Below are 144,179 nucleotides of genomic sequence, written 5' to 3'. Positions count from 1 at the left end.
CTTAGTGATATTAACTTAAGTTGTAAAATCACACTTTTATTTCTATGTAGCCTTTTATTGTCAGGTCTAATTGCTTATTTATTTGTTTATCTGCCTTATCACCTATAAAATTGTTTTATGTTTATGTTTTTTTTTAAATTTCACAAGTGTTTTTGAATTCTGAAAATTTTACAGCTTAACCCCATCCACCAATTCTACCAATTTTTCTTTTTTAGCATGCTACCAATCCTGATATAAAGTACAAAAAGAGGCAGAATAGAATTAAAAGATGGGTTTGGGAATCAAAATTTAGTCCTTCCATTAATCATGAGGGCTTAGGCACATTACTTATTCTCTTCCAGCTTCAATTTCCTCATTTCTAATATAGAGACAATAATAGTTCAGAGTTCATGGAGTTATTGTAGGGAATTAAATAATTTAAAATAAATGTCAAGGACCTTGTACATGGTAAATTCTCAGTGCTTGTAATTCTATAAAAACTGCTGAGCTGGGCAGAATCTCAGAGGTCTTTAGAGTACCCTTTAACAGAAAATTATTAGCCTCGGCAACTATTCTTTTAATAAAAGAATAAATGAAAATATGATACATACACTGTTCTTTAAATACAGATATTTACTTGGCTCTTGTCCATTGATACTCAGTTAATCTAAGTGCATACAAACACATACACACATTTAGTTAGCTATGTATTTATATGTGCATTTATGTAGACAACATGTATATTATTGGTCTGTAACTTCCTCTGAACACATTTAAGCATACATTAATGAGTCTCTTCTGAACTCAGAATCGGCCCAGTATGTCCTCATTAAAACTCAAATTTTCTATGATCTAATGTTTCCTACAGCTTTTTATTTATCAGTGTATATTCTTGATCCATTATCTGTTTGGTTTTTAGCACTTAGTATTTAAATCTGGACCCTCACCCCCATCGAAACTTTGGAAAGACCTTCCCCTTCCCATAATCATCTCGAATCCACCAGTTTCCAAATACATTAAACATGTTTCAAGGTCACTTCCAAGCCCTGCAGTGTTTGTTGGACAGCACCAAAACGTCTCTTGCTAAAAGTATATGTAAATCACCCAAGAATAGGAGAGATCCAATTCATTGCCATATTGATAAACATTGATTTTTACCAATGGTACAGGGTTGAGTAACCTACTGATATTTAGCAAATAATAATATCTTGTCCTTTATAATAAAGATGATGCTACTGACAGATCTTCACAACATAGATGTTTTAAATTATTTTTCTAGTATAGTAACGGATTATATAAACTATACATATTCTCCTTTTTACTTCCCATGTCCTGCCATCTCCACTCCATTCCTTTCATGACCAAATACACTTATGACAGGGGTAACTTGGGTAACTGGGGTTAAGAGTATAACACATATTCTCCAATAGATAAAACTTAACTGGCCCATATTGAGCTCATGATCCTGCCTTTGTTAGGAGCATATACTCATTAATGAAGCTAACTGGCCTACACTTACCTGATATTAGATTATTGAATAAATTGAATTAGCACTAGTATGAATTATAACAGGTAAGTTGGGTCTTAAAACTATTTATATGTCATATATATTTTTTAAATTCCTTTGTTTTCTACTTATTGTTATACGGTTTCCTTTACTTTGTTTATGTTTTTATTCTTTCTTATGAGAATTTTTTTAGTGATTATATTTATAATTTAATATTAAGTACTAAAGCTCTATTTCTTGATTCTTTTCAACATTAGGCAGTATTTATGCTAGGTAATATTTCCAGCTATGAAATATGACATTTTCTTCCACCTCTCCTTTCTTATCCTGTCAGATATTTATGTGCCATATTTTAATTTTATATTGTCAAGGTTTTTAACATTTACATTCAACTTGTTATTGTAATCCCACTGCTGTTCAAGCTAAGGCCCATATTTAAATTGAGCCTACCTTTTCTGACAATTCTTACAAAGAATTTTATCATCAGGGAAGTTTCTTTTGTAATCCAGGAAGGTTCATGAGTCCTTGCATGTTTATCATTCTGTGGCATTTATACAAAACCAACATCTTGGCTAGGTATAGAATTGTTCCAACATATGTATGTGTGTGTGTTTGTGTGTGTGTGTGTGTGTGTGTGTGTGTGTGTGTATATATATATATATATTTATCTCAGAACTCCGTGATGACAATGAGAAAACTCTGAGACTAGATCACGCTTTAAGTTAAACTGCTCTTTCTGTTTGTATGTCTACTGGGTTGATCTCCCACCCTTACACCCTGGAAATTTTTGTCTTCCTTTATTTGTGGAGATTTTTTTCTGTTTTATCTTTGAATATATTTCCATTTCTAAGTGTTCTGTACCTCAGATATACTATTTGATACTTTGATCTCCTCTAGCTTCCATATCTATCAGCTCTCTAATTATATTTTCTTTTGTGACATCCTCAAGCTTAAATATGTCACTGACATGAGATTTTTCGGTTTTGAAATGCTATTAGTACTATACATTCTATTTTTTGCCACCGTTTTAAATGTAGTTTCTATTTATGCAATAGTGTATTTTTTCCTTAACCTTCTTCCTGAGCTTTGTCAGTACCCCTTCTATCTCCTAATATTGTCTTGCTATCTCTTTTAATTACTTTTATCTCAATTTTTTTCCAAAATATTTCCTTGTCTCTCTAATTCCTTGAGGTATAAAGAGTATTTGGCTAGAATTTTCTTCTATTTCCTAGGAAGTTTATGTTTTTCTAAAATGTACCTTTATCTGCCCTTTAATATAAATTAGGTATCTTTCATCTCTTTGTTTTTGTAGCATTTGTGCCAAGTTTCTATTTTGATCCCTTCTGCTTATCATTCAGAACAGTATGGGAATGGGCAGTTGTTTGACCTGCATTAACTGGCTTGTCATTTCTGCACTTTTTTTCACCAGATCTGCTCTGTTCTCTGTCGTAGGGAGATCTTTCTGCAGCAGATCACTCAGCTAAGTCTATGTGACTTGCAGGGAAGCACCTCATCAGGAAGGCCTTTTATCTGATGATTTAGTGTTTCTCTTTGGTCAGCAGTACATGCCCAGCAATCATGTTCATTTTTCTCAGGATCCTTCACACCCTTACTCCTTATTGTTCCAACTAAAAAAAAATAATTACATGGATCTATCAGGACCCTTACTTACTTTGAGAGGAATCTATACTCTGCTTAAGGCTCAGAGAGATGAATACTGGCTTTCAATATGTTCCTTCTATTTGATCCAAGTCCTACTATACTTGATGGATGATTACAATTCATAGACTGTAATTGGGAATTTTAGTCATTTCCAAGTTTTAATACAAGTAAGATATTATATTTCCAAATTTAAGTTTTTGTGTTCATTAGGTTTCTGGCAAGGGGTAGCAGTAGGAATTAGAATAAACATGTCTTTACCCCAGCATATTTGCAGGAAATCCTCTTTCCCTTTTAAACAGTTTGACAGCAGTCTGTTTTAGGGAATTTATTCTCACACATGTCAATCACAAAGCTTTTACTGAATTAAATTCAAAAAATAATAGTATAAGCTACATTGATGTTTACTATCTATATTATATATCTATATTCCTGGTTGTGAGGATGTTCTAAATGTTTCCAACACTTAAAAAATTAACTTTTTTTGATATAAAAGTAATGCTGAAATTTTAGAAACATACATATATTGTAAAAAATAGAATTTAAACCACCTATAATTTCACTACCCTATAACCAGTATATTTAATTCATTATAAGATGGACATTTTCTCACATTGTAACTTTTCTGAAATGACATTTGCCTTACCACTGGTGGCATATTATAATTTCATTAGCAGTTTATTTTATATCTTACTGGTATATGAAATAATGCTGAATAATATTGCTGATGCCATCTTAGATTTGATGAAATTTATTTTCTTCCAGTTATATGTATTATTTCAAATCAAAATTGGGATCATATTTATGTAAGTTTGTGGCCAACTTTAAATGAAATGAAACAATTTGAGCTCCTTGTAGGATCAAAAAGAGCAGTATCATAATCCTTTAAAAATATTACATAATTTCATAACTGTGTGATCTAAACAACTACATAATTTAAAATAAAGAGGAGAATGGCATCTGTTTCAAAATCCAAAGGTCACTTAACTTCTCTAAGTCTCAGTTTTACTTATCTATAAAATGAACCTACTAATAATACCTACCACCTAGAGAAGCCCGTGCTTCTTCAATGAAGTGTTTACTTCAATGGGGCACATGTTAAATACTCAATAAATGTCAATCGTCAGGCTTCCCTGGTGGCGCAGTGGTTGAAAGTCTGCCTGCTAATGCAGGGGACACGGGTTCGAGCCCTGGTCTGGGAAGATCCCACATGCTGTGGAGTAACTAGGCCCTTGAGCCACAACTACTGAGCCTGCGCATCCGGAGCCTGTGCTCTGCAACAAGAGAGGCCGTGATAGTGAGAGGCCCGTGCACCGCGATGAAGAGTGACCCCCGCTTGCCACAACTAGAGAAAGCCCTCGCACAGAAATGAAGACCCAACACAGCAAAAATAAATAAATAAATTAATTAATGTGAATCATCTGCATTTGTGTTACTAGTATCATTAGTGATAATCCTTCAGAGAATGGAACCTTTGCACTTAGCCTCAATAGAATGATTCCATTCTATTAACTTGACTTGCTTACTTCATGCCAGATACTAACTAGGCACTGGAAATACAACCCCAACTCTTATACAGGACCCTCTATGGACCAATTTACTTTCAGAATCTCATTCATTTCTTTGGTTAAATAGATCAGTTTCCTCTGAGCGTTCACTGCTGTTCACTGACCGCAGGCCAAATCTGTTTCATGCACATTATACTCACATATAATACTTGCCATGCTCCTCACACACCCTTTGTGCCCTATTTCTGCAACTCTCTTACAATTCCTTCTTCATCTGTAGTGCTCCTCCCCTTTCCTATCTCCAGAGGCCCAAATCTCTCCTAACCCAAAGAATATTTAGAATTAAGGAAGAGCCTCCTTATCATTTGATTTCTGTTCAAATGAAAAAAGAGGAACAAGAACTAGAAAACAAACTAGTTCACCCAAGATATTGGGCAATGCCATTCGCGTGCAACTCTGCTTGCATGCTCCCCGAATCCAGGCACTCTGATGTCATTGCTACTTCTTCCATACTCCCTAGAGCATTATTTGCAATATTTCTTATCATATTCTGCATCATAGTATTTGTGTGCATGTCCTCTTTGGCCTAGATTGTGAGGTCCTTGAGGGTAGAAATGGTATGTTATTCATCCTTGTCCCTATAGCATCTGGCACACAGCACATGCTTAAATAAGTGGCTTTTGAATTGAATTACTTCAGTCACCTGACTCATAAGACCATTATCAGGGTTACTTATCCCTTGAAGTAAATCACTCCATCCACTTATTTGAAAAAACAATTAACATCTGACATTTTCATATATATATATGCATGTGTATGAATAATATGTTTTCTAAGACTTTCAACAAAAATAGCCACCTCTTTGTGCTCTTTTCCAGGTCTCATCCTCAGAGGCAAACCCTTGCAACTCCTTTAGCTGTTCTTCTCTTCCTCATGTTTCCAAAGCATGTATGCAGGGCTCTTGCCTATCTTTCCCATGTTATTAAGTGGAAGATGAGCACTGATCTTTTTACATGTCTTCCCTTTCTTGCACACATATTTTGCCCCTCTCCAAAATTCCAATATAGTTCACCTTAATTTCTCCTCAGGCTCTTTACCCTCTTGTTCCAATCTGGATTGTCATTCTTGACAGTTTCACAGTTGCCATCCTGGGGAATCTCACTTGATCACTATGTGGACTATTCCTTTTAAGTCCTCTCCTGTGTTGGTTTCCATGTTTCCAGGATCTCAACTATTTGTATTTTTGGTTTTTTCTTTACCTTGGTGCATCATATCTTCAGCAGTTTTCCAAGAAACTCCTTATAAAAAATAATACTTACTTTGGGAAGGAAAGTGATTACAAGTTTGACTTAGAATAGAATCCTAGGTTAGATATGACTATCCCTTAGAAATTTGAAGGCATCACATGCCTTAAGAGATTCTGATAGATTATGTGAGAGGTGAAAGATTGCTTGTCTGTGGATTGTAAGATACAAAGTCAGGTAAGATAACTGGAGAGATAACACTATAGGGGAGTGGTGAGGGGACAGGGCTGAACTAAAAGCCAGGCAGATTTTCCATAGCATCATTGATTCAAAGATGAAAGAACATGGTAGGAAAGCCTGCTGAGAGCAAAGGGATTGGAAGTAGAGACTGTTACATGGAGCCAGAAAACATGTCCTGGGGCAAAGAAAAATACAAACTATTTCCAGCCACTTTCGACTTGGTGCCAGCAGCAGGCTGAGAGGGAACCTCTTCAGGGGCTGACCAAAATCTTGACACCTGGACCCTCTCCCACCCCAATTTCATTTTCTTAGATGAGATTAGCTCAGCTCTCATGAATTCATATATGGCCCTGAAACATAAAATGCATTCACACCAGGGAGTAAAGCTACTCATGTTTCCTTACAATTGAGGATCTTTCCAGTCCAGCAACTAAGGCCAAGAACAAAATGGCTCAAGTGCCGTTTCAAATCATGCTGCTGAAGAGGGCCCTTTAGTTCTATATCATTAGGCAGCTGCTGACTCTGAAATGGGAAGGTTAGGGATGTTGGCCAGGCCAGCAGGAACCTCACTGGCTACTGAGAAGCTTGAACAGCAACCAAATGCAGAATTCTATGAGGATACAAAATTCCATTTGAATCAATACCAATAAATGATGCACAGTGATACCTATCTTCCATTATGTACTTGCCCTGTGCCACTGGAAATCTCTTCAGCCTTGGTATTAATGCACTACTTGGTCTTTTGTGGTAGTTGTGAACCTTCAGGATCATTCCCTAAATGGTACCTTAATGTGCCTTTTCCGTTCATGGTGCAACAAAGTTTTCTACTCATAGATACCAGATAATATTAACAGGTGGAGCCCATCACCGATTGCTTCTAAGTAAAGTATGCTTAGATCTCTTGCCTCTTCCAAAACAGATGGGGTACACATCTGCTCCAAGAAAGGAAAACTCTTGTCACATGCAAATCCCTCACTTAAAGCTTTTTGCTTAGAAATAATACTTATCTGATCTTTGGATATTTATGATGCTAAAAAAGCACTGGAGAAAGAAATCTCAAATAAGGTAAAGGAAAATCTGGAGGAGGGTTATAAAAGGGATGAGAACACTCTCCTGCCACCCAACTCCCCCATTGCTGAAAAGCTTACAGGGTTTTCCTTCAGGGCTTGATTCACAAAGTGTGGTCCACTTGACAGCATTATCAGATCACCAGGGATCTTACTAGAAATTCAGGATCTCAAGCCCCATCCCTCCTCAAACAAAATCTTCATGTTTAACAAGATCCCTAAGTGATTTGTATAAATATTAAAACTTGAGAAGCACTGCATTGCATCATAAGAGGAGGCATAGGTTGTCAATAAGTTTCATTAGTGGTGTTGCTTTTGATCATTGGAATGAGGCGGTATCTGCTAGGTTTTTCCACTATAAAATTATTTATTTTCCCTTTGTAATTAATAAGCATTTTATACTGAGATACTTTGAAACTACACAAACATCTTATTTCTCTTCATATTTTGCCCCTTAACTTTAACATCCATTGATGATACTTGACTGCAACAATTATTACTATGGTATTAACCAAATGGTGACTTTTAAACTTTTATTCTTGAACGGTTTTAGAATACACATATACCCCAACCCTAGTTTCTCTATTACTAACAGCTTATAGTAATATATTTTTTGTAATTAATGAGTCAATATTGATCCATTGTTATCAACTTAAGTGCATAGTTTATTCATATTTTCTCAGTTCTACCTACCATCCTTTCTTATTCCAGAATCCCATCCAGGATGCCAGATTACGTTTAGTTACCATACCTCCTTAGACTCCCCTTGCTTTGACAGTTTCTCAGACATTTATTTCCACTATGACTTCCTAATTTATTAATTGGAATTCAACTTAAAGAACTGTCCTTTCTCCACCACTTATTTAATTGTTTATGTTTGTATGGGCTCATGGATATTATTTTAGTCTACATATTTTAAGCCATTGCCATTATTATCTTTCTTTACACAAACTGTCTCAAATGTTTTTGGAATTCCTTCAGGTTGACTCCTTGAGATGAAACCATCCGTTTTTGAGCACTTCTTAATTTCTGGCATCAAAAGATGTTTCAGGCTCATCATGTACTTTCCTGACCCCAGCCCTAAGTCAGACGTTGCTCTGAGGAGTATGGATCCTCTAATTGGTGAGTGGTGTTAGAAACCAAGATCTGGGGGATAGGTGTTCTTTTTGCTACTGGGGTGTCATTACTTCTAGGCTCTCTCAGTGGCAGAGGTAGAAAATATATGAATGTATTCCAAACCATACATACATATATACCTATATCTATTTCTATGTAGATTAAAAATCTTGAGTTTACACTCAAATATAACTGAGTTTATAATCAGATATCTCTGATTCCACTCCAATAGCACAGGGTTCTCTTTAGCCTTCCCTTTTTTACTTATTTGAAAGTTCTTTCTCTGGCAAAAAACTTGGATTTCATTATCATATCATTGTATTCACTTACTTATTCAATCCTAGAATACAAATAAAGAAGTTGCAGAATTGCTAATCCATATCTCTGTAAACAACAAATTTCCTAACTAAAGCACAAGAATTGTATGTAGTTCTTTCTAATCTTCAGCCTTACAGTATCCAGTTGAAATAGTGCTTTCCAAGGTTACTTAGCTTTTTTCTTCCCCATCCTCTTTATTGTGGTTATGTGGTTCATTTGTAATGCAGTTAGATTCACTTATCATTGCTTATATTCCTTCTTGAGTTCTAGGGTATGGGAGTGTTTTGACTACTGAAGATTCCCACCTTCAACAAATGGCTAAAATTCGAGCAGGTAATATTCCCGCATTCCTTGATATTGTAGAGTATTTGACAGAGAGTGAGGAATATTTAAACCTCTTTGATCAGCATATGATTATTAATATTTTAAAATTCCTATCTCAATACAATCCAAAGAAGCAAGTATGATCTAGTCCAGAAAAGAAAGGCATTCCTAATTTAGGCTTCCTCTAAAACAATGGTGTGCCTCTCTCAGTAATTTAATGGAATTTCTAATCTGGATGTGTTCATCCAAATAAAACTTGGGGATGAAGAGAGGAGGAAGTGACAAGTCAATAAGCCATCAATGAGAAAACATATTAGACACATTGAAATAAGACTGCAGAGTCAAAAGGAGTGTTAGAAAGTTCACAAGGCAGCCAAGGCACAAATAAGTAAAAAATAATTTATAAGAGTAAAATATACATCCTTTGGTCTGGATATCTAAAAGTCACTGTAACAGTCTGCATTATTTTAGTGGACCCAAGGCAGAGTTGCAGGGTCCTAAGCCTTATCAAAATATTAATAGAGAGTTATCTCCCTTTCCCCTCAAAGGAAGTTGAAAACCTTCTTGAATTTGGGGCCCAAAAGATAATGAGCCGAGCCTGAATGTTACCCTTTTGAGTCTTTTCCAATGTCTCTTTGGATGAGAGGCACCCTGGGGAGTGCCTCTTTTCTGTGTTCTTTCCTACTTGTCTCTAAATTCCAATAAATCTCTCCCCTACAGGTAAAAATTATGGTACATGATCTCTCTCACGTTCCTTACCCCAGTGTACTCAATGGTTAACACCATTCCAAAATTTTAGTGGCTTAACAGAAGATATTTTTTATCTCACTCACATCGTCCTCAATGGTTGTGTAGCTCCATTAGGTGGCTTTTCTTTGAGTGATGACTCAGGTGCTTTCCATCTCATGCATCACCTCTCTCTGTCCTTGGAGACTTCTCTACTCAGGGACTAAAGGGGAAAAGCAAACGGAATATTACAGAAGAGGGATTCATGGACCAGATCCAGAAGTGGTACATATCACTTCAGCCCATATTCCACTGACAGAACCCAGTCACACAGGAATGCCCAACTGTAGAGAGGATGGGAAACAAGTGCAGCTGAGTGCCCATAGGAGAGGAACAATGTTTTGATAAACAACCAGACTGTTTCTATTGTAGGTAGTAAACGCCCATCTAATTGATTGCTATCTTTGCTTGAACTCATTTGATTTACTATTTTATCACTTACAACCAAAGATACAGACTAAGACTGGTCTTAGGTATAGTAATATAAGTTTGGACAAGGTTAAGTCCTAAATTCCCCAGGTGATCACTCAGGTAATTGCAGTATAGATTTCATTATTCATTTTTGTTGTAAAAAAATAAGAAAAAAGACTCAGACTATAAAGTAAGACATGAAAGAGGTGGTAAACATAATTTCAAAAAGGTCATAATGTCCAGCAGAATGTTAAGAAACTGTCATTTTGTTAAGAGTTAAACTTTTTCTCTAAGCACTGGCATGCAGTGTTGTCTTATGGAGTGACTGATTTCTTTAACACTTTCTAGCAAGGTCTAAACTTAGGCATTCAGAGACTTTATAAACTCTTCCAAGTTATTCTCCAGAAGTATCCTCATAGACCAATGGTTCTTAGGTTTGGTCATGCAACAAAATAAAATGGATATCCAGGTCAAACCCCAGAAATCATCAATCACTGATCTAGATTAGGGCCTATATATCTGTGTTTATTTAATGTTACAGGTGATTCTGGTTCACAGCTAATTTGGAGATCCACTGCCATAGGGTGTAGAAATAGAAGTGACTCTTAGTAACATCTGTATATTTCCCATAGTTTCCCAAGTTAAATTTGAAATTTAAATAATTACAATATTGGTTTATAAGAACCATATAGAAGATACCCCAAAATATCTATAAAGATAATTTCCATAAGATAGATGGTAGGCACTATTAATTTAGAGATGTCCCTGGCTGTCCTGGGCTGTGCAGGCTTTGTGGGACAAGCTTATTTGACCTGGAGCCTGGTAAATATGTAGAATTTGATGTGAAAAGGGCAGGAGAGACCATTCCAGACAGATGGAAGCAGCAAGAAAAAGTCATGGTTGGGAAAGCACCAGGCAGAATCAAGAGATAATAAGCAGGTCCAGTGTGGCTGGAGCAGAAACAATGAAGGAAAAATAAAAAGGCAGCATAACTGAATGTTAAGCTGTGCCCTGTGAGCTCAAAGTGCTATGGAAATTCCAAAAAGAGAGTTATTTGGTTAGAACGGCCAAGAAGACTTCATGAAGAAAGTAGAACTTGAGCTGGGTCATGAAGGACAAGTAGGATTCTGCTAACAGACAGAAAAGGGAGAAAAATTATTTTTATTTTGATGTTTCTGTAACCCAGCAGACAAAATGAAGTACTACATGACTGACTATCTTATTCTTCATGTAGATGTACTAGGGTCTTATGTATACAGTTTAACACGATTGTAAATGTTTATTAGTTGTTTATCTGTTTAAATGTCTGTATATCACATAGGGCTTGAGTCCATTTTTAGGAAATTAATGTCATAATATTTTTAAAACTAATATTAGGAAAAAACACAAATAAAAACAGGAATTAAAGAAAGGGAGGGGTTGAATACAAATATATAAGCATATAATCAAATATATATGCTATATGAATATATAAGCAAATATATATCATATATATCATATTTTGGCATATATATATATATATATATATATATATACACACATATCTATATGTCAGCCAAAATTTTCTCAGAACTTCCTGGAAATTAAAGCAAAAACAGAGACATGATCCATTACACGATTCTCAATATCCATGAAAATATCCAAAAGTTATACTAATATTTCATGGGAAGGAAAATTTAGCCTCCACCCAGCAGTAGGGGAAATAAATCAACTGCATTTTAAATATTGAACAACGTTCAATGAAGTTTTATATGTGGTCTTTAGTGGAGCCAGAGAAGATAAGCAAATCTCAGAAGCTGCCCAGTGGGTAGAACCATTACAGCCTCCCTGGTGAACTTCATGACACATGCATTGCTCACCCACGAAGAGCCAAAGCAAACGTGATTGTCATAAGATTTTCCTTACTGCAGGCCCTAAAACTCTGGAGGAACCAGGATCATCAGAAAGGAATGTTTCTGATGTGCCTATACAAAGTTGGTTCAGCTGCTTTGATTTAATTAACAACCAGTCAATTCAATCAATTAACTATTTGATTCCTTGGAAAACATTCCATCAAAATTAAAAAGTAATACGTGAACATTCGTAATATGTAAATGAAAGAGCCCACTAATATAGATTTCTATCTACTCAGATGGATATGTAGACTATGTGAACCATGCAAAGACATAGTTTTTTTTTCTTTTTTGAAGTACAGTTCTGCGTATTCCTGGGAAGTGGCTAATTATCTGATGATAATGACTTGTGTATGCATAATGTTTTCAGAACTTATTCACAAGTATAACCATCTTGTGAGGCTGTGTTTTTACCTATGAAACAGGAGGTTCAATAACATGACCAAAGTCTAACAACTAGTTATTAATAGGAGGAAGTATGGTGTTATATGAAGAACTGTGGAGTCAGGTAAACAAGGCTTTGTTGTCCAAATCTTGCATGTAGTTGGGTGGTTTGATATCATCTTCCTAGTTGCAAATTCTTGACTCTACACTTCAACTTTGGCCTCCAACTTTGACTTCTCCAGGTTTAGTGTTCATTTTCATTCTCCTTTGAAATTTGGTACTTGGCTCTATTCTTACTCTTTTTGACTGAGACAAGTCCCCTGGTCTCAGCATCTTTTGGTCCTGAGTGAGAACCCTTGTCTGGCTCCAGTAATAAAGAACAAAGTCCTTAGGTTGGCCCTTGGCTGGACCAGCCCCAACTATCCCCAAAGCATCTTTACACAACACAGGCAACTCCCACAGGCAGTAAGGACTAAAACAGGACTGATAGCAAATGGTACGGAAGGCTTAGACAGCAGAGGATTAAGCTCCATCTATGTAATATACGTTGATACATACCAAAACCAACACAGGTCCCCAACTCTGGGGTAACAATGTGTTTACATGGGTTTCAACTGAGATTCTATGAGTATAATGTATCATCAGCAAGTATAAATGCAAAATCCTCTCCACTTCTGTTTACTTCCTCAAATTATTAACAAACAAATTATTTTCCACCAGAGGGAGGTACATATTTAAAATTATGTTATCAATTGCACTGTATAAATAGAACCATGTGGAATTCAGTCTCTTATTCCAGGACTGCAGTCCTATCTCCGCCCCCTACCCTCATCCATTGACAAGATCAGATTTAGGGTATCTTTAATTCAAGTGCTATCAATGAATAAATAGACTGAGTGACACTGGATGGTAGCAGAGACAATTAAAACAAAGTTACTTGGTGTCCTATTTATCTGTCATATTGGCTGATTTATAAGCTTCCCACAAGAAGTAATTTAATGGCTCTTTAATAGAAGAAGGCTTGAGAAAATACCATCAGATGGTATTGTGGGTAATGACCCAGGCTATAATGATTTAAGAAATGACTTGTCTTATCTATTTACCTGTACTCAAAAGGCTGAACTTGCATATATGCACACACATGCACACACATTGTCTTCTGATGGACTAGGCTGCCTAAAAGCCTTTTAGTAGAGAGAATGTAAACACAATTACATAATTAAAATATATAAGACTCAAGAAAGGAGCAAAACTGGAGAAAACAACAACAACAATAATAAGTGATGCTGCAGATAATACAATCCAAACAGAAACTACTTAGTACTTCCATTCTAACTTGCCATGGCTTTCCATTAAAAGATATATGGCATCTTCCTAGAGTACATGCCTTTTAACCACTCTCAGCAAGTTTCAAAGAGATCCTGAGTTATCTACTGCCAAAAAAGGATGAATAGAAATGGCTTATTTCTTCCAAAGAGCCCTTTGGCATCCATACACAACAGAGCCAACTCTCACACACAGTGAGGACTAGCCCAGGACTCATACCAAATGGTATCTCTTCTACTGATTAATTTCTCGTGGTCCCTATTGTCTCAATTACAGATCCTGCAGCTACAGCCATATCCAAAGTAGCTCCTTCTGAACTTATAGGAGTAAAAGTATATTTGGAAACTTTCCTTAGAGAAAATAACCAGGTCCAGTGCAGTGGTATCCTATCTACTGGTTCATTTTAAGCATTGGTAATATAGGAGGGCCAGAAGCTTGGCTGTAAGCCAGGGGGTCAGTCAGGAGCAGGACGCTGGGACATAAGAGGAAAGTCTACAGTGACTGGTTCCCTTGGCCATTCTGGACAATGGGGTCCAAGAACATCAAGGACCTGTTCTCTCTTATCCCTTGGCCAGAGCTGATTTAGTTTTGAGCACTGCTTACGACTGGTCTCTATGGGTAGAAATGGCAGCATATTATTTCAGGGAAATTGAACTTGCCCTTGCCCCCTGCTCCTGGTGCTGCAGACAGTACTACTTGCCTCTGGCCATGATGAGACGATCCGTGAGGTCATTTCTGGGCAAGGTTTCCATGGAACAGAGACAGAGTCCATTGCGGTTAATACGTGAGAGAAATGTCAGGGCCCTGTTTCCTAAGAGAGCTGGAAAAGACATTATTAGGTGCTGAGAAGAATAGCCTGTGGGCTTTTAAAATCAAATCAAAAAGGGAAGGCAAAATGAGAGTTTTCCCAGGAAAACTTGACTTGGACATACTTTCTGCGGGTGGAGTAGCAGACACCATCCCTGACCTTGCTGACCAGTTTTGGATGAAATTAGGAAGCAAACAAAGCTAGTCATCGGGCCCCTGCTGAGCACCCTCAGCCTCTATTCTCCCCTGGTCTCCTCTGTGACTCATTCTAGGTTTGCCCTCCCTGCGAGCATCCCAACCTGCAAAATTAACAAGCTGGTTTTCTAAGCTGTCCAGTATAGTAGCAGTGAGCCACATGTGTCTATAGAGCATTTGAAATGTAGTTAGCCTGAATTGAAGTATGCTATAAAGTATAAAACACAAAACAGATTTCAAAGATTTAATACAGAAAAAGAATGTAAAATATCACCCTGGTGTTTTTATATTGATTACATGTTGAAATGAAAATGTTTTGGATATATTAGGTTAAATAAAATATATTAATAAAATAAAACTTTCCCTTTGCTCTTTTTTAAAATGTGGTTATTATAAATTTTAAGGTTACATTTGTGGCTTTCATTTGTGGCTTACGTTTTATTTCTTTTGGAGCACACTGTTCTCTATCCTCAGGACTTTTCTTTCTAATATGATAAATTTACCGTTGACAATGACAAGAGTGAGCTTTCTCAAATAACATGTTTGATTTTAACAGGAGGTAGTAGAGACAGGTATGTGAGGGAACAGTTAATTCCCTTGTCCTGGAATGTACTTCCATCTTCTTTATCCTGGCAAACTCTTATTCCTCCATCAGAATCTAGATCAAATGTCTCTGCCACCAGGAAGCTTCCTCTAACTCTCCCAGGCAGAGATAGTCCCTTGTGTACTGTCTCAGCACTCCATGCAAATCTCTACCAGAGCACTCTAAATCACTACAATGTACCTTAATTGAAATGTCTTCCCTTCTAAGCCGTGAACTCCTTCAAAGTAAGGACGGAGTCTTATTAGTTTTAATAGTAATAATAATTCTGTAAGAGTCATTCTAAAAGTGTTTCCTGATACATTAATTTATTCACTTATAAATTTATTCATTCATCCTGAAATCAAGCCTTCTGAGCCATTCAACCAGCAGCAGGGGTCTGCCCACATCCCTTGTCCTTCAAATAGCCCATAATTATGGACCTTGTAGTGAGTCTTCCCCTCATGAATTGCCATCCTAGTTACTTGCAATGAATTCACTTAGAAATAGCTATCTCAGTGATGATTGAACAGAGTTTTAACCATGTCCCTTGACTGCCTATGTAAGTGTCCTGGGTTTATCTCCTTGTACATGTTTTATGTAATCCAGTCCAGGCCAGTTTTATGCCCCGCTCTTGCACTGTTCCCTACTCTCTTTCTTTCTAGCGCTGTTGTTCTCAGTGTTCTATTGTAAACTATCTTGTTACCTCACCCCTGTGAATAGTCTCCTGCTTCCAAATGCAATGTTTATTATGTTGCTTGGGTGTTGACTCTCCTCAAAGCCAGTGGAATATGGGATTCATTAGGAAGATGATGGAACTATGCTCCAAAGATTTAATGATTTAGCAAGGATTCTGTCCTTTCCTCTTTTCTGACAACTGCCAATCTGAGGGCTGGCAAAGTCACCTTTCTAACACATCCAAACCAGGCTGTCAGTTTGGCCCTGCCTGTGGCTTTGTTAGGCCTCGTCACATAGAGAGATGTCCTGTGTGTAGTAAAAGGAGTCAGGACTTTGTTTAACTGGTTGGAAGTGTTTCCCTCCTGCATAAACACCCCATGGAATATCCAGGAGTAGGCCTTGCTCCTGCAGCCAGCTGCCCTCTTTCTAATGGTTGGGGTGTGAGCCCCCTATACCACTTGGTTTTTGAAAAAGCAGGCCAGCCTTTGTAAAGGGTGGCCTCAAAAGAGGAGGCAGCCTCACAGTTCTTGTGAAAGAGACATAGTCAAAATTCTATTTTTAATTATCATTGAGATAGTGACAACAAACAAGATTGCCAAGTGATGGTAATCATTTGTTAGTGAAAACAAATCAAAGGTCATTTTGAAAGTGTTAAACTTTGGGTCTTGAGAAGGTCGTGACAAGACATTTAAAGGAAAGAGGAAATCTAACGGAGGCATATCTCTTCATGTTTAAATATGAGATTACACAATTGTGGACATTTAGTTCTCAGCTTCCTTGCCTAGTTTCTACTTTTCAGGTCCATTGGGATAGTTTAGAGATAAAAATTTGGTCTGCCTGGAACGCTCCCAGCCCTCCCACTTTGACTGAATAACATCTACCGCTGCTTCCCTTCTCGGCTTGGATGCCACTCCTACTGCAAAGTCTTTTCTGATCTCCCAGAATGGAGAGAGAAGTTCACCACTGTGTGCCCAGTGCTCAGCACAGTGTACAATCCAGGTAGGTACTCAAGAAATGTTTGTTTGTTGAGTGAAGAAATGAATGCTAGCAGGGGTGTAGGTAAAAAAAAAAAATGCAGACTTACAGATCAAGTTCTACCTCTGCCATTTATCCAAGAAGTTAACTTTTCTGAGATTTGTGTGCTCATCAGTAAAAAATACAGATATAATAGTATCTACTGCATAGAGCTTTCTGAGAACAAGTAAGCCTATGTGGTAAAAGCATTTTGTAAAATGAAATGCCTTATAAAACTTAAAGCTATAACTCCCTTGTTCCTTTTACCTACATATTGCTGTGAGGGTTTTATGCAACATTTTGGAATGTGAGCCAAAATTATTTGGGTTGCAGGTTAGAGACAGCCTGTCAACCATATTCTCCGCTAAGTGTAATTCCACAGTGGACTGCATATAATCCATGGCTGATATGCAGAGATTCTCTTCTGGGCAATCCAGGCAGTACAGCCCAGGTGTCCCTAGAAATCAGAGCAATGGAAGAGGAGGCACTGGATAAGAGAGATGGTTTCATGCCTTTCATAACCTGTGACTGTCCACAGTGAGGATCAACTGAGTTTTGAGACCAGAGGTCAGTGAGATAGCTCAGGAATACTGTTCACATGTCCAATGTTATAATAGCTTTGCCAAATGATTGGGTTGAGAATGAAGCTAAATTTATTATCTTGCCTTCCCTGGGAGCAGTTTCTTGCAAAGTCAGGAACATTCTTTGAGTAATGTATGATCAGTAGGGTAAAAGAAATGTATACAGAAACTTTGCTCACTGGCCTCTTAATTCAGTATAGCATCTAGAATAAACTAAGAAGGGGAGACTAACTTCTCATGCCCCAGCAAACTTATACGAGAGATAAATGGTCAACATGACCAAATCCAGTAGAGCCAACCATCGAATCTCAAGAATAAAGGGTTAAGTTCTCCCAGGTATAGTTGACATAACAGTCCTTGTGATATTTGTTACAAGGAATAGACACCTAGCTAGCTTATACATGAGAAATTTTACAGGTAGCTGAGAGATGAGAAAGAGCAGGGCCACACAAGTATAATAACTGGAACTGGGAAATCCAGGAATGGGGCACCTCATTTGTTTCTCTTGGACATCATGGGCATCTGCCTTTTGGCCTCTCTCTGTCTCCTCTTTATCTTGATTGGCCTCCTTTGGTTGCATATGGTCCAACATAACATCTTAGGAAATCCACCATCACTAATTTTTAACACCTAGGAACATTGGCTCAGGTGCCTCTCCTTTGATCCTGTCAGGTATGACCATTAAATTCAGGGCTACGTGATAAAAGAAGGCAGTAGGGCTCAGTGTAAAGGAAGAGTCTTAAAAAAGGGGGATGAAGACAGAGATGCAAGTCATTTAAGTGACTAAATCTACTCTTCAAGAGCAGTTTGGGGCTTATGAATGGTGCCAAGGATGCATGGATTAAGGAAGAAAATGAGGGAAATGGTCTTTATTTAAGAACCAGGCCAATAAAGCATAAAACCAGGGTAGACCAAAGTGTGATACATCTCCTCCCTTTTTTTGTGTTTTCCCTCAATAGGAAATAGTGATTTCAGCCTTCTGTGAGTCATAAAGGGAAAAGAAAACTCTTCAAGGGGGTGTCTGTGATTTAGAAAAAAATACCTTATAAAAAATCTGTGCCTGATTTTCCCCTTACCAGCCAGTACACTCAGCATATTAGCACCAGTAACCAAAATATTAATATATTCCTAGATTGTAAATGTCTTTCAGTTGCCTTGTGCTTGCCTTGTGCCAGTTAGATTGTGTAAGTCACTGCAAAAGTACAAATGAATAACCCATACCATGGCCCACTCGCCTTCTTTTCCACATCTGCCTCCATCTTTCACCACAAAGAGCCTTAGCCACATGGAGTGAACACCCACCTCAATCCACATTCCTCCTCCAAAACAATTATTCCTTGGCAACTTTGGGGTCAAGAGAAAAAGAACAACAGTGTAGTTCACTCTTGGGAGGACAGACTGGGGAAGAGGACTGAGTAAGCGCTGAGCACTGCCTTCAGCATCTCAGGTTCCCAGAGCAGTACAGAAGTGAGGAGAGGTCTAGTGTAGGGAGCGCACCCTATTTGAGAGGTTGACCCTATAAAGTGCTGAGCCAAGGTCAGAGACCTTAGTTGCCATGGTCCAAGAGCAGTGCTGGCTGGCCAAGAATGTCAGAAATCACCTAGGCATGCTTTGACCCAGGTGAAGTATTTGACATTGAGTCTAGAATTATGCCTCTAAACTCAAAGCAGGGAAGGAAGCAGGAGCTCCTATGGGTCATTAGCCACAGGGAGCTGAGAGTGTCTGGATTTCTTTTTTTCTTTTTTTTTTTTTTGCGGTACGCAGGCCTCTCACTGTTGTGGCCTCTCCCGTTGCGGAGCACAGGCTCTGGACGCACAGGCTCAGCAGCCATGGCTCACGGGCCCAGCTGTTCCGTGGCATGTGGGATCTTCCCGGACCGGGGCATGAACCCGTGTCCCCTGCATCGGCAGGTGGACTCTCAACCACTGCGCCACCAGGGAAGCCCCGAGTGTCTGGATTTCTGCTCATGTGCTGTCAAGGAAGGGAAGGATCGTTCAATGAGACCATCACAGCTCCAAAAGAGTATTTTAGGTGGAGTGCAGCCATTATTCCATAAAATCTCAAAGATATGATGTCTCTTCAACAACAGAGATTTAACATATTTGAAATCAAATTCAACACTCTTTTTCCTCTTCCTTCTTCCCTTCACTATCCTATCCCTGCTAAGAGCAGCATTGTTCTCCCAATAACTTTGACTCTATATCTCTTCAGTTTCTCTCTTTCCTGAACTCTCTAACAATGAATGCTGTCATCAAGTCCCCTTGACCTTCCTCTCTATTAGATCAAATGTCTCTCCTCTTTCCTATCCCTGCTTCAGAGATGTAGTTCTGGCCCTTATTACTTCCTGTCTAGACCATAACAATAAATTCCAGTCATTTTTCCACTTGAATCCAATCTAAACAATAACAAGACTTCTGTCTTAATCTTCTCAAAATACAAATCTGTTCACATTAATTCCCTTCTTAAAAAGCTTCAGTGGCTCCCCATTGGCCAAGAACTTTTCCAAACCCCTTAACCTGGTATCCAAGTCCTCCAAACACAGCTCCAGCCAAGCTCTTGACAGCATTTGTTTGCTTTTTTGTTACTATAAAAATAATCCCAGGTAATTGCAGAAAATCTATGCAAAAAATATGAAAAATGATATAAATTTGAATCCTAATTTCACCATTCAAATGTATTTTGGTCTATCTACAGATGTCCTTATTTACAAAAGTGAAAACATTTTTTCTTTTTCATTTGATAGAATACCAGTAGCATTTTTTTATACTTGAAAATAATTTTTAATTGTTAAAATACCATATGCTGCACTGGCTCAAAAATAGAAATTCTTACGTATCATCTGTAGCAGCTTGCATACTACTTTTCACAAAGCAGATGATCAATATATACTAGATGCATTAAAATTATATCAAATTAAGCTTAAATGAGGTGCTTAGATCTTGTATTCTGAGTAGGGATTTAAAATGATAATTTATGATATAGATATTGAGTCAAAGAGAGGAAACAGTGACAGATTGCATAAAGGGTATGAAGGTGCAGTAATCATTTCTAGCATTTTCAAGGTTTACAGGCTAAAAACTAGGAATAATGTTGATTTGTTAAAATAACAAAGTAGCAATGTTTGATGGGAAAAGCAGTTTGTCAAATAAGATAACTTCCACCTTGAACACCTTGAGCTTTAACAGCTGATAAAATACTCAAGTTGCTACTTCATATTTAAAAATGCCTAAAGGAAATAGAAAGCAGATGTGAGTTTCGGTCTAAAGATATAGATTTGGGATTCACTGTCATTAGCATAGAATTTATGATGATAATGATTAAAATGGATAACATTCCATAGAAATGAATAGCATCAAGTTCTGCTTTCAGCAATAGGATCAGCTACATACTCCAGAAAAACCTTCTACTACAAACCCTGAGAAATTCTGGATAAAATAAAACAAACAGACTTTAAGCCATAGATGAGCAACAGAAGAGTAAGAGAAATTTGCAGGTTTAAAAAAAGAAGCCTAAAAGCCTGAAACTGAGTGTAAGCAAGTGTTAAAGTCACAGATTGCCTATGGGCATCTCCTGACAGCAGAAATCTAGATGGCCAAGACCAAGAAAGGTGAGAAGACTTCAGTCTGGGTCACAGTAATAAGTCAAATCTGAGACTTCTACAGAAAGTTGGGTTACTTGAAGGGATATTCACTCAATAAAAATGTGAGCCAGAAAAAGATGCACCCACTGGGAAAGAGAGCAACAGAGGAACCAGTTTGCCTTAGGTCTCGGTAGAAAGGAAAAATGAGTCTCCATTGGAAATTCATAATGACAAGCCTGCCCTCACATGGGGTAGGGACTTGAACACATGTTACCTTTGTATTCTAGTAAACTACAAGCAAAATTAAAATTTATAAGGGCTTCTAGGTTATTAGTGGCCCAGGACACCTGACAGAAGGAAACACAAATCCTGTCTAGAAAAACAATTCCCTTAACCTAGATTCCTCAGAAACACCATAAATTTATATCAGCAAAAAGGAAGAATATAAAGTAAAATTATCAAAAACACAAGTAAACAATGCACTAACAACAAGTCAGAGAAAAACAGCCCATGGTCTTCAAATGTTGGAATAATCAGGTACAAATTATCTTAAAATATGCTTTAAAAGTTTGAGGGTAAAGAGAGAATTAAAAATAAGAATATAGAACATTGTACTTTCAAGAAATACCAAGGAACATTTGGAAAAGGACTCAAAAGAACTTTCATACATTAGTAACATGAATTTTGAACTTCAAAACTCAGTGGATTGGTTAAACAACAGATTAGACACAATTGTAGAGAGAACTGAAGAACTCATAAGACAGATCTGAAAAATTCAAAAAAAAGAAAAAATGCAGCACCTTTGAAAGTTGAAAAAAGTTTAAAAGCCTTGGAGAATAGAATAAGAACACACATACACCTATTTGGAATTAACAGAGGAAAAAATAAAGAAATGAGGGAGAATTGATATTCAAAGAATTGATGGCTTTGAATTTTTTTGACTCCCTGAAAGACATGCATCTTCAATTCAGGAAGCACAATAATACTAATAAGAGTAAATACCAGGAAATTTCCATTTTAGTACATGATAGTAAAATTTCAAAACCCTATCGTCAAAGAGAAAATCTAAAATGTAGCCAGAGGAAGGGAAAAGTGCATAAAAATTGGTAACAGACTGTTCACAGACTCTCGGCAGCAATACTGGAAACACCAGTAGAATAATATCTCCAAAAGGTTATGTATAATTATATCCCTGCCTGAAGAACAAGAGTGAAAAAGGATATTTTTAAATAAAATGAAAATAAAGATTAAAAGTCTACTACTAATGCACCATCACTAAAAAGTTTTAAAGAATGAACTTTAGGAGAAAAGAAACTCATTTCATGAGGTAGACCTGATAGTCAAGAAGGATTGGCAAACAAATGAATTGGTAAATATGCAAGTAAATATAAATGAATATCTGTGTATTAAGTGATAGTAATTTGAAATAAATAGAACTAAAATATTGCACCAAAATAACATTTCAGAATACGTGTGAGACATTTATTGAGAAAATTACAAAATTTCTTTGAAAAACAGTAAAGAATACCTAAACCAATGGAAAGATATATCATGTTCATGTATAGAAAGATGCAATACCACATAAATGTCAATTATCCCAAAAAATAATTAGAAATGTAACAAACTTTTAATTGAAGTGCTTGCTAAAAATGTTCTTTCTTGGAACTTGGAAAATTGATTCTAAAATTTATATCAAAGAGTAAAGTGCCAAAAATAACCAAGATGCTCCTCAGAAAGACAAGTATGTATGAGGAAAGTAGGGGAAGGAATTTATAATAACAAAGCCTTTTATGAAACTATAGTATTAGTTTTGAATCATATGAAATGGACATTTTTATAGGGCAAAAACTAATATTGCTAACTTCTCATAGTTCAATATAATAATAAAAAAGATATAATAAAGTATTGGTTTAGAGAACAATAAATAGATGAGGAAAATTCAGAATACAGAACTTTGGAACGGGCCCATGCATATCTGGAAACTTGTCAGAACTGGCATTATAGACCATTGGAAGAAAAAATATATAAAGATGCTGTAATAATTAATTATCTGTTAGGAAAGTAAAGTCAAATTAGATTTCTTACCTAATATCATAGACAAAATTAGCTCCAGGTAGATAATCACATACTTATGAAAAACAAATATTTAAAATGCTAGAAGAAAACATAGGAGAATGTCTTTACAAATATATTTTCTCCTTCTTCTACCGTAAAAAAATTTTCAGATGGGCACATGGTGTCCAAAATAAAGATATTTTCTAACCTTCTTTGCAGGTAGGGTCATCTTGTGACAAAAGTTCTGGCCAATGGGATATAAGTGGAAATGTCCATAAAACAGTTTCTAAGAATCTCCTTAAAAGATAGCTGATACACCCATATTCACCCCTCTTTTTTTCTCTTCCTTTTTGTCCTTCTACCTGGGATATGGGTATATAAGAACAATAAGGCATCATGAGGGTGGAGCAGAAAGCTAGAAGAAGACTAGATCTCTCAGGACTTCATGGAACAGAGCTTCCTTACCTTCTGCAGATTGCCTACCTCAGGATTTTTGCATGAGAGAGAAAAATAAGCTTCTGTTTTGTTTAAGTCATTATTATTTTAGGTCTCTGCTCCTAACGCACAGGCAGACCTAATGCTAACTAGTGCAATTTTCAATGACATGTCCTCTCTCCTTATTTCAGAAAGTCTACAAGAGAAAAACAGGATAGGAATAATCCTATAGGAACATCCACTTTTAATAGACTAAATGGGAAGAGAGAAGAATAAAAAAGAGAGAAGAAGCTGTAAGAGTTAGAAGGGCCACATGCTGTGAAATACAGAGAGTGAGGATGGAAAAAAAATTACCTGTGGACTTGTCTAGATTAGAAGGAGGTCACTGGTGACTTTAGAGGACTCCAAAGAATGTTTCCCAAAGAATGACTAAGAAGTCAGTGAAGCAACACAACACTCAAGGGATTATTGACACTTGCATGTTACTTGGAGGCCTTCCAGCTCCACACAAAACCAGCATACAAACACGTTTGGTGTTTCTGGGCTACGGGTGTAACTAGATGTACCTGAATCATCAAGAAACAGAAATAGCCCTTACCCTGGATAATTTCTTAATGTCTTTTCCATAATTATGACACACCCAGTAGGAACATGCCTGGTCTACTCTATCTGGTCACAATTGAATTGATAATTCAATAGGGATCCAACCTACCTCTCGTCTTCACTAAATGAGGGGATTCTTTTTTCTCTATTGTTTAGAAGGTAACCATTTTATGCCATGGGATGAACTACATAGATTACTACCAATAATGTATTATAGATATCCATAGAAGTGTCAACCTGTAACAGAAAATGACAAATATTCTGAAGGTGCAACTAAAATGTGGGCCTGATAACACTCACCATCTGTATGGAAGCCCTGAGCACCAGAACAATGGAAGAAGTGCATGCAGGCCAGAACTTAGAACTTAACAAAATATGAGTAGGCATTTCCCGGTTATACCCAAGGGAGATGATTTTCAGAAATGTGCACAAACTGAGAATACATAGGCCAAAAGAAATTTTTCCATAAGAAATAGTAGTAAAGAATAAAAATTTCAGTCATTACAACATATAGCCTCTACTTATACATTCTTCAAGTATAATAGGGAGCACACTTAAATGGGTAGAATAAGTAGTGGAATTGACCAAAAAAAAAAAATAGTGTTGAGTTTGATGAAGGAAAGTGTAGCCATTACAAAAGCAAGGGAGGTTTGTCTCTATAGGGTGATGACTGTTGGAAATGGGGGATTATAGTCCCCTAGTACCATCAGAGGGTGGAAATTCCTAAACTTTCCCTTAGGATTTTCTTCACTTTAAAGAAATTTTCCTATGCCAGACATTTACAATGCACCCCTCCCAGTAGAATTTGGTAGAGCATCTAAACCTCAAACAATTAAGGTAGCAAGGGCAACCTATAAGGTATAGATAAATAGAAACACAAAAAGCAATGAAAACTTGGTGGCTGAAGTAGGAACACCTGATGAATAAACATCCTGCAGCATTTATTGAGGAGGCCACCTCCTACAGGAGTGGCCTATGAGGACACCTAGGCCTGTGGTCTGTACACATGTTAATAAATTCCCTAAACTGCCTCACATGTGTTGTCTAAAATATATGAATCAAGATTTTTTGCCTCAATTACCTAGACTAAATCAACAACACAATCCACTCCATCCCATCCCATATCCATAATCATGGCATTAGGCTAAAGTTCTTATTTTTTTTTGGAAGGAGAGGAGAAATAAGAAGGGGACAGCAAAGCCAGGAGAGGAAACAACTCCCTTTTCTAACTTTTTTTTTTTTTTTTTTTTTTTGTCCACGCTGCATGACATGCGGGATCCTAGTTCCCCGACCAGGGAGGGAACCCCAGCCCCCTGCAGTGGAAGTGTGGAGTCCCAACCACTGGAATGCCAGGGACATCCCCAAACTCCCTTTTATGAAGCAGGACTGGGAATGGGTGGGTTCCTGGATCCCTAGCATTCTTTCAGTCCACTCTCCCTGGTTTGGGCCAGTTAAAATGGCTACCATTTATCAAGAGGTACCTGAAACCTCTGCCACTACTCTAGAAGACCTAGGCAACTGCAAGACCCAGAATTGTCCCCCACCCCGGATATTTAAGCTACATTGTACAAGTGTCAGTTTGGGCTCCAAGGAGATCAGGGCTCTAGCCAGTCTTGGTTCCTGAAGGTAGAACCATGAATTCCCAAAGTCTAGATGTGCAGGCTCACCCAGGACAGCTCATTAATTTCATAATAACAGACCCTGCATTTTCCTGATTAAGTTTTCATTTTTTTTCACTAGTGTTATGTTGGGAATTTATTCTACTCTAGCAGATCTTCCTCTCATCTCTTGCATAAATCTAGGCCACATCTTGACCAAGATGACTAAACCACAGTGAATCCTCACCGCTGTGAAAACTGGGAAAGAAAACTGGGAAAGGATTGTGAATGCCTTTGCAAAATGCCCCAATGCAACACATTATTATACTAAGGAATTTTATTACAAATTTTCCTGGAATATATTTCAGGGCTCAATGCTGGCTGGAAGACGCCCTTATTTTTAAAGCACCCTTTTCTATGTTTCTTTTTCTCCAGTTCCTTCTACAAGTCCTTCTAGATGGAGTTAAATGGCAAAACTTCAAGGTTTTACAGTTCAGTATATTTGAAGATTATACATTAGATACTATGATGTTTAGATTTTTCATTTACCAGCCAGACTATAAACACTTACAGTATGGGAAACCATATTTTATACCATTTGTATATATATCCACCGAAGGTAGGTTTTGATGTTTTGATGACTAGAGCTTCATTTATGACAACAGGTGCCCAAACATTCATTGGTGATTTTATTGTTGGTTATTAACTGTCTGCTCACCCAAAAGAGAAAGAAATACAAAACGTATCTCCTATCCTCAGTTCTCTCAATTTTTATGAATTGGATTGAATTCTCCCCTCTAAAAATGATCGACGTATTTTAGTGTCTTTATGACTGCTTTGGCCTTCTTAGTCCCAACTAATAGACACTCTGTAAATACATACTGACTGATTAAATGGGAGACATTCATCTTCTTCTCCATCTAAATCTTGCCCATCCTCCTAGGTCAATTCAAGTCCTTTTAAACTCCACAAAGTCTCCCCTGATAGCTCTATCCTTTCTCTGAACTTGTTTTTAACGTTGTACATATCCGATCACTTATTGAGGTGCCCCTCATTTTTAGGGAAGTTAAAAATAGTAGCCATTGAATTAATTTCTGATACCTTGCATATTCTCAGCATTTCTTGCTGTCCTTCTGGTAGCAGACACTACTCCCTTGACAACAGAGTGAGCATGTAACACAAGCTGGTCCAGCTCAAGTCCTTCCCTCGGGATAGGTTCAAACTCTACCTGAGCCACCTGATAGTTAGAATAAGTGAGGAGCTTCCCCCAGCCAGGTTACCCAGCATAAGGAGAAGCTGGCCTGAAAGAAAAAGCTGACACCCAAAAAAGAGAAGAGACAAAAGACCTAGCAAGCACTGAAGATTTCTAAGTCACTGGATTTTGCTGTCCCTGAGGTAAGTTTCATCCCAACTATTTGCAAGGTTTGGTTATATCAGCCAGTATATTCACTTTTTTTGTAGACTAACATCAGTTTGTCACTTGCAGGTTTTTTTTGTTTTTTTGCGGTACTTGGGCCTCTCACTGTTGTGGCCTCTCCCGTTGCGGAGCACAGGCTCTGGACGCGCAGGCTCAGCGGCCATGGCTCATGGGCCCAGCCGCTCCGCGGCATGTGGGATCCTCCCAGACCAGGGCATGAACCCGTGTCCCCTGCATCGGCAGGCAGACTCCCAACCACTGCACCACCAAGGAAGCCCCTGTCACTTGCAGTTTTGACAAATCCATGACAGGTGCCTCGAGGGAGTCACGTCTTTGTGAGTTTAGTTTTACTGCTTTTGTACATCCCATTGCACCTAGCACAAGGTGCACCCTGCAAGGAATAGAAACTCAGTCAATAGTTGTCAAAGTAATGATTCTTTAAATTTCCATTAAAATTCTGGAATATTATATGACACTACAAATATTAATTAAATTACTATGTGTAGGAAATCATGAGCAAAAGTCTCAGATACTAATACTTTGATTAAGTCACCTGTTTTGGGGAACAAAATGCACATATTTAACCATGTTGCAAATATATTCCTTGTCATTAACAGGCCACTGCCTTCACAAACCATTCTTATCCTTTATATCTTTGCATAGTGGAAAGTGCTTGATATAAATGTTTTCAGATGTTGATTTTTTTTATCACACACTATTGTACTACCAATCATGTAACAAATTATACACACACACATATATATACACACAAACACACACATATATATACAAACACTCACACACACATACATACATACATACAGTGTGTGTTATATGTACTGCTTTAACCAACTTCCGGGAAAGTTTATTTACTGCACTTAGAAAACTTGGGATATAAATGTAACAAAGTAAAAGTTTGCTCCACAGTCTCTTTAACCGCCCCCTTTCCATTAATTCTGTGTGCAACTTGTTCATGAATATGGAAAGTATCTGAAGATTTTCTTTTAACTTGTCTTGATTTCCTTGAAGACTCTGGCGCACAGCATGAGATTAAAATAACCTGGCATTGCTGGTGATTTTGCCCACAAATACCAAGGAATAAATATTAGAATGATGGATTCCCTTTCCCTTGTCAACCATGAACATGTTCCAGCCAGGGGCAAGGTCTAGAGAGTAAGTTAAAAATAAACAAACAGAACCAAAGAGTAACTTTATTCTTTTTATTCAAAGTTTATTAAAATACAAGAACAAATTTAAAAGCACATGTACCACTCAGCACCAATATAATAACTGATTTCTACTGATAATCTCCAAAGCATTTCTGTTTCTGCAGCTAAGAAGCAGAAATATACACACACACATTCTCACCACATTTACCCAGTACTCATAGCATCATGCCCCAAATATTCTCCTTGCTAGGGAGGCAAAGATGGGCAGAGGTAAACGAATGTGACTATATCCAACCACTAACTGAGTCGATGACTCTTTCGTCAGTAGTTATCATTTGCACACTAGTAACCTCTGCACATCCCAGTCTCCCTGTTTGGGCGCCCGATTACTTGGGCTGGTGATAGAGTCTGGTGATAATGTGACGCAAATTTAAACAAAACTGGCCAACGTTCCCTACCCAATATCTTTTCATTGCTTTGGTTATAAAGTACTGGATACGTATGTCTTCACATCTTCCAATCTTAACACACACAAAAACCGCACCGACCAGTGACGTGGTCTGGAGAAGTCTTGAAAGAATTTTATTTCTTTGCCACTCCCTTCTGTGGGCTTCTTTATGTGTTCACCTATTTGCTTTTTTTGGGGAAAAGGGGAGTTTTGTGCCAAAATAGTGACTTCATTAAACAACTCCTGGGTCTTCAAAGTCTCTGCAGCAAATATTAAGTTAACTCCTTGGAGTTCTAGTGCAGCTGCCCAACATGGGCAGAGAGCCCCAACTTGCATGAGCAGTATTGTTTGGAGATCTGTACACATTTGCTTTCTATTGGTTCAGACTCACCTTGGAACAGAACTGGATCTTAAGTCTGGGACCTTGCTTCTAGTGCTATCCAGAACATAAGGCATTAGGAAGTGGCCCAATGTTTTGCTAAAGTCACTCAATGACACTCATCAGCCCTCCTCCAAAGGTGAGAAGTTTCTTTTCAAATCTTCCAGGATCAGTAGACCAAGCCCTCAGGGCCTACTTCTTCCCAGTTAGCAACTTCCTGAATCTCCAAGTCCCTGTCCCCCTTCTTTCATAGGGGACCTCAGGACACTACCAAGACAGTGTGGGTCACCAAGCAGAGGTTGGTAACTATGCCCCATCTGGACTTACACAGGAAGACTGGGTTTAGCTTCTATTATTAAGATAAAGGAAGAAGTACAGAGGAGGTTGTAATATAACTAAAAACATTTTAGCTCTGATTTTTGGCAGTATCATTTTTTAAAAAAACTCCTGGAATTAAAAAACTTATTGTTAATCTCCACTGCTCAGAGACATAACATTGGGTATATTCTGAAAAGCTCTAAATGCTGGTAAAGGTTTGTATTAATTCTCCAGTGGGACAGAAGTTAGTCTCTACATTTTCCATTTTGCAATGGCCATGTGATTCTAATTAAGCTTATCTTCCAACTATCAGTAAGAAATTAGGCAGAATAAATGTCCATGTTTATCCTCTTATGATTTACAGAACGGGAAGTCCTGCACATCAGTGCGTTCTTCTTGCTGCGGACATAGCCCATAGTGCATCCTGAGGGTACCTTGTATCCAGCTGGGAGTTTTCCAAAAGGCGTAGACATTGCCTTTAACCTACCTCTCTGGTATTTTATGCATCAAGGCAGCACCCATGCATGACCTCACCATATTTCATAATTTTTATTCAAGAGCCCAAAAAGTGAAATACACTCAGGCAAAATGAAAGACAGCAGGCCTTTCTCCTCTCCTTGATCACAGAATCAGCATTTCCTGGATAATGGTAGGAGAACTTAACTAAATCAACAGACCATTTCAAAGTTGATGTTACCAAAAATCAGGGGTACATTCTATAAACAAGGTGAAGACAAAGGACCAGAGATCGAAAGTCATATGAGTTAAATGACTGTAACTTTAGCTATACAAAGCAAGAACAGCATGACTAACCTGCTTCTAAAGAGGTCAGTTACATTTTCATATCTGTATCAAACACTTCTACCCCACCGTGCAGACAGTTCAGTCATGCCCATTCAAGAAAGTCATCCTTCATTCCACTAACGTTTTCTCTAAGCAATAAAATAAAGTAAGTTTTGAATAGTTCCAAGACATAAGTCTTTCAAACACTAAATGTCTGAGTAAATCCAGATGCTACAATAATACCTAAAATTGCTTGGAAACTATTTCTATAATGGACAAGCTAATCCAGTTTAAAAGACTAAACTGGTAGCTCCATGTAAACATAGCCTATGGGATGGGGGGCAAATGTTTAAGTATTAAAAAGAAGAAATCATATATATATATATATATATATATGTTTATATATATATAAGCTTATAATGTATAAGTTTATATATATATATAACTTATAAATTTTGCCTTGTGAGAATAGGAAATACAATTCTTCAAAGAAACATACCTTATCAAAGATAGGATAGGTAGGGTGGGTATTGACAATCTAATAATTTCTCTGAACATACCAGCTAAACATTGATTCTCCTCTATCTCAAATAATGAGTTCTTGTTAAGTTCATAAAAGATACACCACAGGAAATCATAAAAGTTCATGATGAGATAAATAAGTTACATAATTATAGGCTTATCCTAACTCTGAGAACACCAAGCCATTCTACATATTGTAGGATTCCTGAGCTTTGTCAATTTACTTTCTCTTCTGGCCCCCGAAAGCCTTTCTTCCAGTAACTCTTCTATGTTCCATTGAACATATCTTTGTCCCTGATAGTCAGCCTATGCCTCTGTATGTTTACTTCCGCTGCTTCACTTCTCCATTGCTCTATCCTCAGGGAGAAGAACTGCACACACACAACCTTCTCTTTCTTTAAAAATATATCACAGCTGGGTAGTTTTCCCATCATCCTTTTCCCCAGACAACTAGCACTGCCTGCCTTAGTCAAATCTCATCCCCCCACCAGCATCTCTAACATCCTGTTCCCTTATTGTACATGTAGAACAAAGGGGAATTTTAAGGACAACAGTGTGAGTGGGCTGCCACCAATTCTTCATTTTTCTTCTCCTGGGTACCACATAAATCTCAACACCATTTTGAAGATAAAAATCAGTGGGGTCCACCGATAAGCCTTGAGTTACAGAGTTTAACTATTGAGGACTCAGAAATAATCTATTCTCAATGTGATTTTCCAGAAATTCATTAGATAATGTCACATTTTCAAAATTTGTTTCTTTGTGGGCACATTTTGTAGAATTTAGAACCGTGGGAAACTTAAATGTTGCAGTTAAAAATAATCAGTTAAAATGGTGCTTTAGTATCTAAACAATAAACTATGTAGTGATATGACTATTACATTGCTCCATTTTAAAAAAATAGACTTTTGGTTCTTGTACACTCAGTTCCCACTTTTTTCTCATTTCAGGCAACTAGTTCAGGAAGATATTTTCAATTTTAGAAATCTTTTTCTATTAGTTTTATTTTATGGTTCAATTATTAATGGAATGGTCATAGGAACCTTTGATTGTACATATAAATATAGCCATATACTGTGATTTTATAACATCCTCAAATTTACAATAAAAAAATTAAGATACAAAATTGGTTGGTCTATTCTTTTGGAGGTTAGGATATTAGTTATTACTTATATTAGTTACGAGTAAAACTATAGTATCTTCATTTTAAAGAGAAATATGGTATATATTAAAATAGCATTATAAAAATGTACTGTAGAGGCCTCAGACTACTATACCTCAGCTAAGAGGAACAAAGGAAAACCCAAGTCCAAATTCAAATATTAATGGAAATTCCATCTTACCAAATTCCATGGTACTGAGAATTGCCTTATAGCAAAGCCTCCAAAATCATTGATGGGAATTGTCTCAAACTTTCTCTTCTTCCATTTTGCTCCTGAAGAAACCTTGTTTGTTTTCACCTATCATTCATTATAGTTCACCTACTTTGGGATAAAAACAGTGCTGCAGCTGAATGGCCAGGGAACCAACATCCCACAGCAGCTGAGAATGTGTATATATAAAATATATACTGCTGAGCTCAGCATTCAGAGAGCACTGCCATAGAGACCGAGACCAAGAAGGAGTGGGACCAGAGCAAAATCGTAGGGATGGAGAAGGATAGACCAGCACCACTGGACCCACTGGTTTTACCTTTCATCAGCATCATGGGGTATAATTCACCTACTGAAAATGTACACACCACAAACATGTTTCAAAAAGTAATACAGATATTAAAGCGTCTCTTCCCTCTCAATCTCTCCTTCTCCTCAATCTAGGAGTATATGATAAATACATTGATTTCATACATATATTCTTGATGCTATTTTAGTGGAGTTTCTTCTTTTTCTAGCTTTGTGTATGTTTCCATGTTTCTGTGACTAACAAATTAGTCCCACTCTCTACAGTTGCAAGGTGAAGCACTATGAAGTCTCCTAATCTTTCTGCCACCTCCTTTTCCTAGCTTGTCAATTCGATTTTCTTCTAGCACTTTCCCCACCTGCCTAGGAAGTAACCATCAGATATCAGATGATCATTCTAACCCTCCAGGTAGGGACCATTCTTGGTATCTGCAAATATCGCTGCGAGTTCTGGGATATTTAGACTGGCATAGAGCACCACATGGCTTGAAACTAGAAGATCAGAGACTACTCTGACATGTTAAACACCAAGGTCCTAACCACATGGCCTGGGCTTGAAGATTCATTATAAGTAAACATTTGGGAAGTATCCAGTTGGACTCTATCCATGCTGAAGAAAGCCTAAGCAATACCCCGTATACTAACAAGGATGGTAGAGTTATTCAGGTAAGTCTTTTCTTCAGGTCCCAAGGCATGCATCAGAGGTATCACTTCTTTTTCAGGGCAGAAAGGAACACATGCTGAAACGAGGTTTCTTCCTCTCCATCTTGGGATCTTTTCATTCAGGGCTTTTCACCAGGAAGAGAAGTAACGGGGCTACTATTTAGCCAAAAGCCATTTAAGTGGTGAAAGTAGTATCGAGATGTTAGAGGTTTATGTTCTTCTGACACGTAAATTCCTGTCTTTCAGTGAGACAATAGGACTCAGTTGAAATAGTGGATTCAGTTCTTAGTTTCCTTGTCTTTACATAATTTAAAAAGAAAAATCTCTATTACAATCATACCTTTAACCAGCTAATCTAGCTTTCATCTCTTGCTGAAATTCTTCTCCAGCCAATGCCGGACTTCTTGAAGGTTGTAGTAGAAGGGGCCCTTTCCTCCCAGATAAGCAATTTTCTGTCTCTGCACAATACACACACGTTCAAAGGCTACCCCATAAGCGACATTGGCATTATTGTCCATGCGGTCAGCCACAACTTGGCACTGGGGTGGCAAGGAGAAACGCTCCATTAGCTGGTGGGCCGCTGCACATCGGTCTTCCTGGTTCCGGTGCTTCTTCACCTCAAAAGACAAAGAAGAATCCCCAGGCACCGCCCAACCATCTGAAGGATGAGCCTCATCAATGTAGACCAACAGGAAGTCAGCCACTGATGAGAACTCTTCCACCAGTTTGCTGAAGGCTGGCAGCTGGTTAGTAAAAGGAGGTCAAGTGGCTGAGCCGAAGTTGACCACCAGTGGGCGCTCAGGGCTGGCAAAGTCAAGAAGGTGGCACTCAGCTCCATCAACTGTTTTCTCATGGGCACCATTTCCACTGCTGTCATCTCCTTCAGGATTGGAGACATGCACCACACTGGAGTTGGGAGCATCTTCACCCAGTTTCACCTGGTGGTGAAAAAAAGAAAGAGGGAGAGAATACCACGTTGAACACATTGTCACTTTAATTCACTCTGTGTAGAAACAACTGGCTCTAATACAATGTGGTATTTCCTTCAGAGGATATGGTAAACATATATTGATTTGAGTAAAGAGCCATTGTGGCAGGTAATATAATGAATGGCCCTAAAGAGAATAAAAGTCTTTTTCATTCTGTATAGTCACTAAAGGTAATTATTTTCATGATTGAAGGCGCTGCAGTTAACTCTCTTCATAATTAAGTTGAGACTGGTATTCTTTACTATCCTTATTTTGTGTCAGTGCTTAGCACACAATATACAACAAATGATTAATTGCCTTCATTTTTGTGGGGTTTTTTTGTTTTTGTTTTTTGGCCGTGCCCTGCAGCATGCGGGATCTTAGTTCCCCAACCAGGGATCGAACTCATGCCCCCTGCAATGGAAGCGCGGAGGCTTAACCACTGGACCACCAGGGAAGTCCTTGCCTTCATTTTAAAAGTAAAAAGTGAATGGTCCACTTTAAAATAAATTATCAGAATTGTGGAACATAGCACCTCTTTCTGTATTCTCACTTCTGAATTCTAAAGTACTCAGAAAAGACCTTTATCTTCTTGCCTGATACTAAGTCATTTAAGCTCAACCAATGGACAAGGGTACCAGTGGGCTCTATTCCTGCCCAGAACTAGAAAACCGGGGGTCCACCATTTATAAGAAGAGCTACTCCCACTTAATTTCTTCAGTACTTCAGCTTTCCCATCTGTAAAATGGTGATAACAACGCCTATTTTCCTCATGCGGTTATAGGAGGATGAAATAGGAAAAGAGCTTTGTACACTAGAAATCATCGTGGGTGTGTAGTTTGCCATTATAGATGCCGCCCAAAAATGTGAAACAGAATACTATTTTCCTGACCAATTCTATATTTTAAAAAGTATATATTGTTAGAAGTGATTTGAGCTCTCCTCATTGTGACATCCTTCCCAAAGACTTCTATGGCTACTGCATACTTTGGGGTTCTTTTGACTAGAACCTCGCCATTTCCATTAAACAAACAAATGAGTGAACAAAAACATAAAATTTTACTTTCTGCAGAATTCTACTTTTAATTTCTCATATTACATGTGTTTTTTGTTTGTTTCACTTTTTTAATCTAAGAAGTCACAAACCATTTACTTTTCTACCACACATTTTATTATCAAGTTCCTCTGAATTATAAAATACTGGCAGAAGAGGTATAGAGGAAAATTGTTCCAGGTACCCTCTTTGCATGTAGTTTAAACTGTTGAACACAGACTGAAAGTTTGCTGGTCTTTTAATCTGTAAACTGATAATAAAAAGCAGGCAACATAAAAGAGCCAATTACTTCAGTTTGAATTAATACAATTGGATCTTCCCCTAGAATGGTTTAATCAAAGCCAGTAACATTGGGGACAACTTACAACATTATAGTTGATTTTTATACACTATCCTTAATATTATAAAACACTTCCAACTGGATCGATTTTTTCCCCTCAGATAAATGCCACCACATATAACATTGCTGTTAATTGAAGTCACTTAGAAGTGAATTGCTAAAAACTGAACAATCCAAACTGATTAAAAAAAAAAAAAAGCACTCAAGGGCTTTTATTCAGAAGCTTCTATCTGATGTTAATGCAGAACTCATTTTAACTGCAGAGGAAGAAGTAAAGAAGCCCTTTCTCTCCCTTGTGAAAAATCCTAGCAGGGCAGGTTTGAAACAAGTACTGTTAGTTTTCTAAAAGAAATCCTAGAATAACAAATTTCTTTCTTAGAAAAGGAAGCTGTTGGTGTGGTTTAAATAAGTACATTTGTTTTCAGTCACTATCAGGAAGAAAGTTATTTTATTTCTATTTTCTTGGTTAATTTGCAAGTGACACTAGGTGAAGAAACCGAATAAGCCACTTTTAGCTGGACTGTTTTATATGAGCTACACTTGTCTCTGAGGTTTTAAAATATACTTAAAATTTAAAGATATATACATTTTAAAGGTATTATAAACTTTTTAATCTATGGGTTCTTTTTGTACTTCTTTGTAGATTTAGGTAATAAGTAGCGTCACCATCACCTTCTCATTAGATCTTTCCCACGTAAAATAGCAATAATGATTCTAGGACGGCTGCTTTTAACAATATCGTTGTGCCGTGTTTCGCAACACACTGTGATATAAAGATCTGAACGCATTCAGATCAGTCTGAATCCATTAGCAGTTGTAGCAACTCTCATTAAGTGAGCAACCCATACACAGGAGAAAAATCATCTCTGGATTACAGACTTGGAGGTTCTTGGTAGGTAAAAACATCCACCTTCATTTTTTGGAGTCATTTTTAAGAACTCTGAGCAACTGTGCAGCCTTGTTAAATGGGCCTCTGTCGCCCCTGACTCTCACCCAAGCTGAACTGTTGATCCTTGCATTATTCCTGATTATTCAACTGAGTAATCTAATCTGACTTCAGCCACAGGTGACACTCTTGTTACCTGTAATTAATTTTCTTGGAAAGGTAAAGCACCTTCTCCTTCTTCTTAGTGACAATGTATCATTCAGCCACATAATTCTTTTCAAAATACAAACAGACTAGTTCAACTTAGAAAACTTAGAACAAGTACAACCTCTTAACTTTAAAATCAAAAGTGAGGAAAGTTACCAAATACATAATGCTCTTTGGTATTTGGGGGAGGGGGTGGCGGGAGGTGTTGGTATTTTGTTAAGCTGGGGGAAAATTTATACATACACTTAAAAATTTTTTATTACATAAATTATTGTTATTATTAATTGTTGTTATAATCCTAGGTAGAGGTCAGTGAAGAATTTTATGCTTAATAATAACCTTAACCTGCACTGAACACAATCACATTTGGGTGATGGATGAGCTAACTGAGGCAGCTTATTTAGAAGAGTGAATCCTGGATCCCACTGTAGAGTACCGTCACGATCAACACCTAATGCTGTTGATCTGTTCTTGCTTATCTCAGCTGGTCAGTGCATAAAATGAAAGTAACCAATCCTCTTCATTTTGTTGAGCAGCCGTAGGACTTGACTGCAGATTAGAATGTCATAAACAGAGTTATCCTTTTAATGAGCGTGACTAGGTAAGAGAAAATGCACAGGTAAGAACAGTGCTATTAATAAAACTACAAGGGAAAAACACACACCCATTTTTGGGAAGTCCAGATGTGAGTAGACCAGTAGTCTGCTTTTATAAGTGTCATAGACTAATCATAAAATTTGTCCATCTTTGCTAAAAACCACTGTTAGAGGACAATTTAGCAACGATAAAGAAAAAATACTTTAACAATTAAAAAAGTGAAAGTCTGTCTTAAACTGAAAAAAAAATCTTTTAGAAGGACGTTATTGTTCATTTCTCATCTTCCTATTTGGTCACCATGAAAATTAAATACGTACTGTGACCAAAGTTACAAACGGAGAGTTTCTTGGTTTGCTTGGCTTTTCACCCCGTTGAGATGGAATGGGAGAATCCCCATTGTCTTCAATGATGGAAGATCTTTGCTTTCCTCAGGAGCAAATCATTCCTTGACAAAAAGCCAGAATGATGAAGAAAATAAAGTTGGTCCCATAATAACATTTCGGCTGCAGGAAAGAAGCTCGACAAAAACAGGTTATCCCCGGTACTCCCCAACTTTGTTTTAATTTCCCACAGTGGCACAGAAAGTCTCCTGGCCACAAGTTACCTATCATCTTAATTTCTCCTTCTTAGAGGGTTTGTGTTTGGTTTTTGTCCTTAATGAGACATATTTGCCAAAGAGGCATTCAAAAGGCATTTTTTACTCTTGCGGAAGAGTAATTAGGTCGGTACCTCTTTCCCTGCCAGCATTAGCCGCTCTAAAGAGAACCCTGCCCAGTATTTAATGCCCAAACACAAGCATCATTTCCACTAATTGGTCTTGAAGTTCCGATGTTCCCAAAGGGTCTCTTTATTTTGCAAGGATCAGAAAGGACATACGTAAAATGTAATATCGTCATCACTGACTTTTCTCTCTCTCATCTGCACTATTACCGTTGTCCTTTCTTATGTTTTTATAATCAACATGAACTCAACACCAACAAGGGAGGAAAATAAAGGTTTTGTATTTTTACAACAGAAGACATCTCTGGGCCAAGCTCAAATGTTGTGATAGCCATCTTTATAAATATGAACAAGAATGTAAATATAGGGCATGTATTTGATTCCCTTGATGATGGGATTCCTTTTGCTGACAGTTTTCAGTGCATGGGGAAAAGGATAATGCTGCTTTAGCATGTGGACTGTGAAATGCAGGGCAAGGGGAAAAAAAAAGAAAGAACCATTCATCAAGTAGAAGCTGGAAATAGAGCATATACTACTAACCTTGTTTTTTTTTTCTTTTCCGCAGCCTGAGAAAGGCTTCTGGACAAAATATCACCTAATCTCATGATAGAAAGCAAAGCAGATGATAAAAATGGGGGTAGATATGTGGCAGAATTATTTTTACACATCCTTTTTGCTGTCCAAAGCCCTGGAATGGCGTTATTAACCATCAGGAAATTTCAAATTCTTTGACATAATGACCAGCCTCCATCAATGTCCTTACAAATGTGGCCAAACAATTATTAAGCAGCATTTTAACCATTTATATTCAAATTGGCCAAATAAATCAGTGTTGAAGGATAAGCTACCTACTCTTTCCTCTGAGTTCAATTCCCTGTTAGCTATTCTCTTGTTGATTTGTAACTTGAAAAATATAGCTCTAAGCTCTATCATTTCCCAGTGTTTTATCCAAGTGATGGACAAGCTCTGGCTGTAGCCTTCTTTGTGTTCTTTTGGGAATGTTTCTTTCTTAAAAGAGCTATTTTCCATTGTAGAAAGGAGTGTCAAAAGGCTGAGGTGAATGAAGAGGAGGAGGAGAATGTTAAAGAGACCCTTTCAAAACCAAAATTATATGTTCAAATGAATACGTTTTCTGTGCCACAGCAATATTGACCATGTAGAAGCTAAACTGCTTGTCAGCATCTATACTGTGTGTTTACTTTTACACTTCATTTAGGTGGGAGCCAGGCTCCCAGACAGAGTAGTTTGTTTACTGGTTGTATTTTTGAGTCTTTGAGCACCAGCACAAGGATGCAGTGTTAGGTGCAATGACACTGACTAGGGAAAACTTAAATAATAAACATCTGTTATACACCTCAATCTCTCACAAAATTCAGTAGATTTTCTTTTTCATCCAAATCTTGCATGGACCTTCCTCTAACCAAACCCAAATTGTCTTTAAAGGCTTCCATATAAAGTTAATTTTAAATCCCATTCAACATTTTAATGAAGAAGTGTTTTTTGTTTTATTTTGTTCTAATTTGTTTTCATTTCTTTGTTGCCTCTCATAGGAGCCAAACACAGGCACAGCACTTTTACTGCACTTTCTCTAAACAGCTTCCCAAGTATCTGCCATTCAACAAGCGGGAGAATTAGAAATGACATGCCTCATTGTATGGCGTGTGCACCCTCCTCACTCTGGAAAACTCCGCTTCTGGGGGTGGCAGCCTCGAAATAATGCAAGTCAGGATTGTGAAACACTGTGATGCCGTCTCAAACAGAGACTCCTCCAGTGTGTCTCTAGACAGGGCTACACCCAAAGGCAGTGGCACAGGTGACAGTAGCATTTGGGGAAGTGATTCAATCTGTTTCACAGATTCTGAGTGGCCCTCAAGTGCCACCACAGCCGCGAACGCCCTTGCTACACTTGGAGACAGAAGGAGATCTAAACTCAGTGCAAGCTGTGTTCACCATGCTTCCATCCATCACACACCCAGTCCAGCCTTATCTCTGGATATATGGGTTCTTGTGTTGCTTCTTCTCCTGGCAGCTATTATATAAGTCATAAAAGCAAACATAATAATGTCAGTCATGAACTTGGTCACTAATCAAATCAGCAGACAGAAACAATAGAGGAGAAGAATACACAAACCATGTGCAAAAAGGAAAACAAATCACTCATCCTTCTCAGCCTCTTAGAGTAGGGATAACGAAATATTGCGACACAATGAAACACTATACATTGGTGAAAAAATAAACAAATGATCAAGTTTATTAGAGGCATTTGTTTCCTTTTCCCTTTTTATTTCAATAAGCTGCTTAATAGGAGAAACGACCTCACTTAGTATTTGTGGGTAACATCACAACCCCCATATTTTAAGTGAGAATATACATACATACAGGTAAAATTCTCCAAAGCAGTGACTTTTCTTTTATAGGCAGAAGTCACTTGTCTTTGAAGAAAGTAAGAGTTTAATATGCTGAGAACAAATAACTGACATTGCCATGTTATCTCCTAAGACCTATGAAATACAGGTATAGATGAGGGAACTTCCTAATTCATAACATGCCTGACATACTTGTGTGTGCACACCCCACCCTCCTCCAAATTCTCTACCCCCAGAACAAAATGTGAACATTTCACATTCAGCGTATACATTTGTGGAAATGAAATGATCATCTCAATATTTCCTTCCCACATCTCCCATTCACCCCATGTACATAATATAAAGTGAGTTTTTACTGTTAGAACTTTGAGCATCGTTTTGAACTATTACAAAGAAATTTTCACTTACTAAGAAGAGCTCTTACTATTTTCCTGTCTTTAGGACAACAAATGCCAACCTTCTGCAGGTTGCTCTCAATAACAAAGACATGTACTGTAGGAAAACTTCCCTAATCCACCATGAGTATTTTCTTCTTGAACACTTATTTGATTTTCCATGGAAGGATCCTACTCTGGATCCCTTGTTACTCGAAATTACTTATTTTCCATTCCTGGTGCATAGGGTTTTTTTTTAATTTTTATTTTAAATTGGAGTATAGTTGATTAACAATATTGTGCTAGTTTCAGGTGTACAGCAAAATGATTCCGTTACACAAATACGTGTATCTATCCTTTTTCAAATTCTTTTCCCATTTAGGTTATTACAGAGTGTTGAGCAGAGTTCCCTGTGCTGTCCTGTAGGTCCTTGTTGGTTATCTGTTTTAAATACAGCAGTGTGTACATGTCAATCCCAAACTCCCAATCTAACACTTCCCGCCCACCCTACTCCCCTGGTAAGCATAAGTTCCTTCTCTAGACTTATTTTTCTAGTATTTATTTATGGAGGACTCATTCTCCTTCCCCCTCTTATTCTGAGTTTTCCGGCTCTGTTTCTGAGGTACTGCCTGCCTATAGTACACCACTTCACTAGCTCCCATATTCCTCTCAAACTCCTTTCCTGGCATCTCGGACAAGGTCTCTCAATACTGTTAGGGAAAACCAAGAATGTCTGCTTTGATACTAGCTTTTGCCAGATGAGTCAATTCTTCCTAAGCCCAGGGACATTCAGGAGTCCCACAGGCACAGCGGGAGAGAGCAAACTGACAAAGGACCAGTGCCCTTTCCTCTTTGCCCCTTAAGAAGATCTGAGCTGAGGATGCTCCACCATCTCCAAACAGCATGCTTCACTTAGAAACAAAGATCACTCTGGTTTTGAAAGGGCAGCCCCTGGGACGCAGCTTCTGCAGCTAAGTGAGGCGACTGCTCCAGTGTTCCAGGCACGAGTTATAAGAGCTTTGAGATTGCCATGAACTGTAGATTTATCTGCTCTTTCTAAGACAACTTACTTAACTTTTGAGAAACAAAGCAAATGTGGTTTCTCTAACAAAGTCTGGATTTTTGACAGTTCTCAGATCTTTCTTCTTCAAACAGGTATCTAGTAACTCCAGACTCAGTGCCTAATAACTGCTTCAAAAGTTCTAATCCAAATCAAGGTAGAGGATGATGGTGCACACAGGCTTGCTCTCATTAACTCTTACTTCTACCAGAAACGAAGCAGCCACTGTGCTAAATGATACCTGCTGTTATTACTTTGTTAAATCTTGCCAGCTCCCTGAGAGTTTGGGTGGTGTTTTCTTTTTTTCTTGCTTTTTAATGCCTACCCATTGAACTGTCTTTCCTAATGCACCTCACATAGCCTTTCATCAAGCAAAAAATGCCAGTTCATGACAAGAGCAGAATAAAGGCAGCGGTCTGCCCTCCCCCAACACTTCCTGACTTTTCTCAAAGTTATTCTACAGACACCAATACCTTCCACTCCAAAGTCACAGCAAGCCATTAACGACCCTTCTTAGGAAGACTCCTTCCTCAGGTCACACAGAGTCACTGTGACTTAATACCTGTCATCCCCAGATCTACTGTGTGTGACAGGTGTAGAGAGTAGACACAGGAGCGCCCTTGAGCATAACCGCTAGGCCCGCAAATAGGGCTGCGCCGTTCTCACCCCAGTGCTCCTGCTGGCCCCCGGCGCCCCACATCCCAGCCCCTACCCCGGCCGCCCTGCGGAGAAGCCCCTCTCGGCGCAGCTCACCTGTTTGTAGGCATCGAGAAGGAAGCTCTTCCAGATGCAGCGCATCCCCTCTGAGGTCAGCATGCGCCTCCACTCCCCGCGAGTGGACTTGGAGCGGCTCAGCAACAGCACCACGTGCTTGAGGAGAACGACCGAGTCATAGAGCGCCAGGAAGAGGCAGTTGGAGAAAAAAACTGGCAGAATCTGCAGTGTGATCAGCAAGTCTACGCTGAGGATGCCCATCTTCTCTGCCTCCTGGGTCAGTTGCCTTGTGCGCTCTGGTTCCCCTTCACCCTCTTATTTAAAAGGGGGGTGGTGATTGAGGGGGTGGGGGAGGGGAGGGGGGAGGGTGGGGGTGGGGGGAGAGGGAGAAAAACTAAATTAAAAGGAAGCCCAAGTTGTCTCCTTTTTCAAAGAAGCAGAAATGGCAAGACCAAGTCCAGTCTCTCCAGCCCAGCAGCTGGAGTGTGCCCATCAATTCATTCAATTCGGAGCTGCTGCTTTTTTTTTTTTTTTTTTTTTCAGGATTTAAGATGTTAAAAAAAAAAAAAAAAAAAAAAAAAAAAAAAAAACTGGCGTACCCGTCCCTAATCCAGTTACCCCTCTCAGAGTCGGTTAAAGACAGGCAGTTCTACTTTCATTTCCAAGCACCTATGAGACTGTGGCAGAGATTGCAAAATTTTCTTTAGCTTTTCATTGTCTCTATGTTCAGAAACGTAGCCTGTTTCTTTCTAGAAGTGCCAGAGTTTTTTAAATGTGCTTTAAGGGTAGTTTTTTCCCTTCTTTACTCCGTTTACACACACTTTCTGTTCTCCTTCTCCCAGCCTGTCTCACTCTCTCCCTTCCTCAGGAGCGACTGACTTCTCTCTTTTTCCTCACTCCCTCTGGCTTTTCCTTCGTACTATCTGTCTGTGGTGCAAAGTGCCTCTCTCTGCAGCCCAGTGAGTCTCCCTGAAGCCTTTTATACATTCCCTGGCTAATTGCTGCAATAGAGAAATGAAAGCCTAATCTTGGTAAAGATCTTGACGTCATTGAGAAAGAGGGCTTTACTTTGGCCAGGACTGCAGTGAATAGAAAAGCAAAACTCGGCAACTTTTTTTTTTTTTTTTTTTTTTAGGAGGTGGGGTGGGGGGCAGACGGACAGTGGAATTTTGCTTTGTGATTTAAAGAGAGAGAAAAATATTAATACCTTTGAGGGTTTTCAGGCAATGCTCCCAAACTTTAGGGAAAGTTACTTAATACAATGTGTAGATTGACAGGGAAACTCTCTCTCCTCTGATTATTATTATTGTTATTGTTTATTTATAAGGGGTTTGGGAAAGAAAGGATCCTGCAAGGCAAGTAGAAAAGAGGAAGATTAATCATAGATGGTCTCTGTTCTATTTCTTGGAAGATGTGAATGCTTACCTTCCATCTTTACGCCTATATACTATGACTGTCTCCCTTCAGATCTGTGACCTCAGCTCTTTAAATATTTTTGAGTCATAACCTTATTTAAGAAAATCCAAAGTGAATTGTGAGGTGGAAAACTTTTAAACTCTTTGAGTACCACCACAGCACTTTTCTAAAGCTTCTTGTTGAAAATTAGTACAAGTTTTCTTTTTAGTTTTACTGAAGCTTCCAATGAAAAAAAAAAAAAAAAAGAAAATCTTCTAGACATGAAAGTAGCTGGGTGCCCAGACCTTCTTTTAGTGCCATTTTGCCTATATGGAGATTAAATAAGATTTTTATTAAGTGGCATTAAGCAGAAATATATTCTTTATAAGAGAACTCTTTAATTTCTGCAATTGCCCTGCTTCTGTTAACCTAGATCCTAAGAGACCTGACACTTCAAGGAACCTTCTTTTTGCTTGAAAAAAAAATTAATTAAATTTGTAGGTGGTTAAGAGCAGACTTTGAATTGGCTCAAGAGTCACACTGACCATTGCTCAGTGGCTTGCCTCTCCCACTAGTCTCCAAAACTGACAGGTCCTTAGGCAGACAATGATTTGGCAGAATGCCATGACCCCCATCTCATTCTAGTTTTCCTTCCTCACTTACCTAACAGATCACCTCTAGGAATTATGTTTTCTTGGAAGAAGGAGTGGTGAGTACAGACATTGAGGTGGAGATATAGAATGTAAATTGAAAATGAATTAGCCGACTTCCTCATGTTCACGGAGCTCCCATTAAGCATGAGTTAAGCAGTGGGTGCAAATACATGGACAGTACATTTCTGTGTTTTGTCCTGTGGTTAAAACCTGCAAGATCAGAGAACTAATTTAAAAGCCTAGAGTAGGGGTCATTAATTGGTGGACCAATGGGCCAAATTCTGCATGCATATGCATTTTATTTGCTTGGCACAGTGCTTTCTGCCTTTAATAAAATAATTGAGTGAGAGTGCCTTTCGGTTCCGAGAGACCAGAGTTTCCTGTCTGCTTTGTTCGTTGCTATCTCTCAGCAGTTAGAACCATGCCTGGCACGTAGTGAGTGCAAGGAAGGTGTCCTGAATGGATAAATGGGCCAGGCATGCATTGCTCCACACTAGGGGCGCCATTCACATACCATATGTTGTGACCATGACTGGGGTACCCCAGAATTGTGTGCATCCTGGTGGACTTGGGTGGGGCCCTCCCCATTGACACAACCCTCACCATTCCCTATTGTCCTAAAAACCTGATTCCTTCATTTTTATCATCAGTTTAGCCCATGACAAGTTTTGGATTTGCATCCCACGGACTAAATTTTTAGAGAAGACTTCAAAGCCTAGAAAAATGAACATAAGCCACATAGAAAAATATTTTTCCTATGACTAGCATACATTGTTAGCAAAGGATATTATTTGTATACGTAATATATATTTACTCCATTCATTCTCTCAATCTTCTCCTTGTGGGAAAAAAAAAAGGGACAAAAAAGGGAGGTGGCAACATGGTATTTTAACTGGTATAGATGGGAAAGCTACGGTGCCAGACAGAGTGCCAGCCAACAACGACAGAAGAAGGTGTGGACTCAGGAAATGACACTTCCACTCACCGCCCAAGCCTTAAAATCTCACCCCTTCTCAGACATTCATTTTGCCCTGTTTGAATTAAACCAGTGCTCCTTTAAGGTAGGGATTTCTTGGCAGCTATAAACCAATTCTCCCTCACTTGTCACTTGCTTTCAATGAGAGGCATATGTTTGGAAATGGCAAGACAAGGAGGAGGATTGGTAGAGAATCAGAAAAAAATGCCTTCTTTTTAAATGCAAAGTTCAAGGCACGTGCAGACTACAAATGGTTATAAATCAAAATTTTTTTCTTTTTACAAAGTCAGAAGTGTTTGAGAGGTTTTTTTTCAAAAAAAAAGAGCAAATTGGCAGATAGCCAATCTGATTGTGACATTTCTCAGATTTCTTCTGTCATTTTCTTTAAATGAATGAATAAATAAATCACAAAACCGAGAGTCTTTCTTTTACTTGTTAGACAGTCTGTCCAATCTAGAAATTACATTTTTCCAAAGCTATTTCTCTTTTTATACATGGTTCACAACTGCTTGTTCACAACTGCTTGTTCTAATTAATAATATTTAGCACTTTGATCTTCAAGTAATTTTATACCAATTAAGTAACAAAAACAACCCATAAAGTGACAGAGTATGATTTGTCCCATCATGTAAATGAGAGAAAGTAGATCATCAAGGTTGTAAAGTCAGAGCTGGTGTTGGGATATTTTCCCCAACTCTAAACCTCGATGCTTTTCCTATATGACTATTTTATTGGTCCTGGTCGTAACCTCAGAGAATGAAAACCCTTGCCCAAAGGATATCTGGTATTTCACATTTGTTTAATATTGCCCCAATTCAAGCTCCTGGTTCCATCTGAAAGGCTTGGATATCTTCTTGGTCATGTAAGTGTTCTTAGCAATCAACACTGTAATGAGTTAAATGCAAACCAATGTGTGGTATGTTAGTTGAATTTCCCCATACAATGCTGTACACAGGTTTTAAATTCCAAAGAGAGGTAACCTAGAGAAAAATGCTTTAGGCTTTTTAATAAGAACAGAACCAATGTAAAACTGTTTAATTTTTTTCCCTTTTCATAGTTTGAGAGCAGCAGGTCCTACCATAGTGTCCTTCCGTTTGGAAAAACAAGCATATGAGTGATAAGGCTTCCTTTGGTCCACTTTTTGACTCTTAAATTGAGATTAAGAAAATGAAGTTGGATAACCTGAAAGCACACCTGGAGATTTCAAGGATGGAAGCTACCACTACTCTTGCCTTATTGTTATCTGAAGGCAGCAAAGGGCATTCAAGAACACTATGGAATTCATGCTGTGGATTTTCAAGTGGTCTTAGTTTCATAAAATTTTATTCCTTCCAATTCAAGTGATTTTCTAAATATAATTTTTAAATGGAGATTAAATTTTACTTTAATAAAAACTTGTCTAATAAATATATTATAAATCCAGTAATGTCTGGTCAGGACAGGTGCATTGATTCTGGATTTGGGAATATGACTGCCATACATATAACCTCCTACCCCCCAAAATAGTGCACCTCTTACCAGAGAAGGAAATCACAAACTGCACAACCTCCCATCTCTAGTGACCCCTGACTGTGCTGAGAGTGAGTTATAATGAAGGGTTCACACCACAACTACTGAATCACTCAAAATTCCCTGTGGGCCCATCCATTCTACAAACACAGCCATGTTCCCTGCCCTGTGATGAAAGGAGAAGCTCAATGGATAAAATAGACAACCCCAGAGTAAACTCTGACACACCTTGAGCAAAGCAAATTAGGGCTGGGGTCGAGAAGGCGGATGCTCTGGGAGGTATGAGAATTCTATCCCAACAGCCCAGCCATGTCTTAGGTCCCTTTGCAAGCCCTGGCAGAGAGTGCAGTCTGAGGTGTTAATGCATTCTTCCCTCAGGAACTGCAGCTGCTCTTTTTTCTTCCAGGCCACCTACTGGCAAAACAGAGAAGGAAAAGAAAAAGGAAAACACAGGAGGAGGGGAAAGCAGAAATGGAGAGAAGGAAGATGAGGAGGGTGGAGAGGAGAAAGAGGAATGTAGAAAAAAGGAGAAAATTAGATGAATTGCCTGCAGAGGCTGCCAGCCAGAGAGCCAATTAACGCCAATTGTGGCAATGCTTTCTGTGAGGAAGACAGCTGTCCAGAAACTGGATGGATGCCAGCACCTCGTTTCACAGTGGCCAGTGTACAGCTGTTAGGAGACAACAGCTTTCATTTGCTATTGACCTGATCTAGATCTAAAGTGATGGCCAGTCCCCAACCCACTTGGTCAAACCTCTTTAGGTGCTATGAGGCTCTCTGAGTGTTAGTTTTGAGACTAGTTTATTAACCTCTAGAGACAGCAGGGTTGGATGGAGGGTAGTGGAATAGACGAGAAGAACACTCTGTAAAGTTATACATGGTGAATTCCTTCAGGACACAAAGCCCTCAGAAGGAACAAATTGAACTCACCCTCTCTTTTCCAAAAATTTGACTCAACATCCTCATTCTCCCTAAATCCTTGACCCAATGCAATAGACCAAAAGAAACAAGGGAACATAATCAAAATCAGTCATCATTTTTGGAACAACTTTTCCTCTACTTTGTTTCATTCCACAGCTCATAGGAAACCACCAGATGATATTAAGTTTTAAAATAAAGTAGGTCATACTTTATAAATGGTTTTATAGTAGCTTTTAAAAAAAATCCCTTATATATCACCACACTCATACGCTGAGTACATGAACACAGAGCATGACAAAATGTATTAACATACATGCCAGTTCATGCCATTCCAGAAGTAATAATGTAGCTTGTTCCCACTGAGAGCAAAGGATGCCACACCACCTCTCTTAAGAATCAGTAGATACTAATGCACAGAGGAAATATTCTATTCCAAGCTCAGTGGAGATGGAGAAGCTAATAGAATTAACTGTAGCATGAAAAATCCATGTTTGATATGGGGGTAAGATACCTTCAATGAGGATGACTGTACAATGAGATATGTTACCAAGGGAAGTTATGGAAATGTTATCAGTGGACCTATTCTCAAGGTAGAGAGGGAAGCCCATAAGATAATCTCTCAAAAGCTTTCAAGCCTCTAGTGCTATTAAGATACTAGTTAAGAATAAGTTAATATATAACACATACATAAAACCGTCCAACTGGGCTAATGGCAGAATACCATAATCATAAATTATTGCTCCATGTCCATTTTAATTTTGAAAACTAATTTTTTGTACAATTAAGTGAATCCTTATGCTTTTCTAAGGGAGAGTAGATGAGATGAGAAGACATCTCCTTAGATGTCTTCTAATGAGAAAATATAAGACATGAAATTCAAATCTATTTTTAAAATTCAGCCTCATTTATTAGATGGACCCTGGTATCTTTTATCAAGACACAACTACTTAGCTAAATGATTATTTTAAAAATAGATGTATACAAATTCCTGAATAGTCTTATTTTGTTTTCTGAAGGGAATTTTCTATCATGTTTTGAGGACTCAACATCTGCCTTCCCAAAATAGAAACAATACTCTTTATGATTGTTGTATTAGTAATGAGCTAAATGATACACAAATCTAAGACCTCAGATTCCTCAGAGCATAATCTCTTTTGCTTCCTGGTAAATGTTAAATAACACCAGCTTACTCAGAAAATTGGCATTCACCTCCTATCAAGAGATGTCTTGTTCTGACAATCATCAGACTCAAACTATTTCTGGGGCCATACAGGTCCATATGACCAAAAGCAAACCTCTGAACTGATTTCTCTACCTATAAAATGGAGCTAAAGATGGCTTCCCACATTTATCTCAGGTTGGTGGCTGAGATAGTCATAACATACTCATGCTTTTAAGAGACTTAGTCTTTTTTTAAAAATGCTCAAAATAAAAAGCAATCTTGGATGATGTTTATTCAGACCTGCCAATGTCAATAGATTCCCTCTAATAAAAACTTCTTTGGATAAAAAAAAGTTCCTGGCAGGTCAGATCTGATTTTAGTATTAATTACCAACCTGCTCTACCTGAATTTAAGGAAACTTTGGTTACTTAGTGGAAAACAGGAAAGACTACCTGTAATTGGGGATGTTAGAAATGGGCAAATTTTGCCTAAAGAATGATAATAATCGACCTGAATCTTTGCCCAAACTCAAAGCTGAACTGAACCTGCTCGAGAGCCGTCTAGAAAAGCATGAACTTAACGATAAATTATTCACCACGTCACACTCCTGCACCTTCCATGATTCTAGGGAGAATAGAAAGAAAAGCTACCCAAATACTTCTGATCCTAGAAAACAATTGTTCTCCTAAGTTTCCTGGACCAGAATTGGATAGATAAACGTTCAATAACAAAGGAGGAAAACCATTGACATTTTAGTGGATAATGTGCTTGTCAAATTGAAGGCTTAACAAAAGTCAATGGCTGCCAATATGTGTGGTACTATTTTGTTTTATTCATCCTACATAGAAACACGTCCCTACTATCCAGAACTGTGGTCTCAAAAGAGCTATCAAAGCTATTTGTTTTCTTGTGTGACAAAAGGACTCTTCCAGAAGGAATTAGTAGGCTTTGTATGTTGGGAGGAGACAGGAGGCAAAGCAAAAAGATGGAAGACAGAGCTGGATTTAGGAGAATAAATGTAATAAATATTGGGGGGGGGCAGTGCATAATCAATAGCATTTGATTCCTTGATCACAACAGATGCTAAATATTGGGAAAAATAGAGAAACATAAAGAATATAGAGGTTCAAGGAAAGGATGTGAAATTGGAAGTCAGTGGGCAAAATACTTTGTTTTTCTATATGCAGCCCCCAGCGAAAGGATATGGGAAATGGGAGAAAGGGGATAGGAAAAAGTCAAAGACATTTGCTTACCTTGTGCAATTAGCTCAAGTTCACTCAAATGATTAGCCACGATGACATTTATTCAGTTAGCCATCCTCTTAAAACAAACGTTTACTGAAACCTACAAAGAGCTAGTCATTGTGCTGGGCATTGAAAAGGATCCCTGGGTCGCAATCAAATTCAGAGTCCAGTAGGGGGAGACAGATATGTAAACCAAAGACGGCAACTCAACATTCGAGGGGCTATAATAGAATTGCAGCATACAGTATGGTATAAAGGAAAAATTAGCCAATTCTATGTGGGATAAGAGTCAATGAAGAGTTAATGAAGAATATACACAGGCCCCACTAAATATAGTTCTGCAAAATCTAATTTAGAGATGTGGCCTTTGTTAATGGAACAAGCTTTAAACAATGTTTTCATATACATCCATGTTTGTAATATTTTATCATTAATCTCTACTACAGGGACTTACATAGTATTTTTTGACTCAGAAACATAAGTTGTTTAGGAATCAATAACCTTCTCTTGGTAAACAATAAAGCTGTTGTAGCTATACATAATGAAAAAAGTTTGCTTAGAACTTTGTTTTGACAGATCCTATCAGTAACAAAAAGAAACAGGGACCTGCGTATATCCTTTGATTTTCAATTGACAGGAAGTTACTTCGTACAACTTCAATCTTAACATCTTAATGTTATGGATATACCATGGAAGCTGGGAAGCACTTCTTGGCGGTGCTGTTCACATCTAGTTAAAGAATACCTCAGTGACAGGGATAGCAGTGACCAGAATAATTCCAGTTCTCCATGATCACACTTACATGATTTCAAGGCATTCAGTTCATTTTTAGGTTCTCCAAGTACCTCACCAGGGAAGCTAATAAAGCACACTAAGCTTCCAAATTAGTGACTATTGAACAATGTAGGCTTTAAACTGCTACAGGGAAAAATGGGTCCAGTAACTCAGAATGACTTTAATCCAAATTTTCAGTCTTTCTGTTCTTTTCGGTCTATAGCTTAGAGTACCTCTCTTGATTCTTTATTTGTGATTTTTATTACCTTTGACCTCTCATGACAAATCACCCTGACAGTGTACAGAAAGCAGGGTTAGAAACATTGAGGATGTTTAGTTGCTGGGAAAATTTATGAGCTAGTTCAACAATGATGTGGAAATCAAGATTTTATGGAAATAGGATATATTTGTGAAATGCAGAACCTGTGGTATAGGTGCACAATGAGCATTCTTATTTCCATATTTAGAGTATAAACTCCTGCTGGGAAATAGTTAAATCCTGGGATTTGAAAACAGTGTTTATTATGGGAAAATTCAAACACATGCAAATGTAGAGTGATAAGAATAAGGAACCCTCATGTACCCATCAGCCAGCTTCAACAAATATGAACTCATGACCAATCTTGTTTCATTTCCACCCACTTTCCTGCTTCCCATGTAATTATGAAGGACGTTCCAGTCAAGATTTTTGATTCTCCCAAAACAACTACAATGTTTTTTTGACTACAGAAAGCATCATATAAATTAGCTAGCTAACTGATATTCTCTTGTCTCTATCTTTTTAATCACTGACACATCTGTCAAGCCACTAAGGAAGAAATGGAAAATAGACATTCCTCCCCATTATTTCTGAGCTTAAATCCAATCTTTCATCTGAGTACTCTTGTGCTACAGTGATGGGTGTTGTAAAAAAAATGCATACATACATTGATAATAAAACGATAACATTTTTCATAAGTTATTGAACCACAGTCATTTCCTTTTTTCATTCATTTTTGATTGTATGCAGTACACATGCTGACTCAGAGTGAGACTGCATTTTACGTTACAAGGTGGTCTCAGTTTACTCATTTGCATCCACCCCCAAATGCAAGGTATGACATGAAATTGCCTACTAGGTCATAAGAATCTGACAATTCTGACAGAACAAAAGCTTATGATAAGAATTCATGGAGGTGATCAATGACAAGCTAATGTGTTTCTTGAAATGAAATTTCTAATAGTGAAACTTCATTGATACAAGAAAATAAAAAAATTAATATAAAAACAAACATCACATGAATATAAAATTTAACTTCTTTGTGAAACCCATAATAGGTCTGTATGCCTAATTCCCTAAAGTTATTCTTCCTTGAATCATCAAACATTCCCTAAACAGAATAATCTCTTCCATTAGAGATCTGGCATCTTCTCAGCTACTTAGAATTCCAGAACAACCCCCAGCCCCAAAAGTGATGAATAGATGCTTTGTAGGGTTTTATGGAAAATATAATACCTTTCTATTTTATACCATATAATACCATATTATTGATCACTAAGAAGAAGATGGAGGGGACGAGGGGAGAAGGACATGCATCTATTTGAGTCTTTGTATTTTCTCCTACAGGAAGTATAAAATTTTACCTGATGCTATTCCAGAATAGTGTATTTGCATATGCATGTACATTAAATTTTGTAGGTGTGCTTTGCTATATTGGAAAACATATTCAAATAATAAATCTCAATAAATGAAAATGAGTTTCTTTTCCTACAGTACATAAAAATGCCAGGGCAATCTGCTTTCCATGCTCAGACACCAAAGAGCTAAACATTGACTGATATCCAACTTTATGAGACACATAAAAATGAAATAAAAATGAGTAAGAAGATAAACATTAAGAGATAAACACTGTCAAACAGAAATGATTACAAAGTTTGTAACAATCTGCATTTTTCATTGTTTTCTATTTACCTAGTTTCCTCACTATGCATTTCTTTTGCTCATTTCCCTTCTTTTAATAATGTATGTTCCCATAATCACTGATACTAAAGTAAAGGATGTGAAACAGGACTTAGTTTATATTTATTTGGAGAAATATAAGTAACTTGAAAATACAAAATTTTCCCTATATACTTGAATGTTTCATCTAGCCACTTCCATTTAATAGTGCTGGAAAATTGAGCTCCTTTTTCACAGGGGTAGTTTGCTTTGTACTATATGAAACCACCATATTCAACATTTCTTGACCTACAAAAACAGCAATTTCATATTGTTTAACCTAATAGTATTTCAAATAGCAAAAAGTCTACAGATTGCCATTTCTCTTGAGCTACATATGGCATTTATTGGTGAAATGCACAGAAAAAAATGAAAGTATTGTTTCCATTGGTGTACCGTTGAGATTATTGAAATTTTATTTTTAAAATCATAACATATTAATAATAAAAAAACAAATTAATATTGTTTTTTAGTCTGGTCAGTCAATGATTCTGTCATTGGCCTAATGTAGCCCCTGGAAGAAATTACACCCTACCAATTAGTGTGTTCAGTAGACATAGCAGTTCCTTCTTCAAAATTATGACACCTAAAATGTATGTGAGAACACAGAATGTCACTATTTATAAGACCTAGTAAAACCTTTGACTAGAAAAGGTTTTGTAGACAATATATTGCTTTGTTATTAACAAATTAGATGTGCTTATTCTATAGTAATAATGGGGTGTGGTGTGGGGAAGGACAGTCTAAAGTTTTGGAAGTAGAAAAGTCAACCTGAATGAAGACTGATGTTAAAAAGTCAAGTTACATAACGATGGTACTCAGTTTAGCAAGAAGGGGTTTCTGTTACAATCTAATTTTACGTATGTCCATAAAAAGTTGAAAAGGTAACTCAGATATTTTAAGTATAGAATAATTTCTTCTCTGATCATATAGTTCATGTCTGCTACTCCGAAGGTATTAGTATTAATGGGAACTTTTGTAAGACTTGATTTCTGAGTTACCATCTCAATTTGGGGGTTAACTTAGTCTGTCCCTATTGTAGACAAAGTTCAATAAGCTCCACAAAGCAGACCAAATACATTCTTTAGACACCAAGTCACTACTTTACTTCTATGACGTACCTTCATTAAATTTGTCAAACAAAATAAAGTAACAGTAAAGAAATGTGGATTATATAATAGACTACCAAGTAAGTGCCCAATTATCATCTCACTTAATCCTTCTTTTATGATAATGATGATATCAACACAAACAGCACCAACAAGTAATGACAGCTGACACGTATTGAGACTTCATATGTACTACTCACTCTTCTAAATGCTTTAATTGTATTAAGTCATTTAATCTTTATAACAATCTTACTGGCCTAAATACCATTATTAGGCTCACTTTGTAAGTGAGAAAACCAAGGCTCAGGGGAGGGGTAAAGCAAATTGCCAAAGGTCACAGTCTCTGAATTACAAAACCCTAATGTTAGAAGGGCTCATGAAGCACTCCATCAGTTTATCCCTCAATTTGTGTGGTAGACTAAAAAAAAAGAAATAAACCCAAAAACCAACCAAACAAAAACCTCCCCCACAAATGATATTAAATCCTAATCCCTGGAACTCATAAATGTTAACTTATTTGGATAAAAGGTCTTTGCAGATGTGATTATGTTGAGGATTTTGAGATGAGAGATGGAGAAATTATCCTGGAATATCCAGGTGGGCCCTAAGTGCCATCTCATGCACCCTTTTAAAACAGAGGCAGAGGGAGATTTCACACACATACACACACGAAAAGGTAATGAGAAAACAGAGCAAAAATAGATTTGAAGATGCCAGCCTTAAAGATAAGAATGATGTGGTCACAAGCCAAGGGATGTTGACTACAAGAGGAAAAGAAAGGATTCTTCTCTAGAGCCTCCAGAGGGAGCATAACCCTACCCACACATTGATTTTGACCCAGTGATACTGATTTCATACTCTGGCCTCCAGAACTGTGAGAAAATAAATTTCTATTGGTTAAAGCCAATTAATTTGTGGTAATCCATTATGGCAACTGTAGAGAACTAATACAGGCTGAAATTAGAATGGTTATACTGTTGAACATAAGTTAAATGTTCCTGTTTTTAAAAACTCTAAAGAGATTTAAACTTTTTCCTTCAGTAACACACTGCAACATTTGACCATCTCACTCTTGGAAATAATTCTTTCTAATTTATAAATCATCTACTTCCTTTTGCTCTGCCTTCTATAGGAAGAGATAATAGTTTATTTTTGTCCTTTATGATAGTCCTCCATACTCTAAGTGACTTCACATCACTGTTAAATTTCATAGGATGAATAATTCTCATTTATTTAGTCTCTTTATTACAGGACCAATTTCTGGTGTTAGGATTATCTTTCTAGTTTTCCTCTGAAGTCCCACTATAGTTGCAAAACTCAGAAATGGTTCCAGATTTCCAATAAACTAGATTTTTTTCAAGATCTAAGCATAATGGAGAGAGCTATGGAATGGGGTGCGTGTAGCTGTGTGATTTTCAGAATTAATAATGGATCTTCAACTTATAAATACTTACATTAATTTAGTCAAAATTCCTCTAACATTAACAGTGATTATTTATTCTACAGGCATTTCTATCAATTCCACAAATTGCTTCTAGTCATCCAAACAGACTGTCAAAAAATTGTTAGATAATACCATCTGTGATTTCTATACTGAGAATTTAATCTATAAGGTAGTATAACAAATTGAAACAACATATATTTACTTAGTGATGGTAGACAAGATTTTTGCATAACAGAAAATACAGGGGACATCATGACCTCTAGTCAATTTATGAAAATTATAAAATTACAGATACACTTACTTGTCCTAAGCTCTGGAAGGCTTTACACCAACCTGACTGATTACTCTGAAACCACATCTAGATTACTCTGTGATAGGATGGCCAACACAGGTGAAGCTATCTGCACATCTACCAGATGCTAGTCGCACCACCTCACTTGAGCCCCCAGTCAAAAATCTCTCCAATACTGTCAAACGTTCCCTGGGGAACAGAATCAATTCCCATTGAAAATACTGATTTAGAGCAAGCACAAATAATAATGAATATAACCAATTGCTGAAATGGGATAATTTAAGAAACAAAGAGTGGAGCTAATGCCTCTTTTACATTGGTCTTGATTTAAAGGAAATCATAAAAGTTGTAAGGCAGGCCAACAAGGACCCCCTTGAACACAAAAGATAGACTTCTTTAAAAGAACAGTTGAGAGTTCATTTATTTTTTAAATTTTTTTGAGAGTTTATTTTTTAATCAGACAATTTTGTGACTGATCTCTAGCCTCCAAAACAGCTTGCTCCTGCTCCATATCTCTTCGACATGTCTTAATTTAGTTTTCTGAGAATGAGGATTTTAAAGCCAATCCTTGATTGACATGGATTACACTGACATTCAGGGCAGGTGTGCATCCAGAGCAGTTCTATTCATATATGTATCTAGAGCACACAAAGGCAATGTTCCTGTGTTAGATATTAACAGTTTCATTAACTTAAGTGGCCAACAGGCCTATTTTTAATTCCCTGGGTGATTTAAAAGTGGAGGTAAGGAGAAAAGGATTTAGTAAAAGGCCAACTGAGATGCTTTCCCCCTGTTTCACCCCCAAATGGGATCTCTGTTCTTTCTACAGCAGAAAAAATAAAACTAAGTGATATTAGTCAAAAGACTCCCAATAGCAATAAGGTAGCATCATCTTTAAGAGAAATAGAAACTTATAGAGCAGATTTTCAGCCCTTTACTTTCCAAATAATAGAATAAATATGTAAGCACAAAGAATCTTAAATCCATCAATAAAAGATTTTTGTAAATGTTTGTAGAAATGACACCATCTGAGTTGCTAGAACTCTAAGAAGCTTCTACTTGCATTGTGATTTCTTTTTTTTTTTTTTTTTTGCGATATGCAGGCCTCTCACTGCTGTGGCCTCTCCCGCCGCGGAGCACAGGCTCCGGACATGCAGGCTCCGTGGCCATGGCTCGCGGGCCCAGCCGCTCCGCAGCATGTGGGATCTTCCCAGACCGGGGCACGAACCCGTGTCCCCTGCATCGGCAGGCGGACCCCCAACCACTGTGCCACCAGGGAAGCCCGTGATTTCTCTTTAAATCATGTAATTTTTAAAAAATAAAGTTCTTTCATTATTTATTTTTTGACTGCGTTGGGTTTTCATTGATGCACGCGGGCTTTCTCTAGTTGCGGTGAGTGGGGGCTACTCTTCGTTGCGGTGTGTGGGCTTCTCATTGTGGTGGCTTCTCTCGTTACAGAGCACTGGCTCTAGGTGCGCAGGCTTCAGTAGTTGTGGCACATGGGCTCAGTAGCTGTGGCTCACGGGATCTAGAGCACAGGCTCAGTAGTTGTGGCACATAGGCTTAGTTGCTCCACGGCATGTGGGATTTTCCTAGACCAGGGCTTGAACCCGTGTCCCCTGCACTGGCAGGCGAATTCTTAACCACTGTGCCACCAGGGAAATCCCAAATCATGTAATTAAAAAAAAAATAATAGCAGGGGTTACATGATACTCTCTAGACATCTATTCTATTTGCATTAGGGTCAAAAAATTTCAACTCTGCTTTCAGAATTAAATAATCCTCACAACCCAAAAGATAGTCTATTACAGCCTTCCTCCTATTACCAGGTGAGGGTGAAGCTTAATAGCTGGCTTTCATTTCTAATACCTTCAGCCAGCAATACATTTCTGCCCATCCTACAAAGGTAATGCATGTACAAACAAATATGGGCATGTGTTTATTGTTATTATTTTAAATCAGGCATCATTTGTGAGAGTATATAGGCAACATTGTTGGAACCTTCCTGTTCCTGGCATCACAGCCACTCCCTTCCAAGGCAAAGGACACAAGCCCTGCCCCAATTCTTGTACCAGCAAGTCAAGGGCTTCTGCTGAGGATCTCTTCCACAGTCATGCAAAAATGAGTACAAGCTCTGTAGACTGAAAGTAGATGGGGCCCGTTCTTGTTGCATTCCTGCCCCTCCTTCTGATTAAGTGTTTTGCTCTTTTGATTGAGGAAGTTTCAGTGGGTGAGGAAGTTACCCTTGAATTGTCATCCCTTAAGAGGAAGCTGACAGTGTTAATAGTTCAAGCATGGGTTGATTGATGAGATTGTCACAGCCTGAGAGGCTGACAATCTTTGTCACTGTCAGGATCAGTTAAGAAGTTTCACCTGCCAAATGTAGGTCTTCCTCCCCTTCCTCCTATACTGCCCAAAAAAGAGACAGGAGCACTACTGTTACTAAAAATAGAAGTCTCATGTGATTTGAGTTTTGTTGACTTTGTAGATCCAAGGACTTTGGCTCACAAATTGGAAGAATTCTCCACCAATTTTTCTTAGTCGATAATGTTGCATAAGGGAGAATACAGGGGTAAATCAGGTTTTATGAGGCCTGAAGTTTCTATAACTTGGGAAGGCCCTCTTTAAAAAAAAAATACATAGTTACAAATACAAAAAATTGGGTACAAAAATGAGTAGCTATTCAGAATGTTGAAAAGACATCACAACAAATTACAAATTTTAAAAGGCTGAGAAATACCACAAACATCACAAAATTCAGAAAAATAGCATGGTATTCTTTACTAATTAACTACCTGATACATTTCTTACATTTTGTGACTATTTTTTTATCACCTCTTCATAATACATCAATACTGTCATACATTTTTCTATAAAGAATAAAAGATAATAGTCTTTTCTGTAAATCTCCAAATAGGAATAAAATTTCTTCTTATTGATTGTTCAGAAAATTTTCTTTCAGCTTTACAACCCATTAAGGTTAATGTAAAGTTTTAGGAGGAATGTCAAATTTTCTATTATATGAGAGTTGTAAGACTAGAATTTCCAGTGATGAGTTTTTGATTTTATACATTTCCAACCTTATTTTTCCTTCAAAACCACATCCTCTAGTCCTGTGGTCCTCTACCTTGTTGTCATAGTATCAGTTGATTTGTCATGGAGGGCAGCATTCTTAGGAGCAATCCCACATCAGGAAAGCTAGCAATAACTTAGTGATGCACAGGTGACTGCAAGTAACATAAACAGGTCCCATTAAACCTGAATTAAATGCATTACTACTAAAAATGTCTGCTACTGTCCAACACCACCAAACATAAGAAGTATAAAAGAATAAAAGTCAGGATGTAAAGAGACAGTTGTTTTAATCAATTGTGGTTAAAATACCTCCCTTGTGTAAATTTTGCAAAAATATATCACTATGTAAACACACTGCAAGTGAAGGGCCTGAGGCTTAGCTTCATTAACATACCATAATGTAAATAGAACTGTAAAGGCTGTACCCTCTGTCCACACATTCTCATCTCTCCCTTGCTTTTCCTCACATACTTTGCAACAGCTTATACCACAAAATGACTGGCAAGAAAGTTATTTATATAGCTTCCATCAAGTAAATTTGTAATGCTAGAATGATATATTAATTATAAAAGGAAGATACCATGAGGACCTAACCACACATTTATCAAACATACAGGATCTCAGGAATAGGGAAAAACAAAGATATAGATACAAAGTAGTTGAAGAAATAAGTACACAAAGACAACTTCATTCTGTATACATTTATTTAACTACAGGTATTATGTACGTGTCGCTCCAAGTACTGTACTCTATGTTAGAGATAAAAATATGATGACAATTTGGACCTTGCCCTCTGAGGGGTCCTCATCATGTGTGAAAGATATTCCTACTTAAAAATGCATGAAATCATGAAAAAAAAAACCTACAAGAAAAGATAGCTAAATATCTCTTTTGGAGGATGAACAGTTAAAGCAAATAATGGAAGAAAACACAAAGGAAAATATATAAATTTAAGTATATTACACTTAAATACAACTCTGCTTACAAACTACTGTCAACCAAATTAATATCAACCAACGTATTTATTGCAAAAGGAGACTAAATATAACTTCTCTATAGAGTTATTTAAATTAATTGAGAAAATTTCTATCAATCCAGTAGAAAAATAGGCAATAGAGATGAATAGACAATGTAAGAAAAAATGTGACCAAAAAAATATGAACATATATTTAAAAGAAATAGTAATGAAAGAAATATAAATTAAATCAATTCATGATATTATTTTTCACTTATAAAATTACAAGTGTTTTTTAAGACAGAAATTAATCCTAGTGAGGGTATGTTAAGATAGCAACTCTGATATATTGTTAATAAGAATGTCAATTGGTATAAATATTGTAGTAGATTGAATCATGGACCCAAAGATATCTAGGTCAGAAATGCACAATTGTTTCTATTTTCAAAACTATCCTAAGAAATAATCAAAGACAAATACCATATGATATAACTTATATGTGGAATCTAAAATATGACACAAATGAACGTATCTAGGAAACAGAAACAAACTCACAGACATAGAGAACAGACTTGTGGTTGTCAAGGGGTAGGGGGTTAGGGGAGGGAAGGACTGGGAGTTTGGGATCAACAGATGCAAACTACTATATATATATATGTATATAATGCATGTCTTTTCCCTTGTCAGGTAGACAGGGTGACAAGCAGACCATTTTGAAGTAATTAGGAATTGAGCTGGGTGAGAGTTGGGTTGCCACTTTAAACAAAGGTGTGAGCTATTCTGTGTTCCTAATAAACCTCTCCACCTTGCAGAACTTTGACTTCTAAGTGTTGAGACACAGAAATAGTGTTTACTGAGTATTTTAGCCCAGTCTCCTTACTGTACAACCTTAGACAAGAATCCTGTGGAGAAAAATGCTGGGGAATAAACAGCTATGCATTTAAGACTCATCCAGTTTCCAAGTATCTATGCCATCACTCTGTTAAAAGCTCCTGATTTCTTTTTCCCTCAGCAATGTCTGCCTGTCTGTTTTGAAACCTCAGCCTATGATCAGACTTGATAAAAGCCCCCAGAGAGAAAGATGTTTGCCAAATTTGCCCATCTAGAAGGTCTCTTCAATCTCTGGAAATTGATTCCTCTAGACCACTACACAATTATCTAATGACTTTTATATATAATTTATATATAATATATAGTTTTTAATTCATTCAGATTTTTCTAGTTGTTCAGAAGAAGCAATGTTCTGCCAGTACCTTATATATCTTAAAGGAAAGTAGAAGTTCTATAGCTATAAAATAATTTAGTTCAATTAAATTTTTTTCCATTTAGAAAACTCCATACATAGATGACTTTATAGATAAATTATACTAAATATTTAAGGAAGCAGTAATGCCAATCTTAAAAAAACTCTTCAAGGAATAATAATAATAATAATAAAACACTCTCCAACTCATTTTTTGGAGGCAGCATAACCTTAATATCAAACCTTACAAGAAAGGTAACTTATGACCCACTCTGTAATAATTATAATTGCAAAATAAAAAATATGTATAAATGAACTATACCTCCCAACCAATTGTGTTTATTTCAGCAATGTGAGGTTTATCATTTGAAAACTTATCAATATAACTTCCTACATTAATTGAAAAAGGAATAAAATCATATGACTACCTCATATATGAAATGAGAAAATACATGCAAAGAAAATATTTAATAAAATTCAACAACAATGCATAATAAAAGCTCATTGTAAACTAGGAATAGAAGAAAACTTCTTTAATCTGATAAAAAGTTATTTAAAAAAATTATAGCAGGGGCTTCCCTGGTGGCGCAGTGGTTGAGAGTCCACCTGCCAATGCAGGGGACACGGGTTTGTGTCCCAGTCTGGGGAGATCCCACATGCCGCGGAGCGGCTAGGCCCGTGAGCCATGGCCACTGAGCCTGCGCGTCCGGAGCCTGTGCTCTGTGGTGGGAGAGGCCACAGCAGTGAGAGGCCCGTGTACCGCAAAAAAAATAATAATAATAAAAAAAATTACAGCAAACACCCTACATAATAGTGACATATTGAAAACTTTCTCTCTGCTATCAGTAACAAAAGAAGGCTTCCCACTGTCACCAATTTTATAAAGATGTATGAGAAGTAGCAAAGAAGAAAAAAAACTGATAGGACTGTGTACATAGAAAATCAAAAAGAACCTACAGATTGAGTACAAAGTCAGTATATAAAAATCAGTGGTATTTTTCTAATCATCAAGGAATAGAAAATGAAAGTTTATGTGATACCATCTACAATAGCATTCAGATACATTACATTTCTAGGAAGTAACCTAAGGAAATATGTAAAGCATTTCCACATAGAAAAATAGGAAACATTATGGAAAAAAATAAGCAGTATCCAAATGAGGAGCCACCAAATATTTCTGTAAAGGATCTGATAATAAATATTTTAGCCTTTACATTCTAGATGGTCTCTGTCACAACTACCCAACTCTACACTGTAATGCCAATTCAGAAATAGATAATAGGTGAACAAATGGGTGCGGCTGTGTGCCAATAAAACTTTATTTTCAAAAACAGGCAGAGGACTGTATTTAGTCCATGGGTTGTAGTTCACTACTTCCTGATTTAAATAATCAGAGGAATAAATATATTAATATTTAATGAAAATATAATAAAGATATGTATTCTCCTTAAACTGATCTTTACATTTAAATCTCTCACAGTCAAAATTCAGGAAGTTGAGTTTTGTCGTCGTTGCTGTTGTTGTTGTTATTTTGTTGTGGGTTTTTGGTAGACATTGGCAAACTAATTCTAAAATAAAGTAAAAACTTAAAGGGCAAAAGTTTGCCAAGACACTCTTGAAGAACAGAATTAAACTACTTTAACAGATGTTGAGACATTTTAAAACTCCAGTAATTAAGAGAGCATGGTATTGCAAACAAGGTATATGCCTAGATCAACAGAATGTAATAGATAGTCCATTAACACCCTTACATATAAATAAAATTGGTTCATGACAAAGGTGGCAATGCAAAACACTGGAGGAACGATGGTCATTCCAATCAATTATTCTGGGTCTAGATATTGTAAAAGAAAATATTCCTCATATTATATAGAAAAATCAATAAGTGTACTGTAGATCCAAATGTGAAAGATAAAACAATGAAGCTTCCAGAAGAAACCACTGGGAGAATATCTTTGGTACTTCGAGGTAAAGAAATTTCTTAACTAGGACACATAAGGCACTAACGCTAAACAAAAAGACATTAGAATTAAGAAATTCTATTAAAGGATACTTTAAGAGAGCAAAAATGTAAGTCACTGATTGGGAGAAGATATTGTAGAGACTTAGTACACAAAAGAAGGCATCAGAATGAAAAGATGCTCAACGTTATGACACATCAGGAAAATGTAAACCAAAACCACAAGAAGATATATCAGCATATACCAGCTGGGGTGGCTAAAATAAGACTGGTAATACTAAGTGTTGCTGAGAATGTGGGACACACAAAAGCCTCATACATTGCTGGTGGGTTCTAAAAGTTGAATATATATATGTCCTATTAACCAATTCCATTTTAAGGCATATTTGAAAGAGAAATGTACACATACAAAAGAATGTTCATAACAGCACTATTTGTGATAATCTCATACTGGAAACAACTCAAATGCTAATCAACACTAGAGTGAATAAATAATTGTGGCATATTCATTCAATGGACTCTTGCACAATAATGAAAATGAATAAACCACTGTCCCACATAAAATGTGGATATATATCACAAACATAACATGGAACAAAATAATTTGCCAGCCACAAAAGAATACATATTATTTCACTTAAATAGATGTTTAACAAACAAGCAAAACAAACTATAATATTCTAAGTCAGAACAGAAATGTTTAGAGATGGGGAGAAGATAGCCATAGAGAGAGCATAGGAGGGTCATCTAGGGGTTTGCAATAATCTGTATCCTAACATGGGTGATAGTTACATAGATATTTACTTTTGTGACTATTATTTTAGCTATACATATTCACATTACGTTAAAACTTTTGCTTATTCAGGTAAGTGAATAGTGTTTATGTTTCTCTAATGCACAGAACAAAGACTAGAAGAATAAACTCCAATATAACAATGCTCATTTCTGGATGCTGAGGTTATAGATTATTTATTTTAATTTTTATTTGGATCATCACACTATTAATTTTCCTCCTTTTTATTTTTTTAATTTTATTTTTAATGTTTTTTCTTTATAACAAAGTGAATCAGCTATACATATACATATATCCCCATATATCCTCCCTCTTACATCTCCCTCCCACCCTCCCTATCCCACCCCTCTAGGTGGTCACAAAGCACTGAGCTGATCTCCCTCTGCTATGCAGCAGCTTCCCACTAGCTATCTATTTTGGTAGTATACATAAGTCCATGCCACTCTTTCACTTCGTCACAACTTACCTTTCCCCCTCCCCATGTCCTTGGGTCCATTCTCTACATCTGTGTCTTTATTCCTGTCCTCCCCCTAGGTTTCTTCATAACCATTTTATTTTCTTTACATTCCATATATATGTGTTAGCATATGGTATTTGTTTCTCTCTTTCTGACTTACTTGACTCTGAATGACAGACTCTAGGTCCATCCACCTGACCACAAATAACTCAATTTTGTTTCTTTTTATGGCTGACTAACATTCCATTGTATATATGTGCCACATCTTCTTTATCCATTCATCTGTTGATGGACACTTAGGTTGCTTCCATGTCCTGGCTATTTTAAGTAGAGCTGCAATGAACACTGTGATATATGACGCTTTTTGAAATATGGTTTTCTCAGAGTATATGCCCAGTAGTGGGATTGCTGGGTCATACGGTACTTCTATTTTTAGTTTTTTAAGGAACGTCCATACTGTTCTCCATAGTGGCTGTATCAATTTACATTCCCACCAGCAGTGCAAGGGGGTTCCATTTTCTCCACAACCTCTCCAGCATTTATTGTTTGTAGAATTTTTGGTGATGGCCATTCTGACTGGTGTGAGGTGATACCTCATTGTAGTTTTGATTTGCATTTCGCTAATGATTAGTATTGTTGAGCATTCTTTCATGTGTTTCCTGGCAATCTGTCCATCTTTTTTGGAGAAATATCTATTTAGGTCTTCTGCCCATTTTTGGATTGAGTTGTTTCTTTTTTTGATATTGAGCTCCATGAGCTGGTTGGAAATTTTGGAGATATATCCTTTGTCAGTTGCTTCATTTGCAATTATTTTCTCCCATTCTGAGGGTTGTCTTTTGGTCTTGTTTATGGTTTCCTTTGCTGTGCAAAAGCTTTGAATTTCATTAGGTCCCATTTGTTTATTTTTGTTTTTATTTCCATTTCTCTAGGAGGTGGGTCAAAAAGGATCTTGCTGTGATTTATGTCATAGAGTGTTCTGCCTATGTTTTCCTCTAAGAGTTTGATAGTGTCTGGCCTTACCTTTAGGTCATTAATCCATTTTGAGTTTATTTTTGTGTATGCTGTTAAGGAGTGTTCTAATTTCATTCTTTTACATGTAGCTGTCCAGTTTTCCCAGCACCACTTACTGAAGAGGCTATCTTTTCTGCATTGTATATTCGTGCCTCCTTTATCGAAAATAAGGTGACCATATGTGCATGGGTTTATCTCTGGGCTTTCTAACCCATTCCATTAATCTATATTTCTGTTCTTGTGCCAGTACCATACTGTTTTGATTACTGTAGCTTTGTAGTATAGTCTGAAGTCTGGGAGCTTGATTCCTCCAGCTCCGTTTTCTTTCTCAAGATTGCTTTGGTTATTCAGGGTCTTTTGTGTTTCCATACAAATTGTGGATTTTTTGTTCTACTTATGTGAAAAATGCCATTGGTATTTGATAGGGATTGCATTGAATCTGTAGGTTGCTTTGGGTAGTAGAGTCATTTTCACAATGTTGATTTTTCCCATCCAAGAACATGGTATATCTCTCTATCAGTCTGTATCATCTTTAATTTTTTTCATCAGTGTCTTATAGATTTCTGCATACAGGTCTTTTGTCTCCTTAGATAGGTTTACTCTCAGGTATTTTATTCTTTTTCTTGCAATGGTAAATGGGAGTGTTTCCTTAATTTCTCTTTCAGATTTTTTATCATTAGTGTATAGGAATGCAAGAGATTTCTGTACATTAATTTTATATCCTGCTACTTTACCCGATTCATTGATTAGCTCCAGTAGTTTTCTGGTAGAGTCTTTAGGATTCTCTGTGTATAGTATCATGTCATCTGCAAACAGTGACAGCTTTACTTCTTTTCTGATTTGGATTCCTTTTATTTATTTTTCTTCTCTGATTGCTGTGGCTAAAACTTCTAAAACTATGTTGAATAATAGTGGTGAGAATGGGCAACCTTGTATTGTTCCTGATCTTAGTGGAAATGGTTTCAGTTTTTCATTATTTATAACAATGTTGGCTGTGGGCTTGTCATATATGACCTCTATTATGTTGAGGTAAGTTCCCTCTATGCCTACTTTCTGGAAGGTTTTTATCATAAATGGGTGTTGAATTTTGTCAAAAGCTTTTTCTGCATCTATTGAGACAATCATATGTTTTTTATCCTTCAATTTGTTAATATGGTTTATCACATTGATTGATTTTCATATATTGAAGAATCCTTGCATCCCTAGGATAAATCCCACTTGATCATGATGTGTCATCTTTTTAATGTGTTGCTGGATTCTGTTTGCTAGTATTTTATTGAGCATTTTTGCATCTATTTTCATCAGTGATATTGGCCTGTAGCTTTCTTTCTTTGTGACATCTTTGTCTGGTTTTGGTATCAGTGTGATGATGGCCTTGTAGAATGAGTTTGGGAGTGTTCCTTCCTCTGATATTGTTTGGAAGAGTTTGAGAAGGATAGGTGTTAGCTCTTCTCTAAATGTTTGATAGAATTCGCCTGTGAAGCCATCTGGTCCTGGGCTTTTGTTTGTTGGAAGATTTTGAATCACAGTCTCAATTTTAGTGCTTGTGATTGGTCTGTTTATATTTTCTATTTCTTCCGGGTTCAGTCTCAGAGGGTTGTGGTTTTCTAAGAATTTGTCCATTTCTTCCAGGTTGTCCATTTTATTGGCATAGAGTTGCTTGTAGTAATCTCTCACGATCCTTTGTATTTCTGCAGTGTCAGTTGTTACTTCTCCCTTTTCATTTCTAATTCTATTGATTTGAGTCTTCTTCCTTTTTTTCTTGATGAGTCTGGCTAATGGTTTATCAGTTTTGTTTATCTTCTCAAAGAACCAGCTTTTAGTCTTATTGGTCTTTGCTGTCAGTTCCTTCATTACTTTTTCATTTATTTCTGATCTGATCTTTATGATTTCTTTCCTTCTGCTGACTTTGGGGCTTTTTTGTTCTTCTTTCTCTAATTGCTTTAGGTGCAAGGTTAGCTTGTTTATTTGAGATGTTTCTTGTTTCTCGAGGTAGGATTGTATTGCTATAAACTTCCCTCTTAGAACTGCGTTTGCTTCATCCTATAGGTTTTGGTTAGTCGTGTTTTTATTGTCATTTGTTTCTAGGTATTTTTTTATTTCCTCTTTGATTTCTTCAGTAATCTCTTTATTATTAAGTAGTGTATTCTTTAGCCTCCATGTGTTTGTATTTTTTGCGAATTTTTTCCTGTAATTGATATCTAGTCTCATAGCATTGTGGTCAGAAAAGATATTTCATATGATTTCAATTTTCTTAAACTTAACAAGGCTTGATTTGTGACCCAAGATATGATCTGTCCTGGAGAATGTTCCATGAGCACTTGAGAAGGAAGTGTATTCTGGTTTTTTTTGTGTGGAATGTCCTCTAATATCAATTAAACCCATCTTGTTTAATGTATCATTTAAAGCTTGTGTTTCCTTATTTATTTTCATTTTGGATGATCTGTTCATTCGTGATAGTGGGGTGTTAAAGTCCCCTACTATTATTGTGTTACTGTCGATTGCCCCTTTTATGGCTGTTAGCATTTGCCTTATGTATTGTGGTGCTCCTATGTTACAATTGTTACATCTTCTTCTTGGATTGATCCCTTCATCATTATGTAAGGTCCTTCTTTGTCTCTTGTAATAGTCTTTATTTTAAAGTCTATTTTGTCTGATATGAGAATTGCTACTCCAGCTTTCTTCTGATTTCCATTTGCATGGAATATCTTTTTTTTTTTTTTTTTTTTTGCATTACGCGGGCGCTCACTGTTGTGGCCTCTCCCATTGCGGAGCACAGGCTCCGGACACGCAGGCTCAGCAGCCATGGCTCATGGGCCCAGCCACTCCACGGCATGTGGGATCTTCCCAGACTGGGGCATGAACCCATGTCCCCTGCATTGGCAGGCAGACTCTCAACCACTGCGCCACCAGAGAAGCCCTTCATGGAATATCTTTATCCATCCCCTCACTTTCAGTCTGTATGTGTCCCTAGGTCTGAAGTGAGTCTTTTGTAGACAGCATATATAAGGGTCTTGTTTTTGTTTACAGTCAGCCAGTCTATGCCTTGGTGGGCACATTTAATCCATTTATGTTTAAGGTAATTTTCGATATGTATATTCCTTTTACCATTTTCTTAATTGTTTGGGGTTTACTATTGTAGGTCTTTTCCTTCTCTTGTATTTCCTGCCTAGAAAAGTTCCTTTAGCATTTGTTGTAAAGCTGGTTTGGTGGTGCTGAATTCTCTTAGCTTTTCCTTGTCTGTAAAGGTTTTAATTTCTCTGTTGAATCTGAATGAGATCCTTGTTGGGTAAAGTCATCTTGGTTGTAGGTTTTTCCCTTCATCACTTTAAATATGTCTTGCAACACCCTTCTGGCTTGCAGAGTTTCTGCTGAAAGATCAGCTGTTAACCTTATGGGGATTCCTTTGTATGTTATTTGTTGTTTTTCCCTTGCTGCATTTCATATTTTTTCTTTGTATTTAATTTTTGATATTTTGATTAATATGTGTCTTGGCGTGTTTCTCCTTGGATCTATCCTGTATGGAACTCTCTGAGCTTCCTGGACTTGATCGACTATTTCCTTTCTCACATTAGGGAAGTTTCCAACTATAATCTCTTCAAATATTTTCTCAGTCCTTTTCTTTTTCTCTTCTTCTTCTGGGACCCCTATAATTCGAATGCTGGTGTGTTTAATGTTGTCCCAGAGGTCTCTAAGACTGTCCTCAATTCTTTTCATTCTTTTTTCTTTATTCTGCTCTGCAGTAGTTATTTCCACTATTTTATCTTCCAGGTCACTTATCTGTTCTTCTGCCTCAGTTACTCTGCTGTTGATTGCTTCTAGAGAATTTTTAATTTCATTTATTGTATTGTTCATCACTATTGGTTTGCTCTTTAGTTCTTCTAGGTCCTTGTTAAAAGTTTCTTGCATTTTCTCCATTCTATTTCCAAGGTTTTGGATCATCTTTACTATCATTACTCTAAATTCTTTTTCAGGTAGATGGCCTATTTCCTCTTCATTTGTTTGGTCTGGTGGGTTTTTACCTCCCTCCTTCACCTGTTGTGTATTTCTCTGTTTTCTCATTTTGCTTAATTTACTGTGTTTGGGGTCTCCTGTTCACAGACTGCAGGTTCATAGTTTCCATTTTTTTGTGTGTGTCTGCCCCCAGTGGCTAAGGTTTGTTCAGTGGGTTGTGTAGGCTTCCTGGTGTAGGGGACTAGTGCCTGTGTTCTGGTGGGTGAGGCTGGATCTTGTCTTTCTGGTGGGCAGGATCGCATCTGGTGGTGTGTTTTGGGGTGTCTGTGACCTTATTATGATTTTAGGCAGCCTCTCTGCTAATGGGTGGCATTGTGTTCCTGTCTTGCTAGTTGTTTGGCATAGGGTGTCCAGCACTGTAGCTTGCTGATTGTTGAGTAGAGCTGGGTCTTAGAGTTGAGATGGAGATCTGTGGGAGAACTTTTGCCATTTGATATTATTTGGAGCTGGGAGGTCTGTGGTGGACCAATGTCCTGAACTCGGCTCTCCCACCTCAGAGGCACAGGCCTGACACCCAGCTGGAGCACCAAGACCCCGTCAGCCACACAGCTTTTTCAGTGTCGAGGTTCACTGCAAGGACACCACAACCCAACCCACTCCCAGGGGCAAGTGGCCAGCCCAGTGATCTTTGAGGTCCACCAGGGCCAACAACCAGGAACCAGGCTGACTGGCATCCTCTCTTCTACTTTTTAATTATTATTTTGCTGTTCTATCTCTTTTTTTTTTTTTTTTTTTTTTTTGCGGTATGCGGGCCTCTCACTGTTGTGGCCTCTCCCGTTGCGGAGCACAGGCTCCGGACGCGCAGGCTCAGCGGCCATGGCTCATGGGCCCAGCCGCTCCGCGGCATATGGGATCCTCCCAGACTGGGGCATGAACCCGTGTCCCCTGCATCGGCAGGCGGACTCTCAACCACTTGCGCCACCAGGGAGGCCCCTGTTCTATCTCTTTAATGTCAATGCTTATAATGCTGATTAATTTTGAAACTTCTTCTTTAAGGCTAATAATTTCCCTCTAACACTGCTTCAAATACATAAAAAACTTTTGACAGGATATTTATTATTATTAAATGCTCAGTATTTTCTAAATTTATCATTTATTCTTTGATCCATGAACATATTTAGTAACATATATTCTAATTTTCAATCCTTTTTTCTATTTTAGAGGGTTAATAATCTCTAAGTTAACAGCACTGTGATCAGATGATATGTCGTTTATGCTGTCAATCCTTTGAAATTTGTTGTGGCTAATTTTATGGTACAGCACAGGGTCAGTTTTTATATATGTTTCATATGTGCTTGAAAAGAATGCTTGTTATCCAGTTGATGGGGGCAATGTTCCATATAGGTAAATTAGAATATGCTGTCTGATTTTGCTGTTTAAATCTTCTATACACATAGATATAAAAGTATCTTAGTTAGCTTGTGTTATCAGAGACTAAGAGATATATCACCAACATTGATGGTGTTTTGTGAACATTTCTCGCAATTTTGTCAATCTTTGATTTAAATTTCTGAGGTAATGATGTACATACAAATTGAGAATGTTTAACTTTTTTTTTTTTTTTTTTTTTTTTGCTGTACGCGGTCCTCTCGCTGCCGCGGCCTCTCCTGCTGCAGAGCACAGGCTCCGGATGCGCAGGCTCAGCGGCCACGGCCCACGGGCCCAGCCGCTCCACGGCATGTGGGATCTTCCCGGACCGGGGCATGAACCCGTGTCCCCTGCCTCGGCAGGCAGACTCCCAACGACTGCGCCACCAGGGAAGCCCAATAATGTTTAACTTTTTGATGAACTTAGCCTTTCATCATTTTCAGTGTTTCTCAAAATCACAAGTAATTATTTTGCCTTCGTGTTTACTTTCCATGATATCGATATTAATATATATAATATATAATATATATTAATATTGATATAGCAGCTTCCTCTTGGTTAGTATTTGACTTGAAGCCCAGGGAGGTTGCATGACAAGCCCAAGTTCACACAGATAATTCACAGAAGTAGAACTTGGACCCACACTTCCTGACTCCCACTCCAGGACTCTTGCTAAGTGTCCTAGTAGAATGACCAGGATGTGGTAGAGAGAGCAGACGAGAGCCAGAATGGAATGAATGATAAGAGCCATGGAGCAATGGGGAATAGCAGGCAGAGCTATAAAGGATCACTGGGGGACAAATAAAGGCGGGCACAGAGTTTGAATTTTTTGACAAGGATGTCATGACAAAACAAGATTTAAGGAAGCCTATAATTTTAGCAGTATACAGGAGAGAGAGGTGGGGGGAGGAAATAAGACTGTTTAGGAAGAGTCTGAGACTCTTTGAGACTGTCTTTGTCCTCCACATCCCACAGAATGTAATGAGAGCTTGAATCAAGACCACTGGAATGAAGAGGAAAAGGTAGATTCAAGAGCCACTGTATGAAGGAAATGACACACTGAAATGACTTAATGGATTTTGGAGATGAAGGGAATTGTAGAGTCAAAGATACTACCTCATTTATATCTGTAGTACCCTGACAGCTTTATTATTTCTTAGGTTGGTAACCACATAGTTGAGAAACAGTAGTTGGCCTAGAGGAGGAGAGAAAATAATGAGTTTTCTCTCCGTGCTGTATGTCTGGTATTTCTAGTACACAGCTGGAAATATAGGATTTAGAGCAGATGCAGATATGAAGATTTTTTGATGATGATTATGATGAAGGGGACTACTCACATAGAAATGATAGTCAAATCTTTGGATTAGGCTCTGTTTCTTTTTTTTTTTTTCTTTTTTCTTTTTTCCGGTATGCGGGCCTCTCACTGTTGTAGCCTCTCTCGTTGCAGAGCACAGGCTCCGGACGTGCAGGCTCAGCGGCCATGACTCACGGGCCCAGCCGCTCTGTGGCATGTGGGATCTCCCCGGACCAGGGCACGAACACATGTCCCTTGCATCAGCAGGGGGACTCTCAACCACTGCACCACCAGGGAAGCCCCTAGGCTCTGTTTCTTAAGCATATCTGTTTCTTAAATACCAAGGATCATTTATTGCCAAAATTTTTAAATTAAAAATTGCTGTAATTTATTACTATCATCTTTTAAAAATTGATATCAAGGATAATGGCTTCATGAATAAACTTCTGGACAACCCAGAAAGCGTTCTGGTACAACCACTGTACTCCAGGTCACTTTTGAGCATGACTGTATTAAAAAGTAAGGTTTACTGCTGCAGACCTTTAAAATTTCTTGTAGACCTCCCCTTAAAGTATTGACAAAGCTCAACCCTATTTAATTCACAACCATTAAGATCAAAGCATTCAGTGGTACATCTGCTTATGTAATTATCAGTAATGCCAGAAAACAGCTTTATGAATTTGGTCACAATGAACTCTGAGGGAATAAGCAGCTGGAAAGGCTATGAGAGCTTTCTCCCCAGAAATTTAAAAAACAAACAAACAAACAAAAAACTGTACTCAACCCGGTGAATTTTTTGTCATTGAGTTTGGTTTTGTTTTTTGTTTTTCCAACTGGATATAATAAAAATGTCTGAGATTTTGCTACATAATATGATCTTTCAGAAGGGTCAACATTAATTTTTTAGGTCAGTTCAGCAGGCTTGAGTTCAACTCTGGAAGTGGGTAAGTTCCAACAGGATTCTAACAAATCCACCCAGAAGAGCCAGAATGTGTCCATAGATTATTTATGTCGACTTCCTTCACTGGTAGAACAGGGAAGCCCTGAAGGAATCATATAGTTGTCGGAGCATCAATTAAAATACTTAGAGGCTCTGGGGCTTCCCTGGTGGCGCAGTGGTTGAGAGTCCGCCTGCCGATGCGGGGGACACGGGTTCGTGCCCCGGTCCGGGAAGATCCCACATGCCGCGGAGTGGCTGGGCCTGTGAGTCATGGCCGCTGAGCCTGTGCATCTGGAGCCTGTGCTCCACAATGGGAGAGGCCACAACAGTGAGAGGCCCGAGTACCACAAAAACAAAAACAAACAAACAAAAAAACTTAGAGGCTCTGAAATCAAATTCAAATCCCCAAAAGTCCCACTTAGTCCTCACACTACAAGGTACATTCATGGAGTATAATGTTGTCTGCTATAGGAGGCTTTAGGATGAGACTTTTATATCAATACAATGCAAACAGAACTTTGGTCTTAAAGATCCCACGGTATTTTTGATATCAGGAGAGGCTTGCCTTAGCGTGCTCAGCCAAAACTTCTGGGACTCAGCTGAAATTTTGGAGTCATTGAGAACTTGGCTATATATATATCTAATCTCAGATTAATAATAAAAGACATTTTTCAATTTAAAATCTCAAACTGTCTTACATATCTAGAGTAAATAAAGTGCTCTAAAAAATGTCTCTCTACATTAGAATGAGAAGAATCTATGTTGGCCAAATTTTCACCTTCAAACTGCATATAGAACCATGAAGCAGTTCTAAAAATTTCCAAAGATTCAGGTAAATATACAGTTCTCTAAAGCTTTTTGGAAAAAGAGATTTTCTTTTGTTTGTTTCACCAAGAAACCTGCTACCTGTCTGTATTCATCTTAAAGCACCATATCCTGCCTCTCTCCCCTCTTTTTCACTGGAGGATGAATGGGACATGAATGAGATCAACTGAAGTTCTTTAAAGTCAATCATTCTATCTGTCTATTTATCTGTCTCACTCTCAATCTCTCTCTCTCTGAACTTTCATGTGTAGCTACTCCTGCCCCTTAGGTCAGCATTCCTTACACTCTCTTTCAGATAAATCCTAAGGATCCTTTAGCACTCAGCTGAGCCATCACTTCCTTCAGAAACCTCTAGAAATTCTAATTGTCTTTCTCTCACTTTAAGCTTCTCCTCTCTTTTGACCAGATTTGAACCTTCCCACCTTCCACAGTAACTTTTGCTTCTTTCTGTCATAACACTTATCTATATGTCTCCTCCTCCAGCAAGAGTTCCTAAAATCTAGACTGCCTTATCTGTACCTAATTTGTAGTCTAATTTTGTTAAATATTTGTTAATAAGTGTGTAATGGAGGACTGATAAACTACTTTTTCGCTCACTGGCAGAGATACAAAGCAAATGTGCATCTTTTCTTTTGAAGTTGTTAACAAATTACATTCATTCATTAATCCATTGAAAATATTTATTGTAAAACTCATATGTCTGGCACTTTAGGCACAGAAGACAGAGTGATAAACAAGCCAAAAAGTGTCCCTCTTCTCTAGAGCTTATATTCTAGTGGGGGAGATATACAATAAAGCAAAGCAAAGCAAAAAAAAAAAAAAGTAAATCTACAATATGATGTCAGTTACTGTTATATGCTATGAAGAAAAGTCATTCAGAGCCAGGTATAGAAAGTGAATGTTTGTGTGTGGTGGGACGGGGGCAGGAGTGGGGCTCAAGGGAGCCTTTTCTGACCTGAATAATGTGAGTGAGTGAATGAGAGCAAACGTGGAAGGAAGAGCGTTCCAGTTAGGGGAACAGCAAATGCAGATTCTGACATGTAAGAATGTTTGATGTACATGGAGAACAGCAAGGAGGCAGTGTGGCTAGAGCAGAGAGAATGAAGGCAGAGTGGTAAGAGAAGGATGTAAAGGTGGGCAGAATTCTGACCATTCAGAGGCTTGGAGGCTCTTAATCGTCTTTGCATGGGATGCATATAATGCAAATGTGAAGGGGGTCCCTTGGAGGGCTTTGATAAGGGACATGACAGTCTGATTTATGTTTTAGAGGGAGCACTCCAGCTGCTAGGTAAAAACAGAATGTAGGAGGACACAGACAATTGTTAGGAAGTTCTTAATCTGGGCCAAAGATGATGGTGGCTTTACCTAAGGTGGTAATAACGGAGGTGGTGGGAAGTAATCAGATTTCAGGTCAGTTTTGAATGCAGAGCCAATAGGATTTAGCACTTATTATTGTGAAGCTGTGTTTTAAGTTTATTACAAAGTAAATAAGGATCAGGTTAATCTCATGATTAATCATAACACTAACAACACATACACATGCATAAACACGCACACACCAAACAGATAGAGCTAATGACACAAAATACATGAAACCCTTTGTTTGGCCTGATCTGAGGCTATAGACACTATTTTTAGATTCTATGGGTGACTAAGAATTCACCTGACAACCACTGAGTAATTGCTCCAAGTGAGCTCACTAGTCTACAACTGCAGTTTGTCAGCATTCACTTCACAAATGCATTGCCCTGAGTACAAATATTAGTGTGCCCGTGAGGAGTTACTTCTACTCCTCTGCCATCACAAAACCCTGCTTTGGGGTCCACCCAGAAAGGCTAGGCTATCCCAAGCTCCACTTCAGAGATATAATAAAAAAGGAGAGGTTTGGAGTTTGAATCTTATTTATTTATTTGTTTGTTTGTTTGTTTATTTTGTGGTACGCAGGCCTCTCACTGTTGTGGCCTCTCCCGCTGCGGAGCACAGGCTCCGGACACGCAGGCTCAGCGGCCATGGCTCACGGGCCCAGCCACTCCGCGGCATGTGGGATCTTCCCGGACCGGGGCACGAACCCGTGTCCCCCGCATCGGCAGGCGGACTCTCAACCACTGCGCCACCAGGGAAGCCCCTGGAGTTTGAATCATGACTTTGCCACTTAACTGACTGAGTAACCTTAAATGACTTACTTAACCTCTCTCTGAAACTTAGTTTACTCATGTATGAAATGTAGATAGTCAACAAACTTGGAGAGATGTTTGAAATTCTTCCTCGTCCTGCTTCCTGTGCTTCTGGACCTCATTCAGAGTCTTGTCTGGAAAAGTATAGCATCAAGGTAAAACTGGTGAAACCACCAACAGGAACATCCATGGCATATTCAACATTCACAGCCATGTCCAATGTCAGAATTTGTCTGCTCCAAAGACCTTTAGCTTGGAACAATTCCCGTCTAGAGTGACATCCCTAGGACTGCTTGCTGTCTCTGTAACAGAATCCAAAGACAGCTTCCAGTCTCAAGTTTCCATGAAAATCCTTGGCACTCTTGAGGGTAATAATACTGTCAGCACAGCAATCCACAAATAGAGATGATAATAATGTCTCAGAAAGGAGGCATCGAACTGAGACTTTTTCAAGATTTGGCAAGTCATTCTCTTTATGCTGCCCTTTTGGTCACTGAAGAGCTAAGGCCACTTTAGTTTCACTAATTTTAGAGCAGTGTTTTAGGATAAAGGCTAAAATTGCTCCAGTGGGAGAGAGGGAAAGAAAGAGCAGACAAGAGCCAAGGGTTGAGAGTTGAGCAATGTGTCAATACAAACAATGGAAATCATCAGCAGACACTGAGGGCAAATTACTTTTATATATAGAAATTACACCACAATAAAAGAGACTGATAGATGCTTACACAGCTGTGGTTATTAGGGCGACATCATAGCATTTGTTCAAAGCAAATATTGAAGTAGCAGCAGGCTCAATATGACAGGCTTTCAGACCTTACCAACAATGGAGAAGAGACAAATACCAAATAAGGCAATAAAATCATCAGGGAAAAAAGAATAAAGACTGAGCCCTGGATTAATGTGATGAAGTGGGAGTGATGTGAGGAGGGTTTTAACAAGGCTACTTTTCTGGTGTGTGAGGTTAATTCTAGATATCTAACAGGTTAACACAATTTTCAATTTTACAACCTGTGCGTAATTAGAGTGGTGTTTGTGAGTTACTCGTTTTGTTTGTAATTGAAATTTGCAGTTTGGACTGTGCAATGATTGATATCAGTAGGGAGATGGAACATGCAAAGAGTTGGCATTTTGTCCTCCAGAAGGAAACGTCCCGTAGATAAAATAACCTAAAAACTTCTTTCCCAGCAGCGCATTAGAATGTGTAATTTGGATAAAATGTGTTATTGGAAATTGTGGTAAAGAATGAACTAAAATAAGTGTGCATCTTTTCTGTTGATGTTATCTTTTAACACCGTGCCTCAATTGAAACTAGGCTCTCTTCTCAAGAAATAATATGTTTTCTTCCCTTTCCCGGACATATTTTACCTGAACAATAGCATTCGGTTTTGATAAATATACCCTTTGATGTCCTAAGAGAGATGATCACTACCTTTATTTACTTCTTGTCTCAACCTGAAATGTGGCTCTGGAAATACTACTTGTTAAACATGCCAAGGAGAGGAACAACTTTACCTATTATATGAAATTGAATATTATATGTGATTTTTAGTCATTTTTATAAATTTATAGCAAAAAGCAGACTCTATAGCCACTGTTAAAAAGTTATTAGCATTATCAGCCAACCAACTCTAATTCAAGGAATACTGTAACTCATTGACCATAATCTGCTGATTATCTCTTCTGTAAACTGTATTTCAGGCCCTTTAACTACTTAAAATTTTCTTCTTTCTTCTGAGCCTGAGAGCCCACTTCTTATGGGGGAGCTAACTGTGAGTTTGTAAAGCTTAAAAACTTCACAGTTTCATTTGCTTCTTTTTGTTCAACTGAAAGAGGCCTTGAGAAAGTTTGACTGACATTTACAATTATATTTGGAGATTAAAATAATGTAGGGTTTTGAAAGGTTTAAAATTTATCCACCATATTGGACCTCACATGATTATGGCTTCCTTCGTATCATTTTAGTCAGGTATTGAAATCCATTTGATGTGAATGTAATAGTCATTTTAATGGATATTGTTAATGGATATTGTTCCTTGTTTTCAGTGTAATAGATAAAGGGGATTTTAATTAAATTCATTGTGTGAGTACTTATTGAGGGTAAAAAGTTTCACAGAATTATTATTTTTTCTGGCATGACATGTAAAGAACATTGTAAAAGACAGGGAAGGGAGCAATATCAGAGTGCAGCTGGCATTAGAATCAGGCCAGTTTCATCTCCCCCATAGATGGTGGGGCAGGCTTCAAATAACACTAAAACGTGCCTTGAGACTATAGTGTCCATAAGGGACCAGCACAATGTAACAACATTGCTTGCTTTCTTCAAAACTGGTGGAACTCTTAAAGGTGAGAGTTTGGGTTTCCCCAAAAGCCTCAATAGAGAGCCCAATCCTAGGTCCCATAGCAGTCCACTAGAAATATGGTAAGAAATGGCAAGAGCTTTTGTCCCAGTAGTTCCAATTCCTGTGACAGCTCAGAAAATCATAAGAACCGCTTCTCCCTGGGGGTTTTAGGACACTCCGGGTTACAAACCCTGACCAAGGGGCTCCAAAAGTCATTGGTCTGGTCACAAAGGAACTATGACATCAGAGAGGGTAGCATTCAGGGAATGAAAAGTCCAACAAGAACCACTGAGATGGTGAGTTTATTTTGGTAGAAAGGAAAAGTCTGAATTACTTATTCTGTAGAATTTTTACAACATGGTATTGATTGACCATGCCTCTCTGGGTCACTAAGCCCAGAAACTCTGCCCTTAGCCTGCTACTCACAAAAATTTGTCATAAATTCCTTAGTGTTGTTAGACTGCTTTCATACAGCACAATGATTAAGTGTAAAAATATAGTGGAAGCTTCCACTGGGGAAAAAAATAGTTATATGCAGTTCCAACCATTTCCAAACAATCTCTGCAATGAATAAACCCGCTATACTCCTATCTTATCTTTGAAACTTTGAGTTAGGATGCTAAAATTAACTTACACAATAGGTATATTTATACACTTACACACACATAATACGAATATGTTAATAGTTTTCTCTGGGCAGAGGAATTATGTGTGACTTTCTTTTCCTTTCATGTGACAATCTTACAATGGTAATGAATATATATTACTTTTAAAATCTGCACAAATGCCTTGAAAAATTGAAAAAGTAAGTAACATATAAAAAGGTATCTTTCTTTCTCTCTCTCCAAACAAACCCAGTTCCTTCCACACTCAGTGTTTATCCTAACAATCTCTCCAAGATTTAGAAATAGTTGGCATGGAGAGGAATGTATAAAATCTAACTACATCACACTTCTGAATTTTCCCAAATTAAGTGGAAGGAGTAGTTTTAATACACATTCTTTGGGGAGAAAAGGGAACACCCACTTCTTTTAAATTGGAGTATAATTGCTTTGCAGTGTTGTGTTAGTTTCTGCTGTACAGAGAAGTGAATCAGTTATAAGTATACCTATATCCCCTCCCTCTTGGACTTCCCCCCCCCAATCCCACCCATCTAGGTCATCACAGAGCACCGAGCTGAGCTCCCCATGTTATACAGTAGGTTCCCACTAGCTATCTATTTTACACATGGTAATGTATTTATGTCAAACCTAACTTCCCAATTCATCTCACCCTCCCCTTCTCAAGCTGTGTCCATACGTCTGTTCTCTATGTCTGCATTTCTATTCCTGCCCTGCAAATATGTTCATCTGTACCATTTTTCTAGATTCCACGTATATGCATTAATAGACAATATTTGTTTTTCTCTTTCTGACTTACTTCACTCGTATGACAGACTCTAGGTCCATCCTCGTCTCTACAAGTTACCCAATTTCGTTCCTTTTTATGGCTGAGTAATATTCCATTGTATATATGCACCACATCTTCTTTATCCATTCATCTGTATACCCACTTTTAACATGAACTCCCTGATACCACTCTCTCTTTCATGATTAAAATACTCAGGGGTACTTCTTGCCTCAACCTCCTTGCCAAACACTTCTCAGTATTTACCATGTGCTTCTACCTCCCACCCACCAATTCCTTAAAACTCATCTCCCAAAAGTCACCAATGACCTCCTATTAACCCAATTAAAATATGCTTCTCACTCTTCCTCTTTGACCCTTCTGCTATATTTGACAATTTTGACTTGCTCCTCCTTCTTCAGAAATCAAAGGCAAACTGAATTTATTACTCTTGCCCTTCTCTAATTCCAATGTCTATTCTTATCTTCTCTAATTTCAATGGCTATTCTCTAATTTCAATGGCTATTCTTTCTTTGTTTTCATCACCCATTTTAAGTTTTATCTTGGCTCTGTTTTCTCCTCCCACTTCCCATGTGAAAGCCATTTCCAAGTCTGTTTTCAATCTTCATGCCACTTTATTTCACAAACATTGCTTTAAAACATGCTACAGATTTGACATTGTGCTAGGCACTGGGTATGGACTGAAAACAGAGTGATATACAAAGGAGAAAGTGGCAGATTTGCTTGAAGAGGGTATGGAATAACCTCCCCTGGGAAGAGGTAGGTCTCATAGGTTATAATAAAGATGCTAAACTTCTTAGACTTCATCTCATGAACAAAGGGAAACTGAGGAATTTTAAGCCAGGAAGTAATACATATTTGCATTTTAGAAAAAACTGTTAAAAGGAGTGAAAGAAATGAAAGAAGATACTCAACTAGAGATGAGGAGACTTACTGGGACATGATTCTTGTTGGCTAGGTGAGAACTGATGAACTAATGCAGTGTCAATGAGGATGGAGAAGAGTGAAGGAAATTAAGAAGAGTCGGGATTAAAGAGAGAAAATCTATAGGATTTGATGTTGATTCCATATAGGAGGGACAGAAAGTGAGAAAGAATGGAATCCCAGGATTCTGATTTGGGTTTCTGAATGGATGATGCTGATGCTATATCTTACAGATAGGCAATATAGGAAGAGGTTGGTAGGGGAGACAGGGGGTTGAATTTTAGACACATTGAGATTGAGATATCTCAGGGAAATCCAGGGAGTGTTGGCTAGATGGATCTGGAGCTAATGCTCTGAAATGGAATATAGATTTGACACTCATAAGTATAAAAGAGATAGTCCAATCCTATGATTATAACAGGAAAATAGATGAGACACTCAGGGAGAAAGAACAGAATAAGGAGAAAATAACACTAAGTCAGAGTCCACGAAGTAATGGCACCCAAGTGTAAGAAGAAAAAATTAGCAAAGGAAAAAGAAATGATTGCTAATTCTATAAACCCACCTGCATTTGTGGTGATATTCTGTTTTCCTTCTTTCTACTACTGAGGTGTCCCACTAAAAATTTCTACCCTCCCAAGCAAGCTTGCAAATAACTCCAAAATCTGTGTCACTGACTCAACTTCTTCTAAACTCCTTAACAAGACTCTCCAAATCTGATTCAAGTCTATTTTACCCAGACTTTTCTACCATAACTCTCTTACATAGCCCCTGAGTTTTATCCAGTCAAGACAATCCCTTTTCTTCAAACTTTGCATTCACTGTTCTGCCTCTCTGCCTTTATTGCTCCTTCTTCCTGGAATTCCCACATCCCCCATACCTAGCATCTCCACCAGCCATTGTTCATCATCCTTACCCATGACTTATGAGAAGCTAAAAAGAGCCCAAACTGGAGTCACTACCATCAAAGGGAAAAGGACAAAAAAATACTAATATTTATTTGGGATCGACTAATGTGTTAAAACTATGCTAGACAGGGAGTATGTGAGTGCTTGTGAATAAATATCATTTAATCTTCACAGCAACCTTAGAAAGTCCCTTTTGTAGATGAAGACACTGAGGCTCATTCATCACTTACTGAATGTTTATCAAATGTCTATTATTGCCAGGCACTGTGCTAGATGCTAGATAAACAATAGGGAACCAAACAGAGTCTCTAGTTGCTCCTACAAAGAGCTAACAATAGTGGGAGAGACAAATATTAAAATATATTTGTGTAAATAAATGTTTAATGGCAAATTGGAGTAAGGGCCATAAAGTGAAAGGATGGGAAACTAATTCAGGGAAGGGGGTCTCTTTGCTAAGGTAGGCTCATTTAAGCTAAGACCTACAGGGAGTAGCCAGATGAAAGGAGTGGAAATAATGTTTCAAGCAAAGGGAAGAGCCTGTTTGAAGTGTAAGGAAATTATGAAAGGCCAATGAGGCCACAGAGATGTGAGTAAACTGGAAAGAAGTGCTCTGTGAGACTTACAAAGTAGGCAAGAACAAGATTTTGCATGTCCTTGTAGACCATGTTTAAAATTTTAGATTTTTCTCACCAAGGAATTAGAAGAGATTGAAGGATTTTAAGCAGCAGAGTTACACAAGACCAATGTTTACAACAAATCAGAAAAACTAAATAAAGTCATGACAATAATAAATGGTAGAGCAGAAGATTAAACACTGGGTCTGATGCCTAACATTTGCAGAAAGTTTGTAATCTCAGTCCAAGCCTATTAGCATAATCTGAAAGGCATGGTCACCCCTGGCCTGGCTTGGGTGGTCTAATTCAGATACTGATGCCTTTTTTTTGGCCACACCACATGGCATGTGGGATCATAGTCCCTGACCAGGGACCAAACCCACACCCCACACCCCCTGCATTGGAAGCATGGCGTCTTAACCACTGGACTGCCAGGGAAGTCCTCTGATGCCTTTTTTTTTTTTAATTTGAAGACTCAGCTGACAATCTCCTGAGTAACATAAACTTTCTCTTTTCCATATGGAACCATAGGGCTGTCTTTCAAGTGATGCATGCTTTTTATATCCACCTGTAGCAAAAGTAACCTGGTCTGCCTTTTAACTCAGCATCATCCCCTAGAATGACAACTGTGGTTCAGTAAGGTGTTTGGGGTGGTGCTGCTGCTGTGAAAATCAGGCACATCAGTATCAAGGCTTCCTAGAAAGACATCTAACTAACCAAAGGCAGCATCGGGTGGTAGAACCTGATTGCCTAGTTTCCAAATCTGGCTTCACCATGTTAACTGTATGATCCTGGGCTAGGGACTCTGAGCCTATTTTCTCATCTATAAAATGGGGATGTGATAATAATAATAACAATAACTAATTCATAGAGTTGTGAGGATTAAATGAACTAATATATATAAAGCACTTGCAACATTACCTAGCACTAAAGGTTATATAAGTGATGTCTATTATTATGCATAATAATAATTATAAAGGCATTTGAAATTTAGGGTGTTTCTAAGAAAAAAATTGCATTTATCCATTTGTAACCATTTTTTATAAACAGACTGGCCTTTTAAGGTGAAGAACCCAAAGAAAAGAGACGTTATTTCACATCCCTACGGTAACATGTGAAGTTTGTGCTTGTCAGATGCTTCATGACCACTTTTGTGCTTCTGTCCCAACATGAGAAGTAGGAAAGCTCAGACAAGTGGACTGTGTTCCCATCTGGAGTCTAGTAGAAGGTACACCCTCAAAGCACCACCTCTGAAAAACACTGGCAGACTGGCAGGATCTGAAATCCACTCAACAAACTTTTAAGACTGTTTCTGGTGCTTATCAAATCAACAACCATTAATAAGGTACAGGAACAAGCCTAGAGACCATGTCAGATTGAACACTTCACCAGGGTGACAACTCCTAAGAGATTCTAAACTAGTTTCTAGACAAGTTACCTGAAATACAATTAGCCTCCCCACCTGATCCCTGCAATAGAGAATGCAGAGCATTCTCTAAGTAGGGAGAGGGCTTCCCTAATCCTATTACTACATTGAAGAAATGCAAGGCTCTAAAACTGCTGGTTACTTAAATGGAATGAGTCCTCAGGTTTATTGCTGCCATGTTTTGCCAAATGTTGAGATCTAGCCCAGGTGTCCAAATTGACCTCTTCCTAGAGGAAAGAAAGAGGGACCTTGAAAATGTTTCCAAAACTAGGAAGAAAAAAGTGTAGAAGAGGGAAAAGTTGGATAAAATCAGGGTAAACTTAATTGTGGGGGAGAGGCACTGGCAAGGAATGAAGGGCAAAATATAATGAGTAACTGAGCACAAACAGTTTTCACATATTATAGTTGAAAATTGATTTAAAGAGCATCAAGAAGAAAAGATGCTAGGGAAGAAGACAGGTAATTTCCCTTCCAACCTGACTCCATTGTCTACCTGAGGACGAAACTAAAATCTTCTATGATTCGTCTACCAGATAATCATCATTAACTTTTTGGCATGTATGCTATTATATTCTTCATAGATATATTTATATAAACTTAAGTTAAATTGGAATTATACTTTACACATTGTTTTGTAAACTAACCTTTCATTTAATAAACACTTACCTAAATTATTACTCTTCTAAATTATGATCTTTAATGGCTGCTTAGAATCTTCTCTTATGGCTAAATTCTAAATTATTCAATCAATAATCCATTGTAGGCCATTTCAATTGTTTGCAATTATAGTAATGTTGCAATAATCATCCTTATATCAGATTATTTCTTTAGACTAAGTGGAAAGAGAATTATTAGGTTGAAGGCTATAAACATTTTTAAGGCACGTGTGATATTTATTGTTAACTTGTACCCATTAAGGTTGTACTATTTGCCTTTCCACCAGCAGTATATGTCTAAATTGATTAAAAAACAAAATATAAGCAAAGCTAAATAACAGTTTCTACTTCCAAATAAGAGGAGGACAGGAACTATAAAGTTATAATAATTAAAAGAAGCAAGCATAGCTTTACTTAAATTAGTGAGCAAATAAAACTGATATATTTATCACAGATTCATTCTAATGTTCTTCTAAACCATTAAAAAAAAAATCTCATTTACCTCTTTAAAAACACAGTAGAGGATAACTCAGACAGGCTTTGGAGTAAGAGAGAAGTGGGCTCAAGTCCTAGTTCTCCAGTTGAAAACCCTGGTGAATTATTGAACTCTGTGAGGTTAAATTTATTCACATATAAAATGAGGATAAGCATGCCTCTCAGGATTGTTGGAAAGACCGCACAAGATGACGAATGAAAGTTGCTTAGGACGGTGCTTGATTCTTAGGAGGTCTTCTCTCCTAGAGAATCTTCCATCAACTTTATTATTTTTTTTCATTAATTTTTATTGGAGTATGGTTGCTTTACAATGTTGTGTTAGCCTCCACTGCACAACAAAATGAATCAGCCATACACATAGAGATATCCCCTCCCTTTTGGACTTCCCTCCCATTTAGGTTACCACAGTGCATTAGGTAGAGTTCCCTGTGCTATACAGTATGGTCCCATCAGTTGTCTATTTTATACATAGCACCAATAATGTTCCATCAACTTTAAACATGTTCTGTTCAAGGTATTTTTTTAACATAATGGGAATATGCTCGTATGTTGCTGAAATGAATCTAAAAACTGTTGTGCCCATTCTTCTTTTGTTAATTTTTTTTCATCAGGAAATATTAAGAAATAAGCCATAAATCCTGACATAAATATTTTAGAGAAAGCTTTATTTGTTCAACGTTTTAAAAGTTAAAATTACCAAACTGAGAAAAGCAGGATCTGCCCTTCAAATACCAACTATGTTGGTTAAACCCTTGTTCCTCCTTCTCCATGGTTATGCAGGCCTTTTCCTTAAGGCGTCCACCCATTAAAAGAGCCATTTTTAGTCTCTTTGTCCTCATTGTTTTCTTATATTTTTCAGATCTTCTCTCATGATTAATCTTTCCCATAAACTCCATGCATCCTGATTGTTTCTTTTTTGCTCCATTTTGTGATTTAAATTCTATCAGGCAGTAGGGTTGGGAGGCCAAAAAGCTTATAATGTGAGACATTGAAGGATAAAGTGGTAGAGACTTGTCTAATACACTGATGAATAGCTAACGTAATTGATTCAAACATATGAACAAAAGAAAGTCATAAGAACTAAAAATGCGTGGGCATTGAACTATGTCATAAACAGGGGAGATTAGCCCAATGAGTCACAGAACCATGCTGTCTGAATATTAGAATATGGATTGAGAGGAAAATAGATGAATTTTTACCTTTTGCTCCAGAACCTTCAATTTTTTCCATTGTGATAAATTAAGCTTTCACATTTTTAAAATCCTAAGTGTGAGTGTATGTGTTGACTAATGCCACTTTGTCTGCATTTACTGTTCACTGCAGTTACCCTTGGGAATCAGCATCCCATTCAAGAAAGCTACAAATTGATCAGATGTTCAAATTGGCCTCTGTAATGGCACAAGATGAGTGCATTTCAAGGGAGGATACTGCTGAGCTCTTTGTCCTTTAGTTTTATATCAAATTAAGGAATTTTTAAAAAGAAATTATGATGTGTTGCCATGTACTAAATGTTTGTGCCCCCCTCTAAAACATTTGTATGTTGAAGTCTAACCCCCAATGTGATGTTTTGGGCAGTGGGGACTTCGGGAGATAATTAGGTCATGGGGGTGGAGTCATGATGGGACTGATGCCCTTACAAGTACATGAAGAGCACAAAGCAAGAAGACAGCCATCTATGAAAGAGGAAGCAGGCTCTCACCAGACACTGAATCCCTTGGCTTCTTCATCTTGGACTTCCCAGTCTGTAGAACTGTGAGAAATAAACATTTGTTGTTTAAGCCACCCAGTCTATGATATTTTTGTTGTAGCAGCCTAAACTGATTAAGAAAGTTGTCAATGTTGATGAAGTTTGCCACAGTACATCAATAAAGAAAAGAAAAAAAAATAATAGGATAAGGGATTTATCTGATGTGATTATTAGGGATAAAGGCAGGTAACAACATTTTCCCAATGAAGTCTATTTCAGTTTGTCATATAAATCAGATCATACACTTTCCAAACCTCTCAAAGGTTTTGAAGGCAAAGGAGGCAGTCACACAAAACCCTGGACCCAGTACTGGGTCTCTATGTTACCAACACATCCAGATACTCTGCAAAAACCCTACTGGTCCCACACTTAAATGGCTATTTTTTTTTCATCTCTCAGCAATAATGTAATGCCAGGATTTATTCAAGATATAATTTATATAAATGGTTAAAGTCAAGATAATATTCACTTAGATATTCACTCATGCTAAATGTTTAATCTTGAAGAGAAAACACAAATCTCATATCTGTGCATGGAAGATACCACTGAAGGCCTAAGAGCCATTACTCTCTTGTTTGCTAAGAGAATCCTGATTTTATTCTTGTGTAGGAGAATAAATGTGTTCAGAGAAGGTAAGAACTTCCTTAGATCATTATTGTTCTAAATCAATCATGGTAATTCCATTCCTTTTTGCCACTCATTTTGTAGGAGTGGACATCTAAGCTAGTTCTAGCCAGCTCTGAAGGGAGCTTCTGAAACACATTTTCAGACCTGATAAAAAGAGATGCCAAAAGAGAAACTCTTATCATGTATTTAGATGCTGCTACATGAGGCCATGTTACCTTGAGCTGCAAAAGCTAACATATGAACACAACAGGAAAGACCTAAGGACAAAAGCCATCACACTAAGGGTGGAAAGATGGAAAGGTAAAACACTTCAGTGAAGACATCCTTATAATACTGAATGAATCCTGAAATTCACCACATTAAGACTTCTTGTTTACTGATATAACACATGCTTTTTGTAATTTAAGCTACTTATAAAACAATATATTTATTTATTTATTTTTGGCTGTGTCGGGTCTTTGTTGGGGCATGCGGGATCTTCACTGAGGCATGCGGTATCTTTCGTTGTGGCACATGGGCTTCTCTCTAGTTGTGGTGTGGGGGTTTTCTCTTCTCTAGTTGTGGTGCATGGGTTCCAGAGCATGTGGGCTCTGTAGTTTGGAGCACTCAGGCTCTCTAGTTGAGGCACGTGAGCTCAGAAGTTATGCCACATGGGCTTAGTTGCCCCACGGCATGTGGGATCTTAGTTCCCTGACCAGGATTGAACCCGTGTCTCCTGCACTGGAAGGTGGATTCTTTACCACTGGACCACGAGGGAAGTCCCTAAGCTACTTTTAATTAAATATGCTGTTACTTGCTGCTGAATTTATCATAAGTGTTATAACTAGTTAGGTATAAGACATCACTTTCAGGAAGGGTCATAAACCCCACATCTACTTTGCCTTTAGCTTACTCTTTTTCTATATTACTGTATCTTTCCATCTGGAAATACTTTCCTCTCTTTCTCCCCTGAACTACTGGCTCAATATCTCCTCCTCTGTAATGCTGTCCTACATTCCCCTGCAAGAATGGAATTACTCCATTATCAGTGTTTCTATATAATTTAGTCATTATCAGCATTATTGCTATTATCATACAATTATAAACATTGTATCATGCAATTATAAACATTATATGTGTACTCTGTGCCAGACATGCTAAATGCTTTATATGTTTTACATGTATTATATCTTGTGGTAGATTATATTATTTGTTCCTAAATATTTATTGGCTTCTCACTCGTCCCATGCTCCTAGATGGCAGAGTATTCTTCCCTATCTATTTGGGGCTTGGCCATGTACCTTGATTTGGCCAATGAAATCTGGGTAAACCAGATGTACCATATGTCTGAGCAGAAGCTTTACATGCCTACATATAGTCTGGCTCTGGCTCTCTTACTCTTGTCTTCACCACAGGAACAGGATGTTCAAACATGCACCCTTAACATGACTTCCAGAATGAGAAGACATGTGGAACTCAACAGAGACCAATCAAGCCCAGCAAAACAACAGATAATCTGCAGCACTCACGTAACAAGAGAAAGAAGCACAAGTTGGTTTTAGCAAGCCACTGAAATATGGGGCAAAAGCTAATACAGTACCATTTAATCTAAAACTCATAACAGTATGAAGTAACTACTATATTATTATTATCCCATTTAACAGTAGAGGAGACCAACTCTAGTTACAGGACTTAGATTCTTCCCCCCTATAATATAATGCACATCTGTTTCTCTTCCACTGGACAACTCTTTAAGGATAAGAACTATATATTTTTTTAATCTTTCTTTCCCCAATACCTAGCACGTTGTCTACTCAATTAATTATGCTGTTGTAAAGAGGAAGTTATGATTCTAATACATCCCCATTATTAGCACATCTTCATGACTCTTACATTTTATATACCCTGATACCAGTTGTTTGCTATTCACTATTTACTCTCCATTGTCCTTTGATTTTTAAATACAAAATGAATCCTTTGCATTTTTATTTAAATAAATGAAATAATCTGTACGGCAGTCCTACATCTTAATCTCTTTAGAGCACACGCCATGAAAACAAAAATCTCAAAAACTTATCTGGATAAAAAGTCACTTATCTATTATATAATAAAATATATTTTTAGAAAATTGCTAGTCTACTTGTTACGTAGGTTTGTGAGAAGAGATATTGAACAAAAGAAGACACTGTGTACATTGTTTTTAAAAAAATTAACAATACTCACGGAGTAACGTTTGGCCAAATTTCTGGGCACCTCGTGGACGAGTCAAGTTGACACATAAAATTACCCATCACACACGATTCCTTCATTTAACAAATATGTGCTCAATGTGTTAAGTGTCTACTCCATGCTTTAAATCTGTCAACAACTCTGTAGTAACTAAAATTTCACCTTTCAACAAAGAATTTTGATCTTAGAAATTATGTTATCCAACTGAGTCATTTATACAGGTAAGAAAATTAAGGCCCAGAGATACCATGTTGCTTGCTCCAAGCAACATAATTTTACTGGTAAAGGTAGAGGTAATACTAGATCCAAGGTCAAAAGCAAATGTTCTTTCATTATACTGCACAATTCTACTTCTCCTCTATATTAGATTGTGAATCCCAATCCCAGAAGGAAAAAAATTAATAGATACAAATACATACATAAGCCTTGTGGAGTGTTTATCTTGTTACAGATACATACATATAAGCATTTATGAATACAGGGAGAGATAAAAGCTTTATGATAGCTTCCAAGCAAGAGTCAAACACATTTTAGATATAAAAAACAAGATCCTCATAGATAAAAATGCATCCTTTCTAGTTTTTTATACATTAGAGAGAAATATAATAAAACACCCAATTTCTACTCCTGAATGAAGCATTTCAGAAGTTTAATTTTTCTTGCTAACATCCAAGTAACTCAATGATGTTCATCTAAAAAGGAGGGCAAAAGGTATTAAATTCATCAGCACATAAATGACTTTTCTAGAATGTAAAGATGGATCACAGTAAAAGACATCCATGGTTTCAAATGTTATTACTTAGCAAGGAAAAATAAAGTCGTTTTTCACACTATCTTTTACAAACTATTTCACCAACCTGTTCTTGATATTATCATTTTCTGTTTCATGATTTCCCCCAGAGAAACTAACTATAAAATAATGTTTGTAACTCAATATTCTTCAGAATCTTAACACATTTCTTCTCTCATTGTTTCCCTAAACAATCCTGTTAGCAAAAAAAAAAATCATTGGTAATTGACCCACACCAACAGAATACAAGTGCCACTAGCTCAGAGTGAGTTTCAAAATGGCTGTTATCCTGTTTCCATTCTACAGGAAACATGATATAATCATGAAGAGAGATTACACTAGGAACAAATGCCACCAAATGCTTATATACTCTAGTTGCTTTAATTTTAGTACCTAGATAGTTCTGGACTATCATTTTATGATCTCTTGTGAACTGTTAATGAAAGTATATGACCAGTCAAAAATTTCTCATAAATTGACCAAAGTTCAATTTTTTTTAAATTAATTTATTTTTGGTTGTGTTGGGTCTTCGTTTCTGTGCGAGGGCTTTCTCTAGTTTCAGAGAGCAGGGGCCACTCTTCATCGCGGTGCGCGGGCCTCTCACTATCATGGCCTCTCTTGTTGCAGAGCACAGGCTCCAGATGCGCAGGCTCAGTAGTTGTGGCTCACGGGCCTAGATGCTCCGCGGCATGTGGGATCCTCCCAGACCAGGGCTTGAACCCGTGTCCCCTGCATTGGCAGGCAGATTCTCAACCACTGCGCCACCAGGGAAGCCCCCAAAGTTCAATTATTTATTTATTCATTCATCAATTTACTCAACACATCTATTGTTAGGCTAACAAGGATCAGATGGTACAATCAGATATTTTGGAAGCCAAATTCATAAAACTTATTAGATATGAGTGTAGAAAGAGCAATTATATGAATCAGTTATGGCTCTTACCTTTAAGGAGGAGGGCACAGTATGTGGGAGACTTAAGCCAATAGAGTCCAGGTATATCAAAATAATCTACGGAAGCAAGGTGAGAGGACAGATAGCTACCTGACAAAGATTCAAATGTCTACTCAAAGGAGGTGACATCTTTATCCAGCAATGAAGAGGGATGAGGTTACTACTGAGAGTGTGCAAAGTATTAAAGTGTCTAGAGATATAAAATAACAATATAGTTTTTGTTGAATACTCCATTCTTATGTTCAAAAAGAAAGTAGTGTGTGTGTATTAAAGATGGGGCTGGAAAAGTGGGTTGGGGCTAATCTATATGCTGTGATGATATATTTAAATATACTCCTTCACCAGTGGGGTTAACACTGAAAAATTTTACACTGTAATGTGACAAGATCAATAATGAGCTCTCAAAAACAGTAGAAGGAGGAATTAAAGGGAGACCTGAGTCAATGATAATAGGTGAATATTATAATAACCCAGGAAAGAAATGATGAGCATCTGAAGTAAACAATGGAGATGAAAAAGTGGGATTCAGAGGTACAATTGATCCTAAGTACTCAAAGGTCTGCATCTGCAAATACTCCTACTCACTAAAATTTTTTGTAACCCCTAAATCAATACTCATGTCCTTTTTTCATTCACAGACATGCAGAGAGATGTGAAAATTTGAGTGGCCCACTGTGCATATTCCCAGCTGAGGTCCAACAAGGTGATGCTCTGCTTTCCTGTTTCAGTTTTTATACTGAAAACAAGTGTCATTTTTATGGTCCATTTAGTGCCACATTTTTCACATCTTTTTTCTTTTTTTCTTTTTTTTTTTTTTTTTTGGTGATTTCACCGTTTAAATGGCCCCCAAGCATAGTGCTATTTAGTGTTCCTATAAGCAAGAAGGTTGTGAGGTGACTTATGGAGAAAATATGTATGTTAGATAACTTCAATCAGGCATGAATTATAGTGCTATTTGTTGACTGTGAGTTCAATGTCAATGAATCAACAATATATCTTAATTAAGGTGTCTTTAAACAAAAACACATGAAACAAAGTTATGCATTAATCAGTTAACAAAAATATTGTGATCAGAGAGGCTCACAGGTATCTAATCATGTATTTCTTCTATGAGCAATGGTTCAGTATTTGCTAATTCATCGTCAAAGTGACTTTATAGAATGTAACTACAGTGAAGAGTGAAAATAAACTTTATTTTAGAATTTATAGGATTCAGTGGCTGGCTGGATGTGGGGAAGAAAGAAGAAGTCAAGAATAAACATTATTCTTTTTGCCTGAGTATCTGAGAAGATGGTGATGCTATCACCTGAAATAGGGAGACAAGAGATGGTCCAAATTGTAAGAATTGGCATTGACTTAAATTTTGAATAGGTTGAACTCAAATATGTTCAATCTAAGGGACACACAGATAGATTTTTAAAGCTTTTGGGCATAAAAGTACGTGCCTCAAGAGTGAGGTCAGAGCTGATGATATAGACAAGAAAGTCAGCAGTATGGAGAGAAGGGTTGTAGTCAGAAAGTAAATGGGATCACAGAAGGAAAGACACATAGTAAGAAAAGAAGTGGGGTTGAGGAAGACCAATTCTCCCTGTAAGAGTAAGCAGAAAAAGTCAGAAAGAGAGCCTAAGAATAAGCAATAATTTAGGAGGAGAGCCAAGAGAAAGGGAGAAACAGGGGGCAAGGAAAGAGTTTCACAAAAAGGAGTAGGCTATGAGGACCAATCCTCTAGGAGAGTCAAATGGGAAGGAGACTAGGAAGAGACCACTGTATCTTTGGTGACATTAGTGAGAGGAACTTCAGGGAAATGGTAGGGGAGAAGCCAGACTACAATGGGAGAAGGAGGAGGTAAGGAGGCTGGCCCACCAGCAAGGAAGAAGAGACAATTTGTGTTTTCAAAGAGTTTGGCAGTAAAGGAAATAAGAAAGACTAGGTAACTTCCTGTAAATAAAGAAGAGAGGGGCTTCCCTAGTGGCGCAGTGGTTGAGAGTCCTTCTGCCGATGCAGGGGACGCAGGTTCGTGCCCCGGTCTGGGAAGATCCCACATGCTGTGGGGTGGCTGGGCCCGTGAGCCATGGCCGCTGAGCCTGCACGTCCAGAGCCTGTGCTCTGCAACGGGAGAGGCCACAACAGTGAGAGGCCCGCGTACTGCAAAAAAAAAAAAAAAAAAAAAAAAAAAAGAGAGGAGTTCATGAGGTTCACCTTCTCTGATCATCTGGAAGTTTTATGTAAAATAAATGTATTCCTTTAGCAATTATGTCTAGAAAACTGGATTTAAATTAAAATTTCAATTCTAATTTTTTACTTGCTACAATTTACCTGAAGCTAAAATTGCTGTTCATCACTCATTCATTCAAGAAAATTTTACTGGGACCTACCATGTGTCTGGCATTATTCTAGACACTGGGGATGTAGCAGTGAATGAAATGGACAAAAGTTTCTGTCACCATGGAGATTATATTCTAGCATGCCTTATGTGTCAGGAAGAGAAATGACATTATCCAAGTCTAATACAAGCCAATGGATGATATATGGAAGTCAGAAATTTAACAGAAAATGATATACAAAATAAAGAAAGGGTCTTCTAGAACCATGTTAGGGATGGGAATGAAGTTCCCCAAAATCACAATAAACAATGACAGGAATGACCTTACTATAACAACAAATGAAAATAACAATTGGAGAACACTTCTGGCAGTTTTGTGGGAAATGGGAAATGAAATGGCTGGGAACGTTGGAACTCTACTTGCTCATTTGAAAACTATAATTTTTCAACCAGCACACAAGCCTTTTGAAGTAGCAACTAAGTATTATATTCCTTTGGCAAACCCCCAATAACCCTAGGATAGAGATGAATCCATCTAATTAAATACCTCAAGGGCATCCTTATATGCCCCTCAAGGAGAGCTAAATAAGAAGTCTCATGATGGTTCTTGTTTAAAATCAGAGAGATTCAGCCATCCTAGAGTGTATGGCCCTGGGGCTGAATTCTAGTGTGTATATGAAAATGTGCCTTCAACCTTTAAACTGCTTGCCCCTTGAGTGATAGCTGAGGATAGACACAAGACTGACAGAACTGTTAATGGATTTTGTAACATGATTGAATATCTAGAAACACATTGCAAATAGTATAATGCTGTTTGGCAGTTATAGCAATACATAATGATGGATTTGTAGAACTTATATGCACATGTTATCGACCTATACAAATAATTTGACATGCAAATAATCATTTTTTGTTTGGATGCATGTAATTTTAATCCTGGGAATCCCTAAAGATCAAAGTGCTACTAAAACACTTTACTAGTTAATTCATAATCTACTCATTTTGAACTTGTGATCAGAGAAAGGCTAAAAAAATGAGAAATTGTATATTAATCAAATCACTAAAATACATGGTACTGCATAAGTTCATGTTTGACTAGAAAATATACATTTTACTGAGTACCTTATTTTTATCAATCCTTAAACAATTAATGTATTATGCATTCTTATTCATTCACTTTTTAGGAATTTAGCAAATTCCTAAATGACCTCTGAAATACTGTAGCTACCAATTGTGTAGTACATACTTGGAATATATAAAACTAAATTTTTTATAGAACTCAAACATAATACTTATCTGACTGTCTCTCGATTAATCTGAATAAGTATAATTTAATGTCATTTCTATTTAGCTTCCAGTTAAAAGGACCCAATTTTTCTACATATCCTGTATAGCACTAGATAAATAATTAAATTTTACTAGTCAGTATCAGTAATTTTACCCATTTGAGATTTCAAAGTGTTTTGATTTTCCTCCTCCATAAAAACAGGCCATCCAATTTACTTACATCAGTAAAATGGTTGTCAAAATATTTCAAAAGCATTAAGCTAGATTTTTAACTTCGCAGACAACTGTTAATTTATTCATACCAGGACACTGGAATCTTGATGCTAACAGTTGTCTTTTGAAGTTTGCGCCAGAAAACCAAAGTGGAACCCAGACCAAAAATCCACTGATTTATTTATGAATATATCATGTGAAATACGAATTTAGATGTAAGGTAAAAAAATAAAGGGAATTAAAAAAAAATCTGAGTATCAACCTAACCAAAAGCAGAGAGACCTAGATATGTGTGATAGAGGCAATTGAGAAGTTATTTGGAAGATGCTATGAATTGATATGGCTACACACCTACAAGAATAGGTAAAATGAACAGACAGGAAAATAAAATTGGTAAGACTAGCGAGGACACAGAGCAAACACAACTCACACTGCTGATGGTGTGTAAACTGATACCACTTTGGAAAACTGCTTGACAGTATCTATCTAGTTGAATATATGTATACCCTATGGCTTAGCAATTCTACTCCCAGGTATGAACTCAAAAGAAATGCATCCATATGTTCACCAAAAAAAAAATAAAATGCACAATGCATTACAATATTCATAGAAGCACACTTCACAATTGCTCAAAACAGGATACTCCTCAAATATCCATCAACAGTAGGGTGGATATATAAGTTACAGAATATTCACACAATAAAATAGTACATAGCAATGAGAATGAACAATCTACAACTACAAACAGAAGTAGAAATGACTCTTACAAACAAAATGGGATGTATTATTCAATTTTTATCCAGTCTAAAAAAAACAGGAAAATCTAATCTACAGTTTTAGAAGACATGACAGTGGTTACTTATGGCAAGTGGATAGTGGATAAAAAGTTACATGGGAGGTTTCTGGTATTTCTATTTCTTGATTTGAGTGTTCATTATAAAAGTGAGCTCAGTTTATGAAAATCCACCAAGCTATATAATTATGTTTTGTGCACTTTACTAAAACTTAAACTATTTTTAGAGCACTTTTAGGTTCATAGAAAAATTGAGGGGAACGTACAGTGATTTCTCATACACCTGCTAATTCCACATATGCATAGCTTCCCCCATTATCAACATCCTCCATCAGAGTAGTACATTGATTACAATTGATCAACCTACACATCATTTCATCCAAAGTCCATATTTTACATTAGCGTTCACATCCTGTGGATTTTGACAAATGTATAATGTCAAGTATTATGTCATGTATGTCACCATTACAATATCTACAAAATAGTGTCACTGCCCTAAAAATCCTCTGTGCTCCACCTGTTCATCTCTCCCTCCTCTCAACCCTTGATAACCACTGATCTTTTTACTGTCTCCATAATTCTGGCCTTTCTAGAATGTCATATAGTTAAAATCATATAGTATGTAGCCTTTTCAGATTGGTTTCTTTCATTTAGTAATATGCATTTAGATTGTCTTCATGTTTTTTTATGGCTTGGTAGCTTATTTCTTTTTACCACTGAGTAATATTTCATTGTCTGGATGTACCACAGTTTATTTATCCATCCACCTACTGAAGGACATCTCAGTTGCTTCCAAATATTGGCAATTATGAATAAAACTGCTATAAACATCTATGAGCAGGTTTTTGTGTGGCTGTAAGTTTCAACTCCTCTGAGTAAATACCAAGGAGCATGATAGCTGGATCATATGGTAAAAGTATCTTTAGTTCTGTAAGAATAGGCAAACTGTCTTCCAAAGTGACTGTACCAATTCACATACCCACCAGCAATGGACGAGAGTTCCCATCCAGCTTTTGATGTTGTTTGAATTCTGTATTTTGGACATTCTAATAGGTGTATAGTGATATTTCATTTTTGTTCTAATTTGCATGTCCCTAATGACATATGATGTGGAGCAGATTCTCAAAGGCTATTTTCTATCTGTTTATTTTTTAGTGAGACACCTGTTCAAGTACCCATTTTTTAATCAAGTTATTCATTTTCTATTGTTGAGTTTTAAAGGTTCTTTGTGTATTCTGGATAACAGTCCTTTATCAGATATGTTTTTGCAAATATTTTCTCCCAGGCTGTGGTTTGTCTTCACAAGCTCTTGAATCTGTGTACTTTCTACTGTTTATATTATATAATTTATTTTGTATTTAGCAGTTTGCCTTTGTTATTGAGCCATATATACATAATATAAAATATAAGATTTTAACCATTTTTTTTTTTTTTTTTTTTTTTTTTTTTTTGCGGTATGCGGGCCTCTCACTGTTGTGGCCTCCCCCGTTGCGGAGCACAGGCTCCGGACGCGCAGGCTCCGGACGCGCAGGCTCAGCGGCCATGGCTCACGGGCCCAGCCGCTCCGCGGCATATGGGATCCTCCCAGACCGGGGCACGAACCCGTATCCCCTGCATCGGCAGGCGGACTCTCAACCACTTGCGCCACCAGGGAGGCCCGATTTTAACCATTTTTAAGTGTATAGTTCAGCTAGCAGCATTAAGTACAGTCACACTGTTGTGTAACCTTCACGACTCTCTATCTCTAGAAATTTTTCATCATTGCAAACTGAAACTCTACACCCATTAAACAATAACTCCTCATTCCCCTTCCTCCAGCCCCTTGTAACCACTATTCTACTCTCTGTCTCTATGAATTTGACTATTCTAGGTATTCTAGGTATAAGTGGCATCATCCCATATTTGTCCTTTTGTATCTGACTTACTTCATTAGTATAACATTTTCAAGGTTCATCCATGTTGTAGCAAGTGTCAGAATTTCATCCCTTTATAAGGCTGAATGATATTTCATTATATGTCATCATTTTTAAATGTCACATAAATGCTCATTACATCAAAGCCATCAGGCCAAACATCCTTGGCCAGTTAGCTGATAACTTGTTCAGAACAGGATCAAACTGGCCAGAATAAATAAATGATGTGCATGATCACCTCCATAATATTAGTTAAGAGAACTTAGAGTGTTCTTTATGCCCTCAAATGTCTTCCTTCCACACATCCTATGTTATTTAAAATTCTATACAGGCTATTTCTAAACTCCAATATTCCTTAAAAAGACTAACTTATTAAGACAAGACCATCTTAAAATGGTTTAAATTCCCTGTGTTATTTCTGACGGGAGTCTTTGAGGGGAAGGGAAAGGAAATATTTCTTTTGCTTCTAGTATATTGTGACACTGTGTCATTTAATGCTCATACCAGATCCATAAAATAGGACTGATAATCCTCTTCTTGAATATGAGGAAATAGAGATTCACACAGATTCAGCAACTGGGACCAGATGAACAACTTGCACGTGGGAAACTGGATTTCATTTTCAGGTCTCAAGCTTTCTTACTATACCATGCTGCCTACCAGGAAGTGATGTAATTCATGAAAGAAGGAAAAGAAAGAGAATACCAAAGAATAACTCTATCAACTACATAATTTTGTCCAAAGCTAGCCTAGGTTGTCAGTTCAACTGATGTATTTCACTAGAAGCTGTTCTTAATCAAGAAATGACTGATGTGAAACACATCAGATCTAATTTAAATATTTGGTCCATACTGAACTTTCCCAACTAAAACTAAAGACTTACCAGGAAAAATTAAAATGCTTGATTGCCTTATTTAAGGACGTCCTCTGCCTCTAGCTGTTATGTCCACAGTGGGCTCTATAAATTTTTCTTTTTTCCTAAGGATAGAGAAAAAAATGCCAAGCTTACATTTTGTAAATCATTTCCATGTTTAAAATCCTTGTTCTTAGGAATTTCTTCCTGAGACATTAACAAAATTATTCTTGCTGGTCTTTAAGAATATTTGTCAGAGTATATGGAGACTAACTGGTCACTATCTTTCAAATACTAAAAGAGTTTCAATGAGCTTTCATTCCCCAGGGAATTCTAATGTCTTTCATCCTATTTCCTAAAATAATCAGAATTTTCTTAGATTTTAATAAGAAATGTCAAGACTGAGAAAGCAACAATTCATCTGAGGCTATTTAGTATCAGCTATGATCCATAATTGGCAAGTACGTCTGCTAATATTCAGCATAAATATGAAAGCATTTTTATTAGCTTAGTGCACACTAAACTGAAATAAACTAAACTGATATTTATTAAAACATGGGAAGACAGTGCTATATTACAGAGATTTTAAAACACATCTTACTCTAGTGCTTTAATTTTATAGACTGAATTATAGAGAGAGATACAGATAGAGGCAGGAAGAGGTAGACATAAACACAGATATAGAAACAGAGATGGGACTCCCTCTTGTGAGAGAACCAGAATTACGAGTAACTGCTGAACAATCATTGAGAGGAAGACACTGGAACTCACCAATAAAGATACCCCACACCCAAAGACAAAGGAGAAGCTGCAGGGAGATGCTAGGAGAGGCACAATCACAATAAAATCAAATCCCATAACCCCTGGGTGGGCGATTCACAAACTGGAGAACAGTTATACCACAGAAGTCCACCTACTGGAGTGAAGGTTCTGAGCCCATCAGGCTTCCCAACCTGGGGGTCTGGCAATGGGAGGAGGAATTCCTAGAGAATCAGACTTTGAAGACCAGCGGGATTTGATTGCAGGACTTCAACAGGACTGGGGGAAACAGAGACTCCACTCTTAGAGGGCACACACAAAGTAGTGTGCACATCAGAACCCAGGGGGAAGGAGCAGTGACTCCATAGGACACCAAAACAGACCTACCTGCTAGTGTTGGAGGGTCTCCTGCAGAGGCAGGGGGTGGCTGTGGCTCACCGGAGGGACAAGGACACAGGCAGCAGAAGTTCTGGGAAGTACTCCTTGGCATAAGCCTTCCCAGAGGCCACCATTAGCTCCAAGAAAGAGCCTGTAGCCTCCAGTTGTGGGTTGCCTCAGGGCAAACAACCAACAGGGAAGGAACTCAGCCCCACCCATCAGCAGACACGTGGATTAAAGATTTACTGAGCTCTGCCCACCAGAGCAACAGCCAGCTCTACCCACCGCCAGTCCCTCCCATCAGGAAGCTTGCACAAGTGTCTTAGATAGCCTCATCCACCAGAGGGCAGACAGCAGAAGCAAGAAGAACAACAGTTCAGCAGCCTGTGGAACAAAAACCACATTCACAGAAAGATAGACAAAATGAAAAGGCAGAGGACTTTTTACCAGATGAAGGAACAAGATAAAACCCCAGAAAAATAACTAAAAGAAGAGGAGATAGGCAACCTTCCAGAAAAAGAATTCAGAATACTGGTAGTGAAGATGATCCAGGACCTCGGGAAAAGAATGGAGGCAAAATCGAGAAGATGCAAGAAATGTTTAACAAAAGACCTAGAAGAATTAAAGAACAAAGACCTAGAAGAATTAAAGAACAAAGAAACAGAGATAAACAATACAGTAACTGAAATGAAAAATACACTGGAAGGAATCAATAGCAGAAAAACCGAGGCAGAAGAATGGATAAGTGACCTGGAAGACAGAATGGTGGAATTCACTGCCACGTAACAGAATAAAGAAAAAAGAATGAAAAGAAATGAAGACAGTCTAAGAGACCTCTGGGACAACATTAAACGCAACATTTGCATTATAGGGGTCCCAGAAGGAGAAGAGAGAGAGAAAGGACCCGAGAAAATATTTGAAGAGATTATAGTCGAAAACTTCCCTAACATGGGAAAGGAAATAGCCACCCAAGTCCAGGAAGCACAGAGTCCCAGGCAGGATAAATCCAAGGAGAAACACTCCAAGACACACAGTAATCAAATTGACAAAAATTAAAGACAAAGAAAAATTATTAAAAGCAATAAGGGAAAAATGACAAATAACACACAAGGGAACTCCCATAAGGTTAACAGTTGATTTCTCAGCAGAAACTCTATAAGCCAGAAGAGAGTGGTACGAAATATTTAAAGTGATGAAAGGGAAGAACCTACAATCAAGATTACTCTACCCAGCAAGGATCTCATTCAGATTTGATGGAGAAATCAAGAGCTTTTACAGACAAGCAAAAGCCAAGAAAATTCAGCACCACAAAACTGGATCTACAACACATGCTAAAGGAGCTTCTCTAAGTGGGAGACACAAGAGAAGAAAAGGACCTACAAAAAATAACTCCAAATAATTAAGAAAATGGTCATAGGAACATACATATCAATAATTACCTTAAATGTGAATGGATTAAGTGCTCCAACCAAAAGACACAGGCTCACTGAATGGATACAAAAACAAGACCCATATATATGCTGTCTACAAGAGACCCATTTCAGACCTAGGAACACATGAAAGTGAGGGGATGGAACTGAAAGTGAGGGGATGGAAAAAGATATTCCATGCAAATGGAAATCAAAAGAAAGCTAGAGTAGCAATACTCAGATAAAATAGACGTTAAAATGATGAATGTTACAAGAGACAAAGAAGGACACTTTGTTCTTCATAATGATCAAGGGATCAATCCAAGAAGAAGATATAACAATTATAAATATATATGCACCCAACATAGGAGCACCTCAATATATAAGGCAAATGCTAACAACTATAGAAGACGGAATCGACAGTAACACAATAATCATGGGCAACTTTAACACCTCACTTACACCAATGGACAGATCATCCAGACAGAAAATTAATAAGGAAACACAAGCATTAAATGACACAACAGATCAGACAGATTTTATTGATATTTATAGGACATTCCATCCAAAAACAGCAGATTACACTTTTTTCTCAAGTGCGCACAGAACGTTCTCCAGGATAGATCATATCTTGGGTCACAAATCAAGCCTCAGTAAATTTCAGAAAACTGAAATCATATCACACATCTTTTCCGACCACAACGCTATGAGATTAGAAATCAGTTACAGGGAAAAAACGTTAAAAATACAAACATATGGAGGCTAAACAATATGTTACTAAATAACCAAGAGATCACTGAAGGAATCAAAGAGGAAATCAAAAAATAGAGACATATGACAACGAAAACACAATTATCCAAAACGTATGGGATGCTGCAAAAGTAGTTCTAAGAGGGAAGTATATAGCAATAAAATACTACCTCAAGAAACAAAAAAAAATCTCAAATAAACAATTTAACCTTACACTTGAGGAACTGGAGAAAGAATAACAAAAAACCCCAAAGATAGTAGAAGGAAAGAAATCATAAAGATCAAAGCAGAAATAAATGAAATAGAAACAAAGAAAACAACAGCAAAGATCAATAAAACTAAAAGCAAGTTCTCTGAGAAGATAAAAAAACTGATAAAACTTTAGCCAGACTCATCAAGAAAAAGAGGGAGAGGACTCAACTCAATAAAATTAGAAATGAAAATGAAGAAGTTACAACAGACACCACGGAAGTACAAAGTATCACAAGAGACTACTTACTACAAGCAACTCTATGCCAATAAAATGGACAACCTGGAAAAAATGGACAAATTCTTAGAAAGGTATAACCTTCCAAGACTGAACCAGGAAGAAATAGAAAATATGAAGAGACCAATCATAGGTAATGAAATTGAAACTGTGATTAAAAATCTTACAACAAACAAAAGTCCAGGACCAGATGGCTTCACAGGTGAATTCTATAAAATATTTAGAGAAGAGTTAACACACATCCTTCTCAAACTCTTCCAAAACATTGCAGAGGAAGGAACACTCCCAAACTCATTCTATGAGGCCAACATCAACCTGGTAACAAAACCAGACAAAGATACTACAAAAAAAGACAATTACAGACCAGTATCATTGATGAATATAGATGCAAAAATCCTCAACAAAATACTAGCAAACAGAATCCAACAACACATGAAAAAGATCATACACCATGATCAAGTGGGATTTATCCCAGGGATGCAAGTATTCTTCAATATATGCAAATCAATCAATGTGACACACCATATTAACAAATTGAAGAATAAAAACCATATGATCATCTCAACAGATGCAGAAAAAACTTTCAACAAAATTCAACACCCACTTATGATAAAAACTCCAGAAAGTGGGCATAGACGGAACCTACCTCAACATAATAAAGGCCATATACAACAAACCCACAGCAAACATCATTCTCAGTGTTGAAAAACTAAAGGCATTTCCTCTAAGATCAGGAACAAAGCAAGGTTGCCCACTCTCACCACTATTATTCAACATAGTTTTGGAAGTTCTAGCCATGGCAATCAGACAAGAAAAGGAAATAAGAGGAATCCAAATTGGAAAAGAAGAAGTAAAACTGTCATTGTTTGCAGATGACATGATACTATACATAGAGAATCCTAAAGATGCCATCAGAAAACTATTAGAGCTAATCAATGAATTTAGTAAAGTTGCAGGATAGAAAATTAATGCACAGAAATCTCTCGCATTCCTATACACTAACAACGAAAGATCAGAAAGAGAAATTAAGGAAACAATCCCATTCACCACTGAAACAAAAGGAATAAAATACTTAGGAATAAACTTACCTAAGGAAGTAAAAGACCTGAACTCAGAAAACTATAAGACACTGATGAAAGAAATCAAAGGTGACAGAAACAGATGGAGTGATATACCATCTTCTTGGATTGGAAGAACCAATACTGTGAAAATGACTATACTACCCAAAACAATCTACAGATTCAACATAATCCCTATCAAACTACCAATGGCATTTTTCACAGAACTAGAACCAAAAATCTTAAAATTTGCATGGAGACACAAAAGACCCCAAATAGCCAAACAATCTTGGGGGAAGAAAACGGAGCTGGACGAATCAGACGTCCTGACTTCAGACTATACTACAAAGCTACTGTAAACAAGACAACATGGTACGGGCACAAAAACAGAAATATGGATCAGTGGAACAGGATAGAAAGCCCAGAGATAAATCCACACACCTATGGTCAACTAATTTAGGACAAAGGAGGCAAGGATATACAATGGAGAAAAGACAGTCTCTTCAGTAAGTGGTGCTGGGAAAACTGGACAGCTACATGTAACAGAATGAAATTAGAACACTCCCTAACACTATACACAAAAATAAACTCAAAATGGATTGAGAATGTAAATGTAAGACCAGACACTATAAAATTCTGAGAGAAAAACATAGGAAGAACACTCTTTGACATAAATCACAGCGAGATCTTTTTTGACTCACCTCCCAAAGTAATGGAAATAAAAACAAAAATAAACAAATGGGACCTAATGAAACTTAAAAGCTTTTTCACAGCGAAGGAAACTATCAACAAGAGGAAAAGACATCCCTCAGAATGGAAGAAAATATTTGCAAATGAATCAACGGACAAAGGATTAATCTCCAAAATACATAAACAGCTCATGCAGCTCAATATTAAAAAAACAAACAACCCAATCAAAAAATGGGCAGAAAACCTAAGTAGACATTTCTCCAAAGAAGACATACAGAAGATGTGCCAAGAGGCACATGATGGGCTGCTCAACATCACTAATCATTAGAGAAATGCAAATCAAAATTACAATGAGATATCATCTCACACTGGTCAGAATGGGCATCATCAGAAAATCCACAACCAACAAGTGCTGGAGAGGGTGTGGAGAAAAGGGAACCCTCTTGCATTGTTGGTGGGAATGTAAATTGATACAGCCACTATGGAGAACAGTATGGAGATTCCTTAAAAAACTAGAAATAGAATTACCGTATGACCCAGCAATCCCACTCCTGGGCATATACCCAGAGAAAACCACAATTCAAAAAGACGCATGCACCCCAATGTTCACTGCAGCACTATTTACAATAGCCAGGTCATGGTAGCAATCTAAATGTCCATTGACAGACAAATGGATAAAGAAGACGTGGCACATATATACAATGGAATATTACTCAGCCATAAAAAAGGAAGGAAATTGGGTCATTTGTAGAGATATGGATGCACCTAGAGACTGTCATACAGAGTGAAGAAAGTCAGAGAAAATCAAATATCATATATTAATGCATCAATGTGGAATCTATAAAAATGGTACAGATGAACTGGTTTGCAAGGCAGAAATAGAGACACATATGTAGAGAACAAACATATGGATATCAAGGGGGGATTGTGGGGGTGGGATGGGATGAACTGAGAGATTGGGATTGACATATATACACTAATATGTATAAAATAGATAATTAATAAGAATCTGCTGTATAAAACAATAAAATTCTAAAAAATAAAAATAAAACAATAAAATAAAATGGTGCTTGAAGTAAAAAAAAAAAAAGAATATGGGAGTACAAGAAACTGGATGTATTCAGACTATTTCTAGAGAAAATATGAAGCACAGCTGTTAAAATTGTTATAAATAACAATCATCAAAAATATCCATATGCCACTTTGTTTATTGCATTTTGGAAGTTACCTCAATTTTTAAACAATTTTATTGATATATAATTTATATACCATAAAGTTTATTTATTTTAAGTATACAATTCAATGGATTTTAGTATATTTACAGAGTTGTACAACGATCATCATGATCTTATTTTGGAACAGTTTCATCACTCCACAAAGAAACTTAATGCCCCTTAGCAGTCACTCCCATCCCCTCCCTTACCCCTTCTCCCATCCATAGGCAACAACTAATCTACTTTCTGCCTCTGTAGATTAGCTTATTCTGAGCATTTCATATAAACAGAATCATACCACATGTGATCTTTTGTAACTGATTCTTTTACTTAGCATACTGTTTTTGAGGTTCATTGACGTTACAGCAAGTAGCAGTAATTCATTCCTTTTTATTATAGAATAATATTCTATAGTATGGCTATGCCACATTTTGTTTTTCCATTTACCAGTTGGTAGGTATTTGGGATGTTTCCACTTTTTTGGCTACTAATAAATAATGCTGCTATAAACATCTGTATACACATTTCTGTGTGAACATGTGTTTTCATTTCTGTTGGTTAGGTATCTAGGAGTGGAATTGTTGAGTCTGTGGTAACTCCATGCCTAACATTTTGAGGAACTGCTAAATAGTTTTCCAGAGTAGTTGTAACTTTTATAATCCCACCAGCAATGTATGAGAGTTCCAGTTTCTCACATCTTCACTAATAATTGTTATTTTCTCTCTTTTTTATCATAGTCATTCAGTGGGCATAAAGTGGTATCTCATTGTGGTTCTGATTTGCATTTTCCTAATATCTAATAATTTTGAGCATCTTTTCATATGCTTATTCAACATTCCTATAGCTTTGGAGAACTGCCTGTTCCAATCCTTTGTCCATTTTTTTAATTAGGTTGTTTGTCTCATTGAGTAGTAAGCATTCTTTATATATTCTAGATTCAAGAATCAGCTATATGACTTGCAAATATTTTCTCTCATTCTGTGGGTTGTCTTTTCACTTTCTTCATGGTGTCCTTTGAAGCACAAAAGTCTTTAATTTTCATGAAGTACAACTTACCAATCTTTGCTTTTATTAATTATGCTTTTGATGTAATTCCTAAGAAATCATCACCTCACCCAGGGTCACAGAGAGTTAATACTGTTTTCTTCTAAGAGCTTTTTAGTTTTAATTCTTACATTAAGTCTATAATCTACCTTGAGTTCATTTTTTTGTATAATATTAGGTAGAAATCTAAATCCATTCTTACGCATATGAATATTTAGTTATCCCAACACCTTCTGTTGAAAAAACGATTCTTTCTTCTATTGAATTGACTTGGCCCTTTGTCAGAAGTCAATTGACCAAAAATACTAGAGTTTATTTCTAGATTCTTAATTCTATTCCATTGATCTATATGTTTATTCTTGTGCCAGTACCACATTGTCTTGATTACTATAGGTTGTAGTAGGTTTTGAAATGGGGAAGTGTGAGTCTTCCAACTTTGTTCTTCTTTTTCAAGACTGTTTTGTCTAGTCTGATCCTCTGACATTTCCATGTGAATTTTAGGATCAGTTTGTCAATTTCTCTAAAAAAGCTAGCTGGGATTTTGATAGGGACATACATTGAATCTATAAGAGGTTAACTCTTTAATACCTTTCATTAGGAACAAACTCTCATGATTAATTATGTAAAAAAAATGACTAATTGTTTCAAATTTGATGAAAAGTTAAAAATACAGTCACACTTTATAATCAGTTGTCAGCCATAACAAACACATGCTAGGTAGTAAGCAATCAATTGTGAAACATAGGGAGGATACAAGGAAATATACTGGGATTTCTAAAAATGTATTTATGGGCACAAAATTTAAGGCCTACAAAACTATTAAAGAACTAAAACAATCTATTTGTTCCAAAATACGAAAACTAAATTCACAGATGTTCAATTTAATGTCTATAAATGTAATTTTATGTCAACTAGCCAATTTCAGCTTAACTCTTGAAATGGTTATATATCAACATAACAACATTTAACTCACAAGAATATACAAGTTAATATATGACAAACCAAAATCATAAAATTAATTTAAAAAAATGTTATAGCAGAGGGCTTCCCTGGTGGTGCAGTGGTTAAGAATCCAGCTGCCATTGCAGGGAACATGGGTTCGAACCCTGGTCCGGGAAGATCCCACATGCCACGGAGCAACTAAGCCCGTGCACCACGACTACTGAGCCTGCACTCTAGAGCCCATGAGCCACAACTGAAGCCTACGTGCCTAGAGCCCGTGCTCCACAGCAGGAGAAGCCACCAAAATGAGAAGCCCACACACCACAACAAAGACCCAACACAGCCAAATATTAAAAAAAAGATAAATTAAAAAAATATTATAGCGAAGGTTTTCTTTATTTGATTAAAAAAGAAGACAGATAGCGTTTGCAATAATTCTAATTCTAATACATCAAAAATTCTTTAAGGTAAGATCTGAAAAAATCAGAAAACCTATTGTCATTAAACGTCTTTAAAAAGCCATGGAATCAACTGTAAAGGAATCACATAAACTCTCAACTCTGCAGAATGAAAATCTTCTATTTGCTTCTTTGAAATGTAAACAAATTGCATAGTATCTTTATTGTGGTCTGTTACTCTACAGTATAGAAATCAAGCAATATTAGATCATACAATAGTCTAAGAAAAACCACTTCTCTCTTTGACCTAGTTTCAAAAGCATTTTCCCTTGGCTTTGAAGATGAATAAAAATGCTTGTAAAAGTACTGGATCAGTCCATCCACACTTAGTAATGGATTCTATTAATTATCATCTGGTCCCTGTTAATTTTTAAGTTCTACTTGGAAAAAAATGCTTTATCGTATAAACCTTTTAATTTCTCTTTTATTTACCAAATGATTGTATACTGGTTGCTCAGGGGATCTCTAGTTATATTTAGCCTTTGATTATCCCTCTTAATAGGAACAGAAACTTTGAAGATATTCCCACAGCTAAACAAGTATCATGAATCGAGAGACTTGAAAGTAACTTCCCTTGTAACCCCCTTAGTTATTCCAAAAATGCTGAATGCTGGAGTGACCATTTTCTTCAATGAAGACATTTCTACAAAACAGCCATTATTATCCATTGTACTTCTCAAGCACCACTATGTTTGTTATGTAAGCAAGATTTATAGAAGCAAGGTAAAAATTTTGCCCAGCAACAGCTAAAGGAAAAATGTTATTCATAATCTTCAGTTCTAGTAAGATAAAAATATTGGCAAAGAGATTGTGGTTATTTCCTTTTCAAACTGGTTGTCACTTCCTAGTTCCAGATGCACTAGAAATTTGAAGCTCACTGGGGAGGATGAGTGATTTCACGTTCTGTGTCTAATAAATGGCTCAGTAGTCCTCCCTTTAGCAGTTGAACTATAAGTTAATGTGCTAACTGAATAATAAAAATCTAAAGAGTACATTTGCAAATTGAGCATATTCCTATTGCCATTTTTTGATGCATATAATTGGTTTTGGAAATGTTCAGTTTACCAGGATCAAAAAGGTTGTGCCTAAAGAAACTGGCAAATTGTTTATTCTCTTGGTAGTTTAATAATGATAATTTTAAAAAATTGAGTTTCACACACAGGCAGTCAATACTACCTACTATTATGAATATCTGAATCTTATATAAACTTTACCAGATTATTCACAATTATAATGAAAAATGAGAATATCTGAAGACTTCTTTGACTATTACACTTTTTTATGAAAGAGAATAAACAAACATTTATCAAAGTGCATCTTTCTTTTGGTATATTATAGAACTAACCATGTTCTACAAAATATTTAGCCAGAGGACTACTAATTCATTAAAATCAAGAAAAAAAAACTATCATTAACTTAAATAGACAGTGCTGATTTCCACTGGATTCTTTCAACCTGTTGCTTTTCCATCACTGTTCCCTTTCTTTGTCCATGAGGAGAGGGTTTATGGATGAGAACACCTAAGTTTTAGAGAAGTTACATAAGTTGATTGAGGTCACACTGCAAATAATGACAGAATCTTGATACAACTAAAAATGAATCTTTTTTCATTATATCATTATTCTATGCATCTCTCTTCAGCTAGTAGCGATTATTGCTACTATCATTACCACCATCACTCTGATTTTGCCTCCTCTCCCTTGAACTATACATCTAAGCCCTCACATCAAAGTAGTATGCATGTTCTAGGGCAATTTAAGGTAGAATTGGGAGTCCTGGTGTTGAGAGCCTAACTTGAAGGTGACTTCAAATCTGTGTATAAAAAAGCTACAAATGAGAAAGCCTGTTCTTCATAAAAGAAGCCTCTGAGAACAATGGATGTCACAGTGAAATGACAGAGAAAAGCAAAGAGTGACTCAGATGTTCTCAAATGCACCAGCTCTTTACTACCTTGTGTTAGAGGTACTAGAGGTACGTCCGTTTTATAGTTCTTCTAAAGAATGCATCTACACCAAAGTATTCATGAGTGGTGAAGATTTTACTGAAGACTTTGTAGGGAAGATGGAGAAAGAGATTTAAATTGTATATTCCTCCAAAACCTTCAAAGGCACCCATTAGAGACTTTTTTTCTTTTCCAAATCACTACCAGCATTTCTCTTCCTCTTCTCTTTCACCACATGCTGCCCCACCTTGTTGAATCTCTTCCTTCCCCAGTTTTCTCAGGATCATCAAATACTTTTCCCCTTTAGAATGCTGAAAATTTCAACTCTGCCTCAGGAACTACCCCCTCACTGTATCCCAAACCCCATGACACTCAGAAAAATAAAGGCCTTCTAATTTACATCACCCATTCTCCATAGCAGGCAACAAGAAAGTATAGTATTTTTTTTTAAAAAAAAGAAGCTTCGCTGTCCAGAATCACCATCCATGAAAATTATGTGAACTAATGCCATTCCCTATGTTGCACTATGCCTGCCTCCATGTTAATTCTGTCTGTCTTCGCCTTGGTCTGACTCTCACCCTCATTTTTACTGCAAATCTTGAACCTGTTTGATGTTGCCCAAAAATTGGAATGCACCCTGCTTCCAAAGATTTTATAAGTAACAATTAACACAGCCCCATTTATTTAGCATTTTCTAATAAGCATTTCCACATTTGTCAGTGTGGTGAGCACTTTACAAATAATTACATTTAAACCTCCCAACAAGTCTACTAAATCGTTATCACTTCTCACATCTGTCCCTTGCCCTTCCCCTTATCATGAAAAAAGACTTTCTTCTTGGTGCTCACATGTTGGTGGGGAAGAGACAGTGTGCTCACTAAGCAGCCAGGAACCAGCTGCTGAACAGCAGGGTATAGGTAGGTAACAATTATTCAGTACTGACCTTGATTTCACATCTAAATGGTTTAATGAGACAAAGAAATTACGCCATATTTAAATTTAATTCACTGAGTTTATGTAGTGAGTAATAATTTCTCACATGGTGTCGACTGCGTGATCTTCCATAATCTTCATAGCAACCCTGAGGAAAAAATATTATTATGACCCAATTTTCACAGACCAGGAAAGGCGACTCATAGATGTTGAAAAACCTATACAAAAATCTGCTAGCAGATGGCAGATGTGACAGCTGTCTTTTTCTCTCTCCAGACTTTATGTACTGATACTTTGAAAAATATCATGAATATATATACATAACTATATGTATATGCATATAGTATGCATATACTAGTATGTGTGTTTAAATGTCTGTCTCACAAGGAAATGGCAACTGGCTTATAAGGCTGAATTATTTAATATGGAAACTAATAACAGCTTAACAGTGGCCCCTCTAAAAAAGGTAAAAGTTCAAGTTCGGTGAATTGATTCAGAAATTTATAAACCTAGAATTTAAAATCTACTTCAGTTTCATCATTTAAAGCTCATATGTTGCCATCTGTAACCTAGAGGTAGTTATTACAGAATTTTGTGTTATTTTCAAAGTTGTTTCAAAAGATAATTTTATTTTGATTTATGTATGGGCGGATATTGGGAGCGGGGGTACCGCAGTCTTTTTAGATCTGAAGGCCTCTAAAATTCTGAACTCAAAGCTGGCAGTATAGAATACTCCTTCAAGCCATGTAATATTGAAAGGAGAAAAATAGGGTGGTAGTTAGAAGAGAAAATGTAAGTAAAGAACCATCAGAATGGGTTGGAATACTGAAATCAAGACAACATAATACATTTATTACCAAGTGAATATGAACTGCAAAGCACAGATCATGTTTCAAATACAAAAGAACTTCTGAGAAATGAGATGGTGACAATCATAACAATAGTTTAACATTTCCTTAACACATACAATGTGCCAAGAACTTCATATGTATCATCTCACTTAATCAGCTCCATGAAGTATTATTAATCTCATTTGCATTTGGTAGATAAGAAACTAAGATGTGAGAAGTTATGAAAAAGACGGAAGTCACCCAGCTTGTGACTGGTTTTAGCCACAGTGTCCAAAGTGTGGCCACCAGCGGCATTCTCTCAGGCATGAGGGGAAGAGAGAGAGTGGGTGGAAGGATAAAACACGGAGCTGCCAATCCCTGCAAATTTACAAAACAGAGAAATTAGGGTAATTTCAAACTAAAAAGTTGAAAAAATTAGAGTCCTTTATGACAGCTCATACATTAAAAATGGAGGAAGTTCTGTAGCAATAGAGGCTTAATAAAAAGAACAAAATTGATCCTATGAAGTAGATAAAAAGTATAATTCAACAAATCTGTTTAAACTGGTTCCTCCTGTGGAGCAGCCATGTGATGGAGTTGGGAAAGGGAGGAGATTGGAAGGGAGGAGAGGAGAGGAGATGGTAAATAATGGCTAAAGAGAAACAAGAGACTCATCCTAAGAGTAATGCAAGGAATTCTCAATGAAAAGAGAACAAGAAAAAGTTTAGATGTCATGAGAATCTAAAACATTTGGGCAAGTATTAGAGTTAATTGCTTGAAGTAAGGTTTGGAAAATGACTCCTTAGCTAATCTCCTCTTAGAAAGAACAGAGGAACATTAAGTAATTTGGTCACAATCATTACAATAGAGGTTTACATAAAATGTCCTGTTTCTCAGGGCCTCACCTTAACCCTTGCTATTCATATCACTATTTTTGATTCCAGAATATTAAGAACTGTGCAATCATGAATAAATGATAAACATGCTGTGGTGGGTTTGTTTTCCCTTACTCAGGGTTTTCTGTGGGGTGTAGATGGTAGGAGTTACACCATGCATAGTCAGTTGTATTCATTTCATCAGCTGATTATAGACATCCTTCCCAGGAAAGCTTCCTTCCCTGATATGCTCAATTCTATCACCAAACTCTGAGGCACAATGAAGGATTCATGAGGTCAATGATAGTATAGAGATGTGAAATGCAAAATGAAATCGTTTAGATTTGTTGCTCAATCATAATGTGTTTTCTATAATACCCGTGTGGCAAGCTGCACACTTGATCAAATACATACCTTTATAAGCTGTGGAACCTCATACTTTAGTTATCACTTCTGCAGATATGCAGAGTAATACCTCACCTAGGCAGAATGCTGATGAGAAGCAGAAGATAGTTATGCCTCTGAGTAGCTAGTGCACATTCACTCCCAAAGCTATACCTAAAACTTCAATAATTTATTTAGTAAAAAGTTTATTGGGCTCTCACTCAGAACCATTTTACTTTTATTTTACATACAATGCTAAGAAATTTGGTATAGCATGGGATTAATCTAAATCAAAGTCACAGGCTCTCCCATAAGTTCTCACCCATGCATTATTTGGTAAGGGGTTTAATCTTTCAAAGCCTCCCTTTCCCCACCTGTAAAATGGGGATAAAACATTTACATTTCATAGGATAGGTTTGAGGATATAATCAGCACATTCACATAAAGTATAAACACAAAGGAGGTACCTTAGAGTTTAAATACAGACATTTTTTTCATAGAACCTGATACCACATAGTGAACCACCTTATCTGAAGCTCAATCAGAGAAATAGCAATCCCTTCCCAAGCCTAGGGGAAACTATTCTGGAATTCTTGAGAGACTGTACATTGATCTCTACAGTGGAAACTCCCTAGGAGATTTTCAAGGGTAATTTTAATTTATATAATTGTCTTTTTGTTGCTAGCATTAATATCTCCCTAAGAATTCAAAATGCATAGCAATCTGAACCTAATGTGCACAGAGATAAATGGGCTTTCCTAACCTCATTGCCCTGCATTATTGTAGAATACAATAATCAGTGTTCTTAATAATTAAGTCATCAAGAAAGGGTTAAGTATCTGTTCCCTAATGCTCTGAAAAAGAAGACAGAGTAAATAGAGATGTTTAAAAAGATCACTATTTTAAAAAACTAGAACTTTTAAACAATGTTTCTAGGAAACTTATAGGTATAAATACTCAGCCAGTCAAGAAAAGTCATTCATGAAAAATGGAGCTAATCACAGTGCCCAAATATAGGACCACTGTCTTCCCATTCATGTATAAAGATGGTTTAATACTCACTCTCCAGTACTTGGATTCAAGACTACCAAGGTAAGGGTTTTTGGAAAAGAGTGAGTTACTTAGACATTTGCCCTTTCAGGACCTTTGGTTACTGTACTAAGTTGTTTATCTTCTTATTGACTTGTAGGAGCTCCTTAAATACTAAGGATATTGGCCTTCCTTCTGAATTATAAATAAATTTCCACAGTTTACTCTTTGTTTTATAGTTACTTTTTTGCTATTCAGAGGTCTTAAATTTTAGTATAATCAAATGTGACATAATTTCCTTTTATGATCCCTGAATTGCTGACATATGAAGAAAGCCTTTTTCTAATCCAAGTTCATAAAAATATTCTCCTATACTTTCTCCTATCCCCTCTATGGCTTTACTTTCACATTTAAGGCATTAATCCAATTACAGCATATGTGTGTGCATTATGCAAGGTAAACAATTTCCAATAAAACATCTTTTTTGAGAATATAAAGTTTATCCTCTTAATTCACGCCAGCAAAAGCATGGATTTTTACACTATGCCTCAGTAAAATAAATGTTCTAGATTTTTCATATGATTCTAAATTATCAAACCCCTCATATCTCTTAAAATAAGTAAACATTTTGGTGTTGTAACAGAAGGAAAAGGGAACTAACACTGACAGAATGCCTAAAATATGCCAAGCTCTCTCCTGGGCACACGATCTATGCCATTTCATTTAATCCTCACAAAGCTGAGATTCAAAGAAGATAATAATTTACCCCCAAAGTCACATAGCTGATAAAGTGGAACAATGACTGAAAACCAGTTTGTTCTGACTTCAAAACATATATTATTTCTGTGCAGAGACACAGAAATCTTACCTATGTCTAAGGGGAATGCATGATTGTAAAATTTAGTGGTTAATGTTATTTTTCCCCCAAATGCAAGGTAGCTCATTTAATGCTTTGGTAACAGTTATTATTGTATCTAAGTATAGAAACTGAGGGAAAATGGTAATAGACTTGGGCCTCATCCTAGGTAAGATGAGGGCTAGAAAAATGTATTATCCTCTTTTTTTCTAATTCTGTTTTCTGAATTTCTAGACTGAAAGTTAGTAAAGAGGTGACATGATAATCCATTAAAAATTCCAGGCAGTTGGGAAATTTTGTACTTCTAGGTATAGCTTCCTGCCTTCATACACTCATCCAGAATGTTTAGGACCTAGAAATAAATCACTTTATGAAATAAAATAACATAATCAGAGAATAAAGTCAATTCTGTTCATTGCCTTCATGTATAGTCCAACAGAAATATTTATGTTAATGTTATACATGATAATTTTACTGTTATTGCTATATCAATACAAAAAGCTTATAGCACTTTATTGCACAAAAAACATACATTATCACAGTTGACTTTGACAATCACCACATAAGAGGAAAGCAGGGCAGGCATTATTTCCCCTGTGAGACAAGGTAGCTGAAGTTGTCTATATCCCAAGGCAGAGAATGAATGAAATCAGTTTTTCCCACCATGCTGTACTAGAGAGAAAGGAAGGAAGGAAGGAAGGAAGGGAGGGAGGGAGGGAGGGACGGATGGAAGAAAAGAAAAAAAGGCAGATTTAATCTTAAAATGCAATGCAAATCTAATAAAATAGAATTTCATAATGTTTTAGTTTATTAACATCTGCTTTTAGATCTACCCTGTTATAAAAAGAGACGTTATCAACTCCGTCCCTAGAGTTATTTGAGAAATTAATAGGACAAAAATATCTGTCCTTAAGGATCGAAAAAATACCAGGTGGACCAGAAAGTCTGCTGAATTCCATTCTAAGCCAGTAATTAATATTCATAAAGAATTTACAACTACTTTCATATCTTCTTTGAGAAAGTTCAATTCCTCAAACATTGAGTAAACCTACTGTTCTGAGGGGTTCTAAGGAAATACAGTAGTAAATGAGATGTCTATAAAAACCAATGTTAACTGTGACTGTCTCTGAGAGTGTAGGATTAAGGGAGTTATTTTGGCATATCTCTATCTCCAAATTTTTATGTAATTAGCATGCATTTGCTTTGGAGAGAGAGAGAGAAAGAAAGAAAGAAAGGGAAGGAAGGAAGGAAGGAAGGAAAGAAGGAAGGAAGGAAGGAAGGAAGGGAGGGAGGGAGGAAGGAAGGAAGGAAGGAAATGTGTGGGAAAGAATATAGTATGGTCTTATTTTCTTCTAGAATAGACCTCTCATGTTAAATCCCTTTAGAAATGCCATGCTAAAGGAGAGGGGAAGCTCACAGTGATTGATCAGTTACTATGTTCACCTGTCTGCTTAGATGGTTATAAACACTAATCTTATTTATTTCTCACCACAACTTTGCAAAGAAAGTATTATTATCCTCATTTTGTAGATTTGGAGACTGACTCTTAGCGAGGTTATATGACTTGCCTTTGGTCACACAACAAGGTTGCAGACCACAGGTACAGTATTCTTTTCACATTGTCATGACACCTTTCTTTTAATCCTGCAGGCAACAGGCTTGCCCCTTGCTGAGTCTGATTTATGACTAAAAGAGAAAATCACGTGAAGTCCCTAAAAGCTTTGTGTTTCTTTTTATTTGTAGCTCCCGAATACACCAAATATCAATTCCTATTGAATTATCCCTAGCCCCAATAAACTATTGTGCTAAATCCATTATATCTAATCAATTGGTTTGCTTGTTGACCAAATTTTCCCACTGGATAAAATGGAAAAATTGTTAACCCCTTGTTTTAAATTAATGTAGTTCAAACAATTGTCCTGAGTGTTCCATAATTAATATTGACTACATATCTACTTCTACCCTGAAATTTTTATTTGTACATTTCAGGTTAGAAACAAAACATGAATTAACAGAAATGATTCAAGTTGAACCTAGAGAATTTTACTTAATGAAAGAAAACTTCTAGAATTATAAATTAGTAAAAGGAAAGAGTTTTTTAAGTCAATATTTAGTCAAAAAAGTTCAGATTGAGTTAATATTGATCATCAAGATGTTAAAGATTCCAATATCTGGAGAAAGACTAATATTTACAAAAAATAAGTAAAGTGATTAGATATTTATTAGAAATAAAATGACTTCTAGCCATCAGGAAAATGTTTTTTCATGGGAAGTCTTAGTGACCAGAATTAGGGACAAGAGTGACTTTTAGGGTGTCAATGAGGTTTTGTTTCTGGATCTCAGTACTGGTTACCTGATGAAGCTCTGTTTGCATATTTTCTGGTTGTACTAATATTTTATAGTTCAATAAATGTTTCTGAGAAATGAGAATTATGCTTCTAAGTGAGGACTAAAACATCCTAAATGGTTTTTAAATGACAGTTTTTATGTCTCTGCACTATAGACTTAAGAGAAAAAAAAGGGGGGGTAATGAAAAGAGCTTAGGTATAGTAGATATCTATTCTTTTGCAAAAGAAAAAGACAAAGAAAATATTTCTTAAAATCATTTCACTACGGGTAAAATTCAAAAGACAAATTCTTCTGAGTTCCTGTAATCTGTATGTATCTGACCTGGGATAAGAAGGAGTAACCTAAAGTTCTCATACACAACAGGCCCCCAATTAACTCCCCTTTCTTCTACACACATATGCACATACACATAAACACACACACACTCCAAACTATGTAAACCATCCCTGAAAATAAGTCTTTGTCCTATGAAGAATCACCTTTGAGTATGACTCACACTCTCACATTTCTAAGGTTTAACTATAGGATAACTTTCATTAGCCTCATGGCGGACAAGCCAAAAATGGGTTGTAAGGTTATTGCTGATCCATGAAATCCTTACTTTTAAAGTTGACTATTTTAACCCCCAATTCTGTTTAAAGCCTATTAGAAAATAATTAAAAATAGCAAACTTAGCTTCAACACAAGCTAGTAGTTCTCAAACTTTAGAATTCATACGGATCATGTGGAACACTTGTTGAAAACATAAACTTTCAAACTTTATGTCAGAGACACTGATTCAGTAGATCTGTAGGGGTAGTCTCAGGGATCTATGCTTTCCACAAGCATGCCAGGTAACTCTGAAGCAGATAATCAAACACCATACCTTGAGAAACAATGCCATTATTAGAAACTCAAATATGAACAAGTTCCAGCCAAACTCTGCATGGGATTCAAAGAGATCACAATCCAAGCAGTATGCATGGACCTGAATAACCAGATGGTTTTCATCCTGGAAATCTAACAATCAATGATTTGATTCCACATGAGAGTAAAGCAAGGAAAAAAGACATATCAGGACAGGGGATTTCACCATGTTCTCTTAGTGAGTTTTTACAAGATGTACCCTGGCTGAAGTTTTATACATTTGTAAACTTTTTCTCAATACTTTCACAAATTTTTGTCCTGTGAGACACAGTGGCTTAAGTGAGGAGAAGGATACAATTCAGTAAACTTTTATGACACCCTGACCCATGTTTGACTAAGACCTAACAAAGACTACCTAGCAGGCAAACACTCCATTTGGAGATAGGCCCCATCCACAGAAGTCATGATTCAACCTGTCACAAGTATACAAGCCTTATATCTGGATTGTCATGAGGTGTCAGTCACAGGGTGGCTTACTAATTTTCCTGAAACTCAGAGTCTCGTGATGCCAGAAAAAGCAGCTACCTTGTTTACTCTTTTTCTTAGGCAATCTTTCTCTGCATTATCATTTTGATCATCAACGTGCTTGGGTTGGCAGGAGCCAAAGAAAATTCAAATGCAACCCAGAAACAACAGAAATGTGTCATCCTGGAAGAGACATGTGGTCTGTCCAACCTAGGCACCTGCTTCTCATGATGAGTAATGCCAGATGTTTCAGGGAAAGACACAAGCCTTTATTACACATCTGCTTTATGCAATTGTGCAACAATACGTCACAAGGGAGTTTTCTTTTTCTGACCCTGGATTAGCCATCAGTTACAGCCTAATATTTCAAGACATCAGCCCTTGAACTCATCCCTGCATCCTTTGCTGCACTCTCTCTTAAAAAATAAAAAGAAAGCAGAAAGAAAGAAAGAATATTTGCCCAGTATGTTCAACCATCAACTCTAGACCAAAGCAATTATACTTGTAGACAACCTTCTCTAGCTTCCATTAAGGAGATGACTAGACATTTGATATAAGAGCAATAAGTGTTGGTTATAGTAGGTAAATGAGAACTAGCTCTCATTTTCAAATAGCTTTGAAATGAAAATCACTTTCCTGGTAATGCTAAAAGTCAGTATTAGGAAAGCCTTACAAAATGTGAATAGCTAATGAACATAATTCAGGTAAAGCTACAAAAAAAACTAGTAGCAATTGCGATAATTATAAACACTAACAAACTTTCCTGAATTATATACTCCTGAAAAAATTTAATAAGCAAAAAGCATAACCATAGCATGTTTATTCACTTTTTCACAGACGTTTATAGAGTGACTTCTCTGTTCTAATCACTGTGTTAAGTGCTAGGGAAACAGTCATGGTCTTACCCTTACATAGTTCCATAGGGAAAATGGACAATTGTTAGGGAAAATAGATAAAATAATGAAAAATTGAGATATATGTTCTAAAGGAAAACAGCATGGTTATAATATAGAAAAACTGGAGGAACTTGCTTAAAGTTGTCAGGTGAATTTTCCTTAAGATGTGATATTTAAACTGAAGTAAAAGAAAGAAAACTAATATCAGTCCAAAAGCAGGAGAGTAGTGTTCTGGGTAGAGGAAATAATGAGGGTAAATCTTGTGGGTAGAAGCTTGGTGTGTTTTAGGAACTTGAAAGGAAGTCAGTGTACCTGGGAGTAGATAAGAATCAGATCTTGAATTAATTTATAGGTTATTGTAAGGAGTTTGGGCTTTGTTATAAGTGAGACGGGAAGACATTAAGGACCTAAAGTGGAGAAATGGTATGAATGTATATCCATTTTTAAAAGCTCATATGGGGAAGTCTGTTAGAACAGTGATTATCTAACTTTAAAGTATACACAAAGATTTGGGGATCTTGTCAAAATGCAGATTCTGATTCTCTAAAGTAGGGCATGAAATTCTGTATTTATAATAAGCTCCTGGGTGACGGTCTGCTCTGGAAGCTACTGGTTCTCAGACCACACTCTGAAGAGCAAAGGATGAGAAAACATTTACAGTAATTCAGATTCTTGCCTCTACCAAGATGGTGGCTTGAGCTGGGACAGAACATGTGGTAATGGAGGAAATGTGACCAATTTGAGAAATACTGGGGAGTTAGAACTAACAGATTCTCTATAGCATGCTTCTGAACACTACAGCAAAGTGCGTATTAAGAAGACCTCTGAAACCAAAATTTCTGAAAGTTAAAGGGGATCCTGAAGTTCTTGTCTCAACACTCAGAAGGACAGAAGGCAGAGGTAGAAACTTGCAGTGAGTTGGTTAGAACTTAGCTTGGGGGTGTGGTGAGGGTTAAAGGTGGTGTGGGTGGGATAGAGCTACTGCCTGGGGCTCAGCCTATTTGCCTGACAGCCAGAGAGTTATCAGCAGTAGTGAGAGCAGAAGACCACAGAAACACAGGAAAGGATGTTGAACCTCAAAGTCAGGGTTTTAAGTCTTAGTTCTGCCACATTTTAGCTCTGCATCTCTGAAAAAAAAAAGTTTATTAGTCTATCTGTTTCCTCATTTAATAAAATATGATGTAATGAGATCATGCATATGAAAATATTTAGCATGGTGCCTACAGTAAGAAGGTATTAATAAATATCAATCGAATTACACTTATGCATCTTAATGGGGGACCATTTTTTGTTTCTTCCGAAGATGTAAAAATCATCCATGTAACTATAGAAGGGAGTGATTTCACATCCTGGAGTGTGTCGCCATGCAACCTATATTATTTCTGCTTCTGGTAAAGACGTTTTCTGACAATGAAGTTGGAAAGCCTTTTCTCACTTAGATGCAATAGAAGAGTATCCCCTTTAAATTCAACAATGGTCCATGCAGCAAATGCTCCAAAGTTAACTTACAATTAAATATAATGTTAGGTTAATACGGAAGTTACAGAGCTTATCTAGTCCCTTTGCCACACCTGAAAGGATACCTCAAAGGTAGCAGATTCCTATATTAATGAAACTCTTATGAAAAGAAGAGTTTGGCAAAACCAAGGTAGGCTATTTCAAGGTCTCATTAAAATAACCATCAGTATATTTTTCTTGATGATTTGATAACAGTCTTCTGCTGTTTGTTTGTTATATTATATGTGCTAAAAAAGAGACTGACTGGCTTTATCTTTCCTGGTTCAATTTAAAGTCATTCCTCTTTTCCATACTCTCAGAGGGAATGGAAACAGCTGGTCCCCACGCTCTGTTAACTTGGGTCTGGTGTGAAGTTAGGCCGGCTTCAATTAAGCCTCTTTTGTAATTAACAGCAAATATCTGCATACAAACAAAGTTCCAGAAGTCCCTCAAAATTCTTTTTCCGGAATGGGTAAAACATGACCCCTGTAAACATACTCTGCATCGTTAATTCATAGTGATTATAGTCTTCCCAGTGATACAAAGTCAAACTCAGCCTTTCAAAATTATAAATTCAAAACAGTGAGCTTCTTTATAATCTTTATAATCTTAAAAGTCGTGGGTTTATAGCTTTCTCAAGATAGGGAAGAATTTATAGAGTATATTTCATATAGCCCTGTGAGTTTTACTTGTTGAACCCTATGCCTGAAATAAACAATCAGGATCTTCTCCTAAAACACATTGTATCTACCCCAGTCAAGGTAGATGTAGACTCATGGTCTCAGTCACTCTCCCTCCCTCCCTTCCCCACCCTCAGAATAATTCTCAAATCCCAAAAGAAGGTCTCTGAAATTTCTCTAAGCAATCCACTCTGGTATAAAAGAGGCAATCATTTTGGTCATTGTCATTGTGCACACTCTTTTAGGCAACACGTAGGACCATGTCCAAAATGTTACACGTAACCCTAGCCTTTTATAACAACTTCTCACAAACATTTCTGAGTAAGTCAAGTCCTCAAATTGCACAGAATCCCTCAAACTCAGAGGAAACATCCAGGCATTTTCCACCCCTGCAGAGATGATCACCGTCCTTTTCCTCACAGCCAGGCCACATGATCAGGGAACGGAATGTTCCAACCACACAAATTAAGCGAATCCTACAAACCAGTCGTTTCCTCCACCTGGACTCATGATAAATAATGTCAAGCATTTGGGTTTCGGAGATGAAAAATCTTTTAAAAGACATGAGTTAGGCATTTATCTTTCACCTGTACTTCTGCAATGGGCTTGGTCATGCTCTCCCTGCTTCCAGTGCAGCCCACTTAAATCCCTCCTACACACCAACTCCAGAGGGAGACATCCAAGGTGTAAATTTGATCATGGCACTTGGGCAATCGGTGAACTAGAATTTAACACGTCAAACCCACTCATATTTTTGTCTGACTCCCTCACTAACCTGTAAAACCTTTAAAGCAGGGGACAATTCATATTTATCTCATTAATCCTACAAGCTAACACTAGGCATGACATATAATAGATACTCCATAAATGCTTGCCTAATGAGTAACTATTAGTGTTTCAGAATCACAGATTCCCCAAAATGGAGATCCAGAAAGTGAAGGAAACATACTAAATGACAAAGAAGCCAAACTATAGACTTTCTGTCACATCTTCTTATTCCCCAGAGCAGTTAGAATAATATCTGAAATAAATACTGTATATCACAAACTCCTACTGCATCCAGAGCTTCTGAGATCACCATCACACCCTAAGTGACATGCAGAGAAATCATATTTCACACGAACATATTATTATTGAAACAAAGCAAAGCTGTGCTGTAGATTTTAAGTAGAGGAATGGGATAATATTTTCTGAACACAGTTTCACTAAAATGGGCTTGAGTACATATATTCCAGTAATGATATCCCAATACCCACATCTGTCTCCCTGTGCCCACCACACACACACACACATACACACACACACACTCACACACTGTTTTTGATACTGCAAATCTTACTCAGATACATGGGGGTAAATCTTATTCACCCTTAACAGCCATTCTTCCTCGACTCCCCCTAACTGCATTATAATCATAATCATTACTGCCATAATGATAGTAATAATGCTTTGTGCTTCTACAGCACTTCTCAGATGATCTCAAAGCATGACTGCATCATGACTGTAAAAATTAAGAATGTTTGCCTCCTCTGGAGACAGTGTTTATAATAAGCATGGGAGCTCACAGACTTACCTGACACCCACAAGTTAAAATTATGAGGAGGAGGCCTGCACAGATTTGTCTCTTTTATTTAGCTAGGAAAAGATGATTTTCTGACACAGGTCAAGACAAGTCTCCAGAGCGAGAAGAAGACCTATTTCTTATCCTATACTCACTGACCTTATTGAATACATTTTATACTGACAAGGGGGAAAAAGATTTTAATACTTCCATGGTTTAAATCCGCAAAGTGTCTTTCAAGTCAAGAAAACAAATAGACCAGCTGACCCATCTAATCTTGATCTCTAGCCTCAAGTCTCATGTTCTGTATGGCTCAAACTTCTCCTCCTCCTCATTTCATGTGATGCTTTCACAGCTCCCCAAATATTTCCCTGCAGGTACTATATGGTCATTATTACAATTATCTTCCCATAATTCCAGGGAATCAAGAGACTCTAGAAAACAGAAGGAACCTGATTCACCCCTCATGGAGGGGGGAAACCCATCTGTGAGAAGGGTCGTAAGTCATGAGGCTGAGGTATTTCTGCCCCACTCTAAATTAGAAATTTCCTTTACCCGCTCTTCTAGAATATATTCAATACTTAACCAAACACCTATGAAGTGCTAGGATAAGGCAAAGCACTAGAAACAATAATATGTAGAGATGTATTCTCTGCCCTTGAAGATTTCATACTCTTTGTAAACTAGAGATCATGAGAGGCTATAATTGGTCTCCTTGCTTCCAAGCTGTGACTTCCCCCAAGAAGTTCAGTCTATATGGCAGCAAAAAGATGAATTTAAAATACAACTACAATCATATTGTTCACCTGCTCAAAAATTCTTTGGTACTTCTCATCACACTTAGAATAATATCTAAATTCTAACCCTGACCTACACGGGTATCCCTCGTTCTTAACTCTAGTCCTGCTCTCTTCCCTGTGATCCTGCCTTCCTTTCTGCTTCTCTAAGAAACTAAGCTTGATCCCATCTCAAGGCTCTGGACATGCTGCTCACCTTCTTCCCCTACTCTCCCCCATACCAGCACTCATTTCATTCAGTTTTCTCCTCCAGTGTCTACTCCTTGACCACTTCCTTTAAAATGACCAACCCAATCTGTGATAGTCCACATCTCTATCTTTCTCCACCATGTTTGTCTTTATCTGACATCATCATATATGTTTATCTGGTTAATTGATCACTGTTGATCTTCTCCACCAGAAGGTAATCATACAGGCAGGGGTTTTGTTGTGTTCATCACTGTAACCCAAGCACCTAGAATAATAGTCGGCAAATAGCATCTGGTCAATAAATATTTGTCAATAAATAGTAAAGAGGTTTCTATACCCACACTTCACCTAATAATATCATAGGATAACCTATTTGCTCTCAGTACAAATTCTAGGGATTCTTTAAGGTCCTGAAGATGGAAAAATGGAAAGGAATGAGTTTTTACCTGTTAAGTCTAGATATACTGATGTGGGCTGCAAGTAGTATCTATGTGCCTGCGCCATTTTCTACTGCCCAGAACCTCAGGTCTTTCTCTCCTTTACACATAGGCATTATAATTATGATTTTATGGCTGAAGATTGGCTGTCTAGTCACTAGGAAGCATCCTATTTCTCTGGCGTAGGATTAAACTTGATGCATTCGCATATCCCAAGAAAGTTTCCCCATGGGAGCAATAACAGGAACTGAACTGTTTTCATAGAGCTTCATGTCTCTCTGGTTAGCCTCCAGGGGTCAAATGTTTGTGTCTTACTTCCTAACAGGGGATTTCAAACTATCAAAACAACTTTGTGCAACCAAACAGCTACTTGGTGGAATTCACCAATAGTTTGGATGCATATCTACAAACATACACAATTCTCCTCTGTGCAAGATGTTAATGGGCAAAATGTAAGGGCACAGAAGCTCAAGCATACCAAAATGAACTCACGAATCCCGAGATATGCCAAATTGGTACTTTTGAAACTCTGGTAGGTTCAAATAAATCTTGGAACTTAAATGTCTCATTTATAATTGTCTCTAATTCTGTATGAAACTGCCTCCCCAACATGGATCACTCCCTCCTTCCCACCCCAGTACCTAATAAGGATACTGGTTCCCATTGCCAGCAGGCACCACTGTGCACACTCTGGTATGTGAGGAAAAAGGCTGATGGCACAGTCTTTACACATCTTTTCTGCTTTAATAATCACTTAACAGTTGGCTGGGTCTTGTCAGTTGACTATCATACTAATTCAGAAAATGTGGCTTCCAATCACACAGAACAAGACTTGTTCTCTCAGCAGTATTTCATGTCATCATCTGTTTTTCTAAAAAATAGGTAAAACACTGCATGTCTTACCAAAATGTTTAGTAAAAGTTGTGATGTTGGTTTTCTTTTAAAACTGTACTGGGCTGAGCTAAAAAGAATATCAAAAACTGCTTTTCCATTTTTGAAGCAAAAATGACTATAGAGCTATATAGCCACACAACCATCTGTTCACCCATCCATCTGTCCCTCAAACATGCACTGAACTTCTACTTCCAGTTCCCTGCTGGAACTGGAACTATAAGTATTAATAAGAGATGATTCTTGCCCTGTATCAATTATCTGCCTTAAACCAGAGTTTCTGTCTTAAGCAATAGCTTTTAGGTTCAAACATACAGAGTCTGTATAACTTTACCCCATTAATTTCTCTCTTATGACTCTCTACCAAACCTTTAGTTAAATCCACACTACATATCTGTGATGTCAGGGTTCTCCTATTTCCTTGATTGATTATTCACAGCCAGTAATTTACAAAGTACTTTCACATATAACATTTTATTTAATCTTCACAACAACCTATGAGGTAGATGTCACAACAACCCTCATTTTGGAGAAGAAGAAGAAGCAGAACTTAGGGAAGCTCTGCCACTTGCCTAAGGTCACACATGGTCTTAAGGGCAGAAATGGACATTTATGACTCCACATCACTGTACTGTGGCTTCCAGTTGTCTACACTAACATCTCCTTCTAGTCTTCTTTGGTTGCCCACTCAGTTAGCAAATATTAATATTGAGCATCACTTATGTGTAATATATTTTGCTAAGCAGGAGTATTCAATCCTTGCCAACTTGGTCAATTTCTTCAGTTCTGAAACTGATCAAGAGTTGTTCATCTCTGTATTCCTGAATCTAGAACTAGTCTCCTCTACAACTTCTAGGCAAATGCTATAAAATATCACATGGAGTCTGACCTCTCAAGTATATGCCCACCTCAGCCCCACAGAAAGGGTCAAAACTTTTTCCCATAAGTCATATCAATTTTTAAATTCTCTCCTTATTTTACATGGTAGTTTTAAGTCATAACCCTTTTCCCAATGCCCCAAACCTAGAGAGAAAAGTGAGTGGATTAGAGGAGAAAGGGATAAGCAATGCTGCATTTCTTTGGCAGTATTTGAGAAGAACAGGTGGATGAGAAGCTAAACGCACTGGGGTGCATGGCAAGTACAGATAAGAGGCCATGAATGGAAGGCCATCTATATGATTCCACCAAAGCCCAGGTTACAGAGCTTTTCAAAATCCCAGGGAGATAATTCTGTAATTTCTACCACTTTTTAACCAAAGTCATTGCCTCATTACCTTCACCTCACATTTGTAGTCTGTTGAGCTACTTTAAACCTAGTTCAGAAAGATGACCCTTAAGATAGAAAATATGTAAAATTAAAAGCAGATGCTTCAATGTACTGGGGTCATATCTGGGTCTGGAAATGGAAACAGGGACAGCAGGTTTTTATATACTCTTGAGCAAATCCCAGGATATTCTTTAAAATGAAGCAGTCAAAAAATGTAAATATTTCCCTTAGTCAAAGGATACCAAACCAATGTTTTCAAATCAGTGACTATGAGAACTCCTCCAAGTGGAAATATTTACAAGAAGACTGAAGCAATCATTGTTACCAAGAACTTTGGTGAGACGTGTGCACCCTTCTCTCTCATTTTCCAGACAGACATATTATAGCATGGAAAGGTAAAGAAAACAAGAAAGGAACTAAAGGGAACAGGAGCTGAGAGGAAAAGAGTAGGAAAGGTGAAAAGAAATGAGGAGAGAGGGTGGATGGTATAAAAAATAACAAGTTTTGAAATCACATGGGCATCAATTTAAATTCTGGCTTTTGCCATGTGTCTTTGCTCAAGTTGTCTCATCTATACAGTGGACATGATTATATTTACTTTGTAGAATAAATATGAAGATTAAATGAGATATTGAATGAAAAGAGGCAGCATGGTGTTTGACAAAGTGGACTCTCAATAGAGCGGTAGGAATAATTACTGTTATTTATTTTAGAGTAGAAGATTGAAGAAAGAGAAAAGGAGGGATGTTCTCATTGAATAAAATTCTCAAAATCTCTATTTGAAAAAATAATCTACCTGGATATTCCAGTATCTTTTAAACTGACTATTAATTGAACTACTCTGATAATTCTATAACATATGGGAAGAAAGGTGGAGCTGCCCGAAATAAAAACTAAAACAAATTTGAATGCACTGTGTGATTCTCAGTCCTGGATGTATATCAGAATCACTTATGGAGTTAAAAAAAAAAAATCCCCAGGCCTCACCTCCACAAATTTGTTTTCAGTAGATTTTGGGTAGGGCTCAGATGCCTGTATTTTTTTTTAAGTTCAACAGGTATTCTAATGCCCAAACAAGGCTGAGAATTGTTTTTATAAACACTAAATAAAGTTGGGCATTCTGACATAGTAAGGCTCCATCTCTATCCTAAGTCAATGTTGAACATCAGTAGGGAAATGGAAATAAATATACATTCAACATAGCAACTTTCTTTATCAGATTAAAACCTGCAGTTACAAGATCTTTTATTTTCTGCATTTATTTATTCAAACTTCCTCTGTTTGTACCCATCTACAAAACCAAGCTGTGCTCTGTAAAAAAGATTATGGAAACACAATAAACCCTTTCTCTAGAATGTTTTGCAGGTTTTACCTAATCCTTCCTGAGTCTATATGATGACATTTACAATTTAATGACTTCTACTTCAACTGTGTGGAGAAACACTCCCCTGAGAATGGGGTGGCAACTGTATGTAGCACGTCATGTTCTCGGAAGCCAATGGGGGGGTAAAGTTATGTAACTTAGCACTTTGCTTCAGTTTGCTCTGCCACCTCCACCTGAACAAGCATTGACTGGTGTATGGAGACTTACTTCATTCAGAATGGGTCTCCAGAAAAGTAAAACGATCAAATAAGAGTTTCTTTGTGACAAGGCTAAATGGCTGATACAGTACCAAGTTCTGATAGAAGACCCTTCACTGTCTACTGATGCTTCTGAGTGCACTTTTCATTGAAGACTACAACTTTCTTTAAAATACCATCACTTCCACCGCTGCAAATGGAAAATAATTTAAAAACACAAAACTTTTGTTCTTACATCACAAAGTTAACCACTTTATAAAGCTTTGTCTGCAAAACACAAAAGAGCTTATAATGCATTTGTTTTTAACTATGAAACAGAAAAATTGTTCCAAATAAATTTTAACATGAAATGCCAGAAACTTGGGAAAATGTACTCAGTGGGCCAAGAAAACAAAAAGTGGATGGTAATGAGAGTCTTCCTTCTCTTTCGTCAGGTTTCACTTAGCTAAGGTCAGTCATGCAATTGCAGATAAACAAACAAAGGAACTTACATTTAAACATGGGACATTCCTAACAGGACTTCTCAGCACAGAGGAGAGGCCCTTTCAGCACCTCCTTGCCTCATGGAAGCACCAGCTGCTCCTCATCGCTTGGGGAGCAAGTTGTGAAGAACACTAGTGACTTATAATTAAAGTGAAGAAATTCCATTCAGATATAATCATAAAGGGAAATGACAGAGACACAAAAGCGATGAAGAAATTAAAAAAAAAATTAAGCCTACTAAACCCTTGAAGGCCTGAATCGACCCCAGATTATAAGAAAAACAGATTGGCCTTTAAAAAAATATTATTTTGATAGGAAAGCCACATTAATTGAGATGAATTCTTAGAGAAGAAAGCCATGTTGGTAAGAAAAGGACAGATAGTGATTTTAAGAGCTTACCAATGTAGATAAGCTGGTGAAAAAGTAAGGGTGACAGCTCATCAATCCCCTAATTATTTACCTTCTTTAGGACACTGGGGGCTTTTATAGAAGTTTCCAACACCCTGAATATTTTATGTTTCTTATAAACATTTAGATATGATGGAAGTTTCATTTGATCATTTGTTTTTATTCTATGAGTGGCTGTCCTACATTAACTCTCGCTCTCTCATTCCCTCTGTCCCCACCTTCCCTCTCTGTCTCTGTTTCTTTCTCTCTCTCCCTCCCCATCTCTCTCTCTCTCTCTCTCTCTTCTTTGAATAAAAAGTTCTAATGTCTTTTTCACTATGTTCTCAAGACATCTAAATAGAAACACACCTCCTGAAAGAGATTAATCTTTCATTAAAATAGTCCTTCACAGATTTTTGAACCTGAAAGGAAATTACAAAAACAGTCCAGCCCACGTGGGGGGCATTGTGATTCAGGCAGGGGTGCCATCTAAAATATTTTCATTGGCTGTGAGTTGAATTTGAATTGAATTGGTACAGTGTGGGTATATGGTGAAAGAGTGGCCTAAAGTGGAAAAGGAGAGAAAAAGTGAGTATCAAAGATACTTGCACCATTTGCTTGCAAATTTTTCAAAGTATTGGCCTCCTGTAGGCAACAGAGACACCTGGGATGCTTCAGCTTCAAGTTTCATATTCCCAGACCTAAGTTACTGCCCCTAAATTAACTTGTATCACTAGCGGGTAACTTTATGTCATAAACAACTAGTTCTATGGCTTGAACACATAGGAACTAAAGCAATACATTTAATGTATATGTGTTAACAAATTTGTTTAACAGATTCCATCAGCTAAGACTTGAGAACAGCACGGTCATAAGGCTCACTATTTCAGAACCAGCATGAAATAATGAAAAGCACATGAATTGAAGAGGTACAGAGACCCCATTTAGACCCTGCTCCACCACAGACCGTGTGACTTTGAAAATAACAATAACTAACATTTACTGAAAATTTATATTTGCCAGGCACCGTTCTGAGCACCTGACATGTATTAAGTGACACATTCTACATAACAGCTCCATGAATTAGACATTTCTTTTATTAATGCTGAAACAGAAATATAGAGTGGTCAAATGGCTTATTAGTGAAGAAGTCAGTATTTGAACTCATGGTGTTAGCTCTTCAGCCATACTCTTAACCTCTATGTTGTAACATTCTTCAACATTAAACAATTTTTCTCTCTGAGTTTCAGTTTTCTAATTGACAAGAATAGAAGGCTTGTGATGAAGTCTAAATAATACATAAAATGGCTTTAGCTTTTAAACAGTGCTACCCTTAGGGAGACTTCTAATGCCCGTCACGATGCAGCAATGTAGACAACATTATCTTTCTACCCTAAACAACAAGAAAACTTGGAGGTGGGGATGTGAAACAGTGATATTCAAATATCTGACAACTGGCACCACAGGCCAGAGATCCCTGAGAGAAATGAAACAAATTAAGTGAGCCCTATAATAGCCCCAGTGTACTACCCTGAGAGTTTCTAGACTTTGGTACAACAGAAAAAGGGAGCCCAAATAGAACCAGAGGTCTTTCTGAATTAAGGAGACAGAGTTTGTAATTCAAGGAGATGAAAGCAGATAGAATTAGTGAGGCAGAGTGTAGAGCAGGGAGTTGCACAGAGAAAGACTTCCAGAGATCTGAAGAGGGAGAGTCTTTGACATTCTGCCTGAGTATTGATGGGCATGTAGGTGAGAGGAAGCTCTCCAAGGCCAGGGAAAGGAGATGGTGAACACTGTCTAAAGCTCACATAGGGCTGAGAATAGTTCTAATCCAACCAGACTGAGTGGAAAGGCCTCCTCATACATGGGGAATTAGGTAGAGTTCTCCATATGGCATTGCCTTAGAAGTGGGGCTAAATTAGTCTTAGACTAAAGACTGATTTTGGGTCTGTCCTAATGAAACTTAAAGGCAAGACTCAAAAGAATCAGACTGATTCCAAGTAATTTAACTGCAACCCAGAATAAGCCAAAGAGAATTTAAAGGATAAAACAAAATTCAACCCCCAAGTACATAAAATTCACAAGTTGGTGTCCTGTCAAAAATTACCAGGTGTGCATAAAGAGTAACAAACAAGATGAGTCCAAACAGACCCACAGCAAAACATATCATAATTAAAGTGGCAAAAGTTAAAGAGAGAATTCTAGAGGCAGCAAGAGGAAAACAGAGTCATATATAAGGGAACCCCCACAAGGCTATCAGATGATTTTTTCTGCAGAAACTTTGCAGGCCAGAAAAGAGTATCATGATATACTTAAAAAGGTGAAAGTGAAAACCCTGCAACCTAGGATACGCTACACAGCAAGATTGTCATTTAGCATTGAAGGGGAGATAAAGACCTTCTCAGACATACAAAACCTAAAACAGTTCATCAATACTAAGGCAACCCAAAAAGAAATGTTAAAGCGTCTTCTCTACGTGGAAAAGAAATGGCTATAAGAAGAAGTAAGGGGCTTCCGTGGTGGCGCAGTGGTTGAGAATCCACCTGCCGATGCAGGGGACACGGGTTCGTGCCCTGGTCTGGGAAGATCCCACATGCCATGGAGCAGCTGGGCCCGTGAGCCATGGCTGCTGAGCCTGCGTGTCCGGAGCCTGTGCTCCACAATGGGAGAGGCCACAACAGTGAGATGCCTGCATACCACAAAAAAAAAAAAAAAAAAGAAGAAGAAGTATTTATAGGAAAGGATAAATCTCACTCAGAAAAGCAAATATATAGTAAAGGCTAAGGACCAACCACTTAAATAAGCGAGGACAAAGATTAAAAGACAAAAAAATTTGTAAAATTAAGTAAAACTACAATAATCAGTAAAGGGATAAACATAAAGATGTAAAATATGATATCAAAAACATAAAGTGTGGGAGAATGAAGTAAAAAATATAGATCTTTTAGAATGTGTTTTAACTTAAAGGACTGCCTATTTAAAACAGATATAGTTATAGGTCAACATATATGAAGCCCATGGTAAGCACAAATCAAAAACTTACATTAGATACACATAGGAACACAAGCATGCTACTAAAGAAAATCATCAAACCACAAGGTAAGAGACTACAAGAAGAAATGAATAGGGAAGAACTACAAAAAAAAAAAGGAAAACAAGTAATAAAATAGCCATAAGTACATACCTATCAATAATTACTTTAAATGCAATGGACTAAATGCCCCAATCAAAAGACATAGGGTTGCTGATTGGATTAAAAAAAAAAAAAAAGACCCATCTATATGCTGCTTACCAGAGAATCACTTCAGAAATAAACACACACAAACTGAAAGTGAGGGGATGGAAAAAGATAATTCATGCAAATGGAAATAACAAGAAAGTGGGAGTAGCAATACTCATATCAGGCAAAATTGATTTTAAAACAAAATCTATAATAAAAGACAAAGAAGTGCATTACATAATGATAAAAGGATAAAAACATGAAGAAGGTATTATACTCATTAACATATATGCACCCAATACAGAAACACCTAAATATATAAAGAAAATATTAACAGACATAAAGGAGAAATTGACAATAATACAATAATAATAGGGGATTCTAACACTCCACTCACTTCAATAGACAGATCATCCAGACAGAAAATCAATAAGGCAACACTGGTCTTAAATGAAACAATAGACCAGATGGACTTAATAGATATCTTCAGGACATTACAACCCCAAACAGCATTCTTTTCAGGTGCACATTGATTATTCTCTGGGACAGATCATATGCTAGGCCAAAAAACAAGTCTCGACAAATTTAAGGGGACAGAAATTATGTCAAGCAATTTTTTCCCATCACAATAGTGTGAAACTACAAATGAATTACAGGAAAAAATGGTAAAAGTACAAACATATGGAGTCTAAACAGCATGCTACTAAAAATCCCATGGGTCAATGAAGAAATCAGAGAAGAAATCAGAGAATACTTCAGGACAAATGAAAATGGAAACACAATTTTCCAAAATATATGGGTTGCAGCAAAAGCAGTTCTAAGGGGGAAGTTTATAGCAATACAAGCTTAGTTCAAGAAACAAGAAAAATCTCAAACAACCTAGCCTACTATTAGCAAAAGATGAATAAACAGTATAAGGAAGGAAATAATAGAGATAAGAGAGGAAATAAATAAAATACAGATTTTGTAAAAATAGAAAAAAAATCTAGAGCTGGTTCTTTGAAAAGATAAACAAAATTGATAAAACCTTAGCTGGGCTCATCAAGAAGAAGAGAGAGAGGACCCAAATAAATGAAATAAGAAAGGAAAGAAGAGAAATAATAACCAATACTGCAGAGATACAAAAAATCATAAGAGAATATTATAAACAATTACATGTCAACAAATTAGACAACCTAAAAGAAATGGACAAATTTCTAGAATCACACAATCTGCCAATACTGAATCAGGAAGAAATAGACAATCTGAACAGATGGACCACTAGTAATAAAGTTGACTTTGCAAATTAAATAACTCCCAGAAAACCAAAGTTCATAACCAGATGGTTTCACAGGAGAATTCTACCAAACAAATAAAAAAGAACTAATACCTATCCTTTTGAAACTATTCCAAGAAGTTGAAGAGTATGGAACACTCCAAAATTCATCCTATGAGGCCACCATTAACCTGATATCAAATCAAAACAAGGACACTACAAAACAAGAAATTATAAGCCTATATCTCTGATGAATATAAATGCAAAAATCCTCAACAAAATATTAGCAAATCAAATTCAACAATATATAAAAAGGATCGTATACCACAATCAACTGGGACTTATTCCAGGGATGCAAAGATGGTTCAATACTCACAAATCAATCAATATGACACAGCACATTAACAAAAGGAAGAATAAAAATCACATACTCCTCTCAAAAGATGCAGGAGAAACATTTGACAAAATTCAACATCCATTCATGGTTTAAAAAAAAAACTTTCATCAAATTGATATAAAGGGAACATATCACAACTAAAGGCCATTTATGACAAATCCAGAACTAACACCATATTCAACTGTGAAAAGTTGAAAACTTTCCTCCAAAATCAGGAACAAGGATGTCCACTCTTGCCACTTCTATTTAACATATTATTAGAAGTCCTAATCACAGCAATCAGATAAGAAAAAGAAATAAAATGCATCCAAATTGGAAGGAAAGAAGTAAAACTGTTGCTACTTGCAGATGACATGAAACAATATGTAGAAAACCCTAAGGTCTCCAACAGAAAACTATTAGAACTAACCAATAAATTCAGTAAAGTTATAGGATATGATTACTATACAGAAATCTGTTGCTTTTCTATACAACAATAATGTACTATCAGAGAGAGAAATTAAGGAAACAATCCCATTTACAATCACATCAAAAAGAATAAAATACCTAGGAATAAACTGAACTAACAAGATAAAATACCTATACTCTGAATACTGATGACACAAACTGAAGATGATACAAAGAAATGGGAAGATATCCTGTGTTCTTGGATTGAATAATTAGTATGTTTAAAATGTCCATACTACCAAAAGCAATTTACAGATTTAATGCAATCCCTATCGAAATACCCATGATATTTTTCACAGAACTAGAACAAATAATTCTAAAATTTATATTGAACCACAAAAGACCTATAATTTCCAAAGCAATCTTGAGTAAAAGGAACAAAGCTAGAGGTATCACTCTCCCTGACTTCAGACTATAGTACAAAGCTACAGTAATCAAAACAGCATGGTATTGGAACAAAAACAGACATATAGATCAATGAAACAGAATAGAGAGCCCAGAAATAAACCCATGCAGTTATGGTCAATTAATCTATGACGAAGGAGACAAGAATATACAATGGAGAAAAGACAATCTCTTCAGTAAGTGGTGCTGGGAACAATGGACAGTTACATGTAAAAGAATGAGATTAGAATATTTTCTCACACCACAGAGAAAAATAGACTAAAAATGGATTAAAGACCTAAATGTAAGACCTGAAACCATAAAACTCCAAGACAAGAACAGAAGTAAAACACTCTTTCACATAAACAGTAGCAATATATTTTTCAATCTGTCTCCTCAGGAAAAAGAAAAGCAAAAATAAACAAATGGTACCTAATTAAACCTAGAAGCTTATGAACAGCAAAGAAAACCATCAACGAGATGAAAATACAACCTACTGAAAATGAGAAAATATTCGCAAATGACATGACTGATAAGGGGTTAAAATCCAAAAAATAAATAAACAGCTCATATAACTCAATAGTCAAAAAAACAAAGAACCCAATTAAAAATGGGCAGACAACCCGAATAGACATTTTTCCAAAGAAGATATACAGAGAGCCAACAGGCACATGAAAAAATGCTCAACATCACTAATCAGAGAAATGCAAATCAAAAGCACAGATGTCACCTCAGACCTATAAAAATGGATCTCATCAGAAAGTCTACAAATAGGGTGGAGTCAAGATGGCAGATTAGGAGGACATGGAATTAGCATCTCCTCACAACTAGGGTACCTACTAGGCACCAGTGGGTGACCACAGACACCTAAGGGGATGGGGGGAACCCCCAGGGACCAGGTAGGATGTGGGGTGTGGGAGGGAGTGATGGGGGAGGAGAAGTGGAGGCGGAAGGGGACTGGTGCCCCTGAGGGGTGGCTGGGGGAGGGGAAGGTATCCCATGCCTGAAGGGGGAAATTGTGGGACCACTGGGAGAGCATAGGATCAAAAGGGAGCATGACTAGGTTACTCCTACCCATTTGGGCCCCCGGGAGCCTGCTGAGATCCTGGGCCTGATCCTCTGCCCACCAAGGCCCCCTCCAGCCACACAGGTCCTGAGAGAGTGGGAGGGAGGGAAGGGAGACCAAAAGTAAAAGGCCAGACCTATGGGACCAGCACCCCTGGGGGAGGGGAGGAATTCCTACACACAGCGGGACCCACACATGGTTAGGGGTCCAGTGGGAATTGGGGAAATGGGGCGGGCAGGGGGGTGTGGAGGAATGGAAGGGAATGCGGCCAGAACTCTTCCTGTCCACTTAGGCACCGGGGAGCCTGTTCGGCTCCTGGGCCTAATCATCTGTCCTCAGAGCCTCCCTCCTGTAAGCAGAGCTCAAGCTCTGCCCCTACACCCCTACCCAGGGCCCTACTTCGACACTCGGAGACCCCTCTGAGACCCACTCCAACTGAGCTGGGCCTACACCCCACCCACACACCCTCACCCAGGGCCTTACCTCCACACACTGGAGGCCCCCTATTGGACTTGCTGCCACTCCCCTACCATGTAGCTCCTAAGCAGAGGCCCCACCTAGGCCCTGTCCCATCCTAAACCCAGCCCCTGCTTAAAATCCACCCCCCAAAGGCAAGGCGCTTTTTAAATTATTTTTTTTCCTCTTTTAGACTGGGGTTCTGTTTTACTTTGCTGTTGATTCAATGTTGTTGGTTCATTTATATTTTTATTTTTTCTAATAAATCTTTTATTTTTCTAATTTTATTTTATTCTTTATACTTTGCTATGGTGCTGCACTTTTTAGCTTGTTACTCCCCCCACCTTTTTTTTCTTTATTCTATTGTGGTTTTGTTTTACCTTGTTGCAGTTGTTACAATTATATTTTTATTTTTCCTAATATATTTTTTATCATTCTAATTTTATTTTGTTTTTTATTCTTTGTTATTGTACTGCTCCTTTTTTTTCTTTTTTTTTTTCTTTCTTTTTTTTTTTTTTTTGCTGTGCCATGTGGCTTGAGGGATCTTGGTTCCCAGGCGGGATATCAGGCCTGAACTCCAGTGGTGGGATCTCCAAGGCCAAACCGCTGGACTTACAGAGAACCTCAGACCCCAGGGAATATAAATCAGAGTGAGGCCTTCCAGAGATCCTCATCTTGGCACCAAGACCCAACTGCCAACTGCCTGCAAACTCCAGTGCTGAACGCCTCAGGCCAAACAACGAGTAAGACAGGAATACAGCCCCATCAAAAAAAAAAAAAAAAAAAATGAAAGGACAAAAAAATATGTTACAGACAAAGGAGCAAGGTAAAAGCCCACAAGAACAAATAAATAAAGATGAAATAGGCAACCTACCTGAAAAAAAATTCAGAGTAACGAGAGTAAAGATGATCCAAAATCTCAGAAAGAGAATGGAAAAAATACAAAAAACATTTAACAAGGATTTAGAAGAACTAAAGAACAAACAAACAGTGTGGAACAACACAATAAATGAAATTAAAAACACTCTAGAAGGAATCAATAGCAGAATAACTGAGGCAGAAGAACGGAAAAGTGACCTGGAAGATAAAATAGTGGAAATAACTACTGCAGAGCAGAATAAAGACAAAAGGATGAAAAGAATTGAGGACAGGAGATGTTGGGAAGATGGCGGAAGAGTAAGATGCGGAGATCACCTTCCTCCCCACAGATACATCAGAAATTCATCTACACGTGGAACAGCTCCTACAGAACACCTACTGAACGCTGACAGAAGACCTCACACACCCAAAAGGCAAGAAACTCCCCACATATCTGGGTAGGACAAAAGAAAAAAGAATAAACAGAGACAAAAGGATAGGGATGGGACCTGCACCAGTGGGAGGGAGCCGTGAAGGAGGAAAGGTTTCCACACACTAGAAGCCCCTTCGCGGGCAGAGACTGCGGGTGGTGGAGGGGGAAAGCTTCGGAGTAGCGGAGGAGAGCACAGCAACAGGAGTGTGGAGGGCAAAGCGGAGAGATTCCAGCACAGAGGATCGGTGCCCTCAGGCACACACCAGCCCGAGAGGCTTGTCTGCTCGGCCACCGTGGTGGGCGGGGCTGGGAGCTGAGGCTCGGGTATCGGGTTTCAGTTGGAGTGCAGGGAGAGGACTGGGGCTGGCGGCAGGAAGAGAGCCTGAAGGGGTTAGTGCACCACGGCTAGCCCGGAGGGAGTCCGGGGAAAAAGTCTGGAGCTGCCAAAGAGGCAAGAGACTTTTTCTTCCCTTTTGTTTCCTGATGCGCGAGGAGAGGGCATTAAGAACGCTACTTAAAGAAGCTCCAGAGACGGGTGCGAGCCGCGGCTAAAGGCGCGGACCTCGGAGACGGGCGTGAGACGCTGGGGCTGCTGCCGCCGCCATCACAAGGCCTGTGTGTGAGCGCAGGTCATTGTCTACCCCGCCTTCCGGGGAGCCTGTGCAGCCCGCCACTGCCTGGGTCCCGGGACACAGGGACGGCTTCCCCGGGAAAGCGCACGGAGTGCCTCGGGCTGGTGCAACGTCACGCCGGCCTCTGCCGCCGCAGGCCCGCCCCCCACTGTGTGCCCCTCCCTCCCCTCTGCCTGAGTGAGCCAGAACCCCCGAATCAGCGGCTCCTTTAAACCCGTCCTGTCTGAGCGAAGAAAGGACGCCCTCCAGCGACCTACACGCAGAGGTGGGGCCAGGTCCAAGGCTGAGACCCGGGAGCTGTGAGAGCAGAGAAGAGACAGGGAAATCTCTCTGTGCAGCCTCGGAGGCAGTGGATTAAAGCTCCACGGTCCGCTTGACGTGCCCTGCGTCTGTGGAGTGCATGAATGGACAGCGAATCATCCCAAATTGAGGCAGTGGACTTTGAGGACAAGATTTAAGACTTTTTCCCCTTTTCCTCTTTTTACAACGAATTATCGCAAATTAAGGAGGTGGACTTTGAGAGCAAGATTTCGATTTTTCCCCCTGCTCTCTTTTTGTGAATGTGTATGTGTATGCTTCTATGTGAGATTTTCTCTGTATAGCTTTGCTTCCACCATATGTCCCAGGGTTCTATCTGTCCGTTTTTTTTTAAATAATTACTTTTTAATTTTAATAACGCTACTATATTTTATACTTTATTCTATTTTATTTTACCTGCTCTTTCTTTTTTCCTACCTTCCCTTCCTCCCTCCCTCCCTCCGCCCCTCCTTTCTTTCTTTCTCTCTTTCTTCACTTCCTCCCTCCCTCCCTTCTTCCTTTCACTCCTTCTTTTTCTTTCCTTCCTCCCTCCCTCCCTTCTTCGTTGCACTCTTTCTTTTTCTTTCCTTCCTCCCTCCCTCCCTCCTTTCTTCCTTCCTTCCTTCCTTTCTTTCCTTCTTCCTTTCTTTCTTCTACTAATTCTTTCTTTCTACTTTTGCTCCCTTTTATTCTGAGCCAGGTAGATGAAAGACTCTTGGTGCTGCAGCCAGGAGTCACTCCTGTGCCTCTGAAGTGGGAGAGCCAACTTCAGGACACGGGTCCACAAGAGACCTCCCAGCTCCACATAATATCAAGCAGCGAAAATCTCCCAGAGATCTCCATCTCAACACTAGCACCCAGCTTCACTCAACGACCAGCAAGCTACAGTGCTGGACACCCTATGCCAAACAACTAGCAAGACAGGAACACAACACCACCCATTAGCGGAGAGGCTGCCTAAAATCATAATAAGGCCACAGGCACCCCAAAACACACCACCAGACGTGGATCTGTCCACCAGAAAGACAAGATCGAGCCTCAACCAGCAGAACACAGGCACTAGTCCCCCCCACCAGGAAGCCTACAAAACCTACTGCAACAACCTTAGCCACTGGGGACAGACACCAAAAACAACGGGAACTACGAATCTGCAGCCTGCAAAAAGGAGACCCCAAACACAGTAAGATAAGCAAAATGAGAAGACAGAAAAACACACAGCAGGTGAAGGAGCAAGATAAATACCAACCAGACCTAACAAATGAAGAGGTAATAGGCAGTCTACCTGAAAAAGAATTCAGAATAATGATAGTAAAGATGATCCAAGATTCTATTTCCAAGATCCAAAATCTTGGAAATAGAATAGACAAAATGCAAGAAACAGTTAATAAGGACCTAGAAGAACTAAAGATGAATCAAGCATCGATTAAAAACACAATAAATGAAATGAAAAATACTCTAGATGGGATCAATAGCAGAATAACTAAGGCAGAAGAATGGATAAGTGAGGTGGAAGATAAAATAGTGGAAATAACTGATGCAGAGCAAAATAAAGAAAAAAGAATGAAAGGAATAGAGGACAGTCTCAGAGACCTCTGGGACAACATTAACTGCACCAACATTCGAATTATAGGGGTTCCAGAAGAAGAAGAGAAAAAGAAAGGGACTGAGAAAATATTTGAAGAGATTATAGTTGAAAACTTCCCTAATATGGGAAAGGAAATAGTTAATCAAGGACAGGAGGCACAGAGAGTCCCATACAGAATAAATCCAAGGAGAAATATGCCACGAAACATATTAATCAAACTATCACAAATTAAACACAAAGAAATCATATTAAAAGCAGCAAGGGAAAAACAACAAATAACACAGAAGGGAATCCCCATCAGGTTAACAGCTGATCTCTCAGCAGAAACTCTACAAGCCAGATGGGAGTGGCAGGACATAATTAAAGTGATGAAGGAGAAAAACCTGCAACCAAGATTACTCTACCCAGCAAGGATCTCATTCAGATTTGATGGAGAAATTAAAACCTTTACAGACAAGCAAAAGCTGAGAGAGTTCAGCACCACCAAATCAGCTTTACAACAAATGCTAAAGGAACTTCTCTAGGCAAGAAACACAACAGAAGGAAAAGACCTACAATAACGAACCCAAAACAATTAAGGAAATGGGAATAGGAACATCCATATCAATAATTACCTTAAATGAAAATGGACTAAATGCTCCCACCAAAAGACACAGATTGGCTGAATGCATACAAAAACAAGACCCATATATATGCTGTCTAAAAGAGACCCACTTCAGACCTAGAGACACATACAGATTGAAAGTAAGGGGATGGAAAAAGATATTCCATGCAAATGGAAATCAAAAGAAAGCTGGAGTAGCAATTCTTATATCAGACAAAATAGACTTTAAAATAAAGACTACTAGAAGAGACAAAGAAGGACACTACATAATGATCAAGGGATCGATCCAAAAAGAAGATAAAACAATTGTAAATATTTATGCACCAAACATAGGAGCACCTCAATACATAAGGCAAATACTAACAGCCATAAAAGGGGAAAACGACAGTAACACACTCATAGTGGGGGACTTTAACACCCCACTTTCACCAATGGACAGATCATCCAAAATGAAAATAAATAAACACAAGCTTTAAATGAAACATTAAACAAGATGGACTTAATTGATATCTATAGGACATTCCATCCAAAAACAAAAGAATACACATTTTTCTCATGTGCTCATGGAACATTCTCCAGGATAGATCATATCTTGGGTCACAAATCAAGCCTTGGTAAATTTAAGAAAATTGAAATTGTATCAAGTATCTTTTCCAACCACAATGCTATGAGACTAGACATCAATTACAGGAAAAGATCTGTAAAAAATACAAACACATGGAGGCTAAACAATACACTACTCAATAACGAAGTGATCACTGAAGAAATCAAAGAGGAAATAAAAATATACCTAGAAACAAATGACAATGGAGACACGACAACCCAAAACCTATGGGATGCAGCAAAAGCAGTTCTAAGAGGGAAGTTTATAGCAATACAATCCCACCTTAAGAAACAGGAAACATCTCGAGTAAACAACCTGACCCTGCACCTAAAGCAATTAGAGAAAGAAGAACAAAAAACGCCCAAAGTTAGCAGAAGGAAAGAAATCATAAAGATCAGATCAGAAATAAATGAAAAAGAAATGAAGGAAACGATAGCAAAGATCAATAAAACTAAAAGCTGGTTCTTTGAGAAGATAAACAAAATTGACAAACCATTAGCCAGACTCATCAAGAAAAAAAAGGAGAAGACTCAAATCAATAGAATTAGAAATGAAAAAGGAGAAGTAACAACTGACACTGCAGAAATACAAAGAATCATGAGAGATTACTACAAGCAACTCTATGCCAATAAAATGGACAACCTGGAAGAAATGGACAAATTCTTAGAAATGCACAACCTGCCAAGACTGAATCAGGAAGAAATAGAAAATATGAATAGACCAATCCCAAGCACTGAAATTGAAACTGTGATTAAAAATCTTCCAACAAACAAAAGCCCAGGACAAGATGGCTTCACAGGCGAATTCTATCAAACATTTAGAGAAGAGCTAACACCTATCCTTCTCAAACTCTTCCAAAATATAGCAGAGGGAGGAGCACTCCCATACTCATTCTACGAGGCCACCCTCACCTTGATACCAAAACCAGGCAAGGATGTCACAAAGAAAGAAAACTACAGGCCAATATCACTGATGAACATAGATGGAAAAATCCTCAACAAAATACTAGCAAACAGAATCCAACAGCACATTAAAAGGATCATACACCATGATCAAGTGGGGTTTATTCCAGGAATGCAAGGATTCTTCAATGTACGCAAATCAATCAATGTGATACACCATATTAACACATTGAAGGAGAAAAACCATATGATCATCTCAATAGATGAAGAGAAAGCTTTCGACAAAATTCAACACCCATTTATGATAAAAACCCTCCAGAAAGTAGGCATAGAGGGAACTTTCCTCAACATAATAAAGACCATATATGACAAACCCACAGCCAACATCATCCTCAATGGTGAAAAACTGAAACCATTTCCACTAAGATCAGGAACAAGACAAGGCTGCCCACTCTCACCACTCTTATTCAACTTAGTTTTGGAAGTTTTAGCCACAGCAATCAGAGAAGAAAAGGAAATAAAAGCAATCCAAATTGGAAAAGAAGAAATAAAGCTGTCACTGTTTGCCGATGACATGATACTATACATAGAGAATCCTAAAGATGCTACCAGAAAACTACTAGAGCGAATCAATGAATCTGGTAAAGTAGCAGGATACAAAATTAATGCACAGAAATCTCTGGCATTCCCGTACACTAATGATGAAAAATCTGAACATGAAATCAAGAAAACACTCCCATTTACCATTGCAACAAAAAGAATAAAATATCTAGGAATAAACCTACCTAAGGAGACAAAAGACCTGTATGCAGAAAATTATAAGACACTGATGAAAGAAATTAAAGATGATACAAATAGATGGAGAGATATACCATGCTCCTGGGTTGGAAGAATCATTATTGTGAAAATGACTCTACTACCCAAAGCAATCTAGAGATTCAATGCAATCCCTATCAAACTACCACTGGCATTTTTCAGAGAACTAGAACAAAAAATTTCAAAATTTCTTTGGAAAAACAAAAGACCCCGAATAGCCAAAGCAATCTTGAGAACAAAAAACAGAGCTGGAGGAATCAGGCTCCCTGACTTCAGACTATACTACAAAGCTACAGTAATCAAGACAGTGTGGTACTGGCACAAAAACAGAAAGATAGATCAATGGAACAGGATAGAAAGCCCAGAGATAAACCCACGCACATATGGTCAACTTATCTTTGATAAAGGAGGCAAGAATGTACAGTGGAGAAAGGACAGCCTCTTCAACAAGTGGTGCTGGGAAAACTGGATAGGGACATGTAAAAGTATGAGATTAGATCATTCCCTGACACCATACACAAAAATAAGCTCAAAATGGATTAAAGACTAAATGTAAGGCCAAACACTATCAAACTCTTAGAGGAACACATAGGCAGAACACTCTATGACATAAATCACGGCAAGATCCTTTTGGACCCACCTCCTAGAGAAATGGAAATAAAAACAAAGATAAACAATTGGGACCTAATAAAACTTTAAAGCTTTTGCACAGCAAAGGAAACCATAAACAATACCAAAAGACAACCCTCAGAATGGGAGAAAATATTTGCAAATGAAGCAACTGACAAAGGATTAATCTCCAAAATTTATAAACAGCTCATGCAGCTCAATAGCAAAAAAACAAACAACCCAATCCAAAAATGGGCAGAAGACTTAAATAGGCATTTCTCCAAAGAAGATATACAGACTGCCAACAAACACATGAAAGAATGCTCAACATCATTAATCATTAGAGAAATGCAAATCAAAACTACAATGAGATATCATCTCACACCAGTCAGAATGGCCATCATCAAGAAATCTAGAAACAATAAATGCTGGCTAGGGTGTGGAGAAAAGGGAACACTCTTGCACTGCTGGTGGGAATGTGAATTGGTACAGCCGCTATGGAGAACAGTATGGAGGTTCCTTAAAAAACTAAAAATAGAACTACCATATGAGCCAGCAATCCCACTACTAGGCATATACCCTGAGAAAACCATAATTCAAA

At 37.5% G+C, this 144,179-nt stretch overlaps 1 protein-coding gene across 5 annotated transcripts; it reads right to left on the bottom strand.

Moving 5' to 3' along the window:
• Nucleotides 1-28,568: 28,568 nt before the first annotated feature.
• Nucleotides 28,569-99,950, bottom strand: DIO2 (iodothyronine deiodinase 2). 5 transcript variants are annotated; one of them, XM_060095752.1, is made up of 5 exons: nucleotides 99,736-99,949; nucleotides 98,620-98,714; nucleotides 86,583-86,633; nucleotides 42,591-42,865; nucleotides 28,569-34,203 (listed from the first exon to the last, which is right to left on the bottom strand). In XM_060095752.1, the coding sequence occupies exons 3-5, from the start codon at nucleotides 86,608-86,610 to the stop codon at nucleotides 33,616-33,618; spliced, it is 891 nt and encodes a 296-aa protein (XP_059951735.1). In that variant the 5' UTR covers nucleotides 86,611-86,633; nucleotides 98,620-98,714; nucleotides 99,736-99,949; the 3' UTR covers nucleotides 28,569-33,615. The 5 variants fall into 5 exon arrangements, with proteins under 5 accessions (XP_059951735.1, XP_059951738.1, XP_059951739.1 ...); XM_060095753.1 differs by having other exon boundaries at nucleotides 33,628-34,203; nucleotides 99,736-99,950; XM_060095755.1 differs by lacking the exon at nucleotides 86,583-86,633.
• Between the last annotated feature and the right edge of the window lie 44,229 nt (nucleotides 99,951-144,179).

The sequence above is a fragment of the Mesoplodon densirostris genome, chromosome 4, assembly GCF_025265405.1.
Source record: "Mesoplodon densirostris isolate mMesDen1 chromosome 4, mMesDen1 primary haplotype, whole genome shotgun sequence".
NCBI lineage: Eukaryota > Metazoa > Chordata > Mammalia > Artiodactyla > Ziphiidae > Mesoplodon > Mesoplodon densirostris.
This window is presented reverse-complemented; position numbering and strand designations above follow the sequence as displayed.